General features: G+C 47.4%; 5 protein-coding genes and 4 long non-coding RNA genes across 48 annotated transcripts; 5 read left to right on the top strand and 4 right to left on the bottom strand.

Moving 5' to 3' along the window:
* Positions 1–14,636: 14,636 nt before the first annotated feature.
* Positions 14,637–34,283, bottom strand: Adipor1 (adiponectin receptor 1). 11 transcript variants are annotated; one of them, NM_001443587.1, is given in 11 exon segments: positions 14,637–15,454; positions 15,710–15,903; positions 19,045–19,232; positions 20,995–21,181; positions 22,174–22,345; positions 23,593–23,709; positions 26,134–26,368; positions 30,125–30,275; positions 31,385–31,494; positions 31,840–32,151; positions 33,748–34,016. In NM_001443587.1, coding segments are annotated over 7 exon segments (1,128 nt in total). In that variant the 5' UTR covers positions 26,275–26,368; positions 30,125–30,275; positions 31,385–31,494; positions 31,840–32,151; positions 33,748–34,016; the 3' UTR covers positions 14,637–15,325.
* Positions 34,284–38,337: 4,054 nt separating this feature from the next.
* Cyb5r1 (cytochrome b5 reductase 1) lies at positions 38,338–44,753 on the bottom strand. 3 transcript variants are annotated; one of them, XR_015635212.1, is made up of 9 exons: positions 44,693–44,753; positions 44,293–44,442; positions 44,075–44,147; positions 43,544–43,650; positions 42,660–42,789; positions 41,845–41,928; positions 40,647–40,732; positions 39,364–39,626; positions 38,338–39,209 (listed from the first exon to the last, which is right to left on the bottom strand). XR_015635212.1 is itself a non-coding variant. In NM_001013126.1 (9 exon segments), coding segments are annotated over 9 exon segments (918 nt in total). In that variant the 5' UTR covers positions 44,708–44,751; the 3' UTR covers positions 38,338–39,036.
* LOC148001623 (uncharacterized) lies at positions 38,974–44,418 on the top strand. The gene is made up of 2 exons (XR_015635948.1): positions 38,974–39,517; positions 44,183–44,418. It is a non-coding gene; the product is annotated as an uncharacterized LOC148001623 (long non-coding RNA).
* A 1,713-nt stretch (positions 44,754–46,466) lies between the features above and the next one.
* LOC120096190 (uncharacterized) lies at positions 46,467–49,899 on the top strand. 3 transcript variants are annotated; one of them, XR_015635946.1, is made up of 3 exons: positions 46,467–46,651; positions 49,039–49,222; positions 49,693–49,899. It is a non-coding gene; the product is annotated as an uncharacterized LOC120096190 (long non-coding RNA). The 3 variants fall into 3 exon arrangements; XR_015635945.1 differs by having other exon boundaries at positions 46,467–46,730; XR_015635947.1 differs by lacking the exon at positions 46,467–46,651 and adding an exon at positions 47,548–47,709.
* Positions 49,900–50,970: 1,071 nt separating this feature from the next.
* Positions 50,971–56,329, bottom strand: Mgat4f (MGAT4 family, member F). Of its 2 annotated transcripts, NM_001013872.1 has the most exon segments (5): positions 50,971–52,165; positions 53,153–53,315; positions 54,123–54,250; positions 56,020–56,132; positions 56,255–56,308. In NM_001013872.1, coding segments are annotated over 3 exon segments (1,407 nt in total). In that variant the 5' UTR covers positions 54,237–54,250; positions 56,020–56,132; positions 56,255–56,308; the 3' UTR covers positions 50,971–51,035.
* A 5,091-nt stretch (positions 56,330–61,420) lies between these two features.
* On the top strand, positions 61,421–72,462 carry LOC148001622 (uncharacterized). The gene is made up of 4 exons (XR_015635944.1): positions 61,421–61,570; positions 67,501–67,684; positions 68,243–68,409; positions 71,416–72,462. It is a non-coding gene; the product is annotated as an uncharacterized LOC148001622 (long non-coding RNA).
* Positions 72,463–73,443: 981 nt separating this feature from the next.
* Positions 73,444–90,147, top strand: Tmem183a (transmembrane protein 183A). 8 transcript variants are annotated; one of them, XR_015635098.1, is made up of 9 exons: positions 73,444–73,621; positions 73,745–73,834; positions 74,789–74,956; positions 80,798–80,954; positions 81,661–81,841; positions 83,468–83,627; positions 84,161–84,241; positions 86,525–86,680; positions 88,034–90,147. XR_015635098.1 is itself a non-coding variant. In XM_087580138.1 (8 exons), the coding sequence occupies exons 1-8, from the start codon at positions 73,513–73,515 to the stop codon at positions 88,217–88,219; spliced, it is 1,128 nt and encodes a 375-aa protein (XP_087436264.1). In that variant the 5' UTR covers positions 73,444–73,512; the 3' UTR covers positions 88,220–90,147.
* A 1,352-nt stretch (positions 90,148–91,499) lies between these two features.
* On the top strand, positions 91,500–139,426 carry Ppfia4 (PPFI scaffold protein A4). 18 transcript variants are annotated; one of them, XR_015635059.1, is made up of 31 exons: positions 91,500–91,621; positions 103,365–104,003; positions 106,590–106,691; positions 107,055–107,219; positions 107,505–107,579; positions 107,794–107,883; positions 108,414–108,605; positions 108,822–108,968; positions 109,177–109,311; positions 110,792–110,875; positions 111,164–111,295; positions 112,406–112,497; positions 114,439–114,547; positions 115,950–116,161; positions 117,307–117,547; positions 117,877–117,912; positions 118,143–118,276; positions 118,572–118,735; positions 121,433–121,526; positions 121,977–122,058; positions 122,368–122,568; positions 122,985–123,047; positions 123,417–123,443; positions 125,360–125,535; positions 130,610–130,707; positions 131,215–131,390; positions 134,423–134,491; positions 136,726–136,903; positions 137,058–137,167; positions 137,364–137,598; positions 138,885–139,426. XR_015635059.1 is itself a non-coding variant. In XM_087579897.1 (29 exons), the coding sequence occupies exons 2-29, from the start codon at positions 103,770–103,772 to the stop codon at positions 137,411–137,413; spliced, it is 3,558 nt and encodes a 1,185-aa protein (XP_087436023.1). In that variant the 5' UTR covers positions 91,500–91,621; positions 103,365–103,769; the 3' UTR covers positions 137,414–139,426.
* LOC120096189 (uncharacterized) lies at positions 133,569–137,225 on the bottom strand. The gene is made up of 2 exons (XR_015635943.1): positions 137,016–137,225; positions 133,569–136,216 (listed from the first exon to the last, which is right to left on the bottom strand). It is a non-coding gene; the product is annotated as an uncharacterized LOC120096189 (long non-coding RNA).
* Positions 139,427–139,837: the final 411 nt, after the last annotated feature.

The following is a 139,837-nucleotide window of genomic DNA, read 5'->3' as shown; positions in this document are numbered from 1 at the left end:
ACGTTTTAAGTTCCTAAGACCTCCTTGGGAATTGACATCCTACTTGACAGAAAGACATGTACATGGGTAACTGCCATCCTGATTGGCAAGTTAAGACTGTCATGGCAGGAAGCATTCGTGAATACTAAAAGACCAACTAGGAGCTGTTTCTGATGTTACAACATTAGGGTCTATTATAAGCTCAAGCTTGGGCTCTCCTCCAACCCAACCCTGACACAGCTGGATAGGAAGGGAAGGCAGAGCAGCCTTGAACCCTCAGCAGGACAGGGTTTTTTTTTTTTTTTTTTTTGGTTCTTTTTTTCGGAGCTGGGGACCGAACCCAGGGCCTTGCGCTTCCTAGGTAAGCGCTCTACCACTGAGCTAAATCCCCAGCCCCAGGGTTTTATAGGAAATGGAAGTGAGGGAGGGTCTATCCTAGCGAGTATCTAACTGAATGTTGTAAGTGGCAAGTGGGTGCTCTACAGCAAGACCATATAAAATAACAAATGGTCTGAAAGTATATCTGAAACAGTCAGACTAATCTTTGATTAATTGTTGCTAGCCTGGCCTGGGACAAGCCATGGAGTCCTTCCTGGTACGTGGGTACAGCTTGGATTCCACTGCAGGTCAAGTTCTCAGACTTTTTTTTTCTTTAAAATGAAGGCCAGTCCCAAGGTTTGGCCTCTCACGACATGAAGATTGGGCAAGGCAAGTTACCAGCCACAGCTGAATACCCCAACCAGTGAGAACAGGATGAGTGTACAACAAAGACATGTTAATAAGGAAATCCCCTATCCCAGATCCTGATTGGTGAAGTAACTTGGCACAGATGTTTGTAGATTTCAGGCTTAAAAGCTCTATAGAATTCTAGCTGGGGGGCACAGCTCAGATTCTGAGTAGGGACTGCATCCCTGAGGTCGTTGTCGGAGTGGTTTGTGGGATGATTCCAAGACCACAACACTCTAATCTTCATAAACTTGCTATGATGTGTATATCCACACATATGCACAAACAGCTGCACACACACACACACACACACACACACACACACACACACAAATAAAAATTAGGGCCTATGAGATGGCTTAGTGTGTAAGACCAGCAAGCCTGACAAGCTCTGTTTGATCCCTGATAGCCACATGGTGGGCAGAGAGAACTAAATGTTAGGTCTAAAGTTGTCCCCCAAAATGGCAGTGCTCCTGACAATGTCCTAAACAGGAGGGTTGTGGCTGGGTAAACACAAGGATTGTTATTAGGTAAACTGAGGCCTAACGTAGGTTTCCGTTTAAAAGTAATCACCCTTAATTCTCCCTCAAAGGTCAACTTCCTTGGGCAAAGACACCTAGTTCTCAGACAAAATGGTCTGTATCAACTCAAAGACCCCACCATGCTGTTAAAAATCTCCTTCCTTTCCCTCCATTTTGCTCTTCTTTCAAGATAGAAGGAGGACTGTCATTGGACTTGAAGAAAGGATGGGCGGGAGAAAAGTTTGAAGGAAGAGGAGGAAACTGGAACAGAAAGGAGAAGAGACAGGAGGGAGAGGAAGAGAAGCTGTGGCAGGACAATATGGCAGGTGAGGTTAAGATTCCGCTCTGTGTATTTACAGGTTGTTATTAATGTTCTTAAGGGATGAATGGTACTGGGCTTTGTATGTTTAAGTGGGCAATTATATCTTATCAATTGGGTCAAAGGTTGTGTTGTATGTTCTTTCATGTAGTGATTTAAGTGTAAGAAAGTGTGGGGCAGCTGGTCTGGGCCGCCACAGAGTTGAGAGGTGTGTTTCTGGCATGGAAACCTGCCTTGGGAACTAGATAGGTAGAGAGATTGCTGCCAGGCTCAGAGAGAGGCCTTTGGCAGTGTGATATGGGATGGAGCAGGGCGGGTGAGAGGCTTTGCTGACTGAGACTTAAGATATCTAGCAGAGGGGTTGGGGATTTAGCTCAGTGGTAGAGCGCTTGCCTAGCAAGCGCAAGGCCCTGGGTTCGGTCCCCAGCTCTGAAAAAAAGAAAAGAAAAAAAAAAAGATATCTAGCAGATATCTTGGGGGCACTGTGGTGCTGGTCCTAGCGGGGTAAATGGCAACCTTACTTTTTTTAAAATTTTATTTATATTATTACAACATCATCCCCTTCCTTTCTACCCATGGGGTGGTCTAATTCAGTGGTTTTACGGTGCCCTCATTTATATTTGATGCTAAAACCTAGGAGAAGAATGAGCCCCTTCCTTCCAAAGGGCCCTGCCCCTCGTTTCCAGAAGCCCTGCAGATTGTAGTGCTCCTGGATGTGGATCACCTACTTAGACAGGCTCCTACCACCCCTATATTTGACTTCAAAATTTTAGAGTCCATCTCTCTGACTTCCTTTCCTCCACCTATGCTAACTAGCCACTTGCTTCTCCTCATGTACTCCAAGTCACCTTGGCGCGGCCTGCCCTGTCTGTCCATTTGCTGGAGACTGTCTCTCTTGGAGCCTACTCAACAAAAGTTGCACCCATGGGTCAGACAGCCTCCCTGTACCCTTCTGGGTGCCCACCATATGTGGAGACACCTCTCCACGATGATTCAGGGCATCTCTCTGATGCACCTCTTTCCCTGGATTGAGACTCTATCAGCATGACACTTACTCCTCTCCCTCCCTGAGGGTATCCACCGTAGCCAGAAATGCCAGCTTCTGGCAGCAGCCCCAAGGCCATCTTCAAAGGAGACATGCGCCAATAAACAGCACAAGTGTGTCGACATTTCTTTTTTTTTTTTCTTTTTTCTTTTTTCTTCTTTTTCTTCTTTTTCTTCCTTTTTCTTTTTTTCCCCTTTTCTTTTTTTTCGGAGCTGGGGACCGAACCCAGGGCCTTGCGCTTACTAGGCAAGCGCTCTACCACTGAGCTAAATCCCCAACCCCATCGACATTTCTAACTAGGCAAAAAACTGGTCCATACATTGCTTACTACCAGACCCTTCAGCTGTTGTGTGCCTCTGCGGAAAAACATGTCTTTGCCATATGCAGCTTCTCTTTGTGATTGTGTACAGCATAAACTCATGGGAATGTTACTCGAGTGACCTCTCTTAACCCTGAGACTATAAACTGTCTGATGTCTGAATAAAGCTGACTGTTACATGACACTTTAGTGTGTATCACTTATCTGTTCCCTTCCCCCAGGTCTCGCTGCCTCTGGAGAGGCAGACACTCCTTCACAGGATGAGACTGAGATTGAAGTCCAAAACAATATACCCCTTCCTGGGTTGCAAGTAGTCATATTGGGCCAGCTGATGAGACACATTTAAAGTGTTACTGAAGTGACAGGACAACCAGACAGTGGTCTCCCACACAGTGAGACCTTGTCTCAACAAGCAGCCAGGCAGTAGTGACACAAACTTTTAATACCAGCACTCAGAGAGCAGAAGTAGGAGGATCTCTCGGAGTTTGAGGCCAGCCTGATCTAAAGACTGAGTTCCAGAACAGCCAGGGCTACACAGAGAAACCCTGTCACTAAACCCCAAAAACCAGCCAAATAACAAAGTTGAGAGGAAAAGTGTGTGTAAAAGTAATTTTAGGGGGTTGGGGATTTAGCTCAGTGGTAGAGCGCTTACCTAGGAAGCGCAAGGCCCTGGGTTCGGTCCCCAGCTCCGAAAAAAAAGAACCAAAAAAAAAAAAAAAAAGTAATTTTAGTTTGCTACAACATTCATGTATAAAATCTAAATTCAAATCTTGTTTAAAATAATAAAATAGAAGAATGATAAATAGGCAAAAATATTTAAAAGGGTGTAAAATATGAACCTGCAATTTTTGGTAAAAATTACTGTAAATATTTTGGATAAGGATGGTTTTGTGGGGTGGAGAGATGGCTCAATGGGTAGGAGTGCTGACTGCTCTTCCAGAAGTCCTGAGTTCAATTCCCAGCAACTACATGGTGGCTCACAACCATCTGTAATGGGATCTGGTGCCCTCCTCTGGTGTGTCTGAGGACAGCTACAGTATACTCATATACATGAAATAAATAATTTTTTAAAAAAAGATGGATTTTTCATGATAATGGATTTTTGTTTTAAGAAAAAACATGACAGGGGTTGGGGATTTAGCTCAGCGGTAGAGCGCTTGCCTAGCGAGCGCAAGGCCCTGGGTTCGGTCCCCAGCTCCGAAAAAAAGAAAAAAGAAAAAAAAAAAAGAAAAAGCATGACAGTTAAAGATAGAGGAACCATAAAAGATAAAGCCGAATTGTAGCAAATTATACAGTCCCAGCGAGTTATACAGTCCCAGCGAGTTATACAGTCTCAGAGCATTATACAGTCACATTGATTTATACAGTCCCAGTGAATTATACAGTCCCAACGAGTTGTACAGTCACAGTGAGTTATACAGTCTCAGAGCATTATACAGTCACAGTGGGTTATATAGGGCTTTTGGGACTTAAGGGTGATATATGCTTGATGATTAATCTTTATAAATTCCTAGGATTATAATGATCCACTCACAGTAACCAGGACTGACTTAAAAATATCTAATTAAAATGTATATGTAATCACTTTTGTCTTTGCTAACTTCATTGAGCTTTAATCATTTGGATAGGGGCTGGAGAGATGGCTCAGCAGTTAAGAGCACTGACTGCTCTTCCAGAGGTCATGAGTTCAAATCCCAGCAACCACATGGTGGCTCACAACCATCTGTAATGGGATCTGGTGACCTCTTCTGGTGGGTCTGAAGACAGCTACAGTGTACTTATGTACATAACAAATAAATAAATCTTAAAAAAAAAATCATTTGGATAAACTAAGTCATAAGAAAACTTGTTAAAGTTTATTTCCATACTAAAAGTATCAATTCAAAAACTGTAATTTTGGGCTGGAGAGATGGCTCAGCGATTAAGGCACTGACTGCTCTTCCAGAGGCCCTGAGTTCAAATCCCAGCAACCGCAACCATCTGTAAGGGGATCCGATCCCCTCTTCTGGTGTGTCTGAAGACAGCAACAGTCTATATATGTATCTATTCTTTATTCTTTTAAAAATACCAACAACTGTAATTTTTAAGGCTTAAAATTCTTAAGAGATAAAATTATAAAATCCTAATCTTAAAAGTTACCAATTTATTATAAACTTTTAAAACAATGATAAGACAGAAGTTAATGATCATTCACCTTGTAAATAAACTAATGTTTTTCATAAGCTCAGAATTGTATTTGTAGTCATGTTAAGCACAAATGTGACTTATTTACAGAGACAAGATTAGATGGAAAGATCAGTTTATAAAACAAGTAACTGAAAAAAAGCTTAAACTTAAATTTAATATAAAATAATACTCAGTATCAGATGGATTTTTAAAAATGGTTATGGAAAATTACTTGCTTGAGCTACGACGACAGGACATCCCCAGGCCCAAGCAGTACACTTTCCCTTGGCTAGGATACGATCCCATCGGAGTAATTGCACACTTGCCTTGTTATAGGATAAGGATACAGGGGAAATAAGATGACATGGCAGAAATCTGCTGCCCTGGTCTGCTATGTAGGCCAGACTCCCTCCCCGCCAAAATCCACAGGGCAGATTAATTACTCATCTCTCATATGACCAGGGAAGGACGCTAGCACAATGGAGGGTCTTACAGTCTGCACCCTCATCCTAAAAGCCTCCAACAGCAGAGAGGCAAGTAACAATTCCTCTGAACTCAGTGTCTCCCTAATTGACATATAAGAATGCTGTGAAAGGGGGAGCCTTGTACCTAAGCCTGCCATCTGACTGGTATGAGACCTGCATATTAATTCAATTGGCTATGCTCTCTACTCTAGATTTCAATTTTCCTCCTTAGTAAAGGCTAGGGCAGAGTGGTAATTACAGATTCTGTAAGAAGTTCCTAAGACAGTTTTAAATAATTTGGGACAGACACTGTCATAGGACCAGTCAACACAGCAGACTAAACTATGGGTCCTCATTTAAACACTGAGTCACAGGTCATCCTGTGGATCCCTGCAGCTGGGTATAGAAAACAACAGGGCCCGAAGAGGAAGGAACCTGTTCTGTGGATATAACCCAGACCAGCCTCTGAATTCCCTTCAAGACAAAGATGGGGACCAGGTCTCCAGCCCGGCTCCCAGCACACACCCGGAGCCTGTGTGCCTTCTTATGTAGAAAACTTAGAAATTCAACATGGGATACTTGGAGACAGAAACCATAAAGCCCCTTTTTTTCTTTGAACTCATGGTAAAATTAGCCGAAATGCTTCCTATAGGACTAACTGCAACAGGTCCCTAGGACTGGACTTTTGACACAAAATTTGACTAGCTGTGCTATGTTTAAAAATAATGGGTTCGTAAGAAATTATCTGACTTCCTGACCATGCATACAAATGAGTTGGTCCTTGTAAATGATTAATAAGAAAGAACAACAATCCCTGGTTTCATAGCTGGTTTTATTGGATCCATGGCTGACTACCTTAGTCATAGGCTTCCTGGGTCATCTTGTCCCTTGTCCTTCTCTTTCTAGGTCAATATCAGGTTGCTTAATTAACTGCTTGTTACCCAGTACCTCTCCTTTGTAAAAATCAAGGATTCGAAGGTCAAAGAAAGAGGAGAATGAAGTGCCCAATGTAACACCATCTTGTTCTGACTCCATTTTACGTCTGCTTAGGCCCTCCACATTCCAACAGCCACAACCATTCTGGCCCCACATTTGGGATTGTCTATGACCCTAAACTACTGACCATGGTCCAGATGTATTACCCAAAATAATGTTGGCACAAACTAACTTAACATACAGGTATAAATGAAAATTGTCATACGTGAAAGGAGTAGTAGTGCCAAAACATGAGGCAGGGCGGCTCTGACCCACGTCTAGGGTTTGTGTAATTGTGGTCTGGGTGGTCTTTTGCCCTTAAAAATGCTGTACCCCTGAGCTTTAGCACTCACTGGGTCACTGGGGAAAACTAAAGAACTAATTTGGCCTTCTATGCACAGTGATCTGTGACGTTCTCGCCTATAACAGTTGTCACTGTGTTGAACTCCTTCCCAGTGCTGTATACATGCAGGACAAACCCACACTGTGGAAGGAACTACCTTGGGGTAAGACACTTCCACAGACAAAGCCGTCCAGCGAATACAGAAGGCTGCAGTTTCCAGGAAAGAGAAGAGATACCAGGAGACAAATTTGAGGAAGGAGCAAGGGTTCCAGAAAGGGGGGTGGGGGGCTATGCATTGACATTTGCCTTTTGTGGGTAACTCAACCTACAAATACGAAGGGATGCTTGGCTTGTCCTCCTCGAGGGAAATATTTAATATCCACAAACTAGTTTTGATTGTGTAGTGTGTGGTAAACTATTAAGTCCTGGGCAATGGAGAAAACCATAATGAATGCACAACCTACTTTAATTGGAATTGAAAATAAGAAAGAAGCTTTACGGAGGGTATTTAAAAGAGTGGGGAGATTCCTTGGTGGGGAAGAGTTGAGTTTAGATCCCCAGGGGCCTGGGAGGAAGAAAGAGAAAAAAAGAAAGAAAAAGCAGCAACTGGGTGTGGTCATACTTGGCAATAACCCAGAGCAGCAGGTGGAGGAACCAAGGACAGCTAAATGGTGAGCCCCTGGTTCAGTGAGAAACCTTGTTTCCAGGGAACTCTAAGGTCACTCAGTTGTTATAACTTTAAAATGTTACAGGTTTGTAGAAAGGAAGCCAGATACGTTGTCCTGGTTCCAAGAAGTTTTATCAGAATTTTTAGCAGCATGGTCATAGGCAGCCATGTTGAGGCCTTGAAAGAAGCAAGACTTCAGGCCAGTGGAAGAGCTTCCTTCATTAGTGGAGATAGTCATCGTGGACAGCATTAAAGGGAAACAGCCTTCTCTTCTCTTCAGCTCTGGGGATATTAGGAGAGTTATAGCACCACACTACAGACAGCACAATGGGGCCCTGAAGGGAGAGACAGGCCCTTGAGTTCCAGGGGACAAAGGGGTTTCTTGTCTTATAGGTTTCCTGTTGAGGGTAGGGGTGTGGGGGGGTGATAGCAGGGCAGCTAGTCTACGTGGTAAAAGTCATGAGGCACTGATAAAAGTTGTGATTCAAGGTTGTCTTGTCTTGGCTCTAGGCAGTAGTAGGGTCTGCAGCTGCTGGGTTAAATACACAGGTAAGGCATTCACACACAAAATAAACTTAAAAACATGTTTAATAGGATATATCGACTTTTGATTAAGAATTCCATTGGTAAAGGGATCTTCCTCTCACGCATGCGCTCTGACGGCTACTCTACATCTAGTGTGTTCATGCACACACCATGTCAGGGAATGTGCGGGAAGGTCCGGGGTATGAGGGAACTGCCCTCCATCCCTGTGCCACGGCACATCCCAACCCCACAATAATCAGGATAGCAAAAATGAGTAGTCAGCCTAAATGTGCAGGAATCTACCTCCTCAACCCTATTCTTGTCTGTCCTGCGACCTTGTCACCAGCTTCACCATCTCTACTCTACCCTTATTCAATAATCCATAAACAGCAAAAACTGTAATCCACAAACTGATTTGACCTCCTTTTCTCCTGCCACCTGGTTGGCTTGGGCTGGAACTCGGGCCAGCAGGCTCCCTCAGCCATCTCCCTAAGCCTGATTAGCTCTGTCCACAAACGCACACTAGCTTTTGATCTTCACCAGAAGCTTCATGCTTCAAAGAGATGTTGCCGCTCTGTTTATCCTGAGTCCACTGTGATTTGATGTACTGAGAGCTTTTATTGGTATTTGCAGAAATTGTTGATTCTATGTATTCTACAGTTTGACTAAATAAAGCACATAACCTTGATTGGTTTCACTGCTACATATTCAGAATCACACTCTTTTTTAAATGGCTTTCCTTCGTCTTGTGTACGTAGAGCAGAGGTCGTTCCTCCCTCATGTAAACAGCCTTCTGGTTTGTAATGTGATTTGAATTTTAGGGCAAAACCCCCAAGTCTCACAGCCCTACCAGGCTTGACCACTTACTTGTCTCAATGTGGCGATTAAATGGTTGGGTAATGTCGAGGGTCTAAGGGGAAATCTCACCAATATAGCAGAGTTGGGAGGGGCAAATGGAGGGGTCCAGTGGTCCCCAAGTCCATTTTTGGAGTACTAATGTTTTGATTTTTTTTTTTTTTTGGAGCTGGGGACCGAACCCAGGGCCTTGCGCTTGCTAGGCAAGTGCTCTACCACTGAGTTAAATCCCCAACCCCTAATGTTTTGATTTTGAGTGAAGGGATGTTCATACTGAGCTAGTCTTAGGGCGTGGTCTCCATCACTCTGAGCTCTGGTGAGGCAAGACCCTAAGAAGTCCTTCACCTGAGGAGATGGTCTCCGTGCCAGGGTACATCGGCACTACAATAGGTAACTGACATCATGTGTCCGCTAGTCTATCCTTGTAGGCTTTCGGTCCCCAGAATCCAAGGTGACTGCAGGTTTAACATAATCCCTTACCTTGTGGTTTCATTAAAATTAGCTGCTCAGTGAGTTAATGTGCTTACATACTAACTATATCACATCTAATCAGGATTAGATTTTATCTGAACACCTCCTACATCTTCCTGCCAAGAAAACTTTCCAAACGAAAAATGTAGGATGAGCCAGAGACGCCAGGCTTCAGTGCTGTTTCCATTGTTTTGTTATTTGACCCAAATGAGAAGTCAGGGCCTCTCAGTAGGGTCAGTTTGAGTGCCTGTATCTCAGACTCAAATCTTCAATACAGTAATCTAAATTTGTCCTTCTAATCTCCCTACGTCTACTGAGTGCTGGAACTATAGACAGCATGCCTACAGCGACCCATGCCTGGTCTATGTGGACTAGGGATTGAACACAGGGAGGGGTTCATCCATGCTAGACAGTCACTCTCCCAAACCAACATATCCCATCCACGTTAATGGCTTTTGCCTGTGTTTCAGACACAGACTTTAAAAAAAAAATAGTAACTTTATTAAGAAATGAGGGTAAGGGGCTGGGGATTTAGCTCAGTGGTAGAGCGCTTACCTAGGAAGCGCAAGGCCCTGGGTTCGGTCCCCAGCTCTGAAAAAAAGAACCAAAAAAAAAAAAAAAAAAAAAAAGAAATGAGGGTAAAATTAAAAAGCCCAAGTATGAGATAAAAACATTTGTGAAAGATAATAGCTATGACCTCAGCACTCAGGAGGCAGAGCCAGGTGGATCTTTATAAATTCAAAGCCAGCCTGGTCTACAGAGGGTTTCAGACCTGCCTGTGTTACACAGTAGAACCAACTTAAGAAAAATCTCTGGTGGTACACACCCGTGATCCGAGCTATTCTTGAGGCTGACTCAGGGTTAGCCTGGGCTACAGAGTGAGTTGAGAGCAGCCTGACGTGGTCTCTCAAAATCAAAGTAAAAAGTAATCTCTTAGGCCAAAATAAAAAACACGGATATAAAGTCAGCTAGTTAGGGTTTCTAGTGCTATGAAGAGACACCATGGCAACTCTTTTAAAGGAAACGTTTACTAACTTCATAAAAGAGTTCTCATTCAGTATAATTCAGAAGAAATCCAGTTTTTAAATGAACACAAACCTCTTTTAAATCTTCCAAAGGAACCTTCATGGGGTCTGGGGAGGTATTTCTATTTACATTCAGATTCCTACAACCAAATAAATACATAATTATCTCCCCAGTAGTAAAGAGGAAAACATAACTGGTTCCAACCAAGAGAATTATAGTGATTTGCTGATATTAAAACAGTTAAAGTAATAACAAATAATAATCCAGGAAGCCCCCTAAGACTTTCACTTATTGCAGTAACACTGCTCTGTTGACTCTTATTAGAGATATACCTAAATTCCAGGTTCTTTTTTATCAAAACCATACAAAGACCACCAGTTTCCAATGGCAACATTGTGGGTTTTTGTTGTTTTAAAGTCAAATTGATTCAATGCTAGAGTCAAAACAAAACAAAACGAAAAACCCTCTTTGGAGACATTAAGTCTACTTCAGAACAAGATGTTTGCAAAAAATAAGGAAGGGCATTCCTTAAAATGTTTATGTGAGAAGCCCAGTGTGGTGGTGCACATCTTCAGTCCCAGCACGAGGAAGTAGAGGCAGGAAGATCTTTGAGAGTCTCAGGCCAGCCTGGTCTATAAATAAATCAAGTCTGGGACAGAGAAACTGACTCAAAAAAAAAAAAAAAAAAAAAAAAAAAAAAAAAAAAAGAAAGAAAAAGAAAAAGAAAGAAAAAGAAAAAGAAAAACAACAAAAAACAAAACAAAGTCTTGAAAGACAGAATGCACTGAGAAAGTGTTCACTGAAAAAGAAAAACAGGGCTGGAGAGATGGCTCAGTGGTTAAGAGCACTGACTGTTCTTCCAGAGGTCCTGAGTTCAAATCCCAGCAACCACATGGTGGCTCACAACCATCTGTAATGGGATCTGATGCCCTCTTCTGGTGTGTCTGAAGACAACTACAGTGTACTTATATAAACAAATAAATCTTAAAAAAAAAAAAAAAAGAAAAACAGTTTGTAAGGAGCAGTATGACATGCCTTTGATCCCAGCATTTGAGATGGATCCCCATGGATTTGAGGCCAGTCTGGTCTATATAGTGAGTTTCGGGCCAAGCAGGGTTGCAGAATGAGACCCTGTCTCAAAAACAAAACAGAAACAAAAACAAAACACCCGTAAAACCAAAACCCAACCAAAAAAACCAAATTTTTTAGAAAGTGGGAGTTGGAGCTGGAGAGAGTGTAGTGGCTCAGAACACTTGCTGTTCTTACAGAGGACCTGAGTTGAGTTCCCAGCACCCACAAGCTGGTTCTCCACATCTGTAACTCCAGTTCCAGGGGATCTCACTCCCTCTTCTGGCTTCTCTAGGCAATATATGTACATGGCATACACATGTGCACTCACTCACATACATAAAATAAAAGTAAATCTTAAAAAGAAAAAAAACCACACAAGTTATGACCTGTGGTGTCTATTCCTGGTTGCAAACTTGATTACATCTGGAATGAACTACAATCCAGAAACAGCAGGCCCACCTGTGATCCAGATCTTCACGCTGGAAGACACAAGTTTCTGACCTGGATCTTGTCATGGAGATCTTGAGGCATAGTGGCCACGAAAAGTTTAGGCCCAGGCAAGGTAGTACTAACTTTAATCCCAGGAGACTGAGGCAAGGAGATCTGAGTTCAAGGTCAGCCTGAGACAAAGCAAGTCTCAGACCCAGGTGTGGTGGTACACACTTTAATCTGGGCCACACCTTCTGCTGGAGGCCTACATAAGGACACTGGAAGAAGGAAGATTCAAACAACCAGCCTCGTGGGACTGAGCAACTACTGGATTCTCGGACTTCACACCCACAGCTGCCCATTGTTGGGTTAGTTGGTCTACAGATGGTAAGTCATCACGATACATTCTCTTTAATATATAGATTCATTCCATACGTTCTGTGGCTCTAGAGAACCCTGACTAATACATGACCTAAAAGGCCCATGTTTCCTGATAAGATGAATTCTCAAGGTGTCCCATGGTATAGTCGGCGAGAATTGAAAAAATAATAAACAATTCTTATACTATGGGAAGTAGATGAAAAGGTAGATTGGAGCCTCGTTTTCTTTTCTGATTGTAGAATGTTACGTTCACAAAATCTATAGAATCCTGACTCCTCACAACTCTGGTTTCCTATTTGTATCTCTGTCACTAATATTTTAGTACATGGGGAAAGGATACTTTTGTTGGGAAAAATTTAGAAATACAGCTAGGTCTGACTTCTTCTGTAATGTGACTGTAAGTATACCTTCCCCAACCAGTATCTGACAGTAGCAGGACAAATGAAATGAAATGAAATTACTTGTCATAACTATCTGTTCATTAAAGGCTAATGTTTCCTAAAATTACAAGGGCTGGGGATTTAGCTCAGTGGTAGAGCGCTTAGCTAGGAAGCGCAAGGCCCTGGGTTCGGTCCCCAGCTCCGAAAAAAAAAAAATTACAACTGGCTACTCCCCATGAGGCTGTGATTATAGAATCCAACTGACCAGAAAACGAAAATCAGAAGCCGGGCATGGTGGCGTATGCCTTTAATCCCAGCACTTGGATCTCTGTGAGTTCAAGGCCAGCCTGTTCTACAAAGTGAGTCCAGGACAGCCAGGACTACACAGAGAAAGCGTGTCTCAAAAATGATGATTATGATTTCAAATATTAGAAATAGCGAATAAGTGTATTTCATCAAATACAAATGACAGACGAATAGGGGGCTTTCACTTGGGATGAGGTATGATTTTTAGAGGGTGTGTTTAATGTCTGCAATCCCAGGATTGAGGAGGTAGAGGCAGGAGCACCAAGAGTTCAAGACCATTCCATGGTTCCACATCCAGTGTGAGGTCTGACTGGGCTACAGTGACTGTGCCTATCTGCTTGGAAGGAAATGGGTTTCTCCTTTTCTGTCTACCTCACTTGAGACAAGATCACAATGTTGGCTCGGGTGCACTTGGACCTCACTGTGGAGACAGAAAGCATACACCTCCACACCCACCTTTGCTTTAATTTCTATTTCCTGGGTTACCACTTGAGACAAAGAAACATGCTTTTGTTTCTTTTCTCTTGTTTTAGAGATCAGGTCCATGTAATCTTAACTGTCCTAGAACTCAGAGATTCTTCTGCCTCTGGCTTGCTGTGATTAAAGGCGGGCACCACCACGCTGGGCTAAATTGTTTCTTCAAAGGCTCATTTGTCCTCAGTTGAAAGCTTGTACCCAGAGTCACACACAGTTACACTGTGTAATTAATTCATGGCTCTCCCACTGCTTGTTCGCTGAGTCACTACCAGCTCACTCTGCCCAATGAGCAGAACCTCTTAACCAGGCTCAGTATAACTCACATATATAAGTCACCCTTGGGTGAGACAATCACATTAAACAAGGTGGGCTTCAGTGGGTGGGCCGTGTATGAGGGAGTATAGACGTTCAGGCCAGCAACCACCTCAGGAGTTGTTCTTCAAGCACTGCCCACTTTTTTTTTTTTTTTTTTTGGACAAGTTATCTACCCTGAAACTACTCAGGTAGGCATGTTTTGCTGCTTAGGGGACAGTGGCTTACCTGTCTGACTCCCAGCTCTGGGGTTATGCACACTCCGCCCTTCCCTAGTTTCCCTCATCAGGCACTGCAGTGACTGACTCTAGCACCAGCAAGACAGTGCTGAGCTCTAGGGTACACCTCAGCACTGGAGACTATTAGTAACACCACCACTGCCAGGCAGTAGCTGTGCACGCCTCTGAGCTCAGCTCTTGGGAGGCAGACGCAGGAGGATCTCTGTGAGTTTGAGGCCAGCCTGGTCTACCAAGTGAGTTCTATGACAGCCAACCCTACACAGAGAAAAACCAGAAGTGCCTCGGTAGCACAATGATTTTCTTTCCTGAGACAGTCTCGTGTACATAACTACCTCCTTGGCCTTAGTATTATAGACATGACTTACCGTGCCTGACTTATCTGACAATGGCGATGAAATCCAGGGCTTTGTGGGTGCCAGCACACATCCTACCATCTGAAGGACACACCCAGTCTGCATAGTAATCCCCCTCATCAGGAGTCAGTGCCGTACTGAGTTGTATTAGAGATCAGAGGCTAGGAACTGAGTTATGCCCACTTGCTGACCACACACGTCTCACTGTAAGTCTCACTGTAACTGTCCATATGATTCCCATTTGTGTCTCAGTAGGAGTTGTGTGCAAACAGTTGAAACAACACACGTTAACTCTTTGAATGCCAAGCGGTCTGTACTTTCTTTTATTATCACCATAGTCTTTGCATCAAGATACACAGCAGTGATAGCAGGTTTCTTTTTAAAGCTTAGTATTAAATATTAAATATCTTCCCCATTTTAATTTTACATTACTCTGCCAAGAAAAAAAAAAAAAGGATTTAAACTCAAGTTACTTGAAGCCTGGACATACTTCCATGATTAGCCGGGCTACATCAAGGCGTGGCTTTGTTTGTCCTAGAAAGATGGGACCAGGTTATACTTGTTTCTGAAAAGTGTGCTACAAAAATGGATGGCCTGTCATCCGCCAGGTTACAAAGTAAGGAGGAGGGTAAGGGAGGGATATTTTCTTCAAGAAAAAACAACACTTAATTTCTGAAGAATCCCAGTTCATAATTTTTTCCCCAAAATGGCTGAAGGAATGGGTAAAATCTCAACATGAGCTCCCACGTCCTGTCTGTGAAGGACCAGCAGTTGCCTTGCTGAGGTGACTGCTAGGAATGCACATGGGAAGTGTACGGCCCGGAGGCTGTGCCAGTGGGCTGAAGGGTCACTGGTGCGATTCTCTAAGAGGTTTCTTCTAGAAACAGACAACTCAGACTCTTCCTCGTACTTCAGCAAAGAAGTTATTTTTAAAAGCACTTGGGAAGTTCCTCCACCAACCCTCAGGTGGGAAGGCTCAGAGAAGGGAGTCATCGGTACATCCACCCTCTAGGCCGTAACGGAATTCCTGTAGGTTGGACACCCCATAGAAGTGGACGAAAGCCGCTGCCACCACCAGGACATGGAAAATCTGATGAGACTGGAACTGTGGGAACAAACAGAGACCCACCTTTAGGACGGGGAAGTCGGTGGGAACATTTGGCCTCTTCTGCTTTCTCCTTAAAAACTTCTTTACATCAGATAAGTGATACTTGTTCTAGAACATTATAAGAAACTCTGAGACCTGTGTTGATCTTGCCCATCCTCAATACTTCATGACCCGAATCTTACCACCTTCTACTCAGAGCTCTGACTGGGCCAGTCACTCACCACACAGGCCCTGCTAAGAGTCATGTCTTACCCATATGTCAAATTTTCCAGGAAAGAAGCGCTCAGGAATCCGAGCAGCATAAAGGCCAGCGCCGGTGATGTACATCACAGCCATGAGGAAGAACCAGCCCATCTGGCCCACTGTGGTGGCCTTGACAAAGCCCTCAGCGATAGTAAAGTGCATGGTGGGTACAACACCACTCAAGCCAAGTCCCAGGAACACTCCTGAACAGAACAGACACGACTGTCAGCAGGAAGTAGCTACGTGAAGGCGCTGTTGTGAATCTGGAGTTGATGTATTTATGAAAAGCAACTGTTCTCTTAGGAATTACATGCTTAAAAATGAAGGACCTCTTTTGACCTCTGTGGACACCTGCACACACATGGCAGACACAAATCACACATATACAAATAAAATAAATAAAACCAGGAGCTAGCATAATGGTGTACTCCTTTAATCCCAGAACTCAGGAGGCAGAGGAAGGTGGATCTCATTTAGTTCCAGGCCAGCCTGGTCTACATACCGAGTTCTAGGTCAGCCAGGAGTTAAGACTCTTTCTAAAAACATACAAAATTTGAAAGACCACAGACACAGACAACATACACACCAAAAACAAACAAACAAACAAACAAACAAACAAACATTTAGAAAAGGTTTGTTAAAAGTCATCTGATGGTCAACTTGGTCAAGACCAAGTGTAGCTCCAAAGCCAGAAGAGTAGGTTTCCCATTAAGATCATAGAAAGGGATGAAGAGGTTGGAGAGATGGCTCAGGAGTTAAGAGCACTGACTGCTCTTCTAGAGGCCCTGAGTTCAAATCCCAGCAACCACATGGTGGCTCACAGCATCTGTAATGGGATCTGATGCCCTCTTCTAGTGTGTCTGAAGACAGCTACAGTGTACTTATATAATAAATAACTCAAAACAATTAAACAAACACTCATTTAGTGTAGCGGTGTTTGCTACCACTAATAACTTCCCAGCACCCAGGTTGGGCAACTCACACTCTCTGTGGCCTCCGTGGGCACATGCACATGCATGCTAAGACCACTCAACCCCTTAAGTCCAGCTCCAGAAGATCTCGGCCTTTATGGGCACATGCACAGATACATACACAGTAAGACACATAAATAATACATCCTTTTTAAAAAAAAAATCATTAAAAAACCTGCACAGAGTCAAGCCAGTCAAAATCCCAGCATGGGCTGGGGTTCAAAGTCCCATCCCACAGGAGCTAGTGACAGTTGAGGGATACTGAGAAAGTGGGTTCTTTTTCTGAGGGGCATGGCCACTGGGAGACTGTTCGTGCTTCAGTGATGGCCCTACGTGGGCAGCACTCACTGACTAATGGGCTATGGGAAAAAAAAAACAGGCATGGAGTTGGAAAGGGACAGGCGGGGGAGGTCTGGAAGGAAGCTGGAGGAGGGGACAGATAGGATCAAAGTACACTGCATACAAGTACAAAATTCTTAATAAAATCATAAAAGACCGAAGTAACCAGAAGTCTGGTCATCTGAAGGGACAGAAATCTATACTCAAAGAGCAGCTGCCTGGGGCTGTAGAGATGGCTCAGCGGTTAAGAGCACCCGACTGCTCTTCCAGAGGTCATGAGTTCAATTCCCAGCAACCACATGGTGGCTCACAACCATCTGTAAAGAGATCCGATGCCCTCTTCTAGTGTATCTGAAGACAGCTACAGTGTACTTATATATAATAAATAAATAAATCTTAAAAAAAAAAAAAAAAAAAAAAAGAGCAGCTGCCTGAAGCCGCAGGGACACACGAATATGTAACAAAGGAGGACGGAGTTCTTGTTTCCATACTGTATAGAACTGAGGCAGGGACTGTCTGCTCTACTTTGCAGAGAAAAGCAGATCTCTGAGTTCAAGGCCAGCCTGGTCTACAGAATGAGTCCCAGGACAGCCAGGGCTACCAGAGAAACCCGTCTTAAAAAACAAAAACAAAAAAACCCTAAACAAAAAAAGGGTGGACCAGCAGTTAGGAGCAGTGGCTCTCTTTGGAAGGACCTGGATTCCAGTCCCAGGACCCACATGGCAGCTCACGGCATCCATGTTCCTGGGGGTCCAATCCTCTTCCAGCCTCTGCAGAAACCAGCACACAAGTGGTGCATGGACATACTGTGTGGGCAAAACACCCACAAACACCCCCACATAAACTGGAAAAGGAGTCAAGGCGTCTGGAAGCCAGTGCTAACTGGTGGCATTGCACCAAGTACTAAAAACTTGAGACTCTAGATGAGTCCACATGAAGGAAGATGTCCAAATGTTTGCTATTATAGTAGTTGCTACTAATCTCAAAGTGTTTTAGTCCTCAAACCAGATATTCCTCTCCTGGTAAAACGTCCAGGGTGTGGTTTTTCTTATTTACTTTGAGATGGGATCTTGACGTGTACATCACCCTCGCTGCCTCCGAACACAAGCAATCTTCCTGATTCATCCTCCCAAGTACTGAGCCCAGACGCGTGAACAACCACGCCTGGCTTAGGACTGCTAATTTTTTTTTTTTTTTTTTTTGAGTTGGGAACCGAACCCAGGGCCTTGCGTTTGCTAGGCAAGCGCTCTACCACTGAGCCAATTCCCCAGCCCAGGACTGCTAATTTTTAATCTCTTGTCTTAGTGCTTAGGATTGAGTCACTAGAACGACTATGCTTGCTATATTTTGAAAGTATCAAAGCATAGATATGCTTGAAGCTGACTGACTCATTAGCACTGAAATACCAAGGGAGAACAGCTCTGAAAATCTGCGTCACTTTTTGAGTTTACATGTAAATCAGTTTGTGTGGATTTCATGAACTAAAACATAGGGTTGAGCTTATTCAGAGCAATACCCCCAAGCTTTACAACACTTGACTTCCTACCCACCCACCCCTTTCCCTTTTGTCTTCCCCACTCTCTGGTATTAGGGGTTGAACCCCGGGTCTTGCATTTACTGGGCAAGAGGCAAACACTCTTCCTTGGAATTATTATGTCCGGCCCTTTTATCTTTTACTCTGAGAAGGGTCACTGGCTGGCCTTGAACTTGATCAGGCACATCAATTCCTGAGTAACTGAATTAAAGCAGATCGCTCGAAGGCTGAACAACCTTTTCACAGGGGTCTCCTAAAACCACCAGAAATCAGATATTTACACTACTGTTCATAACGGTAGCAAAACTGCACAAATGAAGCAGCAATAAAAGCCATTTATGGTTGGGGGTTGCACAACATGAGGAACTGTATTAAGGGGTCACAGAGTCGGGACGGTTGAGAACCCCTGCAGTCAGCGCACTGCAAAAGGGGTCACGGTGTTAGAAAGGTCGAGAACCTCTGCATTAGAGGTTTGTAACACCAAGTGTGTTCCTACTCACCTGCTCTTGTCTGCCGGTGCTTGGGAGTGGCAAACCGGTCCCACTGTGCCACAATGATGGCAGAGATGCCCAGGACACAGACGATGGAGAGGTAGATGAGCCGTGGCTGTGGGGAGCAGTAGAAGGAGTAATAGAGCCAGGGGACGAAGCTCCCCATAATCAGTAGAGCAATCCCTGAATAGTCCAGTCTAAAAATAAACCACAAAGATCAAACATGAGAAAAGAATGCCTGCGGCTCACTGCCTATTTAACTGTCTTTCACCTGCACCCTCCTATCATCTATCCTGTACCCAAGCTCCACAAAGATGAGAACATCTGCTTCCCATCAAAACATTTTCTAAGAGCTGGGTGCATGTCTCTAGGAAGGCAGAAGCAGGCGGATCTCTGTGAGGTCTAGGCCAGCCTGGTCTAAGGAAGGAGTTCTAGATTGCCCCTCCACCTCCCACCTCAAAAAGGGGGAAAAAAAAAACCAAAACAAACCTCTAAAAAGGCCAGGTGTGTGGTGCATACCTGTAATTCTAGCACTTGGATAGTGGAGGCAAAAGGTTGGATAGTGGAGTTCAAGGTTACAGAGCGAACTCAAGTCTAGCCTGAGCTACATCAGACACTTTTAAAACATGACACTCAGGCTCTGGATTATTTCCCCTATCTGATGGAGTTCTAAAAATAAAACCCTTAGATTAGGAGCATCATTAGGGGATGGTTTGCTTTGTTTGTGAGACAAAGTCTGCTAAGGCCTTAAACTCATTAGGTGCTCTCAACTGGTCTCCAGTTTCAGCTCATTCCCCTGCCTCTGCCTCCGAGTGCTGGGATTAGTCACATCCACCATGCTCCACATCAGGACTTTTGTTTGGGGTTGGGGATTTAGCTCAGTGGGCCCTGGGTTCGGTCCCCAGCTCCGAAAAAAAGAAAAGAAAAAAAAAAAAGAACTTTTGTTTGTCCTGTTCGTAAGGACTTTCTCCTTTAAACTTACTTGTGCCTGAGTACGGGGGTCAGAGTTGGTTCTTGCCCTCTACCATGTGGGTCCCAGGCCTGAACCTGGGTCAGTAGGCGTGGTGGCAAGTTCGTTTACCCACTGAACCATCTGACCAACTCTCCTTTTATTGAGTGAGCCTCACTTTCTATCCCAGGATGACCTGGATTCACTATGTAGCCTGAGCTAGCCTGAAAGTCACAGCTATTTTCCTGCCTTAGCCTCCTGAGGCTGAGATTACAAGTGTGAGCTATCAGACCTATTTTCTCCCTCAGGGCTTTAGACAGGGTCTTCTATATTGTTCAGGCTTGCCTCAAATTTCTGAGCTCAAGCGGTCCTTCTGCCTCAGCCTACTGAATAGCTTAGGATACAGGCTCATCCCCACCCTCCTCGACACTGACATGCTAAATAATAAAAATGTGCTCTTACTACTGTGGCTACTGGGAGAAAATCATCTACCACTATCGCTAAGACAGCAGGAACCACCACTACCCAAGTAAACAGAGCCCCGTGCTGAGCTAGGGCCGTGGACTGCGCCTGGCAGATAGCTGATGCTCTAGGACCGTCTGGCCACCAAGATAAGCTTTGCTGGGGACAGAGTACCAGAGTCTGAAGCACAGACTGCCTGCCACACGCTTGGACCGAGTCAGTAGAGAGATAAGCTACTATTAGGTACATGGTTTTGAAAGCAATCCGTCAGCACCTCAAGGTTCACAACAGACATTACTGTTTCAGTAGAAAACATATCCCAGAATTGGTTTCCCTCTGTTGAGGAGGTCATGGGAAGTTTATCATGAAGTTTTAGTTTTTCTAAGAAAAACTTCATCTTGTTCTATCTAACAACAGAAAACTCCATTTCCTGGGGCACAGCAGGGATCTGTTAAGAGGTCCAGCAGCTCCAGGCGCCTGCTGAGTCCTGGGACAAGAAGTGACAATAATGCACCTGGGTCTCTGCTGCGGCCGGCCTTTCAGCTTACTTGGAAAAAGTGCGAGAGACCTTCTCTGAATGACAGTAGACGGTGTGGAAAAGCCAGGAGAAGCTGAGGCAGAGCACTGCACCCAGGAAGAACATCCCGAAGACCACCTTCTCCTGGAGGGGAGCCATGAAGTACATATTTGGTCTGAGCATGGTCAAGATTCCCAGAAAGAGAAATAGCACAAAACCTGCACAAAACAGAAAGGAAAAACAACCCATGAAGAAACATGGAAAACACACACTGTGGCAGCCACTTTTTCTATCAGGACAGGAGAACTAGCTATGAGAACTGCCAAACCAAAAATAGAGAGTTTTATTTTATTATCTTTTAAATAATTTACTTTATTGTGTATCAGTGTTTTGTCTGCATGTCTGTGTGAGGGTATCAAATACCCTGAAACTGGAGTTACAGAGTTATGAATGCCACATGCACGCTGGGAAATGAACCTGGATCCTCTGGAAGAGTGGCCAGTTCCCTCGTCAGCCACTAAGCTATCTCTCCAACACTGACATTGTTATTTTGGTTCAGAGTCTCATGTATTCCTAACTGGCCTCCACCCCCTGTGTAGCTAGGGTGACCCTGAACTTCTCACTTCCTGCCTCCACCTCCTGAACGTGGGGACTGCAGGCATGTGCCGCCATGCCCAGTGTGCTAGGAATCAAAGCCAGGGCTTCTTGGAGCTAGGCAAGCAGGCATTCTCAGGCCACAGAGAATACTAGGCTGTGAAGTGGGGCATTTTGTTTTTAGAGTGGCAAATTAGGAAACAGGAGCTCCCACTACACAGATGTTCCAGTGGGAACTCAAAGTCAACATGCAGTGCCCTTCCCGCGTGTTCTGGGTCTTGTGCTGTGGTAAAGACCAGCAATCAACTGTCAAGTAAGGTGAACGGTAACCTAAAGGTCTGAGTCCTGCTATCAATTATGCAGAGAAATTTTACTCTCTCCCTGTGGTCAAACTCCTTGGCGAGTAAGACTGGAATTCCTTTTCTGTTTGTTTCTTTGGTTAGCCTGAACACCTATGTAAACCAGGTTGGCCTCGAACTGACGCGATCCAAACGCTGGAAGTAAAGGTGTGCATCACCAACAAAACCCAACACTAGAATTCTTCCTGAGAGTGCTGCTCAGTGGTACAGCACTCACCACTACAAACTGGATTCTTCTCCTCATCCAAAGCACTCACCAAGCAAATGTGTCCAGATGTTGCCAGTTTCTGTGTGGATGCGGAAGATGCTCTTGAAGCAAGCCCGGAAGGAGGGCATAGGTGGTCTGTGGCCATGTAGCAGGTAGTCATTGTCTTTCAGCCAGTCAGGAAGCACATCGTATGGGATGACCCTCCAACGCCCCTCCCAGACCTACGACACACAGTGCCTTCAGGTGGGCTGCAGTGAAAGCAGCTTCCCTGGGGAAAGCACACTGAGGGGGAGCCTGCCTGTCGCTCAGGCTTCACGAGCTCCCGAGTCACAGGAGAATAAGGCTGGACTTGGAGAGACCAAAACCAGGAAAGTCAGGCCAGCAGGGTACTGACTGATATTGTGGCCACTTTATGGGGACCCTCCTTCATGCTCCTTCAATTTTCAAAATTAATATAATGAGAGAAGACAAAGAAATCCTAAGCATGTTTTCACAAACACGAATCTTTCCTCTGGTGTTTCCTGGAGTCTTCTGGCTCCTGCTCCTCTGTCCCTGCTTACTCGCCTGAAGTTCTCACTGTGCTAATTCGAACTTTGTAAAGCAGGAATTCGTTCTTCTTCATTTTAAAAGTTATATTTACTTATTTTATATGTATATACATATATACATACATGTGCAACAGTGTGCATGTGAAAATCAGAAAATTCCCACAACTTAAGAATTATTCTGGGTTGGGGATTTAGCTCAGTGGTAGAGCGCTTGCCTAGGAAGCGCAAGGCTCTGGGTTCGGTCCCCAGCTCCGAAAAAAAAAAAAGAACCAAAAAAAAAAAAAAAAAAAAAAAAGAATTATTCTTTTTGGGGTTGGGGATTTAGCTCAGTGGTAGAGCGCTTGCCTAGGAAGCGCAAGGCTCTGGGTTCGGTCCCCAGCTCCGAAAAAAAAAAAAAAAAAAAAAGAATTATTCTTTTTGGGGTTGGGGATTTAGCTCAGTGGTAGAGCGCTTGCCTAGGAAGCGCAAGGCTCTGGGTTCGGTCCCCAGCTCCGAAAAAAAAAAAAAAAAAAAAAAAAAGAATTATTCTTTTTGGGGTTGGGGATTTAGCTCAGTGGTAGAGCGCTTGCCTAGGAAGCGCAAGGCTCTGGGTTCGGTCCCCAGCTCCGAAAAAAAAAAAAAAAAAAAAAAAACCAAAAAAAAAAAAAAAAAAGAATTATTCCTTTTGGGGTTGGGGATTTAGCTCAGTGGTAGAGCGCTTGCCTAGCAAGCGCAAGGCCCTGGGTTCAGTCCCCAGCTCCGGGGGGAAAAAAAAAAAAAAAAAAAAAAAAAGAATTATTCTTTTTTTACCATGAGGATCAAAGGATTGAACTCAGGTCATCAGGCAAGTATTCTTCAACCCCAGGTAGGCTTGCCAGTTAGAAACACCCCAGGCAAACCTGCCCCCCACCCCACCTCCCCTTCCCGGTTCGAGGCTGCACCTTATATACGAACTCCTCCATCTTCTCCATGGCATGGTGGGCTTGCAGAGGAAGGGTCAGCACCCGCACCTCCTCCTCCTCCTCCTGAGGCACGGGGCATGCTTGTTCTTCTTCAGCCTAAGGAGACAACAAGCAGCAATCTAGACATCATTCCTACACTGCACACTTCTAGGGAGATCCCAACTACACGCCTCTCCTTCATAAAGCTGGACCTTGCTCCCAAGCACGATCCTTACTGACGTCCTGAGATTCATACTTTGTTTATACTGGAGTGAGAGTTCAACTTGGCACACAGGAGGTAGACTAACACTAGCTCTGAAAGAACACAGGCTTCGTGTAGCACCAGGTCTAGATATTTTTTAAATTTAGTTTCTTCTCACTTATTTAAATTTTATCACAGGTACATGTTGCCTTAGATGTTATGTGCCTGTTCTCTTAAACATTTTTAAAAATTTTATTTTGTGTGTCTGTGCATGCACTCATGTCATAATAGCTAAAGGAAGTTGGCTCCTTGTAGGTTCCAGGGGTCAAACTCAGCTCCTCAGGCTCGACAGCAAGCACCTTTACTCATTGAGCCCTCTTGCCAGCCCCTAACTCTTTTGAGAACAGATAGTCCTCAACTTTCCCCAAATTCCCAAATAGTCTTATCTTCCTGTCTACTACTAATCCTCTGTTACTCTCTCTCCTCTTCCCTTCCTTCCCCCTGTATAGCTCTGGCTGGCTTGGAATTCACTGTATAGACTAGACTGGCCCCTCAAACCAAGAAGATTGCCTGCCTCCTGAGAACTGGGATTCAAAGTCCACACCATCACACCCAGCCCCAGCACACTAACTTTCAAAACAAAATGACAGACTTAGTGATGATCGTGGCAATCACTCTCTGATCATATACTCTGGGTTGCTACTATGACAACTGTGGCCAACCACGATAGCATATACTTTTAATCCCATCACTGGGAGACAGGAGGATCATTGTGATTTTGAGGTCTGTCTAGTCTACTTGGTAAGCTGGTAAATTCTGGGCCAATCAAAGCTGCATAAAACAACAACAAATAAAATTACTGCTCTTGTAGAAGACCCAGCTTCATTTCCAAGCACCAGCATGGCAGCTCACAACTGCCTGCAGCTCCAGTCCCGAGGGATCTGATGCCCTCTTCTAACTGCCACAGGTTGTTTCATGCCTGTGCTGTAAGCAGCTCTCTCTGTCTCTCATAAAATACATATTTCCTTTAAAAATCAAAATGTCAATCATTTCCCACCCATGGCAACTCCCAGGCACATGGGTCCTCTGAACTGGTCCACACCGAGTAGTAGTACTGACTCCTGGGCACCCAGCACAGCAATCACACCTACTTACCTACTGTCTGTCTGTCTGTCTGTCTTCCTTCCTTCCTTCCTTCCTTCCTTCCTTCCTTCCTTCCTTCCTTCCTCCCTTCATTTGAGACAGGGTCTCCCTATTTAGACCAGGCTGCCCTGGAACTTAAGAGATCTGTTTGCCTCTGTCTTCCCAATGCTGGGATTAAGGATGTGTGCCACCATACCCAGCTAAGCATAGCAATTTTTGTTGCTGATGTTGTTTTAGAGAAAAGGTCTATATATTTAGCCCAGGCTAGGTTCAAATTTGAAGTCCTTCTACCTCAGCCTACCAAATTCTGAGATTAACAGCATATGTTACCATACCTAGTCCCCAAGAAAGTTATGTGAGTTAAAGAGAAAGACAGAGACAACAGAGACAGAGACAAAGACAACAACACAGATAGAGACTTTCCTCCTGACCCAGGGCTCTAAAACATAGGTGGGAAGTTTGGTAGCTCACTTTCTCTGAGCTGTGTTCACACTCTCTCCTGTGTAAGACCCTAATCCCTCTAATCCCTCTTAGATTTTATGGTGAAACTTTAGCTTATCACCCTTTCTCTCTCCTCTCCAGAAACAAAGGTTCATTCAGGGCAGCAAGGTTACCACAGTTTTACATCCAGCTCCCTTAAAGGACACGTCCCAACCTTTCCATGAAGAACAAGACTGTGTTCTGGTTGGCACACAGGTCTACAGGTCTTCCTCTTACTCCTCTAAAGGGAGGAGAGCAATTCTCAGTCCCCTTCCTTCCTTCAGGGATGTGGATATGACAGGGGAGCCTCCACATCAGCTCTGCACTGGTACCTTCTACAATCTTTTGCCTGAGAGATCTCCACTTGTCACAGTGGAAGGAATTTTTGTCTATTACCTTAATTCATGTCCATCTAGTGATTATTTATTTTACTACAATTTTACTCTAGTTCTTCTGCTGGACACTCAGTTTACAAAAGTACTGGGTGTTCTTTTGGGAAATTAACTCCCAAAGCTCAGAGACAAAAATAGAGACACCTAAAACCAGCACAATGAAGACTTGTACACAACTACTCCCAGGGCACCGTGGGTAACCTGGAAGTAAGGGAAGCAGACTGAAGAGGCTCAGTGGGCGCTGGGTAAGGGAAGCTCTTAAACAACAGACTGAAGAGGCTCAGTAGGCGCTGGTTAAGGGAGCGATTCTGGAAAGCAGCTTACCTTGGCTGGGCTGGTGGCTGCCCGCTTACCCTTCTCCTCCAGCAGGGGCCCCAGCTCAGCCAGCTCCACCGTGTCCGCTGCTCTGTTACTAGAAGGAGCCCCATTGCCCTGGGCCACGGCAGATCCTTTGTGGGAAGACATCTGGCTGGTACCTCAGTGCCTTGCAGCTTCAGCTTGAGGAGAGGTTGGGGTCTCTCAGCCCCAGAGGGCAGAGATCTCCCAGTGATGATGGACACTGCAAATACAAACATGACACATTGGATTCCCTTCTGTAGTGCTACACTGAGTATGGCAGCTGATCAGCTCACCCCGCCTCTAACTGTAGAGACTAGCCCATTATTTAAAATCTACCGTCTTCTTTAGAGTACTATGCTTCACCAGAAACGCTCTAATCTCACCCATATACATACATAAAATCTCATAAACACGCACACATACACACACATATAATCTCATACATATGATTTCATATATACAAATATATATAAATATTAATACCTAGTTCTCTGCCTTTACAGGTTCTATTGTTATTGTACCAAACTGTCAGCATCACAAAATGGGTACTCTCCCTGAAAAGGCTCTCCCACAGGGATGGAGCCCATTAGTGAGAACAGGAATGCCTATTACTCCTCAAACCCATTCTCCCCATGAAAGGCCTAGATGTGTAATCAACATCAAAAGCATCAAGACCATCTGCAGGCTATGTTCTCGTTACTGTCTAACTGGCTGCTTCAGTATATGCAATAAACCTATTTTCTTTGTGGGGGGTAGGGTGGGGGTTGAGAGCACCTCAGTATGTAGCTCCAGTTAGCCTGGAACTTGGTATGTAGACCATCCTGATTTCAAACTCAAGAAACACGCCTGCCTCTGCCTCCAGAGCGCTAAGATCGAAGGCGCACACCACCATGCCTGCCTTTTTTTTTTTTTTTTTTTTAAAGTGAAGCTCACATCTGGCTACAATATTAGAAGATCTTACAGACTTAGGAATGAATTAAACGTCAACTCTACTCATTTGGCCTTTAGCTATAGACACGTGACAAACACACCAGAAAAGGCTGGGTATGGGTATGCTCACCGGTCATTTTCTCTGCAAATTCACTCATGTTTTCAGGGTTATGGCCTGGGCTTAAGGCTCTAATAACAACCTTCATCACACTGCCCACAGCAAGCAATCACTTACCTGGAAGCAGGAAGCTGGAGACAGGAGGCTGCCCACGTTCACCCTTTGCCACCATGTACCTAATCACCAGCTCTGCAGGAGAGCGTCCCAACCACCACAGCCCATAAACCTAAGCCCCACTCAAATTACTTTTATATAAACTAGATACAGGCATGCAAGATCCTTTAGGAAAAACCAGAATTCAGTTTTCTCAGAACATTCTCCAACATTCTGGGATTTTCTCCATTGGACTTTTTTATGTAATACTTTCAAATTAGGCTTCAGGGAGGTATAAAGAAAAGGAGAGCTTCCAAAGACTTCAAGGGCCTTTGTTACTCATAGCAACAACCCTAGCCAGAAGATTAACAGGGCAACGCAGAGGCTGCACAGTGCACTGTATGCTGAGAGAGACATTTAAAGTTGGGAGGCTGACTCTTTCTTGTTGGAAAGTAAACATGACTATTCCCTAAAGACACACTGCTTCACCCATGGCAGCTCAGTATGTAAACAAACATCTCTGGCATCTGTACTAGTTTTTACCCAGGAGTAATCTCAATTCCCTCTCAGGGATTATAATTAGGTATATGTAGGTTATGGTTAATCTTAGGGATCAGTGACCGGATTAAGGGGCATCCATCCAGTTGGTAAAGCATTCTCTGGGGTGTGGGGTTTCAGGAAGAGGCTGGCATTTGACTTAGTGACCTGAGTGAGGAAGATCTGCTCTCACCCAGGAGAGTGAGCATCATCTAACTGGCTACCCCACAGGTAGAATGAAACAGAAGAAAAGTAAACTTTGAGGGTGTGTGGTAATGCACACCTTTAACTCAGGAGGCAGAGGCAGGTGGATCTTGATGAACTTAAGACCAGTCTGGTCTTCATAGAAAGTTCTGGGCCAGCCAGAGTTACACAGTCATACCCTGCCTCAAACAAACAAAAAAACAAAAACACAAAAACAAAAAAAGAATGATGAAACCCCCTTGAAGACATTAAGAAGAACTCTAGGTTCTCTGGTCTTTGGACTCTAAGGTAAGCACCAACAGCCTCCAGGTTCTCAGCCATTCAGCCTTCAGTTGGTAATCACACCACTGGATTCCCTAGGTCTCTAGCCTGTAGACGATCCATCTGGGGAGATAATCTCTACATTCATGTGGGCTAGTTCCCCCTGAACAAAGGCTCATACCTACTTGCCTGCTGTCTGCCTTCAATTGGTTCTAGAGATGCCTAATATCTTAATCTGCCCTCGGGTGAAGGCAATCCTTATACGAGCCACGCATCATCCTATGCTTCTCTCTCTCTCTCACACACACACACACACAGAGAGAGAGAGAGAGAGAGAGAGAGAGAGAGAGAGAGAGAGCGAGAGAGAGCGCGAGCGAGCAGGAGCAAGCTGAGAGAGTCAAATCTAGTCCCCAGGAGACACAAACAATAACTCATTATCTAGTATACCTTCATGTCAACACAGCCAGCTCCTCCTCCTTTTACCGTGCAAGACTGGGACAAGACATTTGCCAGCACACACAGTCACAATCAACACTTGAGCTCAAGAAGAACAGGAAACTGGAGGCCCCTGGAAAGCCCAGCGGATAAGCAACTCATGTGAGAAGCAATGTTGGGAAATCTTAACAGCTGACCTCAAAACATCCTTCCTCAAAGGGAAGTCTTGCTGAATAAACAGTTCCCAGAGATTAATGCATAACATCTAGCAACAAACAAACAAATAAGGAAAGAGCTTTGGTCATCTTTGAGAAGTCTGATGAGAAAGGCACACTAAACCTCCAGTTAGTTAAAGCAGGCAACAGGGGAGAGAGTACTACACACAGGTACCCGAGTTCTGCAGCGCACAGCAGGTGCCTCTTAAATGACGCAGACCCACAGTTTTGGTCTGAATCCCCGTATTTCAAAGTTTATGAATGGGGTATATGCCAGCCAGCAAGCATGACTTAGCACCATACCACTGGTCAAGGTTGGTGCCCTTTTCCTCTACTGTGGGGCTTTCTCTTATCCCCCACCCCCCGGGAAGCCAACTCAATCGCTGAATGCTTAACGAATGTAGTTAGTTCTGTAAGGTCCTGTGGGAAACAGAAGCTGAACAAGTCCTGTCCCTGTCTTTGGTATAATTAGATGACACAAGTTAACTTGTGACACGATCGTACTGCTTCAGCAGGACAGAGCAGGAAGAGAATTGTGAGAAGAATGGTCACACACGTAATCCATTGAGTGCTGTTTGAATATTCCACCAGAGACACAAGGATAGCACGGCTTCAGGTTGTACAGTAAGAGTCCAAAGGCAGGGTTGGGGATTTAGCTCAGTGGTAGAGTACTTGCCTAGCAAGCACAAGGCCCTGGGTTTGGTCCTCAGCTCCGGAAAAAAAAAAAAAAAAAAAAAAAAAAAAGACAAAATAACAAAGAGTCCAAAGGTAAGAACAGAATTCCAACTTGTATTTTTTTTTTCTTTTCTTTTATTTCGGAGCTGGTGATCGAACCCAGGGCCTTGTGCTTGCTAGGCAAGTGCTCTACCACTGAGCTAAATCCCCAACCCCCCAACTTGTATTTTTTGTTAGTTTTTCTAACTGACCAGAAAAGTTGAGAGCGGAAAGGAAAAGAGTGGGATCTGAGGTTAGGTAAAGAAAAAAGCAGTAACACAGTGAACCACTCACCAACAGAAAATTACAAGCCATCTTAGGCGGTCAATTTAATCAACCCAAAGCCCTAAGGTGTGAGACTGATTCCAAGAGACGCCATTCAACTCTGTGCCTGCCTCTAAGTCCTTATGCGTTTTAGAGGAAACCCCTTTCCTCTCAAATGGGCCACACCCAGCACAGTGAATCATACCTGGGCCACACTGCAGAGGGCATTCTTGTTGGGGTTTCTTCCACACAAGCTAAAGAGCTTCCCAGCTGACTAGATGTAAGCCGCTACGGACTAAAGCCCTGCAGCAGGAGAGGCATTTGTGTTCCTACAAATAAGATGATCCTGCACCAAACTGGGAAGAAAAGTTGAGCTTTAATCACCAGCCAATTAGCTGGAGAGTCACCCGTAGAGATTTTGAGGATAATTTATTCTCTGAAGCAGTTTCCAAGTTTTCCGGGCTATGACACATACTTTCCCTGGAGTCTGAGGCACAGAGCTTCTAGATTTGATCAAAGGTTCCAGGCCCTTTAAAGAGTATGTGAGTGAGTTGGGCCCTAGCTATGCAGCTTGATTCTTCAGTATTCTAAAGTCCAGCCTAGCAGTCCAGACAAAGGTCCATTTTCTCCTCTACCCAGCCCGTTTCCCCTCTGGGGGAAAATGAGTCAAGGCAAAGGTTTGTGTTTGACATTACCACACTACAGTAATGGGACCTTCCCTTTGTTTGATGCTAAGTGTCACTGCCTCTGAATCTGAAGGGAGACAAGGCCCAAACTAACTTCCTTTGAGGCTCTCCTAGCCCAACATAAGAGATCTTTTTAATCACACAGAAACTTCCCTATGGCCAGACCCACAGAAAGAGGAAGAGGAAGAGGAAGAGGAAGAGGAAGAGGAAGAGGAGGAAGAGGAGAAAGAGGAGTAGGAAGAAGAGGAAGAAGAAGAGGAAGGAGAGGAGGAAGAGGAGGACGAGGAAGAGGAGGAAGAGGAAGCTAAGGAGGAAGAGGACAAGGAGGAGGACGAGGAGGAAGAGGAGGAGGAGGACAAGGAGGAGGAGGAAGAGGAAGAAGAAGAGGAAAAGGAGGTGGAGGAAGCAGAGGAGGAAGAGGGACAGGAGGAGGAGGAGGACAGGAAAAGAAAGAAGAAGAGGGAGACAAACAGTGCAGATTTTTCATGTCACTACCTCAGCTCTTTTTGAGAGACAGGGTCTTGCTATTTAGTCCTGCTTGGCTTGGGGCATCCTAAGTAACCTAAATTGGTCTAGAAACTCTAGAAACTCAGTCATCCTCTTGCCTCAGTCTCCCGAGTGCTGGCTTACAGGTATGTCCCATGCCCTGCTAGCTGCTTTAAAAAAAAAAAAAAATCAAGCACATTACAAATATTTGGTCAATATAGTTGCACAGGATAACACTCACAGTAAACTGTGTACCCCCAAATTCACTTTAAACCATTTATCTCTAAACTCACTTTAAACTGTGCTCTCCCAAGGTCCCACTGAAGCACAAGGAAACTAGCAGGTACTTGCTTAAAAGCCAAACATCTGGAACTGGTTTGACTGGAGAGTATCTTCAAGATCTCTGCAATTCAATTTGCAGAGTTATAAAGTTTGCTACAAACTTTATAAACATTAGTCACACCCCCATCTCTAAGCAGCAAAATGGGGTGAAGTTCAGCATGGTAAGAACTGTCTGATGAGCAGACTGGGGACAAAAATGTAACAAGTAACATTAAAGACAAAATGTAACAAGTCTGATGGATACCGGTACCAAACAGAAAAGCACCATAATACTTAATGAAGCTGCTAGATGTGAGGATGACTTCGCAGCTCCTCAGATTGCCAAGCAGAATGATGTAGCCGGGTGTGTCTGAGGGCTTCGGCTTGGCTTTACATTACTTCCTACAGAAGTAGGGCACGAATTTACCTGCCTACAACAGGGTAAATTCTGTCCTTTAATCTCAGAACATCGAGTTCTGGCTACTGCTCCAGGGAGAAGAGAAAGCAGAGTAAGAAGTTTGGAATGGTGGTAACGTCCTTTAAGAAGGGGTTGCTAAGCTGGGCGGCGGCGGTGGTGGTGGTGGTGGTGGCGGCGGCGGCGGCGGCGGCGGCGGCGGCGGCGGCGGCGCACACCTTTGATCCTAGCATTTGGGAGGTAAAGGAAGGCAAATCTCTGAGTTCCAGACCAGCATGATCTACAGAATTCCAGGACAGTCAGGCCCTCACAGAGAAACTCTGTCTAGGAAAACAAAAACAAAAACAAAAACAAAAAAAGGGGTTGTCTTTGGCTGAATGGCTAAAAGCCCCAACTGCTTTTCCAGACGATCCTGTTTTAATATCTAGTATTCACATCAGGGTTGAGGGAGCCAACCCATCCTCAGCGGGCAACAGGCATGCACATACAGACCAAGCAGTTGTACAGTTTTAAAAAATTCTAAGGGTGTTTATCTTTCTCCTCTTCCTCCTCTTTTGTTGTTTTGAGACAAGATTTCTTTCTTTTTTTTTTTTTTCTTTTTCTTTTTTCTTTTTTTCGGAGCTGGGGACCGAACCCAGGGCCTTGCGCTTGCTAGGCAAGTGCTCCAAGTGCTCTACCGCTGAGCTAAATCCCCAACCCCGAGACAAGATTTCCTTCTATGTAGCTCCTGGAACTTACTCTGTAGGCCAGGCTGGCCCTCGAACTCAGGGATCTGCCTGCCACTGCCTCCCAGATTAAAGATTAAAAGTGTGCATACCTACCACCTAGGGGATAATCTGTCTTCTAATAGCATCATCAGGAAGCTAACAGGTGCTGGAGGAACTGAGAAGAAAAGCTTCACTTTAGTTGATCTAGAAAGCTCTGGTAGCTCTATCTGAAGATTTGATAGGTTTGGACCTCTGAGGCAGGGCATTCCAGGGGGCACAGCTGTGTAAATGGGTGTTTACATGATAGCATGTTTACCCAGAGAAATGAACAATGCATTTTCTATTTGGAAGCTTAAAAAAAAACTCTGAAGTGACACAACTTAGCCTACCATCCTATTTAAGGTGCTACACCCTGTCCACAGCAGTGGGGGCCTATGAAATAAAGGCTACTTCCTGGGATTTCCTCTTTCACACAGGTGAAGTCACTTATTTACTTCCTCAGAAATTGTGTCCTTTCTGGGTTACTGTGAACTCTGCAGCTTGAGATTATACTGTGGGAACAGGTGCAGTTTTTAAGGTCCAATGTCCAATACTTTACAGATTAACACCAGCTTTTTAAGACTGACTTCTCCGGTACCTTTTACAAGGAATTTACACAGAAACTACTTCTGTAATAAAGAAATGCAGTGGCTGCAGGTTGGAAACCCTGACATTGCAATCTACTTAGCGCCGTCCTGTCTGAGTTCCTGGCAGTGTACTAATGCTATAAACTCCCAGAAACAGCGACTGCACCCTCACGGTCTGCCCTGCACTATCAAAAGAAAAAAGGCAGTGAGCACATCCCAACACGACTTAGGTTTGGAAAGGAAACACCCACTGCCATCTTCGTTTGATTTACCACACAACGGCAACTGCTGGGTTTTCTGGTCCGTCTGCTAAACACTCGAGGGAAATAATCTGATTATTATAGCAAATCCCATGGTCTCTTAGTGCTCCGCTGACATCTGAAACTATGTAAACTGAAATTCGTCCAGCGTCTTCTTCAACTACGAGGCGCCAGAAACTGTCGGCGAGCCACTTTATTTTCTTAAAACCAAGTGCGAGACCCAAATTCTCAAACAAGCCAGCATCCATCAACCCTAGATTTTTGAGATGAAATCTGGTCCTTCCCAACACACTTCGGTATCTTGTTTAGATTCTAGCTGAGTATTACCTTAGGCCTGTCGACTCTCCATCAACCTCCCCGCCGACCCTATCCAGGAGGGAGAGCCGTCACGTTTGACCTGCGGATCGCGGGTGGGGGCCTTAGGGTTCCCGGCCCTGGGTGGCCGGTGTTCCCGTACCCAACTCGCAAGCTCAACTCTGGGGGTCGCCAGCAGGGCTGGAACGCGGCCGCCTCCCGCACAGCTGCCGAGACAGTACTCGCGGACTGCCGGGCCCCGAAGGCGGCGAGCAGCCCCCAGAACGGAGGCGGTGCGCGGTGGGAGGGGCCGGAAATGTTTACGGTGGACCTTTCCGAGGGCCGGGCGGAGAGCTGAGATCCAGGGGCGGGCCAGTCCCGCGCGGTCCCCTCCCGAACCAGCGGGGCCCGCGCCCCGCCCACCCCGGGACACTTACGGCCTGGCTGGCTGCCTCTGCTGGGGGCCGCAGGCCGGGGCGCTACATCCCGCGGCTCTGGAGGCGGCCTGCGGCCGAGGGGCGCCGGATCCTCAGCGCCCTGCCCGCGCCGGAAGGGCCGCGCGACCGCACGGCGTCATCTCCGCAGCCGCGTCACCTTCCCGGCGCTACCTCGCCCCCTCCGATCTAGGCATTCCTGAGCGTGCCAATCATCCGGGCGCGCTCGCGCTCGCCCCGCCCCGCCTCTGATCTGACCAATCGCTGGCTCTGGCTGTCCTACCTTGGCCTCACACTGGAGGACTGCAAAAGCCTCTTCTCCGGGCGCACACTGGGCGCGTGATGGAAAAGGGAGCAGGAAGAATTAGATCGGACGCTGGGAAGAAAAGCTGTGTTCCCCCATGGTCTCGCTTTTCAGCTCCTAAACACTTTTTTTCCTTCTCTCCGTACTGGGAGTTGTACCTCTCGGCAAGCCACTATATTTCTAGTACCGAAACACTTTTTCTTTTCTTTTTCCAAGACACGGTTGTTCCTTGTAGCCCTGGCTATCCTGGAACTCGCTCTGTAGACCAGGCAGGCCTCGAACTGAGATTTGCCTTCTTCTGCCTCCCAAGTGCCAGGATTAAAGTGTGTGCCAACAACGCCAACCCACACTTTTTTTTTTTTTAAGATTTATTTATTTATTATATATAAGTACACACTGTAGCTGTCTTCAGATACACCAGAAGAGGGCATCAGATCTCTTTACAGATGGTTGTGAGCCACCATGTGGTTGCTGGGAATTGAACTCATAACCTCTGGAAGAGCAGTCGGGTGCTCTTAACTGCTGAGCCATCTCTCCAGCCCGCCAACCCACACTTTTAATTTTGTTTGAGAAAGGGTTTAATTTTGCAACCCTGGTTAGCCTTGTACTCGGGGCTATCCTGTCTCAGCCTCCCGAATGCTGGGATTACAAACATGTGCCACCATACACAGCTCTGAAAGTTTATTTCTATATCCAATTTCCTAATCCCTCCCTCTCTTCCTTTGGTATGTTATTTATGGAACAACTAGTATCAATCTTGCACTCAACTGGATTTGATTTTTGGTTCCTGTTACTTATCAGAAGGGGAAGTTGTTTCAAACAAGCCTAGCTTGACAGTTTTCTGTGCCAGTCCATGTCCCCATGTGACCCAGAGGGCACACCTTAGAAGACAATATAGAGTGTGCTGCTATGCTAGAGCACAATAGAGCACCGCACAATATAGGCTTTGGGGATTGTTCATTTTCTTGTACTCCAAAAAATGATACACAGCTGTTACCGCTCTAGATGCTAGGGAAGGTGACCAAATAAATGCTAGATGGATGACCCAGGAAGGTGAAGTCAACTTTGTTTTGGTTAAAAGCGTGGGCTCTGGGTTCCTGCAGATCCAGTTTCCTTTCCCAGTCAGCCCACGATCTTTACACATTGCCGAGTCCTTCCGAATCATTACTTAATCCGGAAGTGGAGGGAACTAGTGCTACTTCATCAGGTCCCTCAAGGTGAAGGACAGTTCATGGCAGTGTCTGCTTGTTGCCTGGCAAATGGTTAGTGCTTCTCAACAACTAGCTATTATTATTACCCTGTGCAAAATCCGGAAACTTCTGACTGAGCCCAAGTGTCTTCAGCATGCCTCCCTTTAAAAATGTCTTTATTTGGGCTGGAGAGATGGCTCAGCGGTTAAGAGCACCCGACTGCTCTTCCAGAGGTCCTGAGTTCAATTCCCAGCAACCACATGGTGGCTCACAACCATCTGTAAGGAGACCCGATGCCCTCTTCTGGTGTGTCTGAAGACAGCTACAGTGTACTTATATATAATAAATGAATAAATAAATCTTTAAAAAAAATGTCTTTATTTAAGTTATTTTAGATTTTTTTTTTCATCTTTGTTTTTGGAGACAATTTCTCTGGGCAGAGCTTGCTCTCCTAGAACTCACTCTGTAGACCAGACTGGCCTCAAACTAACGGCGATCTGCAACCCACAGCATGGCCCTTTGCAAGCTGGCTTTAAGCTACTCTCAGGCCTCCTCCTCTTCCATCCCCCTATGGTATTTTGGACCTCAGTAAATTTCTCCTACTTCTCTCACATTCCTTTTTTTTTTCTTTTAAAGATGTATATATTTCATGTATAGGAGTACACTGTCGCTGTCTTCAGACACACCAGAAGAGGGCATCGGATCCACCCCATTAACAGATGGTTGTGAGCCACCATGTGGTTGCTGGGACTTGAACTCAGGACCTCTGGAGGAGCAGTCAGTGCTCTTAACCGCTGAGCCAGCTCTCCAGCCCTTCTCTCTCATTCCTCCGGCTTTTGCACCCGGATCCTTCTGCGAACTGCACTTCCCTCACTGGTTTCCAGTAGATCCAAGGAATTTACAATGCTGAGTTACAGGCTTGGCTTTGGCTAAACTCAGCTTCAGGCTCTGCCAACTACTGACCAGCTGTATTTCTTCTCACAAATCCTTAATCTTCAACTCACAGGATTAGCGTAAGGATTATATTGTGCAATGTAGGCAAAATTCTTCGAATGGTACCGGGTACATATCTGCTAACAAGATGTAAATTCTTCCTGGCTCTCTCTCTCTCTCAATCCCTTCCTATTAGGGCCCTAGTGTCCTAGGGCCACAGCTCTGCGGTGGTATGGATCACTCTGTGCTGTGATCTTAGACTGAAGGAGTTTGGGGGAGCAAGTCTATCACCAGCTTTCCTTGGTCACAGCTGTAACCTCAGGGTATACACTTGCTCATGTGAGAGGTCCTTAATAAATGTTTGCAATCATTTCTTCACAAAACAAAGACTAGTAAGCTTCCACACAGGACACTCTGGTGGGCTGTTTAACAATCCTAAGAAAGAATGTCCTTTCTGAGGGTGAGATGGCTCACAGAGCAGTGGCATATACATACTAACTGATCAAGAGTAATATTAGGGGGTTGGGGATTTAGCTCAGTGGTAGAGCACTTGCCTAGCAAGCGGAAGGCCCTGGGTTCGGTCCCCAGCTCCGAAAAAAAGAAAAAAGAAAAAAAAAAGAGTAATATTAGATGGAATAACACCCAGCAGAGTTTACTGGAGAACCTGTTCTATTGCCACTGGTGTGTGTGTGTGTGTGTGTGTGTGTGTGTGTGTGTGTGCGCGCGCATGTGAATTCTGAGGGTCCCGTAAACCTTCCATCAGGGGTCCCAGAGACAGAAACACAATTCCATACCAAAAAGAAAAAAAAATCCCAACAAAAAATGTTGAGAGCTGGAGAGATGGCTCAGTAGTAAGATCACCGGCTGCTCTTCCAGAGGACCAATGTTCAATTCTCAGTGCCCATTAAGGCACAGTTTTCCAATGCTGGTTAACTCGTTCCATGGGATCTGATGCCACCTTCTGGCATTCTTGAGTACTGCCAGAATGTGGTGCATGCAGGCAAAACACCCATGCTTATAAATAAAATGATGAAAAACAGGGGCTGGGGATTTAGCTCAGTGGTAGAGCACTTACCTAGGAAGCGCAAGGCCCTGGGTTCGGTCCCCAGCTCCGAAAAAAAGAACCAAAAAAAAAAAATGATGAAAAACAAAACTAAAATGACCTTCCTCGGAACCCAAAGCATTGTGATCCCCAAATGAGAACAACAAAGAAGCCACACCTTCGTTCTATCCTGGAAGAACGGAGTGGACTGGATCAGGAGCTCTCGGGCTCAGACAGCTATTTAGGCCTGATGGGCCTGAGGGAGGCCAACTAGGTCCAGTCACCAAGTCTGTTCAGGGCTGGTGATGTCAGGTTACTTTTTAAAGACGTCCCTTCCAAATGGGGAGGCGACACTTTTTTGTTTTGTGTGTCGGGTACCCTGAAGGATGAATAACATGAAGATGGGTGAACAGAAGAGAGGGGGAGACTGGCTAAGTTAAGGGACCCCTGGGAAGGATAACCATACTCTAAAAGCCCCCTCTAACTGTTCTCTTCCCTCCACCTTTAAAGCCTCCAGGGAGGAGCTGGGCTCTGGCTCTGCAGAACAGCTGCACGAACGAGCCCTGGATCTGGTGGCAGCTCACATTTCAGCACATGGCACAACTCCTGAGAAGCGCTTTAAAACACCCAGGAGACTCTGAGCTGGGAGCCTGTCCCTTCCAGCGTCCTTAGGCATTAGGAGACAAGGACCCCGGAGACAAGGACCCCAGAGACGATGACTCCTTGAGATCATCAGGGCCTTAGCTCCATTTATTTAACAGCCAGATACTCCTTGTACAAGCAGTAATCTTAAGTTGCGGGTAACCATTTCACTCCAGCCTGGGCAGGGGCTGATCACTCTCTCTCTCTCTCTCTCTCTCTCTCTCTCTCTCTCTCTCTCTCTCTCTCCACACACACACACACACACACACACACACACACACACACACACACACATCCCTAAACCTCTGAGGTTTAGAATTCTGGCAAATAATTGCTTTTCTACGGTTTCTGTAGGACTGTGTATATAAGCCTGCTCAGCCTGTACTCATTTAAGTAGTGGGTGAAATGCTGAGGATAGAGCAAAATATGCTGTCCAGTCCATCCATTTCACCACAGTCACAGAGGTGACCATGACGCTCTCAAAAACTAGGTAGCCTTGTAACAAATGCTCCCTTCTTTCTGGCCCTAGAGACTGCTCCTTGAGCCTCATCTGGACCTTTTATCACAAGGAGATTACGATAAGGGAAGTTGCAAGGGAGTGACTTAGCCTTGACCTGCTTCTACCATAGCTGGGGGAGTGTTGCTTCTGCAAGCACCCAGATTCCGGGATGAGACACCAAGGGCTGATGCTCTCAGCAAGGGCCCTAGGCGGCCTCTTGGTGTTGGAGAATCGACTAGGGACAACTGCACACACGGGATAGGGAGGCCTCTCGGTGCTCAGTAGGTGAATCGCATCTTCTGTGAATAGCCCAGCTTATCCAGGTTCGGGTGGCAGGCCAGCTGTACCATAGGTGGTGGCCCACAAAGCAGCAGCAGCACATCCTCTGCTGGGGCAGGCAGGTGCTCCTGGATCATGTCGGCGGTAACAAAGCCCTTGCTGTAGGTCCAGTCTGGAGGATGGGGAAGAGAAGAAGACACATGCTTCAGGTCCGCACCAGCAAGGGAATGTGATGCTTCCAGGACAGACCCTTGGGAAGACGCAGAAGGGATCCCGAGAGGGCCTCAGGTTGGAGCAGCAACTACAGCCACATTCCTGCCACCCACCTGAAACTAGGAGCCTCATGCAAAGGGGACGAGTTGTGCACCTGGATTCGGGATTCTGGCACTGTCGGGAGGATCTGTTTTACTGAAACCAGAAGTCGAAGAGCGGCCAGGCCTTGAGTTTGATAATGAAAGACAACCTAGCCATCTGGAAATGGTAAGATACCTTCTGGAGGGTAGTCCAGGGTGAACCAGAGCTTAAAGCGGATAGGATATTGGGCCTGCAGCTCCTCTAGGTCCTCCCGCAGGATTATGTCCTTTTCAGTCTGCAAACAGGAAGCAGAGACTTAGAACCTCCGTCCATGCCAGCAAAGTCCTCTGCTCTGACAACCTTCTAACAGAAGGAAAAGGAATACCAAAGGCATGCTCAAGTTCTAGGGAGAGGTCAGACTTGCAGTTTCCTTAGGGTGCTGAGGATCAGGAAGTGGTCTTCATTTACACATTTCCAAGGAATATTTGCCCATGAAAGTCCAAGGGCCCATGGTCAGCCTGAGAAACCTCCATTTTCTCTTGTTTCTGTGGCTTAATACTAGGTCCTTTTCCTTCTTTTTTGTTTTGTTTTCTTTTGTTTTAAAGATTCATTCATGGGGCTGGGGATTTAGCTCAGTGGTAGAGCGCTTACCTAGGAGGCGCAAGGCCCTGGGTTTGGTCCCCAGCTCCGAAAAAAAGAACCAAAAAAAAAAGATTCGTTCATTTGTTTTATGTAAGTACACTGTCACTGCCTTCAGACACACCAGAAGAGGGCATCAGATCCCATTACAGATGGTGGTTGCTGGGAATTGAACTCAGGACCTTTGGAAGAGCAGTCGGTGATCTTAACCACTGAGCCATCTCATCTCTCCAGCCCACCTCCTTTACTTATTATTTTATGAGTGTTTTGCCTGCCTGTTTATAAGTACATTGTGTGAGTGCCCATTGCCCCTGGAGCCCAGAACAAAGTGCCAGATCTCTTGTAACTGGAGTTAAAGAAAGGTTTAAGCTACCATTATGGGGGCTGGAAACCAAATCCTGGTCCTCTCCTTGATGGTCGTCCTCATTCCTTCTTTTTTTTTTTTTTTTTTTTTTTTTCTGGAGCTGGGGACCGAACCCAGGGCCTTACGCTTCCTAGGCAAGCGCTCTACCACTGAGCTAAATCCCCAGCCCCCTCCTCATTCCTTCTTATTGTGACAGTGGACCCTGGATTCACAGAGGGGCTTCTGGTCAGATGCTAGAATAGTTCTGTCTGTCTCAGCCCATCTATTCACACAGCCAATCTGAAGTGCTGGCTCTCAGAACAGCAAACCAACCTGGTTGGCAAAAAGCAGAAAGCACTGGGTTGGATCTTCAGGGACTTTCAAGATGGCCCGGATCAGCTGCAGCATTGGGGTGATTCCTGCACAAGGATACCCCATAGTGAGAGGTGCTAGTTCTCCCTTCTCCGTCTAGCTCCTTCACTGACCGACCCTGCCATCTCAAAGTTTATCAACACACTGTGTGCGTTCTGTCGTATCTAATCCTCTGACCTCCACCTGCTTGTTCACCAGGGCCTACATTTCTGAACCGTTAACAGTCACATAAGAAGACAGTGTAGAATTCCTTCTAAGGAATTCATATAAGACACTTGCTCTGAGGGTCCCTTGGAGGTAGGAACTCAAACATTATAGAGCAGGTCGGACGGTGCCTTTAATCCTCAGCACCTGGGAAGCAAAGGGCTGTCATATTTCTGTGAGGACAGAGTTCTGGGCCAAGCACGACTACATAACAAGATCCTGCCTCGAAAAACCAAAAACAACAAAAAGCAAAGTGATACAGATATTGCTAATGTCCCTTCTGATTAAGAGTTCTGGAACTCTGCTTAGAGGGGGTAAAAGCATGTTCTTCAGAACCAGGCAGAGTCAGGTTTGGCCATTACTAATTAAATAACCCTATAGAAACCAAAGCTCTTGGAGCCTCCATTCCCTCATTGGCAGAAGGGAAAGGCTCACAGTTACCTATTTATAGGGTGGCAGGCTTCTAATGGGTAGCTGTACTGTACACAGTGACGTTTCTTTCTCTTTCCTGACAGCGAGGATCGAGCATGCCAGGGAGGTGCTCTCCCTCTGTGCTCACTCAACTGTCCAGCCTTGGTTAGAACTCTGCCTTTATGTACGTAGCCTAGGCTGACCCTACACTTGTGATCTTCCTGCTTCCAACCCCAATCCCTGGAACTCTAGGCCTGCACCACCAGTTCTGGCTTTTTCCTTCTCAATCACTCATACTTGGTTGTTTCCCTCAAAGTCATTAAATCCACCCGGTTGGTGGAAGACCCTCCTGATTTACTGCTCTCCTTCTGTCTCTGAATTTTTGTAACCGTTCTTTCTACTCCCTCATGATTTCAGCTACCAGGGAAGTGTAGGCAGCGCTGGTCCCTATTACCAAGAGTCCTCTATTACCAACTCTGAGAGGAAACCCGCAGAGCAAACCCCGAGATTGCTAAGCAAAAAATGTCCCTCAAGTGAAACAGACCTGTCCCGCCAGCAATCATTCCCAATTTCTTAGCCACTCGCAGTTCAGGTGGAGATTTTTTGTTGGGCTGAATGTTAAAATTCCCTGGGAAGCCAAGTCAAGAGTTAGAGTCAATTAAAAAACAAAACAAAACAAAACAAAACAAAGCGGGAACTAAGTAAACACCAGAACAGAAAGCATGCCGTAGGCTGTTTTAGCAGCTGCTGTGAAATCTGATCTCGGGACTTGGGCTTGGGTGGGGACTTGGGCTTGGGTGGACGTTTGAGTTAAACAGGCAGGGACAATTACTCAGGAAGGACAATGGGGCTGGGCTGTCTGCTTATCGTCACTCCACACAGTGGGGGAACAGAAGCCACACTCAAGAGCCCAGTGATCCCACACAGCCTGGAAGATTCGTAGTCCGTGAGGGCAAAGGAGGTGTGCGGAGCCAAGATCTCTGGCAGAGAACTGCTCCCTGGCGAGGGTGGTAGGCTTAGGGCCAGGGTGAATTTACTTTCCCCAGTGGTCCAGAGCATCACCAGAGGCATGGCACAGTGCCCGGCTGCTTCCTTGGGAAGGACTAAAAAGTTTCCCACTTTTTAGCCAGAGGGAAGACTCTTTGGTAAGGGAAGGAGAGGCATAGGTTTACTTTGGTAATCTCCACACGGTGAAACCTGCCTTTCTGTAGCCTGGGTGCTTCAGGAAACTTTGCACAGGTACACCCATGCACACATGCGGATTTTGGTGGGGGATGGGACAGGGAGGTTGGGGCTGGGGACCCGGGACTGTAGGGACAGGAGAAGTGAGACTGTAGGAAGGAAACAACAGATAATCACCTTTCCCAGCATAACTGAGCAACCCACTCGGCCCCCGGAACTCCACCACATCCCCAATCTTCAGGCTATCCAGGTACTGAGACATCTTCCCTCCTTCAGGAAATTTGGGGTGCACACCTTTCAGATAAACCTGGTGAGGCAGGGAGGAAGAAAATGCCACATCTGAGATGTGATGAAAACCAAGTCAGAAGCTATTACAACCCATAATCTTTTCTCCCTTCCCTTAGACCCACAAAGGACTCATTACTTCCTATTGTCAGAGGAATGTAGGACGCTTCTAAAAATCTCAGAGTGTTGGATTCCTTTTCTTTTAGTGTGTGTGTGTGTGTGTGTGTGTGTGTGTGTGTGTGTGTGTTTGTGTGTAATGTGCATGTGTATGTGTCTGTATGCACATGCACCTGTGTATGTAATGTGCATGTGTGTGTGCACATGTATCTCTGTATGTAATATGCATGTGTGTATGTGTATGTAATATGCATGTGTGTATGTGCTCATGCACATCTGCCCTGGCGAGTGTGGAGAGGCCAGAGAACAACCTCAGATGTTGGTCTGTGTCTTTCCATCTTGTTTCAGACAGGTTCTTTCTTGTTCTTGAAAGGCTGGCTGCCCCCATACTCTCCCCCCGCCCCCCGGGGCTGGGGACCGAACCCAGGACCTTGCGCTTCCTAGGTAAGCGTTCTACCACTGAGCCAAATCCCCAACCCCTGCCCCCATACTCTTGAGTTTCTGGTAATTCTCAGGTACCCATTTCCCACTTTCCAGTAGAGGCATGATGGGATTTCAACTTTTGCATGGGTCCAAACTGAGGCTTGGATCCAAGTGCTTGTGGATCCCCACAACCCAGCCATCTCCCCAGCCCCGAGATTTCCTTTCTATACACTTACCTTGATGACAAGATCTACATAGCCCTGGTCTTCATCGCTGGTGACAGGAGTGTAAGGCCTGATGACCTGACTGCCATCAATTCGGGCAGAGAGGTAGACGTGCTTACCTAGGAACCATGAGGAGGGTTACATGATTCCCAGTGGGTGTGTTGTGTCCTGTCACCTTTCAAAAGACTCAGATTTGAGAGAAAAGGGTGCTTTGTTTCTTAATGTCCCACAGAGAGCATCTCTCAGCAGTTTATCTTGCCTCCTCCCACCTTTGAAACTCCCTACAGTCAGGCCCTTAGCAGCAGAGGATTTACACAATGGAAAGAAATTAATGTTTTCTGGGATATGAGGAGGGTTATACTAAGTCCTAAGAGGGAAGCCAACTGGAGGTTAGAGATGCCTAGGGGCACAGAAGCTACACCCTAAAGGAGTGGAAGGAGCTGAAGGATTGATGGAAGGGCGATGCTGTGCCCAGGAAAAAACAGCTAAGCAATGGACTCGCTCTCTCATAGGATGTCAAGAAGCCCACACCCTTTTCCTTACCCACAGGCAGCCCCAGAATGTGGTGGGCGGTGGGCAGGGCAAAGCGGAACCTCCTGGTGTTGTGGCTCACTGTCTAGAGGATGGATGACAAGATATTTCATCTAGCAGGTCTGGCCTGACAAGTCCCTTGGAACAATCCAACCACCTTGGATGCTATCCCTCAAACTAGAAGAACTTCCGTTCACTCTCCCGGCCCAGCCCCCTTCTTCACAACTCACCGTCTTGTCCAGCAATCGCAGCAGGTACTTCTCATCCGGGTCCTGGAGAGTGACCTGTGGCCGGCGGGATCTTCGAACCAAGTAGGTACCCAGAGCCAGGCCGAACAGGGTAAACAGCCCCACCCCCAGAGAGGCTAGCAAGACCGGGCTCTGTGGGTAAAGGAGGAAGCGTGATTGTCACGCTGAGGGAGAGCCAGGGAGTGGGTGCGGGACCAGGGGTGGCGATCCCGAGCTCCAGCGAGAAAGCATGCCAAAACTGCAGGAGCAGCATACCCAGCCCGCAGCTGGTGCAGGGAGACTCCGGCACCCTAGGTGGGTTTAGCACAACCCCGCGGGGCAGACTGCCCAGAACCAGCGGAGGCGGTGACCCCAGGCTTAGGACACAGAACGAGGGTCTTACCGGCTGGATCCCCATGACTAGCGCCGTTCGGCTCCGCTAGGGCGGACAGATCCCACAATGCGCCGCGGGGCGGGCCCGGGGGCGGAGCTCTCCAGGGTGTGGTCTAAGGAGGAGGGCCCGACCGAGGCAGTGCTAGTGGGGACCGTGCCCCGCCTCTTCCGTACGGACTAGGTGGTTCAAGGGCATGGGTATCTTGGCAGTCCCAGGCCCTCCTTTCTAGCTTTCTGGTCTCTGCTACTTAGGCCTACCCCAAAGGACCACAGTTTTGTCTAACATGGAGCCAGGCTAATTAGCATAATGAGAATTCTTCTAGCTGGTTTAAGAGTGTCACAGAAAGTCTGAGTGTTGAGCCTTACACAGATTAAAGTAGAACAGGAAGCTTCCAGATGGCATTTCTTGTTTTTGTTCGTTTTTGTTTTTTTCTCCCAACAGTCTACTTTGCCAGACAATTCAAACGCCTAGCTAAGTCTCTTTCCGGAAGAGTGACTGGGCAACTTCATTTCCTAGTCCTTCAAACAAAACAACTGATTTTGCTGACAGAGTTAGTTCAACAGAATCAGTCAGGAGGGACTGGAGAGATGGCTTTGTAGATTGCTTACTGCTTTTGTGGAGGACCCTGGCTCCATTCCCAGCACCCATATAGCCGCTTGAAACCGGCACCCTAGTTCTAGGGGTTCTGGTGCCCTCTTCTGGCTTCCTTGGGCACTACACACACACACACACACACACACACACACACACACACACAGAGAGAGAGAGAGAGAGAGAGAGAGAGAGAGAGAGAGAGAGAGAGAGAGAACACTTATCCACAAAATAAAAATAAATAATAAATAAAATCAGGGGCTTCCTTTTGGTCCAAGTCGAGCTTCCCACCAAGTATGGTTCCTCACCAAACACAACAGTAGTGTTACCCAAGAATGGCTCTACCCCTTAGTGGCCTTGTGGCCTGGGGCAGACAGCTTGCTCCACTCCTTTGCATTTGTTTATCAATAGGCGGCCAATGTGCATCATAATCGGGTGTTTGGCTCATAGGGTTATTCTGATCCCTAGTGAGGTGTTCTTTCATTTAGTGTAATGCCTGTCAAAGAGCAAACTGCTAAAGAGATAGCAGCTACGACTAGAACCCAGAAGCCAGCAACTCCATTACGTCTATGGACTCAGCTCTGCTGAGATCACAAGCCTGAAACCGGAAGTAATAGAGACAAGCCACTGGAGCTGCCCATTTGCCAAGATGACCATGCTGTCTTGCACACATTTCCCAGACAGAGTGTTATTTCCTGTTTGGGATACAGTGACGGATGAAAGGTCCACACATGTCACTATCAACATAAAAATACGAGTCCCTTCAGGGTGGTAGGAACAATGATGTCTTGGTCCTCAGTCAACTGTGAGTGATCCAAGAAAGGCTTTGTTTTCTTTCTCTGGGCTAGCTGAAAATGTCACTCAGATCTGGGCACATTCTTGTCAGGGAGGGAACGTGAGATTGTGACAGGGCATGGTAAATTGCCCAACAATGTATGGAAGGTTGAAAGAGGGAAGGGCGTGAATCTCTTCCTGTCTATTTTAATTTTAAATTATCCGCATTGCATTTTATGTGTGTGAATGTATTGCCTGTATATATGCATGTATATATGTATGTATGTGTATATGTATGTATGTATTTATGTATGTATGTGTATGCCTTGTGCCCAAAGAGGTCTGCAGAACTGGAGTTGCAGATGACTGTAAGTCACCTGCCTGCGAATTCATGCGCCTCTTGCCTCTGCCTCTTCAGCATATCCTATTGGCCTGCATCACCACAACCAGCCTTCTTCCTTTTCTGTTTTGGGAGACCCCATGGGATTCTGTTCTGGAGCTTCTGCCTCCCCCCGCCTTGCTGAAGCCAAGAAGCTAACCTGCTGACCTTTCTACTGCCCGGGTTCTGTCTAGAGAGGTCCCAGGTCCTCCTCATCATACCAGGTGGGATGTGGCAGGAAAGATTACTTCCCGTTCAAAGGGGCATGCTGTTAGAGTTCATCTCCAGGAACCACAGGGCCAGGTAGGTGAGACCGGCTTAACTTGGATACTCTGTGGTCTCAACTGTCATGTCACAGAGACAGGAAAAGCCTTTCAGGTAAGTAGACTATAACCACAGAGGGCTGACAAAAACAGGCCAATCTCCATACCTTTCGTGAATTGCAGCCTAATGTCACATATTAACAGCTGTATAGCCCACAGGTCATTCTGCAGGTCACTGCTCTGATGGTATAGCCCTGCTCCCCTTCTCTCCCTCCTCTGAAGGAGCCTTAAAAAGAGACAACTTGTATCATATGGAAGGGGGAAGCTTTACTTCGATATCCACACACCGTCCTATTGGATTAAAGAATAATTTGACTTAGCACCTTAGTCTTCTTCATTATAGGGGAAAGCAGTTCATCTCTCCAGTAGTGCATCTTGCTCTTCTTCTCAAACTCTACAACCAATCTTCACTAATCTTGGTTTGATCTTAAATATGTCCAGCATCTAACCCCTCATCCACTGCTTCTCCTCTGGCTAAAGCTCCACCATTTCTTCTGTGCATCATCCTAACTGGATTTCTATCTCTTTCCTCCTTCAGTTACTTTAATTGTAATTAATTAATGTAATGATGTAATGTAATTCACTTTTTAGAGAGACACAGGGGGGAAGGGAGGAAAGGAGAGGGAGAGAAGGAGGGGGGAAAGGGGGAGGGAGAAGGGAGAGGGGGAGAGGGAGAAGAAGAGGGAGAGAGAGAGAGGCTGTGTAGCTAGCCTTGGGTGACCTGAAACTCACCATGTAGACCAGGCTGGCCTTGGACTTCCTAGAGTGCTGAGGCTAGCTTTCTTCTGTGACTTTAGCCTATTGTCCCACTCCTTGATAGAAAACCTCCGCAGTGCCCCTGCAGCACACTCATGTAGACGTCTACTGCCTCTGCTTCCGCCTCAGCATAGGCTCCTGGGAGTAAGAATCTGTTTACTGTCACATCCTAAGTGCCTCGAACCGTATGAATAATGAAAGAGGTAAGAAAGGGCTCTGGGGTAAATACACAAAAGAAAATGTAATGGCTGCTGCTGTTAAGTGAAGAAGTCAATGCCCTCCTGGAACACTAGGGAGCGCTGCTTAGCAGACACGCCAGACCTCCCTGGTGAAGCAGACATTCCAGGCTTCATGTGGCCACAGTGCCCCTTGCCCTGCGGTCCCAAGGGGAGGAATGACTCACTGACGCTTGGGCGGATGCTGCACACACAGAAGACCTGCATCATGGCTGAGACATGCTAACCTAAGCTCTGATTTTACAAGGGGACCACTGTCGAATTTGTCCAACCTCTGCCTCACGGGGAGACATGACCTTTATTATTCTGGTTAGGGAACAAATGATCTTCTCTAGGGAGGAAAGAGAATTCTCCCAGAGCTGTAATATCACTGGTGAGACAGCCTCTAAACAAACCTGCCCTGTGCCCTGGAGAAGACATTAGTTTATAGCCTGTTTATAGCCTGGGGGTGGGATAGAGGGATGGTTGGGTGTAGGGCAGAGGTTGGAGGTGGCTCAGTGGTAACAGTGTGGACTGCTCTTGCAGAGGACACAAGTTCAAGTTCTGTTTTCAAGCACCCATGTCAGGTGGCTCACAGACGCTCTTCACTCTTTTCCAGGGTGATCTGAGGTCTCCAGACCCCTGCTGGGACATGCACTCATGTGAATGTGCTGACACCAATACACAGACACGTACATACAGACACATGATTAAAAATGCTTTTTAAAATCTAAATTAGAAAACTGGATGCCTTTAATCCTAGCACTCGGAGGCAGAGGCCGACAAATGGATCTCTAGGAGTTTGAAGCCACCCTGGTCTACAGAACATGCACAGAGAGACCCTATCTCGAATACAAAAGCAAAAACTAAATCTAAATTTAACAAAGTAAACTGAAAGAGACAGAGGGTTAGCAAGATCTAGTGTATGGTTTGGAGGGAGAGAGAGAGAGAGAGAGAGAGAGAGAGAGAGAGAGAGAGAGAGAGAGAGAGAGAGAGGGGAGGGAGAGAGAGAGAGAGAGAGAGAGAGAGAGAGAGGTTGGAAGGCTGGGATAGTGGGGAAGTGAGGGGAATCTTCAAGACGAGAGAAGGGAAACCATGATCAGAATACACTGTATAAATAAAAAAGCGGGCTGGAGAGAGGGCTCAGTGGTTAGAGCACGGACTGCTCTTCCAGAGGTCCTGAGTTCAATTCCCAGTAACCACATGGTGGCTCATAGCCATCTGTAATGGGATCTGATGCCCTCTTCTGGTGTGTCTGAGGACAGCAATGGTGTACTCACATATAATTAATAAATAAATATATCTTTTTTTTTTAAGTTAAAACATTTTATTTGAGAAAAGAGGACACCCGAACCCTGCCATTCTCACAGGAGAGTCAGCGGCAACGTCCAGATCCGGTGGAATTAACTCATTTTGAGAAAAGAGGACACCTGAACACTGCCATTCTCGAGGGAGAGGCGGCGACAACGTTCAGATCCAGTGGAACCTGGACATGAAAACGGTACCACGAACTCGTGGACACTAGCATAAATATATCTTTAAAAAAAAAAAAAGCAAACAGCGTAAAAACACTCTCATTTGCATGTTATTGAATTTGTATCTGTTTTATTCATTAGAGAATTGAAATATGTCATCTTTCCTTCCTGCTTTCTTTTTTCTTTCTTCTTTTCTTTCTTTTCTTTTTAAGATTTATTTATTATATGTAAGTACACTGTAGCTGTCTTCAGACACACCAGAAGAGGGCATCAGATCCCTTTTAGAGATGGTTGTGAGCCACCATGTGGTTGCTGGGAATTGAACTCAGGACCTCTGGAAGAGCAGTCAGTGCTCTTAACCTCTGAGCCATCTCTCCAGCTCCTTTTTTTCTTTTCTTTAGACAGTCTTTCTATGTAGTCCGGCTATCTTGGAACAAGCTCTGTAGACCAGGCTGGCCTTGAACTCAAATAGGTCTTTCTCTCTCTGCCTCCCCAGGACTGAGATTAAAGGCTTGCACCTGGACTGGAGAGATGGCTCAGCAGTTAAGAGCACTGACTGCTCTTCCAGAGGTCCTGAGTTCAAATTCCAGCAACCACATGGCTCACAACCATTTATAATGGGATCCGATGCCTTCGTCTGGTGTGTCTGAAGACAGCGACAGTCTACTCACATCTATAAAATAAATAAATCTTAAAAAGAAAAGGCTTGCACCACCTGGCTTCCTAGTACAACTTGTGTGTGTGTGTGATGTGTATACATGTGTATATTTGTGAATGTGTGATGTGTGTTTGGGATGTGTGTTTGTGTATGATATATGTGTGTGAGATGTGTGTGTGTGAGATGTATGTGTGTGTGTTTGTGATATAAGTTTGGGTGTATGTGTATTTGTGTATTTGTGTGTGTATATGCATCTGTGTGTTTGTGTGTGTGAAGTCTCTATATATTTGTGTTTGTGATCTGCTTGTATATGTTTATATGTGTGTGTTTGTGTATGTGTTTCTATGTGTATGTTTGTGTATTTGTGTGTATATGTTTGTGTATGTGTATGTTTGTATGTGTATGTGTGTGTTTGTGATGTGTGTACGTGTATTTTGTTATGTGTTTGTGTGTATGTGTGTGTCTATGATGTATGTATGTGTGTTTGTGTGTGTGATGTGTTTGTATGTATATATTTGTGTGTAATGTGTATTTGTGTGTTTATGTGTATATTTCTGATATGTGTGTTTATGTGTATATGTGTGTGTTTGTGTGTATGTGTATTTGTGTGTTTTTGCATGTGTGTATATTTTTGTGTGTGTATGTGTGCAATATGCACTTGCATATATGTGTGTTTATGATATGTATTTGTGTGTATATTTGTGTGTAATGTGTATTTGTGTTCTTGTGTGTATTTATATGTATGTGTGTATATGTGTACTTGTGTGTGTTGGCATGTGTGTATGTTTGTGTGTGTTTGTGTGTATGTGTGTGATATGCATTTGCATATATGTGTATTTGTGATATGTGTTTGTGTGTATGTAAGTGCACATTAGGAAGCCAGAGAATAACCAGTTGTGATGTTCTTTAGGAGCACTTCACTTTGTCTGAGACCTCAATCCCTAATTCCCAACCCTTAGTAATCCCGCAGGCTTACTTACCTCAGGTCAGTGTTCTGGAGGCTCCCTCCTCTCAGTTTTATCTAGCTTTGTGTCAAGTTGACAAGAACCAACCAGCATAGAGTCCATTTTGGAGAATAAATGACATGATCACTGTACTCACAAGGTGGAGACATTCTTGGTCATTGATGGATTTATTTCTCCCTTCCTAGACCCAGTCTTACAGAAGTCTCACAGTACCCTCTAGTTCTCCTCTTCCTTTACTTCTGTCCAGACTTTGATCTGCATGATCTTGATGGGGTAGTCATGAGATTCGGTCACTAGCAATTTTATACAACTAATCTCTTTCACAGAATCTTCTTCATAAAATACCATCTGGTCCAACTGACCTCTCACCAATGGGCCTACCAAGGTATATTGAGCACAGCGTTTGGGGTAGTCCATGGGGCTGTAGCCCAGCAATAGTTGCCCATGTTTTAGTAAGTTCAACTTATTCACATTATTGCCCGTCTCTACTGCTATCTGGATGACTTTTTGTGGCTTATCCAGAACCACCAGTAAGTAGTTGCCTTTGATAGGGTCCAAGGCCCAGAAGTAGTCATCATTGAGAATGTAGGCATACTGTGGACTTGTATGCCAAAATGAGATCATGTCTGTAAAGACAGTAGCAGCGGGGTTGTCTGGTCTGCCCAAGTCGTCGTTTTGCTCCGCAGGAAAGCATGTGTCTTCAAATTCAGAGTTACTGTCCATTCGGTAGAAGATGGAAGGACTGAGACGGATAGGGACATTTTGGGACAAGAGAAGCCTGAACTCAGAGAGAAGCAAGTGAGTAGGAATGTCCTTGGGGAAGAGGAGCAAGAAGGAGATGAGACAGGAGAGGTCCTCAGTATGAAAAACCTTCCCAGAGATCGTCATGCTGGAGAAGTCCAGGATCACCCAAGGGAGCTGGTTCCAAGCTGACAAGGCCCAGAAGATGTCAGACAGAAACCTGGGGGCACTATGTACTTTATCTCCCAGCATCAGGAAGTACTCAGAGAGGTTGCGGGCCAAATTCATGAGAAGGACAGAACTCGTTTTCTGCCTAGAATATAGTTTTCCACAGGGGGAGGTATGATTTCTGCTCTCTGCTCTGGAGCCACCAAGTAGACCATGGACCACCAGCAGCCTCCCAGACTCAATGTGAGGCATGAAAAGACCTGAAATGTTGGCAACTGTTTGGTTGAGCCATTTGGGGTCAGTGTCTGACAGGAGGACCAATATCAGCATATACTCCAGGTCCTGTTCTGAGGAAGCTTGAAATAAAGATGTCATGGTGTCCAAGAGGTAAGTCCTGGGACTACGCTGCATTGAGACGATCCCCACTGTCAGCAGCCCTGAGAACAGAGACACCCTCAGTACTTGGGCAAGGCGGATGGATCCCATGACTTTCTTCCCAACCCCCCTCACCTAATGCCTCTTCCCAAGCCAGACTCACATCTCCTGGGGTGGGAAGTGAACACCTTTCTCATAGCTATAGAGTCTCACTTGTTTAACACTTTGAAAAGGCTCAGTAGGAGAAGCTTCATGAGGAGAAGGCTCTCTTTAGAATGGAACTACGTAGCTATTGCCTTGTAAGCAAATTATCTTAGCTTGGCCTTGACCTTTAGATTTATCTCAACAACTACAGACTACCCAGTCCTGGACTAGAAGATCTCTAAGTCCCTTGAAAACCTCATGGCTGGCTAGTCCAGTTCACTGGGCTGTGCAGTTCAGTGGCCCATAAGTTTCCACTCCCTTCTCCTCTGTCTACCCACTTCTGTCTCAGGTACCCCGGCTCCTCTTCTATCTATTCCCCCTCCCTGGAAGCCTGGCATGAATGAGTATCACCGCTGCCTCTCTCACAGACTTACTCTGGCCTTTTGGTCCTGCTGGACGTTCAAGGGGGATCAGGTGGGAAGAAAATGAACCTAGGTGGAAACCTGTACCTGCTGGCCCTCACTCAAAGCACTTGTTTCCTGATAGCTGCCATTTCAGTCCTTCAGACTCCATTCTTTTTTTCTAGATGTAAGACCTTAGCCTGGTGGTGGTGGCTTGTGCCTTTAAGCCAAACACTTGAGAGGCAAAGTGGCAGGCTGGTCTCTGAGTTCGAGGACAGCCTGGTATACAAAGTGAGTTCCAGGACAGGCAGGGATATTCAGAGAAACTCTGTCATTCTGAGAGAGAGAGGGGGGGGGGGTAGAGGAAGGGAGAAAAGGAAGGAAGGAAGAAGGAAAGAAGGCAGGCAGGCTGAATGGATGGATGGATGGATGGATGGATGGATGGATGGATGGATGTCCATGTCTGGCCTTTACCAAGCCTAATGGCTTCTTCCACATACTCACTCTTGGGTTGGAGAGAGGATCCAGCCAAAACTGTGTAGGTAGCATGCTGGAGAACATGGGAACTGGAACTTTTCTGCATCTCTATGAAGTATTTCGAATGGTTCTTGATTTCGGAGGTGATTTCCTCTTGAGCTATCTGCTGTATCATTTTCTTCTTTTCACTCTGAGTACAAGTGATATATTATCTGCCTCAGGGGTGGTTCTTAGCTCCCCTGGAGACAGCTGCGGGCATGCCCTCTTTAGGGGAGATTGCATGATCCCTAGAATCCATTGCATACAGTCTGTCAGAACTTAGCTTGCTGCTCTCCCCACCTGGTCATGAGCTTCCACAGAGCCTTCCAGCCACAGCTACATGGCCCTGGAATCCTGGATAGGGAGGGAGGACCTGCCTGCCAAGCCACTACCCACCTGGCATTGCTTTATCAAGGTCAAACTAGCAAGTGTGGTCTAACTGGGCTCAGGCCTCTGCTGGGTTCTGAAAGACGAAGCCTGGCCCTGCCTTTAAGGTCCTCCCCACACTGGGTCAGCCTGAAAGTCCTTTTACTTGCTTAGTCTCACTACACACAGCTCCGTTGCCCGAAGCCTCAGCCACCCAAAGCCTCGACTACCGGGTGTGTATGCTGAGGTTTACACTGGGGGAAGTTACTTCCAGTTTCTCATCTGAGAAAGGGCAGGAATAACATTTGCGGGTGGCAGGTGCAGTGAGGAGGCGGCCCCTGTGTCCTGCTGGTCAGCACCTCTCCAGGTAGCTGTGCTTCACCCCCCTCTCCATGCCTGGAACGCCCGCTCTTTTTCCTGCCCTCCCCAAATCCTATCTCTCTCAAGCCAGCTCCAAGGAAATGTCCTCTCTGACACTGTCTGGATTCCTCAGTTGCTTTCCTTTAGTGATAAGCCTAGACAGAGGCTTTAACGCACGTGGGAAGACCCCTTTCCTGTGATGGGTGGCGAAGCCTCTATCCCTGGTTCTCACCAGAAATGTGTTAAATTGCGGCTCCACGCGCACTGCTATATTCTCTCGAAGAAGGAACCCCAGGATGATTAGGGATGCCAGGACTCTGATGCACCGCCACAGGCAGCCTCGCATGGCACCAGGAGCGGCTGTGGAAGGAACGTGAGCAGCGGCAGATCCTGAGGGCCTCCTCCTCAGAGGGCACGAGTACCCTCGCGGCTATGAGTACCCCCGCGGCTGGTACGCCACATCCTAGCCCACTCTTCCTGGACGGAGCTTTCCCAATGCCTGGTTATTGTCTAAACCTTTTCCTCCCAAATTTTCTCCTGCCCCTGCTTTTAGCCATCTCAGGAAAGACAACCAACAAGGGCTTGATTCTGCAAAGCTCCCGCTTTTGGTACACTCCCAAGTAAACTGGAAGGTGTATGTTGCCAAGAAGAAAATACGGAGGCTGTAGGGATGGCGCAGCAGGTAACAGCTCTTGCTACCAAGACCAATGTCCCGGTTCTATCCCTGGGATCTGTACGGTGGAAGGAGAGAACCGATTCCATTCTGTGCATGTGGCCACATATGTCTACACGCAGACGTAAATAAATATGGGTGACACGTAATACGACAGACTTCCTTACACTGTCCTGTTGTGTGAACTTTGTTCCCAGGTATCTTTGTTTACTCCCCTGGGAGGAATGCCCTGAGCAAGACGGTTCCTCCCTCCTCAGCAGTGCAGCTTAGTGTGCCCAAGACATGATGTAAACAACCCCATTTTGCCATGAGACCTTCTGGGTCCTGGGTGTATCTGTGAGCGATGAGGGATACTCAGTATGTTTGCCTTCGTTTCTCTGTGAGCTGTCTGGAATAAAAGTTTCACAGAACGCCAGTAAAGGCGCTAGCTTGGAGTCCTCTGCTGTAGAGGGTTGGCCTAAGGCTGCTATATTCTAATGCTAGTTTGGGGGCCCCAAGACTGGTTGGTAAATAAAGATGCCAGTAGCTGGGCAGAAGAGACCTAGGTGGGATTTAGGTTGTCTGGGCTTGGGGTCCAGAGGAGGACCATGAGGAATGAGAGTGCAGGAGGAGGAAGGAGAAGCCACCATGGGGGACATGAGCCATAAGAACAGGGCCCTGAGGGCTGACTGGAGTTAAGAGCAGCCCAGATGAAACATGGTAATAACTGGGGGGTTATCACTAGGAAAGTAGATTCTATAGCCTGAAGGGTAGGTATTTGCCCAGCTATCGGGCTGTTTAGGGCTGAGTGTAAACATAAAGGCTGTGTGTGCCTTTCATCTGGGAATTTAAATAGCCAAGGCTGGGTAGAAACCTCGGGCCAGGATTTAAATAATTACTACAACTCTCTAGTTCTGTTGAATCTCAAATTCAACTTCAAATCCTTGTCAATGGTCACTGGCAGGTTATGATAGATACTTTTTTAATGTATGTATAGGTATTTTACCTGAATGTAAATCTGTGTGCTACATATGTGTCTGGTGCATGCAGAGGCCAGAAGAGGGTGTTAAGTCCCCTGGTACTGGAGTTATAGATGGATGGGTGCAGGAAATTAAACCTGGGTTCTCTGGAAGAACAGCCTCTTAACCACTGAGCCTGTCCAGTCCCCATAATAATTTTTTTTAAAGATTTAATTTATTTATTATATATAAGTACACTGTAGCTGTCGTCAGACACACCAGAAGAGGGCATCAGATCTCATTACAGATGGTTGTGAGCCACCATGTGGTTGCTGGGATTTGAACTCAGGACTCTGGAAGAACAGTCAGTGCTCTTAACCGCTGAGCCATCTCTCCAGCCCAATAATTTTTTTTAATGAAGAGGAAATTCAGGGTTAAGTATTACATTCAAACCAACATCTTCTGGTAGGGGGTTAGTGATAAGTGGATTAGATCTCACCTCTCAAATCTATACTTACTTTTGGGTCTTTTCCTTCCCAGAACTATGTTAGTTAGATAGACAAGGTTTTGAATAACCACAGAAGGACTTGGTGTACTTCCTTCATTGTGGACTGCTAGGATCCATAGAAACCTGAAAGAAACCAGAAATTCCTAATCAGTACCACATCATCATTATGTTTTGGGTGTAAATCCATAGTAGAAAATGCCGCTTGAAGCTTTCTGGCTAGTAGAAAATGCTGCTTGAAGCTTAACTGGAATGGGGTTTTCTCTGAAAACAAGAAGAAAACAACTTAATGTTGAGGGATGTAGTCCCAGAGTGGCTTCTCTGAGGCTGCTAAAGCCAGTCACCCCTCCCAGGAAACCCCACCTGACAACCATTGTTCAGCCTGAATGGGTGTCATGTGTCAATCTGGCCTTACATCAAGCACCTACTTGCTGAGGTGAGGCGGAAATATAGTTTCAAAACCAGCCTTCAGTCTTATGATTTGAAATTTGAATATTACCTGCTAGTTTGAGTCAGTAAGTGTGGATTCTAAGTTGTCCCTTCCTTATCAGAGGGCCCCAATTGTTCTCAAATATCCAGTTCTCCTTTGTGCTTAGAAGTGTCCAGTGGTCTTTTGAAGTTTTCCCTTCTTTCTTTTTTATCTGTTCTTTAACACTGCTTAGATTGTATTTCCAATAGTATTGCTCCTTTTCTCTAGTGGTAATCTGAATGAGACTGTCCCTCATAGGCTCGTGTTCAAATACTTAGTCCCCTGTTGGTGGAACAGTTTGGGAAGGATCAGGAGGTGTGGCCTCGTTGGAGGAGGTGTGCCACTGGGGTGGGGCTTGAGGTTTCAAAACACTGGTGCCATCCTCAGCGTCTCTGCTTTGTGTTGTGTCTCAAGATGTGAGTACCTGCTGCCATGCTCCTCACTATGGTGGTCATGGACTCTCAAATGGTAAGCCATTTCAGTGGTAAGCCAGCAAAGTCTCTCTTCTATAAGTTGCCTTGGTCATGGTGTCTTATGACAGCAATAGAGAAATAGCTAAGACACTCCTTCTCCTTCTCCTCCTCCCCTTCCTCTTCTTTATTCTCCCCTTTCTCTTCATTTTCTTTTTCTTCTACCTCCTCCTCTTCCTCTTCTCCTCCTGGTCTTCCTCAAAGGATTCATTTTTTAAATATTTCTTTATTTTTCTATAAGTACACTGTAGCTGTCTTCAGACACACCAGAAGAGGACATCAGACTCCAGATGGTTGTGAGCCACCACGTGGTTGCTGGGAATTGAACTCAGGACCTCTGGAAGAGCAGTCAGTGCTCTTAACCACTGAGCCACCTCTCCAGCCCCCAAAGGATTCATTTTTATCTTCAGCTTTATAATTCATCTCAAAATACTTTACATGTATGGATTGAGGTAGTTGCTGAAGTTCTTTTTTTTTTTTTTTCCTTTAACCGATATCCCATTCTTTCATTACCCCTGTGGAAAGGCTATTGAAATTCTTGTAACATCTGCTAACTGAGTATGTTTGTGTCTCTCTTGGTTTCCCTGAGCCATCTGATTATCGTCACTGTTATAGACACTATCTTTGCTCCCCACTCCAGAGTTGTAATGGTGATTGATTTCTGCCACACCCACTCCAGTGGAGTCTGCGTGACATGAAGCTCTTGTGCTTCGTTTCTATGTAGAACAGAGGCATGTGCCTAGAATGGCTTGGCCTCCTGGAGGTCCCTGGCCGTCTCCCTACAAAAAGATGATGACCAGGGTCTATGCTTGCGGTGGAGGTGCCTTCTGTGTTCTAGCCTTGGTGATCTTGGCAACTTTAAGCCTGTCAACAATATCTGATGTTAAGAATATAGCAGTGTGGGAAGACGGTCATGTACCTTTAGATGTCTCAGGAACTGAAAGTTCAGAGACAGAAACATCTCACACCAACATGATCCTGATGAACTCAACGGCTGGGATGAACTCAACTGCTGTATCCATTAGTTCCCAGTAAATAGGAGAGAAATTAATTGCAGTTACTAACAACATGACTGTTCCAGAAAAGCCTTTTCCCCCTTTTGAAAAAGTTTTGTTAAGCATGATTCAAAACAGTAACGATTCTTTTAGAAAGATCATAGACAAGTTCCAACGAGTTGAACAAACTCATCAAGAGTTAACTATGGTTACAAAAGTTTCCTTACTAATCTGAGGGGCCATAAATATAGAGTTTAAACTTTATTATGACAAAGATAAATGATGAATACATACCTGGTGCCCACAAATCTGGCAGTATAACTGCAGTTTTCTAAACTATTGTTTGAGGCTGAGAATTGTTTCCTAGACTGTACGTTCTGCTTTCCTCCTTGCTAGGGACATTTGGTGGGGTGATGAATAAGAGCTGGATGACTGCCAATTATGATGTACCTGTTCTAATTGCTTAAATCTATGCCAAGAAGTAAAGCTTTTTGTAGCAGCACACACCTCGAGTTTGTGTCTATCTGTTACGCCGAATCCGTTCTCTACCTGAAATCCAAGCCTTGAACCCTCTGCTGACACACTCCTGTGGGTGGTCTGCGGCAGGTTTCCCTGCCGTTTTCTTACAGATGTGTAGGATGGATGTTTATATAGAAGGTACCGTAAGGTTCTAAGACTACTTATTTTCCCTGTAGATGGCTGTATTAGTTATCTTACATGTTGCTGGAACAAAGTTAGTTAACAAAGCAATTAAAGGAAGGAACTGTTTATTTCGGCTCACAGTTCAAGGGTAAACCAGAGTGGCAGAAGCTTGAGGTGGCCAGTCCACCAGGAGGCTTGATTCTCAGCACCCACGTGGTGGCTCACAACTGTCTACAACTCTAGTTCCAGGAGATATGATGCCTTTTCTGACCTCTATAGATCATGCATGCTGCATGTGGTGTATAGATAAACACACAGACAAAACACCTGTACAAATATAAATACACAATAAGTAGATAGATTGAATAAATAAAAAAGATTGTGGGAATGACTGCACAGAGAGGAACACGATAGAGGAAAACACCTGGAGCTGACCTCTGGCTTCCATGTACATTCACACTCATCGCAGGTACATGGGCACCTGATGTACAGGTGCACAAATACTTAACAAATACATATAACTAACACACACGTGCGCACACACACACACACACACACACACATGCACGCACGCACGCACGCAAGCAAGCACGCACGCACGCATGCATGCATGTACGCACACACACACTAAATAAAACAAAAAAAAAAATCCCTGTTCTGATTGTGCACATTAGTACAGCCCTGGTTTAGAGGACTACTAATTCATTCTCAGACTTCTGGGAATGAATAAGGATTTCAGGGTACTCCATCTTCAGGAGACAGGGTCTCTGTCTCTGCCTGCTTAAGGCCCCACAAATAAACCTATAATAAACTACTCTCTAAAACTTAAAAATATTTCATGGCTACTATAATAAGAATATTAATTAGTAAGCTATCCAAAGTTACTCCTATTGGAAACATTCTCATTTCTGATAATTCTAAACATGAGAGTGTGGCATAAGGGCAAGGGCTACTCATGCTGGGAGCCAAGCACCCCCGTCTCAGGAATTTTCTCAGGAATGCTTCACTTTTACAGCCTTTGTCTCTGGGAAACCTAGCCAGCTATCTGTTCCTATCACTTTTTGAACAAATCTTTTATTTTTTTAAGATTTTTTATTTATTATATATAAGTACACTGTTGCTGTCTTCAGACACACCAGAAGAGGTAATCAGATCTCATTACAGATGGTTGTGAGCCACCATGTAGTTGCTGGGATTTGAACTCAGGACCTCTGGAAGAGCAGTCAGTGCTCTTAACCACTGAGCCATCTCTCCAGCCCTGTTCCTATCGCTTTTACAGCCTCTGGTTCTGGGAAACCTAGACAGTTGTCTTTTCTTATCAGTTATACCTGCAATTTACAGTTTATGGCTATAAGAGGGTGGTGACGGTGATGAATTGATCTTGGGCCCTGGGTGGTCTTTCCGCTTGCTTGTCTTTTTTTTTTTTTTTAAAGATTTATTTTATTTATTATATATAAGTACACTGTAGCTGTCTTCAAATACACCAGAAGAGGGCATCGGATCTCTTTACAGATGGTTGTGAGCCACCATGTGGTTGCTGGGAATTGAACTCATGACCTTTGGAAGAGCAGTCGGGTGCTCTTAACTGCTGAGCCATCTCTCTAGCCCCTTGCTTGTCTTTTTAAGCCGATGCCCTGAAATAAAGTTTGAGAGCTTGATCAGACAATCCGCATACTCTTCTTCTTTGTGCCTCCTGTCTCCCATTCTTTCACTCCCTCCCCAGGTCTCCGCTGAACGCCCCACCCCCACCCCCCGCAGGTTGGGGCATACCAGAAACCACGTAGGAGGGTCACAAGTTCCAGGCCTCTCTGGATAACTTAGTGAGCTCTTGTCTAAAATAAAATGTAGACAAAATAGGGCGGAAGTGCTGTATCTAGAGCTCAGTGGTAACGAGCTTAACCAGCATGTGCAGGAGGCCCCGCTTTCAATTCCTGGCAGTGAATTAAAAAGACTAAAACACAAAACAACCAAACCAGACATGGTGGTTTATGGTTAGAATCCCAGCATTCAGGAGGCAGTATTGGGAGTTCAAGGCCAGTCTGGCTACAAAGCAAATTCCAGGACAGCCAGGGCTAAGCAGAAAAATCCTGCCTCAAAAATCCAGACAGGATGTTCTGCTAAAGCAAGCACGTGAAAGGACACATGATGAAGGACTCTTTGATAACAACATGCATGTATTGGTCTGCCTTACATTGCATAGTTGAGCCGTATTTGTTGGGACTCCATAGAGAGAAGTGGCACCAAAAAACTTCTGGTGCTGCTGCAGTTTCTTGTCACTTCTGCGGACTCAGGGTGATTGACAGAGTGATGTCAGCTAAGACAGACACGTGTGCTGAGGCAAGACACAAGGAGGACAGGTGATGTTTGGAGAGTGTATAAAAGGACAGTGACAGAGGCTGAGCTTAGCTCGGTTACAGTGCAACACTTGTGGGTCTCGTATCTTCGCTGACCTTCGCTTCCCTGAGAGATGCACAGCCCAGTTCTCCTGGCATTCCGGTGAACTCAACTGCCGATTTCCAGACAACACAGATGGGAGTTGCTCCAAAGAACCTTTCTAAACAGGTCCACTTCCCCCCCAGCCCCCCAACACTCCTTCCTTTCCCACTATCTCTGGTAGGTGGTTGTTGTGGTTTGCCCCGGAGTATTTTGATGCTAATTCTGCTGCCCCAAGGACAGCTGCCTAGTCACTACTCAGGACTCAGGTGACTTCGCCAGAACCTTCTCTCCATTGAATTTGTAAAATACAGGTGAGGGGCAGGTACAGGATAGAAGGAGGCCTGTCATTGGATGAGAAGGAAGGATGGGTGGGAGAGAAGTTTGAAGGAAGAGGAGGAGATTGGAACGGAAAGACGGAAGAGACAGGAGGGAGAGGGCGAGAAGCTGTGACAGGAGAATGTGGCGGGTGACGTTAGGATTCCACGCTGTACCTTTACAGGTTGTTACGAATGTTTTTAAGGGATGGATGTGTATTGGGCTTCGTATGTTTAGGTGGGTAATTATATCTTACCAATTGGGTCAAAGGTTATTGTGTTGTGTGTTCTTTCATGTGTAGATTTAAGTGTAATGGAGTGTGGGGCGGCTGGTCTGGGCCACCACGGAATTGGAATGTGTGGTTCTGGCAAGATATCCCGCAGATATCTTGGGGCACTGCGGTGCCGGACCTAGTAGGGATAAAAGACAACCGTACTTTTTTATTTTTTATATTTATACAACAACAGGTGGTGGGCTAATAGGGAGGTTAAAGCATTTAAGAACCATCATTAAAAATAAGTTTTGAAAAAAAATTAAAGCTACACCAAATATTTAAACACATGAGTCTATGGGGCTATTCCTGGGCAAACCACCACAGATCATCCCAAGAACATATTATAATCAGATAGCATGCTGGCAATGCATGGATGATGTGAGGGAAGGACGTGTGGTGAGCTGAACCGGTGCTGAGAAAAACATCTGATGAAGCTCGGTAAAGCTCAATGCCTAGTCTTGGCTTTCTGAGTTACTTTCCTTCCTTTTCTAAGTTTTTTGGTTTTACTCTCTCACCGCTCCCCCCACCCCCACCCCCACCCCCCATTTTCTTTCCCCTGCTTTTCTCTCCTAGAGACAGAGCCTTGCTACATAGCCTGGGCTGGAACTTGAGATCCTCCTTCTGCTCCAGAGTGCTCTATTTACAGAAATATGCAGCTCGTTTGGCTTCAATGTCTGCTCTTCTACTCCTTGGTTGCTGGGGGATCCAGCAAAGGATCATAAAAAGAGGCTTGGACACACCCCTTCCTATGGCAAATAGGAAATGAATCAGGAATGCACATGTGACCTTTAGTGGCTATTTGAGGTAGAAGAATCACTGCCACTCACTCCTTTATACTTTTGACTCTGGAGCCAAGAAAACATTGTGTAGGCTTTGTTTTTGTTTGTATGTCTGAGAATCACCCAAATATTCTAGAGAGAGACACCATAAGCCTCTCTTCCTCCAGAGTGTTCACTATTCCTCCCATCTACTATTAACTTATAAGTCTGAAACAGATTTTAATCAGGATTTATGGTGTGGTTCTGTGAGGTATTAATCTCTAGTCAAGTACTGTGAGAAGAATTATTCTAGCTCACCTATATAGATGACACATAGTCCTGGTATTTTATTTATAAGCTGTAAACCTACATTGGGCAGATTTTGGAGTTATTCTAACCTACATCTCAGCCAATGTCCTTTGTGGTCGTTGTTTCTCCTGGCCACGCGTCCATCTCCTCTCATTGTAGTCTCTTCTTCTCCTCTCATTTCTTCTCAGACCCGTCACTCAATCCTTAAGTCCTGCCTTTCTCCTTACTGCCCAATCACAGGCTTTAGCCTTTATTGACCAATTAACTTTAAATTCGGGATCAAGGTTTACAGAGCATCACTCGGTGTACATGAAGGGCAACCAGATCTTGGGGTACAGAATTTAGAATGTATGTATTTGAATACACAGCAGCACCAGAGCAACTGCCAGCAAAGGACTTTCTTCCGCAAGTCTGTATATACTCATTAAAGGGATCAAAACACAATTATCCCTGCGCAAAGAGGAAGGAGTTTCGTCCTTTCTGAACTTGAATCTCAGGCTAGCCTCTTGTTTCCAGGTGTAGTAAGTAGTTTCTGCTCCCCCACAGTTTATTTCACTTGTGTTTATTTGTTGACACAGGGTCTCAGGTAGCTCAGGCTGGCCTGGCACTCATTATGTAGCTGAAGATGGTCTTGAACTCCTGATGTTCCTGCCTCTGCCTTCCAGGCACTGGTATTACAGGTGTGCACTACCAGCTTTCCCATTGGTTCTTCTAGCTGATTCCACTGCCCGTCCTTTCTCTGTATCTCTAGTGTTTGCGTGTGTTATAGGGTCTGGGAGCTACTCCAGGCCCTCAGGGTTATACACCTCCCTATTGACCTGAAGTCTAGACCCCCTCTGATTCTGTGGTCACCATTCCTGACTTTTTCTCATTCTTTTGTTTCATTCTTTCACTTAAGTCGCTGAAAAAAAACCCCACAGCTATGAGACTCTTATTAAAGGAAAGGTATGAGTGGGAGGGAGCAGAGAGTGGAAAGAATGGGCAGACCATGGTCCATCACTCTCAGGTCTTTCACCCCCAACCCTGAAGCAATTGTTCACTCTGAATGGAGGCTGTTCATTAACCCAGCCTCACTCTAGCTCCAGGGAAGAGGCGATAGAAAGGAAGGTGGATAGAAACTTCCTGCGATTCTGTCCCAGGGATGTGAGCTGTAAGTTGGTCACATATCTCCCCTCCGAATAGAGGTAGTTTTATTGAAAAAATGTTCTCAAAACATTTATTTTTTTGACACAGAGTCTCACTAGGTAGCCCAGGTTAGCCTGGCCTGGAACTTTGTGTGACCGACCCATGGCCTCTAACTCCGGAGTGCTGGGATTGAAGGTACATGCCATCAAGTTCAATGTTTATCTTTCTATTATCTCTAGTTATGCATGTGAGAAGGGCCAGAGGGCACTGTATGTGGGCATGCGTCCATGAGTTTGGTTACCTTGGGAGGCCAGAGGCATAGGATCAGTACAGAGCTTGAGTTACAAGTGGTTGTGGAAGTGGAACGAAGACCATTTATTAGATACTGATTTATTTAGTAATTTTCTTAAAGCACTGTTGGCACTTACGGATTTGCCAAGCATAGTTTCACTTACTACCTGGGACAGGAAGACCTGGAGAAATAGCTAAAGCCATGGGTGGCTGCCCTTAACAACCTGTTGACCGCCACTTTTGCTTCTGTGAAATCTTGCTGGCTTCCCCTCCCCCGTAGTGTTATGGGGTACCTGAAAAACAAAACAGCGTGTGAGGGCTGAGTCAAACTGTGTGGTCTCTTTATATCCCCACTGGTCGAGCTGTCCCAGGCAGAGTAGAGGGAACTAGCCTCCATCTTTGATTTGTTCCAGTGTTTAAAGGCAAACCCCTCAGTTACAATGTGTACAGAAAGGCAGCCATAGACACCTGCAGCAAGCAACATTGTTTACAGAAGTGGAGAACAACAGTTAAGTGGTCAGCCGGGTTATCTTAACCCTTAGGTCAGAGATACATTATATAAGAATTTATTCTAGTAATTTATAACTGCTCTACCTGACTGGAGACCAGTTTACCCAAAGTAGTTTTGGCACTTAAGGTATTCCTAGGAATACTTTCATGAGATGGCATAGCTAAAGTTCAGTAGCCCGCTGCAGTGGCTTTAGAGTAAAGTGAGACTACAAACTGGGCCCCCGTGAGAGCCTTTCAGGAGCTGTCCTGGCTTTGGTCCACCAGTGACATCACCTCTCTTTCACTCTCATGGTCTCAGATGGTTTGTTCTAGAAAGATTCCCACAACAGTCCTGGACTGCCTTAAGTGGGTGCTGGGTTTGGAACTATGGGTCCTCTGAGAGAGCCATACATGCGCTTAGCCACTGAGACATCTTTCTAGCACCCTTTCTCATCTTTAAAATATGGGATACACTTAGTATAAACTTTGAAACAAACAAACAAACAAACAAACAAACAAACAAACAAAAAAAGAATAGCAAAGGGGGCTCAAAGTCTGAACAGTCAGAGATAACTTCTTGCCTAGATCTTGCTTGAGTCACAGTGAAAAGGGCGGATTGAAATCCAGGTTTATGGGAAGAGAGGTCACATCACTAAGAGGCTCCCTGTCAGATGGGAACAGAATTCCCGAAATATGACAGTTCCCAGGACTAAAGGGGAGATAAGCCTGCCTCCACAAATGGGTCATTTTCAGTTTCCTTTTTTCTTTTTTCTTTTTTTTTTTTTCGGAGCTGGGGACCGAACCCAGGGCCTTGCACTTGCTAGGCAAGCGCTCTACCACTGAGCTAAACCCCCAACCCCTTCCATGCTATTCTAAATAATTAGTAGCCCCCATCCCCCCAAACACACACACACAGTGGTCATGGACTGGGCTGGACAGCATGTGCATTTAGTTGACAACTAAGGAACAACCAATGCTGGACACGTTGGCTCACAGCACTTTGCTTTACTTCCAGGACTTGGGAGGCAGATGCACACAGGTCTCTGAGAGTTTGAGGCCAGCCAGGGCCACATGGTGAGACTCCGTCTCAAAAAACAAACGCAAAAACTCAAAAAACACGGCATTGCTAAATTCCTGTCACTTTAATGAATCTAGGGTTGTTATGTCCCCTGGAGCGATCTCCCTTAAAGAACTAATTCTGCAATGAGTCATCTTTCAGCAGTGGATGCTTTTCTAAACTCATTTGCTCAGAATGTTAGTTTCCTCCCTCCTTCCTTTGTTGATTGCACTTTCCCTGTCTTTTTCCTCTTCCCCTTCTTGGTCCTTATTATCTCTTCCTATGTTTCCTGTCCAGAGGGGTGGGTTCAGCCTCAGCTCCAGGACAGGGGACTTGGCACTGGGGTTCAGGCTTCTCATAGGGCTGGGAGGCTACAGTTTGCCTGGAGAGGGTGACCATCCCAGCTACTGGGGACACTGTAGAGGCCTCCTCTTGTTTGCCTTCAGTAGTGGGAGGGGGCTTTCCCAGGTGGAGCAAGGCTGGGCACCTATTGCAAGCAGGGTGGAGGTTGGCAGGGCCACTCCTGGTGTGGTGGTTGCCCCAAGAAACCTGGGCATTTGTTTGAGCTCTTGACTGTATGCTGTGTGACATTATTCCTGGGGCGATGTCTACTCATCTCAGATAGGGAACTGACCCAAAGTAAGGATACCATTAAAATCTGTGAGTGTGAATCCATGAGTTTTTATTGGGGTTATTGCTAGGAGTAACTAGGATTGAGGGTTACTTAATAATAGCAAAGATGACTCAAAAGCAGCTGCAGCATCAAAAGTTCATCTTAGCAGAGTGACAGCCTAGGAAAACTAGAAACCATAAAAGCCTACTGTACAACTCACCAGAAGCTTGATAGGTTGAAGAGTCTACCAGGTTGCTAGTTGGTCTGAGTCTCTTCTAGGTAGCTGAACTATTCTCTATCTTGTAGGCAGCTTGACTGGTGTGAGAATGTCAACAGTCTTTCAGTCCTTACTGCTCATATAACCTTGGGGAGGGGCCTAGTGCATCTGATCAGTTCCAGGGACTTCCTAAGCCTTCTGACTTGTTAATTTCCTGGATCGTAAGTCTCTCCCTTGCTGCTCTCCAAGATGAGATGATTTTTAACTCAGAGGAAATTGCTATACCACAAATATGACTTTGATTTTAATATTCATAGTCAGATAGACATGTAGAATTTAGAGATAAAATAGTTATAAAATGAGGATGAGATGAGATGAGATAATAATAACACCATTTGGGTTTGATATGCCACACATACACACAGTACATTCAAGCTTGCTCACTGTATGTGTGTGTGAATATATATATATATATCATATATACATATGGTATATCTTATTTCTTTTAAGACAGGTTCTTACTATGTAGCCCTAGAATTCATTATGTAGACCAGACTAACCTTGAATACACCGAACTCTTTTTTTCTCTGCCTCTTATATACAATTACAGGGCTTCAGCTGTGCTTCTAATGCCAATGAGACCCAAGGTGATCTTGAGTCTGCATGTCTGATTATTTGCTGTAACTTAAAAAGACTTCACAAGGAACATAAGAAGAAAAGACACAATGCTTAGGAATCCCCCCAGCACACACACACGTGCACTGCAAGACTGGGTTTCTCTGGAAACCCAGCCTTGGCCCTGGAACTCACTCTGTAGACCAGGTTGGCCTCTCTGCCTGCTGCTGTCTCCCACATGCTGAGATTAAAGGTCTGTGCCGCTGCCATCTGGCTGGAATCCTGTCCTTTGCATGTTTGAGCTTCATTATAAGCTTGTGGTGCCTTTGTTTGTTTGTTTGTGTTTGTGTTTGTTTGTTTGTTTGGTCTTGCAACGTAGCCCAGGTTGGCCTCTAATTCATGGCACTTCTCTGCCTCAGGTGTCTTGAGTGCTCGGATTACAGACATGCACTCATGTGTCTCCTTCCAAATATACTCTCAGTGTCTCGAAAAGTCGGCAGAGCACAAGCTTTTTGCTTCACATGTTATATCTCCACCATGGAAGCAAAATGGAAGGACCACCGTGGTTTCTCGCCTATGGAAATCCTCAGAGCAGCTGGAGCAGTAAGTCCACCGGAGTCACGTGGTCTTTCTGTCAGTTCTCAGGCCTCACACTCAAAAGAGATCTGAAACCCCCCAGAGAGCGATGGTCCTCCTGAAACTAAAAAGGAAACAAACACAGAAGTCGAAGGGCTCTGCTCTGTACAAAGCGGGCCGAGGGTTCTTGAGTTGCTCCTACAAGATAGCCCAGCTCCACCAATCCTACCCAGAGTAAACCACTGGCAACTCACGCGTTTACGACTGACTGTACACTCGATTCCCAGCACTGCTAAGGAAAAGGAGGAGGAATGGGGGAGCGGGGTTGGGGATAGGAGGGGGAAGGACCATATATCATAACCTTGGAAGTTAGAAAAAGAAACTCGTTTCTGTAGTCGTTGGTGTGTTTAGTTTTGCAGTCAGGTATCATGAAGGCCAAATGTTTTGATCGTCTAATGAGGCTCTGCTGCCCCCATGTGGTAAAGAGGCCGTACTATTTTAGACTAGACTTTTATGGTCTTTGTGCTTTATTTTTTTCCTCATTAATTAATTTATTTATTCATTTACTTTACATCCCTGTCGCAGCCTGTCCCTCTCCTCCCAGTACGCCCCTCACACAGCTCTTCTTTGAGGAGGGGGAGACCCCACCTGGGTATCACCCCACTCTGGCAATCAAGTCACTGCAGGACTAGGTGTATCCTCTCCCACTGAGGCCAGACAAGATAGCCCAGCTGGCGGAGCAGGATCCACAGGTAGGCAACAGAGTCAGGGACAGTCCCCCTCCCCCTGCTCCAGTTGTTGGGGAACCAAGTGCACATCTGCTACATGTAGGGTGGGACAGAGGGTAGGAAGTGGGGAGGGGATGAGAGGTGGAGACCTAGGTCCGGCTTATGTATGCTGATGGTTCAGTCTGGGAACCCCCAAGGGTCAGGTTAGTGGATTCCGTTGGTCTTCCTATGGAGTTCCTATCCTCTCCAGGTCCCTCAGTCCTTCCCCCAACCTCTCCACAAGACTCCCCAAGCTCCATCTAATGTTTGGCTATGGGTCTCTGCATCTGTTTCAGTCAGCTGCCGGGTGGATCCTCTCATAGGACAATTATGCTAGGCTTCTGTCTACAAGCAAAACGAGCATTCTTGCCCATGAGATGGCTCTCAAGTTGGGCCACTCATTGGTTGGCCATTCCCTCAGTCTTTGCTCCATCTTTGTCCCTGCACTCCTTGTAGGCAGGGTAAATTTGGGGTCAGATGGAGCAACTGAGGGAAGTTGCTGTTGCTGGCAGCCAGTGACTAGAGTGACTAGAGTAGACTTTTCTCTGGGGGAATAAAGCTCGATTCACTGGGGTCAGCACCCCTGTGACCATTGAGAAACTCTCTGAACTCTTTTAAACTCTTTGGGGATTGGCAAGAGGGAGAAGAGAAAAAGAGGAGAAATCTCTCTCTCTCTCTCTCTCTCTCTCTCTCTCTCTCTCTCTCTCTCACACACACACACACACACACACACACCACACACATTTTGGATGGAGCAAACTCCGAGGAGCCGGCTCCAACAAACTTCTCATATATACACAATTTTGGGAATGCACAGAGTTTTAAAATTGGACAATGCATTTTATACATCTAAGGCCTTTAAAAATTGGTGTTTAACTTTCAATGTCTCACACTCTGCTGGCATTCCCTACAACCCTCAGGGACAGGCTATTATGGAGAAAGCACATCGAACCCTAAAGATTCAAATATTTAAGCTACGAATGGAGATTATGACTACTCTTCTCCTTAGCTCTACCAGTGCTGGCCCCCATCATTAGCGTGACCCCTCAATTGCCAGATCCATGCTTGACTCTCCTCAGTTTACCCTGTGCTGTCTAAGGTGGCCTTAGACACCTGATTTTCTAGAAAACACCAACTTGATTTCCAGAAGGTTTACAAGTTTGCACTCCCACCAGCACTGGAGGAGCATTCCACACCCTTGCCAGCGTGTGCTGCTGCCTTGCGCTCTTATACAGCTAAAGTAGCCACGGAGGAAGAGACGAATTAGCCAGCAGCTGGCTGGCTTTCCCAGTCCTGACATGATCTCTCTCTGAGTCAGTTACAAAGGGAGAAAGTAGTCAGAGGTCAAACGGTTCTGTTTAAATGAAACTTTATACTGTTAGAGGTCAGGTTTGAATTGCAGCCCTTGACTTGCCGGTCCGGAGATGGTATTTTAAATGAGAAGAAAAAAAGACTTAGGGGCTGGAGAGATGGCTCAGCGGATAAGAGCACTGATTGCTCTTCCAGAGGTCCTGAGTTCAAATCCCAGCAACCACATGGTGGCTCACAACCATCTGTAATGGGGTTCAATGCTGTCTTCTGCTGTGTCTGAAGACAGCGACAGTGTATTCATATAAATAAAATAATCTAAAAAAAAAGAAAAGAAAAAAAACTTTTTTTGCGTGGTTTTTGTCTGTATGCAGATCTGTAGACCATGCATGTTTTTGATGTCTGGTGGAGGTTAGAGAGAGTGTCAGATCCCCTGAAATTGGAGTTATGGATAGTTTGTGAGCCACCACGTGGGTGCTGGGAATGGAACTTGCTCTTAAATACTCTGCTATCTCTTCACCTCTCAGAGACAAAAGATTATAAAATTTTAGGTGCCTACAGTCTTTGTTATGGCGCCAGATCAATTAGCTGTCATGAAACCTCACCGAATATTCTATCGTGAGAGTTAGTCTAAACCCTATACTGTACTTGTGCTTGTACTTGTAGCTGATGTTTACTGAGTACATACCATATGCCAATACTAAGCTACGCTTCCCAGACAGTTTCTCACTCACCCATCACAAATCTATGAAATGGGCACCATGATTTTGTCCGTTTCACATATTTAGAGAGTAAGATGAAGTAACTTACTTAAGGTAAGTCCTTGCTAACGGGAAGGAAAGTGGTTCGAACCCAGACAATAGCCTTAAGGCCTCATCACTAGGCCACTCTTCTTGTTCTTATTTTAACTGGGAACACTTCAGTGAAGACGCTGGCCAGCCTCAGCATGACAAACATGGCTCTGGCAGGCCTTGCCCTTCTCCCCTCTGCCTTGCTAAAACCCGTTTGATTACATTCCTAGAACTAGTCACCAAGGTCTAGATTCTCACTGGCCATTTCCTTCTCCTGAGGCTTACTACTGAGGTCCGGCTATCAGAGTATTGAACGAAGTCCAGCAACTGAAAGTCCCTTTTGGCTCGCCTAATTAAACATCCGGTTAAAATTAAACACCTCATCCTAACACAGGGTTTCTCCTTGTATCTTTATAGACTGCGTTTTTTCTATGACCACATCTGTTCCCTGTATCCAGAGGGAGTCCTTTGTCCCCTCTGGGACAAATATCCTTTTCCCTTCTTCCTTCCTTGATCCTTCCCCTTCTCTCTCATTCTCTATTTCCTGGTTTTGTCCCGTATTCCTTGCCCTTTGTCACTCTGGGGCAAAAAAAAAAAAAAAATGTCTTTCCTTTGTGCTGAGAACTTGGTCTTGGGGGTTCTGTGCGTATACTGATTGCAATATTCAGCAGATGAAATTAAACTAAATGAACTAATTAAAAAAAACATATAGCTTAAATAAGGCTAACAAGGCCAGCCACAAGCACTTTTAGCTAGATTTAATTAATATATCTTTCTGATGCCACTAGATTCTCTTGCAGGGTTAAATTCTTCTTAGATTCTGTTCATAGCTTTGACACATTGTGGAAACTTATTAAGTAACCTTTCTTCCTGTTTGTTTTCTGTCTTACAGAGTCTCTCCAAGACACCATTGTTTGGCTCCATATTTGCTTGGTATATTGATTTTAGGTTATTAACGTTCATTTTAAGGGTGACATAGTATACTGGTCTTATATAAGAGTTTGGGAGATAGTCTTCTGTCTGGTCTCATCTTGCCACTTGCAGGCTAGGGACTCCAGACACAACAGCTAGTCTGCTAGCATTTTGGTCTACTGGGATGGGCTGCCTTGACTGTGACTCTGCACTGTAATCTGTCTTCCTGAAGTAGAGGCAAGAAGTCATCAGGCTGGGTGGGAAGCACCCACTGAGACACCTCAGCCCACTTACATGTCTTTAAATACAGCAGCCACAGGCTAGATAGCGGTGGTACATGCCTTTAATCCTAGCACATCCTAGCCACCCATTGTTGCCTTTTATTGAAATGAGGATTAAAAGATGTATGGATCCTTTGTTCCTCCAAAGTGGCTAAATACTCCAAGAACTCTTGTTTAAGATTTACTCAGTCAACATTTGAAAGAGGAAAATTTTGGTGGAACTAGCATGCTTTTCAATCTAAAGGATTAAAATGAGAGAACATTTCAGCCAACATCTTTATGTTTTTTTAAGCAGTTGGTGGTTTATTAATAGGGCCTGAGTCTTCTCTTGCGTCGTTGATTCCCTCCAGACTCCCGGGTGTGAGTATTCAAGAGTGTCACATGAGCAGAGATCTACATGCATGAAAGCTTCATTAATTTTTTACTGGTAATGTGAGATGAGAAGGCTCAGTGCTGACCAGCTGTATTTTGAACTCAACTACAGACATTAATTATGTGTACATGGAAAATGATTTGGAACAATTATAGTCTGTTAGGCCTTTGCTTCCTGTTATAATTCTAGATAAATTAGAGTATGATTATAACCAATTATGTTGTTTCAGTTATCATTCCCAAGTGATCCAAGCCTTACTCCATGATCCCTGGTGGTAGTCTGTTTCATAATTCTAGTAAACCAGCTATGTAGTTTGCTCTTAATAAACTTCTGTGCACAGTATTAAACGTTAGAATAAAATGGAGACCCCTCCGAGGTATCTTAGAGGGCACTCTGAATAGATCTAGTCAGTTGGGATGCCTGGGTCAAAAGGACTGTTTCTTAAGCCAGGGACCGTTAACACTTTGGGAGCGGAAAGGAAAAAAGGAGGAGGAGGAGAGGGGGAGGAGAGGGAGAGGAGGGGAAGGAGGAGGACACAACTCGGGACTTTTCTATCAATACAAAGGAAATACGATATTTTCTCATCTATCCTTCTGGAATTTGCTCAAATGATGGTGATGGACAAACCTTTTAAAAATCTTTTTTTTTTTTTATTTTATATGAGTACACTGTAGCTGTCTTTAGACACACAGAAGAGGGCATCGGATCCCATTTCAGATGGTTATGAGCCACCATGTGGTTGCTGGGAATTGAACTCAGGACCTCTGGAAGACCAGACAGTGCTCTTAACCGCTGAGCCAACTCTCCAGCCCTTAAGAATCTTTTACTTTGAGAATTCAGACGTTTATTTTTTCAGGCAGAATCTCTTGTAGCCCAGCTGGCTACGAACCGAGGATGACCTTCACCTTCTGATCCTCCCTCTACCATCTCCTCTGTGTTGGGATTACAGGCGTTAGCCACAGGTCTGGAGGGAGAATTTCAAAGCCTTTTTAAGCAAAATTATAGCGACCACTTTGATATTTACGTTCGGGTCACTTGGCATAAGTGGGAGGGAATGACAACAAAGTATATGCAATCTAGAGGCTGAAGTGGACCAGGATGTAAACTGTTAGTTCTAATTAACGCGTTTGGAGGGCTGGGTCTGACACACCAAACGCCTACGAGAAGGCGATAACACACACCCTGTCCACCTTGTCCAGCCCGCTACCCTTTAGGAACTTGGCCTCCGCTACAGCCGAGGGCGCCGGGTGATGACGTCACTGGGCCCCGGAGGCGATTGGCTCCCCGAGAGAGGCGTCGGCAACCAACGGGACCCAGAGTCCTCGCCTGAGTCCTCGCGATAGCCGCAGCCTCTGTGCGGGATGGCCGCGGAGCCGGGTGGAAGTGCCCCGCGGCTCCGGGAGCCGGCTCTCGGGGCCGAGAAATGGCCCGGGTCCCCGGCCAGCTAAGCGGGCCTCGTCCGGACACCGTCACCATGCCCAAGAGAGGAAAGCGGCTCAAGTTCCGGGCCCACGACGCCTGCTCTGGCCGAGGTGGGCGAGGGGCGGGGCCGGGCGGCGGAGGGGGGCTGGGCAGCAGGGTCCAGCTTGGCGAGACTCGGCTGCGGAGACTTTGCCCCGAGTCTGAGGAGGCCTTGGCTCTTTGCTCTGTTTCAGTGACTGTGGCGGACTATGCCAACTCGGATCCGGCGGTGGTGAGGTCTGGACGGGTCAAGAAAGCCGTGGCCAACGCTGTTCAGCAGGAAGGTAGGCTTTCGTGGATCTCTTTAGGCCCAAGCTTTTAAGACAGCATTAGGTATTGTATTTTCCTGGAATTGTGTCCGGGTATTTTTCCTGCTGCCCTTTGGCATCTGGCTATGAACGTGTTTGCTCTTCCCACTGTTTACTTTCTCATATCGGGGATGGGATGGGTGTGTGTTGCGGGGATCAGCAGGTTCCAGAGCCGAAATGTTTTTATTTCCTCTTTGAATTAAAGCCATTTTGTGACCAGGTCAGGTGGGCGTTCCTTTAATCTTAGCATTGGGGAGGCAGAGACAGGTGGATCTCTCTGAGTTCAAGGCTAGCCCGGTTTACATAGGAGTTTACATTGTGAGATCCTGTCTCAAAAGAACAACCAGACCAAAACAAGAACAAAAATCCCACACAACTTCATGTAGTCATTAATCTCCACTGTCATGCCTTGATATCAGTCTCTCATTTTTTATAATTATGCATATTTTACTTCAAGTTGACATCCATTACATTAGCATATCGTTTTCTTTTTGCCGTGCTTGTCTTGCTGTCAGGATTTTTGCAATTGGTTCTCTTGGATTTATGGTTTATGTCACATGTCTCCAGTGCAGGACAGGGTTAAATTGGATCCCATTTCTCTTAAGCCAATGCTCCTAGGAGTCTAGGTGCATGGCAGTACACTTGGCTTCGGCTTTCATTCACAGTGGGTGCATTGTTCACACCCCAACCCAAGACTGAAGTCAGCACTTAGAAAGAATCAGTTTCTGCTACTTTAGAGATAGCTTGACAATTGCTTTCCTTTTTCTTTTGGTTATTACAATGCTACAGTTTTGTTTGAGCTTTTCTTATTATAAGGTGTTGGCTTTCTTCAAGATTGCCTCTGTCCTCCATGGTTGCTGATACATGGGCCTTTATGGGTATTTTTGGATGGAACCAAGTGCGTTTCATTCTCTCCTTGTTTTCTCCTAGTAAAATCTCTCTGTGGCTTGGAAGCGTCCCAGGTTCCTGCGGAAGAGGCTCTCTCTGGGGTGGGTGAGCCGAGTGACATCTTGGACAGCAGTGATGAGATGGACGCCCAGGAGGAAAGCACTCAGGAAAGATCTGTCTCCAGAAAAAAGAAAAGCAAGAGACACAAAGGTACAGGTTGCTTTGCTCAGGATTGAGCTCTGTCTGTGGTGATCGATCAGTCAGTGGATTGATCAATTGATGCTATCGCTCTTCAATGTAAGGGAGATCTAAGAGGTGAATTTGCTATTGTACCAGTCATTGTCAGTGATAACTTTTTTTTTTTTTTTTTTTGGTTCTTTTTTGCGGAGCTGGGGACCGAACCCAGGGCCTTGCGCTTCCTAGGCAAGTGCTCTACCACTGAGCTAAATCCCCAACCCGATAACTTTTTTTAATATTTATTTATTATATATGAGTGCATTGTAGCTGTCTTCAGAGGCACTAGAAGAGGGCATCAGATCCCATTACAGATGGTTGTGAGCCACCATGCGGTTGCTGGGATTTGAACTCAGGACCTCTGGAAGAGCAGTCAGTGCTCTTAACCGCTGAGCCATCTCTCATGCCCAGCCTAATAACCTTCTTTTCCAGGATCCAAAAATTAATAGCAACATTTGTTATACTTTATTTTTTCTTAATTCTGTTAGGGATGTATAATACATACAAAAATATGTGTATGTATATACAAATTTTCCAAAACATTTCCAACTTATGTTTTACTGTTCTTTATTTTCTTTGTTTATTTTTAGGCACTGAATATGGGTGTTTGTCTACATGCGTATGTGTTCATTTCATGTATGTCTGGCACCCGTAGAGGTCAGAGGAGGGCATTAGCTATGGAGCTGGAGTTGTGAGCTGGATGGATGATTGTACACTCTGATGTGGGTTCTGGGACTCACACCTAGGCCTTTGCAAGGGCAACAACTGCTAAACCATCCTGGCTTTTCAAGACAAATTTCATTTTCTTTTTCCTTTCCTTTCACACACACACACACACACACACACACACACACACACACACACACACTCACTCTCTTTCTTTCTTTCCTTTCTTTTCTTTCTTTTCTTTCTTTTCCTTCTTTTCCTTCTTTCTTTCTTTTTGCTTTGAGACAGGGTTTCTCCATGTAACAGCCCTGGCTATTCCCGGAACTGCTTTGTAGACCAGTTTGCTTTGTAGTCCACAGAGATCTGCCTGCCTTTGCTTCCCAAGTGCTAGGATTAAAGGCAGGTGCCACCAAATGCTGGGCCTCAAGATAGTTTTTTTCTTTCTTTTTTCCTTATTTTTTGAAATGGGGGTCTAGTGTAGGGCAAGCCGTTCGTCATCTCACAGAGTTCATCTGACAGAGACCCCATGCCTCTGTCTTGGCAGCACTAGGACTAAAGGTCTGTGCCGCCCGCCTGGCAAGACAGTTTTAAATCAAATACAATTGAGAGGCTTTACTATTTCCCAGCTGTTCTGTTGCCATCATGAACTAAGGATAGAATGTTTCCGTCATCCAAAAAGAATTCCCAAACCACAGTGTCACCGCTTCTGATGTACGGCACCCCTGGCCTGCCCTAACTTCATTCTCTGCAGATATGACTGTTCTGATACTCCATACAAATGCAGCGCTAACATACTCTTTCAAGTCTAATTTCTTTCATGTGGCTTAAAAATGTTTACGGTTCAATGTACTAATAGTTCATGTTTACTGCCTTTTGTCTGACTACTCTGCATTATATAGCAACTTCAGGGAGGAGTTTGGTGTGGCAGATGCTTTCATTTCTAGTAGGTAATGAGCATTCATGCAATTTCTGGATTGTGTGGTAATCTGTGTTTTAAGTTTTTGAGGAATCAGTGAAATGGTTTTATCATTTGATGTTTCTGACAATAGCATATGAACATCCCCCCCCCCCCCCCCAGGGTTTCTTGTGTAGCCTTTAGAGTGTCCTGGAACTGACTATGCTGGCCTTGAACTCAGGGATTCACCTACCTCTGCTTCCTGAGTGCTGGGATTAAAGGAGTAAGCCACTATGCCTGGCTTTTTCTTTGTTTCTTCATTTTAAATTAAAATATTACATTATAAGACTCCCTTCAGATAGTCAGGATATAATCACATATTAGACAAGTGGTTTGTGGCATACATACTTGAACATTATTTCTTTTTTATTTTTTTATTTTACTTTATTAAGTACCTCTATTCTATTTTGATTAATTTCTCTTAAATATTTTCAAAATGACTATCTATTTTGCATGTGTGTGTGTGTGTGTGTGTGTGTGTGTGTGTGTGTGTGTGTAAAAGGTAGAGTAACAGTAATGTGAATACCAGGGTGTACAGGTGGAGATCAGAGGGCAGTTTGTGATACTCAGTTCTATCTCCTTCCATCATGTGAGTTCCAGGGATTAAACTCAGTCAGGTTTGACTGCAGGTTCCCTGCAAAGCTGTCTGGTTGCCCCATCCTTTAGTTTCTTTTTTTTTTTTTTTCCCCCCCGGAGCTGGGGACCAAACCCAGGGCCTTGCGCTTCCTAGGCAAGCGCTCTACCACTGAGCTAAATCCCCAACCCCCATCCTTTAGTTTCTGAAGAAACCGCCATAACCATTTCAATACCTATGAACTCACTACAATTTATGCTTCAACCTTTACCTCTAGGAATTTTGGGCAATTCCTAGCTATCATTATCTCTATAAATGTTTTAATTGGTATCCTCAAAAGAGGAATAGTCTTCAAAAAGACTTTTGTTAGCCAGCAAGTAGTCTCAGGAGGAGGAGGAGGAGGAGGAGGATCAGGAGTCCAAGGCCAAGGCTAGCTCCAGGTTGAAGGCCAGCCTGGGTTAGCTAAACCTGTCTGGAAAGCTAAACAATAACAACAAACCTGGGATGCTCAAGAGACGTCTTTGGGGTTAAGAGCACTGGCTGCTCTTCAGAAAGACTCACATATACCCAGTACCTACATGGAGGCTCACAATCATCTGTAACTTCTAGAGGATTCAGTGCTCTCTTCTGTCCTTGGGAGCCAGCCATGCAAGTGGTGCAAAGACATACATGCCTGCCTTTTTGCAGATTCTTTAGTGTTGAGCCATCTCCCTATCCCTGACACATACAATCTTTAGCAATATTCAGCCTTGTAAAAGTCATTAATGAGCCAGATGTGATGGTGCATGATTTTAATTCTAGTATTTGGTAGACAAAGGTAGGCAGTTTAAGGCTAGCATGGTCTATATAGTAAGTTCTGAGATAGCCAGGGCTACATAGTGAGATCCTGTCTTGGAGATGAATGATTATTTAAGGCGAAGGTGTCTTTCTGGTGTATGTGTTGTTATTCAAATCTCAGGTATATAGTGAGAATAATATAAGGGTCAGGAGAATAAACAGTAATTAGGTCTGAAGCAGGAGGAGGAGACAGTAATATACATTATCAAGTAGGGGCTGACTGACAGGATAACTAGAATGTGTCTTGACTGTGGCTCAGGTTGAGTGCTTGTGTAGCATGCATGAGACATAGGTTTGACTCCCAACTGCATAAACCCAGCATGGCGTCCGTCATATGCCTATAACCCCAGAATTTAGTAGGTGGAGCCAGGAAGATAAGAGGGCCAAGGTGTACTTTGGTTAAATATCAAGTTGGAGGCAAGCCTGGGCTACCTGAGACTCTGCCTTAAAAAAACAAATAACAAAAATAAAAAAATAGAAGAATGTGTAGAGTGTGATAGGAAGTATATGTTGTAATTTGCCTTTTTTTTTCTTTTTTTTTTTTTTTTCTTTTTCTTTTTTTCGGAGCTGGGGACCGAACCCAGGGCCTTGCGTTTGCTAGGCAAGCGCTCTACCACTGAGCTAAATCCCCAACCCCGTAATTTGCCTTTTGCTAAGATTATTTAGTTTATATTTTCTTTTTACATACCTTCTTTATTTAAAGAACTAAAAAGAATGTGTTTTGAGATTTGTTTATTTTTACTTCATGTGTGTGGGTGTTTTGCCTGCATGTGTGTCTATGTATCACATGTGCGTAGTGTCCTGGGTTTTTTTTTTTGTTTTTTTTGTTTTTTTTTTTTTTGTTTCATTTTATTTTGTCTTTGGTTCAGCTTGACACAAGGTAGAGTTATCTGGCAAGAGAGAATCCTAGTTGAGAAAATGCCCCTACCAGATTGTTCTGCAGGCAAGTCTGTGCTGTGTTTTCTTGGTTGATGGTTAGTGTGGGAGGACCCAGACCACTGTGAGTGGCGCCACCCTATCAGATGGTCTGGCTGATGAGACGGCTCGGCTCAGCTGTTAATACTTGCCAGCACGCCTGACTCTCTTGAGTTCCGTCTCCAGGACCCACATCAGGGAGGAGAGAAGTGACACCTACAAGTTGTCTCTGGCCTTAATGCACATGCTATGAAACCTGTGCCCTAAAACATTAAAATGTAATTAAAAAAAGACTGAGCAAGTCTTGAAGAGCAAGCCAGTAAGCAGCACTTCTCCTTGGCTTCTGCTTCTCCTCCTGCCCTGACCTCTTCCATGATAAACTGTGACCTGAGAACTGTAAGAAACAAGCCCTTTCCTCTTCATGCTGCTCTGCTCATGTGTTTACCATATAGTAGATACCCTAACTCAGACAGACAGTAACTGTTCTTAATTTTTTTTTTTTTTTAAAGATTTATTTTTATTTATTATATATCTAAGTACACCGTAGCTGTCTTCAGATACACCAGAAGAGGGCATCAGATCTCTTTACAGATGGTTGTGAGCCACCATGTGGTTGCTGGGAATTGAACTCATGACCTCTGGAAGAGCAGTTGGGTGCTCTTAACCACTGAGCCATCTCTCCAGCCCACTGTTCTTAATTTTTGAACCATCTCTTCAGCTGCAGTGTCTGTTTTCTTATTACTACAGCAGGCTTAATAGTTTTCTTAATTCTATTGAAGAATTATTATTGTTAAAATATACACAAAGGGACTTTGAAACTTAATACACAATATTTTTTTTTTTTTTGGGTTCTTTTTTTCGGAGCTGGGGACCGAACCCAGGGCCTTGCGCTTCCTAGGTAAGCGCTCTACCACTGAGCTAAATCCCCAGCCCCCACAATATTTTTTTTAAAGGTTTTAGATAGGTGGGCTTAATTGGTAAAGCACTTACTGCAAAAACTTGAAGGTCTGCGCTCAGATCCCCGTAGTCAACTGGGGTTTCTCTTACCAGATAACCCTACCTTATGTCAAGCTGAACAAAGCAAAAGAAAACCCCCAAGCCAACCAGGACAGGTCCTCTTTCAGGGGACCAGTATGATATTAGCACCCACACCAGGCAGCCTGCAAATATGCCTAAAACTCCAGCTTCAAGGAACTTGATACCCATTCTCCATGTATTCCCATATACACCCTCGCGTGCACAAGCACATGCACACACACACACGAACACACCCTTTTAAGAACATGAATGGGGTGGGGCTGGAGAGGTAGGTCACTTGTGCTCCAAGTTCAGTGAGAGACCTTGTCTCAAATCATCAGGTAGAAAAATGATGGAAGAACATGCTGGATAGTGACCTCTGGACTCTACATAAGCATGTCCCTGTCCACACATGTCGCCACTCAAGAAAATTTCTGCACACATGCATATACATACAACAAAGACCTAAAGGACATTAACTCTTCACTTGGGCAACAGAAGACAAAAAGATTTTAGCATCTGGAATAACCAGGAAACCATCAGCTTGAGGGGCTTCCTTGGATCTGTTTAAACCCCTTTTCTTAGCTGGGTATAGTGGCACACACCTTTAATCCCAGCACTAGGGAGGCAGAGACAGATTTTGAGGCCAGCCTGGTCTACAGAGTGAGTTCTAGGACAGCCAGGGCTACACAGAGAAATCCTGTCTTAAAAAACAACCAACTGAACAAATAAAGAACCAGACCAAACAACCAAAGCCCCTTCTCTTAAATGTACCAGCTGGGAGAGATTAGAACGAGTCCCTTTAGGTGTGTGTAATAAATAGAACATGATTTTCTTTTTCTTGTTTCAGAAGACCTGGATGGGGCTGGAGGAGAAGAGTATCCTATGGATATTTGGCTGTTGCTGGCTTCCTATATCCGTCCTGAGGACATTGTGAATTTTTCCCTGATTTGTAAGAATGCTTGGACTGTCACTTGCACTGCTGCCTTTTGGACCAGGTTGTACCGAAGGTGCGACCTCTGAGTGCCAGTGTCTTCTCTGTGGCTGACTTTGTTGCTATTTGTGATTTGGAGCTCTGCCCTAGATGATGGGCTCTTTCCACTTTTTCTCTCTTTTATGCCTTGGCATAACCCTAGCTTTGGACTTATGTTACTGATTCATTCAGGTGACTGTCTTCCCTATGGCTGCCCCCATCCCTTCTAGTCTCTTTTTTTCTCTTTTTGCAAATGGTATTACTTCTGGTCCCAGAAAGAACTTAGACTTTTCTTCTAGAGGTGTATTTTACTACGTGATCAATAAAAGTGCTAGATTTTCATGTGGGGTACAGAGGTCTAGTGGACTCTATGAACTGTAGGGATGTGGTAGGAATGGATAGAGAACTTGTTGACATGTCTGACAGGGAAACCCAGTGGCTTTTCCCCATGACAGATTCTTTTTGAGCAACTAAAGCATATTGCATGATTTGTAATTCAGAGGCTTATAATTCTGTAGAATCTGAAATAGTCTAAATTTAAATTGAAAAACTACAGGGTTACCAAAATGAAGAAGCAAAAGTCATGGATAATGTAAGGAGATGGTGATGGTATTTGTGAGAACTGGGCAAGCGAGTGCCCACCAGTGAAGTAGTGGCTCGCATGGAAGTTGGGAGCCCTGGGAGACTGGGTAAGAGCAGGCAGACAGGCCACACATTGGTAGGAGTCATGTGTCATGTTGCAGGCACTACACGCTGGATGCTTCTCTACCTTTGCGGCTGCGACCAGAGTCCATGGAGAAGCTGCGCTGTCTCCGGGCATGTGTGATCCGATCTCTGTACCATATGTATGAACCGTTTGCTGCTCGAATCTCCAAGAATCCTGCCATTCCAGAAAGCACTCCCAGCACACTGAAGAATTCCAAAGTAAGTGGCTGGTGGATTCTTGTATGGCGGGCCTGTTCCTAAGTCTTGTTTGTAGTCTCTTAATGGGGAGGACTGTGGGTCCCAATCCATTAGGGGGCTAATGTAAACTTGTACGGTTCAGAAGTTTCATTTCTCTGACACATTCCTGCAGTGCTGGACTGGTTTATGCTGTCCTTTCTTAGAGCTTTTTTGTGCTTTTAGTGTATTTCTTAAGTCTTTAATTTATTTTTATGCACTGTACATTTGACCATTGTAGATAGAATGGTTTTGATAGTTTGGGCTAGGAAGAATATTTAGAATGGTTTTGATAGTTTGGGCTAGGAAGAATATTTGAATGGTAGGTGCATACTACAGTTTTCCCAAAATGTTTAGTCATGACACAAATAACACAAGGAACTGAATTGATTTTCTGTTTCTAATGTAACCTTGTTGTCTGAGATTGCGCTTCTTTCTTGACTTTCTTTAAGGATTTTGGTATACACTTCTTTACTTGCTAAGCCCCTGGGCCAGGCTCTGGTAATTTGTCTCAGAGACTATAAGGCACTCCAATTCATGGATCTTAGGATTCCAAAATCTTCCTATGTTTTAGGTTCCCTTTATCTTAGCATTCTCTGTATAGTTTATATCCATATGCTGTATTCAGGTTTCTGGTATTCTGAATAATAAGTAGGTCTGTCTGTTAGCCCATTTTCTCCTCCCTTGTGAAATCACGTTTACCCAGCTGGAGGAGTGTAGTCATTACAGTCATTTAGGCATGTGGATGTCTTGGTGTTATCTTACTCATGAGATACTGTGTAAATTTCTTTGCATTTGTAGGTAACTTTCACACCTGTCTCCCCCTCTAATCATTCTGTAGCACTTCCTGTTCTTGGGCTGTGTTTGCCTTTATGCTCAGACATTATGTGATCTTCTCTCCTAGTTGAGCTCTAAGGTTATATTATTTCCTGGAATTAAAAGGTACTATCGTTTGAAAGTAATCAAGATTTCCCCCTCCCAACACATACAAATATAGGTCATCAAACTAGCTGTTTATAATGCTAGTTGATGGATTTAGGGCAGGAGTAGTGTGTTACATGAGTAAAGTTTCACCCTGAAGCTGCTTCTGCTTGTAATGTGAGTGGCCAGTGTCCCATCTCACATTTACAGTGTCTTCCTCCCTAGAAGCATTTAATACTATCCGATTAACTACAGGGAGGGTGTAATCATTACAGAGTTAACCATGCCAGGTAATGGAGCAGGACAGCATTGATTGGGCAAACTCCTCATGCTTGACACATCTTAGCGGCTCCAGTGCGCAGTGCAAGGGCTACTGTTTAAAGTCTAAAATACCCATATCTTTATATTCTCATTACTATGTCTTTTAAAAATAGGAAGCCGAAGTAGATTTAAGAAAATGAGCTCTTAATCCAGGTAGTAAGCACAGGCTACCTGGCAGCCTCTTTTTGTGTTGTTAGGAGATCCTCTGACGAGGATATGGGTCCTGTCGTGGCAGAGGCTTGGTGCATGGCCTCACCACTTACATACCTATAATTGCATGGCACTTAGTTGCCAGCATGCCTAAAGGAAGGTTCCCATTTCCTGGACTCCAGCTTTTCGTATTTGATCCCCTCTCTCTCTTTTCAGTAGCATAGCTTGTGTGGGACACTGGAGCCGTTGTGATGGCAGCAGAAGTGTTTTCCCCTAAAAGCCAAGCCCATTATTTTTGATGGAGCAGCAGGACGTACAGGGCATGTCTGAAGGCAGGACAGCTGGCACGGCGGACGACCCACCCCTTGTCCCCTGGGAGGTACTTCACTTCTTGTGCTTAACCCTAGCTATAGCCTGACTTCATTGAGGGGCTTGCTTTGGACTGAATCCAGCTTAGCTCATTGGTTTCCGTAGTTGCTGTCTGTTCCCACAAGGTCCTGAGTGGCTTGCTCCTGTTCCAGGGCTGCCCTCCTTGCCTGCTTTGTGGCCTTGCTACCATCTTGCCTGGTGGCTACTTGCTGCCTTTATAGTTTACTGTAGAGTAGTGGCTGCTGAATCAGAGAAAATGCCCCTCACTGCGGATATGTATTTCTGTCTTTAAAGATGAGAACATAGGGTTGATCTTAATAAGCTGAGGTTGACTTGTATTGGTCCCTCTTCTTCCTGAGTAGCACTGACTGTCCTCATGTCGCACCAGTCTCGAGTTGGGGGTCTGTGTGTGCCAAAGGAAATCCTCTGCATCAGGACTGTAGTTGGCTTTAGAGCTCTCAGATGTTTTTGCTAATTATTCTTTTTGTTACTTTATTATACATACCAATGTCACTCCCTTAGTTTATTTTTTCTTTCTTACAGTGCTTACTTTTCTGGTGCAGAAAGATTGTTGGGAACAGACAAGAACCAATGTGGGAGTTCAACTTCAAGTTCAAAAAACAGGCATGTGTCCTTCTTTTTTTGTCTCTTTTTTTTTTTTTTTTTCAGAGCTGGGGACCAAACCCAGGGCCTTGCGCTTGTGTCTCTATTTTTATAAATTTTATCTTTAAAGGTTTGTTCATTTGGGTGGTTGGATGGTTCAGAGGATGAGAGAATACTACATTGTCAGGACCCCAGTTCTAGGACATTGAGTAATGCCCTCTTCTGACCTTTCAGGCATCACACTCATGTACAGACCACCACCCACACCCATACCCACCTTAAAATTAGGATTTTTTTTTTTTTAATGGGCTGGAAAGATGGCTCAGTGGTTAAGGGCACTGATTGCTCTTCCAGAGGTCCTGAGTTCAATTCCCAGCAACCACATGGTGGCTCACAATCATCTGTAATGGGATCTGTTGTCGTCTTCTGGTGTGTCTAAAGACAGTGACAGTGCACTTAAAATTAAAAAAAAGTTGTTTTTTTTTTTTTTTAATTTCATATGTTTTTTTTTTGTTTGTTTGTTTGGTTTTTTTTTGTTTTTTTTTTTGAGACAGTCTTCTGTGTATCTGCATATCCCTGGCTGTCCTGAAACTTGCCACATAGACCAGGCTGGCCTCAATCTAATAGAGATCTACCTGTCTCTGTCTCTCAAGTCCTTGGATTAAAGACCTGCGCCATTATATCTGGCTTGTCTATTGAGTGTTTTGCCTGCATGTATGTATGGACAGTTGTTAGCCTCCATATAGGTGCTGGGAACCAAACCTTCCTCTTTGGCAAGAGTAGCAAGGGCTCTTTAACTGCTGAGCTTTCTGTCTCTGCATCCTTCAGATATTTCATGAATTTTACCATTTCTTAGTCCCTTTTTGCTGCCAAGACAAGTACCAGAGACTGGGTTATTTATAAAGAACAGAGATTAATTTTCTCATAGTTCTGGAGGACCAGAGATCCAGACAGGTTTTGTGTCTCATGAGACTCTGGTTCCCATTTTCAAGATGGTGGCGTAATTGTACCCTGTGATGGAAGGCTGAAAGGAGCCAAGTCTATTTTAAAGCTCTTATTGTATAAGAGCCTTCATCCATTCACGAAAGAGGAGTCCTTATCACCTTCACCTTCTAAAAGCTCCATCTCTTACATAACATTAGATTAAATTTTGGAGGGAACTGTTTCATGTTGGACAAAAAAAGATAGCATCTTCAGGTTGTTACCTAAGGTAAACCTAGACAGATTACCAGAAAACAGAGTTATAAAAGGGGTGTATGTGTGAGTGTAGTATGAGGATATGAATTTGGCTACCCAAAACCCATGTAAAAACTGATGTGTGCCACACTTGTATAACGCCAGTGCTAGCAAGTGGAAATGGGCAGAATCTGGGAGCTCATTGGCCAGCCAGTTAAACCAGTTGGATAGCTCCAGGTTCAGGAAGAGACTGTTCAGAAATAAAGTGGGGAGGTGGGGAGGCATTGGCATTGACCTGGCTTCCACGTGCACGCACACACACATAACCCTCACACACTGCAGCTCCACCCCCACACACTTCATGGGCAGCTGAGAAAAAGTCAGTATTTGTGGTATGTTAGTGTCTATTGCTGTGAAGAGACACCATGACATCAGCGATTTTTATAGAAGTATTTAATTGGATCTTGCTTATAGTTTCAGAGGTTTACCCATTAACATGGTGCAAAACATGGTGATATGCAGGCTGACATAGTGCTGCAGAAGGAGCTGAGATTTCTTTTTTTTTTTTAAGTCCTACGTTTTTAAGATTTTATTTTTATGTATGTGAATAGTGTGTCTCTCTTCACACATACCAGAAGAAGGCTTCAGATCCCATTACAGATGGTTGTGAATTGAACTCAGGACTTCTGGAAGAGCAGAGAGTGATCTTAACCCCTGAGCCATCTCTCCAGCTCAGGAGCTGAGATTTCTACATCATACTTTTCTATTAATTTATTTTTAAAACATGGTTCTGGTGAAGAAATTTGGCTTTCATGTCTTTGTAAGAAATTCACAGTCTGTGATATTAGCTAGATATCTTTCTCCATTGAGGAGTAGCCCCAGCAATGGAGAAATGACACGGAAGTACTATCTAAATAAAAGGCCACTGCTATATTAGCTAATCTAAACTCTCTGTTTCTTAACTGATAAGAGTCTTTGATCTCTGCATAGAAAGCAGCATGCATACAAAGAGATGACAGAAAACTTTTATCTCGTTAACTTAGTTCACCTGTTTTATTTCCCTCACAGCATCTTAAAGAGCATACATATTTCCTCTAGGCCACTAGATTAATGCTCAGTTCTGCTTAGTCCCCTAGATTAAAGAGCAAGTGTATGGAACGGTTGCAACCGCCCATTCAGTATCAAGATGTTCACACCAACCCTGACCAGGACTGCTGCCTGCTGCAGGTCACCACCCTCAACTTCATCTTTATTCCTATTGTCATGGGAATGATATTTACCTTGGTAAGTGAAGAGTCCGCCGTTTTGTAGAGTCTCTGTGGTTTGAAAAAGGATTTGCAGATTTAACTATTGGTAAGAAATCTCTGAAGAATAGTAAAGTTCAAAATTAAAACCAGAATAACAACATGGTATACCCCTTCTCCCCCATCAAGTGACTGTACACACATCAAAACCAAAATAGAACCCACAAAATAATGATATAATAATAATAATAATAATAATAATAATAATTATTACTATTTAAAAAAAACCCTAAAGATCTTCCAGGTAAAATAAAAACAAAACAGAGAAGTCTGAAGTTAGATTTGCATATTAGAGAAGCTAATTATATCTGAGAATGTTCTGTCTGTCTCCTCTTAAGAAAAGGAAGGATTTTGTATCTTCTGTATGTGCTGGAGGGAACATTGACAGGCATGCACATGAGCACTGTCAGGACCTTGGGCATTCAAACTCACCATAATGGAGTATTAGCATAGATAACTAGCGCTGTCCCTGTAGGGGAGTGTGTCGTATGTGTGTCTTTTAATTATACTTTCCATGGGTAGAAAATATTTGACTGAACAGACAGCTGAAGGTTTGTTATTTGTCATCTGTCTTCTCTTGTCTTAGGCTTGTTTCAAAGATGTTTGGAGTTCCTGTCAATGATGAAAAAGCGTAATTTTTAATGATAGATAATGTGTATATCATGAAGAATTTAAATAATGCATACATTTATTCAGAAAGTAGAGGTAACATAGACTGCCTCTGTCCTGTAATTATAGTTAACTTTCTGGGGACTGTTTCTAAAATATGTATGTTAATAGGTTCAAATATACATCCTCTTGTAGATAATTTCCTATAGTTGAATATGTATCATGATTCTATTTTTATCATAGGTCCTTCTGTCTCCCTCGAGGTTAAGCTGCTTTAATGACCTCACTGTGACTCAAATTCCACATATGCCACACTAATTCTGTAGACACTTCCATATACTTGGAGATCTTTACGGGAAAATGGGATCAGGCTTAGTTTTCACAGATCTTGCCTGACTTGTTCATCAGTGCGTTAATGGGAATTCCATCCTTAGCCTACATGTGTAACAATTAGCTTTGTGGTAGTGTGTGCATATATGGCCTAAATTATTTATCTGTAAGACCCTTTAACATCTTAGATACACAAAGCAGAGAAACAGTAAAAAATATCATCCTGGACTTGTGTCTTTATAAATATGTTAGTGCTATAACTTACGACGAGAAATCTTGAGACTGACCCAAGCTATATTATGTGTAGACCGTTTGAAAAAGAGCGCACAGAAACCCAGGTTAAATTAAATACTAAACATTTAAATTAAATGCTCAATATACCTTTCTCTTCTAGTTTACTATTAATGTGAGTACAGACATGCGGCATCATCGAGTGAGACTGGTGTTCCAAGATTCTCCCGTCCGTGGTGGTCAGCATCTGCGCAGTGAACAGGGTGTGCAAGTCGTCCTGGACCCAGTGCACAGTGTTCGGCTCTTTGACTGGTGGCATCCGCAGTATCCGTTCTCCCTGAGAGCATAGTTCCTGCTTCCCATCCCTGGGGATGGCTTCCAGTCTAGTCCATTAGTGATCAGATTCTGTTTGGAGGGGGCAGCTGGATCGTGTAGCTGATTAGCGATGCACAGGCTGTTTGGGTTCCTGGGGCTCCTATTACAGGAGGTGTGGAGAGGTTGAATCAAGAGGAAAACCAACTATGATTTATAAACATTTTAATGTAAAATTTGCATATTTGAAAGGAGAAACCCGGCCTCATTTCCTGTGTTAAACCTCAGTTGGTGCTGTTGAGTTTGTTTTTATTCTTTTATCTCGGCAAATGGATGATCTTGTGTTAGGGGAAGTTAAACTTACTCCTCAAGGAAGAACATTTGCCCTTAGGGATCAGAGGAACCCAGAGGCTTAAAACAGTTGTTCCAATGTTGCTGCTCCTCAAATTCAAGTGAATATTTTTTCTTTTCCCTTTACCCTTCTCCAGAAATAAAGCAGGTGACAGGGTTATCAGAATCTTATAAGATTGACTTGTGCATCTTTTTAAAAAATGCTTTTTGGATATTTATTACATGAATATTGATTGTTTTGATGATTTTGTATTTTGGGTTTTGTTTTATTGCATGAGGCTTGACAGTGATGGTAATAATTATGTGCCCCTCGTACTGTTCTAAGAACTTTCTAGATTGTGTCTCTGATCCTTGTGTTTAGCAAGGTAGTTGAAACCCTTCCGGTTTTATGGTTGAGAATCTGAATCATTGAGTTACCCATGGCCAGAACTATTGGTCCACGCAGAGCCAGGATTCTTCTTTTTTGCTATACCACAACTTCAAAGGCCAGTTTCTTTCTTTCTTTCTTTTTTTTTTTTTTTGTGGTACATAGTGGTAAAAAGGAGTAGGCAGAGTATGATTAAAAGTAAAGCAATGAGCTATTTGAATCTTTCAGATATGCATTAACTGAAAGGTAGAACATAGTTTAGGAAGGATTTGGTGTTTTCCTTAAATTGTTAGACTTTATTATGCTAAATTCTCAAAAAATACATTGCATGTTGAAAGCAGCCTTCAACTAGAAGCAATTAGTGGCTTTTCTCTGCCCTGTCCTGTCCTTTGAGATCTTTTGTTTTTCCTTTTTAAGTCATCCTGTGTGCGTTCAGGATCCTGGTTTTCTGTTCATACAGAAATGTTGACACCGTCCTTGGTCAAAGTTCTTTACTGTCACAGGCATGCTCTGAGAAAAGGACATGGGTGGGTTTTGTTTATTTCTCTTGCTAAGAAGAAAGTCTTACTGCTTCCTTTCCCACCTGCATGTGGCAGAAGACGCACATTAAGACACTTCTCTCATACTCAAGATCTTGAGTTCATTCTTTAGCACTGCAGTCCAGCCCCCACAAAAGTAGTCCTTTTGAGACAGGGTCTTGCTATGTAGCCCAGGCTGGCCTTGAACTTAATCCTCTTACTTTAGCTGCCTGGAGTGTTGGGATTATAGGTGTGAGTCACCAGACAGGACAAAGACAGAAAATATTCTTTAAACATAAAAATATTGTGGGGTGGATACTATTGTTGGCTAAACTGCTAAATTAGTCTGCTGGTTCTTATCACTTTCCCCACCCCATGCTATTTACAGAACATCCTTTAGCATCTGTTTAATACTGCTGCTGACAGCTAGCCTTATCCCACACTGAGGGGAATACTGTCACGGTTGAACAGAAAGTGAGCCTGGGTCAATAAAAAACTACCACCAGAATTTGGGTACTTAATTAACAAAAGTAAACAAAAACCCAAGGACAGTAAGCACTTCACAGATCTCTGCAATCAAAAGTTGCCTCTGAAGCAGAAGAAAAGAAGCACAGAGCCTGGAGTTCCCTGAACAAAAGATGCCATGGAGCAGGGGAGTTGTCCTCGTGGATTGTGTGCCTCCCATTTAGGTTTGCCTTAAGTGGGTGAAATAAATGTGGCTTAATTGTTTTCTGGCACAGCCTCTGAGTTTTTGTGCCCAGCTCCATGGTATGATGATATACTATATTCTCCCTTCAAAGTTACTGCCTCTGCTGTGTTCTTAACACATTGCCAACACTTGGTAAAGTGGCTCTTCATGGTTACCATGGCTTCAGTCTTCCTCAGCATTGGCTGAGTTGCCTTTTCTGGCATTCATGTTTTGTTAATGAAAGGGGTGAAGAGTGTCCAGGATTGCCTTTTTGTAGAAACTAGACCACCTAGCGAACGATTGAAACTTGGTAGGCTCTGGGTTTAAAAACTATTTTTCACTTGGTGTATATGTTCTTATTCAGAGTGTCAGACAAATAATCCAGATTTAGCTTCTGTCAACCCCCACCAGAATTTCTAGAAAAAGGCAAGGAAATTTGAATATATTGGGAGAGTGAATGAAACACTGTGTTAACTGACCTCAGCTTCAGCCTTTACAGGACACTGCTGTTACAAGATATGTATACATCTCTAACTGCCTGTGTGCACATTGTACATATAGAACAGTTCTCTGCTGCTGGGCAGGAGCAGCACAGGCCACCTGTACACTGGAGGCAGCAGCAGGTGCGCCTAGGAGTTTGAGGCCAGCCTGGTCTACATAGTTCTAGGACAACCAGGGCTGCGCAGAGAAACCCTGTCTTGAAAAGCCTAAAAAAGGAGGGGGGGGGGAATAAAAAGAACAGTTCACACTCATAACAGTGCTTATGGGGTATCTGTGAAGGATTTGAGTAGGCACTGAAATGAAATTTCACAAACCAGATGGAAAAGATACATTAATAGCCACGGGGGCAGGGAAAGGGAGCAATTCAGGAAAACCGGTTTAGCTAAAATTTGTCAGAATTTTGGCATTTGAACATGTTTTCATAGGATATATGTATCAGACAAACATTTCATTTTGTAGTAACAGCGTTAGGGCAGTCACACGCCTAAAAGCAAGTCACAATTCACTGAGGCACATACTATAAGAGTATCTGGGTTTCTAGTTTCTCCATTAAAAAATATGTGGGAGAGAACAGTTGTGAAAGGCGACAAACGACTGACCATTTAGGGAACAGGCTACACTTGGGAAGGTGAGTTCAAGATGGTAGACGCGTGTAGGATGTGCTCTGCATTCCAAGTCCTGGGGCCAGAACATCTACCAGATAAATGCTTGCCCTGCCCTCTCAGCCTCAACCAAGATGGCGCACAGCATCAAAGCAGCGCCCTTGTCACGTGTGAACCAGGGCTGGGGAGCGCCGGGGCGTGGGGGGCGTGGCCTCGGGGGGGAGATGACCAGGCCCCGCCCTTGTGGGGGTGGGGCCGGGGTATCCGCGGAGGAAGGGGGCGGGTCCTTCGGGCCACGGTACTGGGCGGTGGAGGCTGCAGCTACCTTTGCGGGCTTGCCTCTAGGACGCTTCGCACTGCCGAGGTCGGGGGCGGCGCCCTGCTGCTGCTGGCCTTCGGCGATTCCACACAGGTGAGCACCCACAGCCCACTACTCGGGGAAAGATGCCCCCTTTTCCAGATCCAGCTCCCCTGAACAGTTGGAGGAGTCTCTGTTAGTGCGCCTTGGGAAAGAGCCTCTTCTGGTCTGGATGTGTCTCTGCGGGGCGCGGGTTTCGTTGCCCCTCGCCTTTGCTGTGCTCTGTGCCCTTGGGGATGAAGATGGGGGTCGATGCCCGTTTTGCAGGGAAGGCGTGGAGTTCGCCCTCAGCTCTATCTGCTCTCTGGGAGGGGGCAGCCGGGTGGACTGCGCCCCCACATCCTCTCCAGGAGAGTCAGAGCAAAAGCGCCTCTGGGCTTGGGGGCCAACTCTGCTCCTTTGGGCGAGCGCTTGTGAGAGGCTGAAGTCTTCGTTCTTCACGGGGGTCTTCATTCTTCCCGCGTGCCTCTTTACGCCCTTGGTTACTATCGCCAGCTCTTCATTCCTTCAACTGTCAGGCTGTACCAGAGATGCCCCCATCTCCGCAGTGCTGGGGCGGTGGGGTGGAAGGAATGGCTAGCAGAAGGCCTGGTTGGGGGTGGGGATGAGGGTGGGCGCAACAGGAAAAGATGTTCGTAATAGAGGTTACTGAACTGGGGTGGGGTAAGAATGAGGAGCTGATTAGTGAACACAGTAGGGGTATTTCCCAGCACGGGTATTGAGGGTTTTATGGTGGGTAGGAAGGGAAGTCGGCCTGGAGGACTTGGAAATATGTTGTAGGTGGTTTTTTTAGAGAAGGAGGAGGGATCTAGCACTAAGTGCCACTAGGTGCTGATGTCACCTTTGAGGAGAGATGTGTTGAAGAGGAGGAGAGTTGAGGCAGCTCCTCAGTACTTGTTCGTGGAGAGCAAGTGGTTAAGGGGGCTGTCCTTAGCCTGATGAATCCCTCCTGGTGTGAGCTTTAGAAGGCTGCTCCAGGAGCCAGGTTTCAGGGACTCCCTGCAGTCCTTTCCAGAGTTGTTGGAATTGGCTCTTAGTACTTTATTCAATATTGAGTAAACATTTATTGGGCACTTACTACATGCCAGACACCATGCTAGATAGACATTCGCTCATCGAAAAGCAGGTAAAGGCCATGGAGCAGCTAAATGGTGCCTGAAATAGGCACACATCCTCCTATATACAATTTAGTGGAACGGCAGAAACAAAAAAAAAAAAAAAAAAAAAAAAAAAAAAAAAAAAAACCAACAACAAAAAAACCAACAACAGCAACAACAAAACCATCAGGATTTTAACCCACAGAATCCTGGTCACTGTTAACTGGCCAGATAGTCTTTAGTAAAAATGACAGCTTGAATGATTTATATTGGCTATTTTCTTAGATTTTGTGCTAAGATCTGAGGAGGCTTTCCAAGAAAAATGATGTCTCAAAGTAATGAGATGAGTGATAGCACATTGTTTTTGGGGGTTCCGGGGGTTCTAGACACTGTGAAATAAAGACACCAACCATCTCCAGAAACGAGTGGCTATGGAGGCTGGCATGAGGGGAGTTTTGCGTGCTTTTGAGCATGTCGTGTTGAGCATGGATATGATGTCAGTGTATGAGCTCTGCCCAGCAGCTGGCTTGTGAAGGAAGGGTTAGAGAGACAGAATAGGGCAGCCAGTCAGGCTCATGGGTCCCCTTTGAGTAATGGCCAAGATCTTAGGATTGGAAAGAGTTAGGAGGGTTTGCTGGGTCTTTCCTGAGCCTCTGAGGATAGTAGAGCTAGAGCCGGGGAGTAGACGGTTAGTTGGGTTGGGACAGTGATGAGGCAGGGGTGAAGGTTCAGGAGGGCCAGAGAGCTGGATGCCAAAGGAATCTTAAGGTACAGGGAAGTTAACTGAGGCCTCGTTACACCTGAAATGCTCTCTGTGGGCCTCCAGGAGCTGTACTGTGTTAAGTTGGTAGAGGATTTGTTCTAGGAACATGGTGTGTTATACTGACTGACCGATATAGAGAGGTGGTGTGTGTGTGTGTGTGTGTGTGTGTGTGTGTGTGTGTGTGTGTATACACATGCATGGTGTGCATGTGTAAATGTGTATGTGTTGGGAATGAGGACTGAGAAAGACTGAGAGAGTAAAACCTGCCCAAGAGTCTGGGTCCCACTTAAGAAATTGGAAAAAATGGAGGGAGGGAGTGGGGTCAGAGGGAGAGACAAGTGTGTATTGCAACCACATAAGTCACCATCTGTCCCCCCTCTGGCCTGCTAGCTCACTGACCTATAATTAGCTCTGGAGGGCATACGGTGCTGGCTCACAGGAGTGTGGCACTTTGGGTGTCCAGCAGAGTCAATAACACTCAGGTGCTGTGGTCCTATGCTGAGGACCATACCCCAGGACCACAGCCCCTCTGAATTCTCCAGTCTGAGAAGGGTTCTGTATTGCTGAAGTGGAAAGGGGCCTTAGGTGCCTGAGAACATTACCAAGGTAGAGTTAGCTGGTGGAGCAAAGGGAGACAAGGGCTCTGAAAGAGAGAGAGAGGGTTATGTGAGACTTGAGGCCAGCAGACCTAAGGATTTGCTTTTGTTTACCCCTGGGTGGCTGCAGCCTGGCTTAATACTCCAATTGCAAACAGGTCGAGGCTGTCACATGGGGTCTTCCCTCCCATATGTTTTCTAGCTGTCCCAGAAGACAATTCTAGCACAGGGCAGCTGCATTCCCGAGAGAGCTGGGAACTGAGAGGCCTTGGCTCAGGGTCACTTTTTCTGAGAGTTTCAGTTGCTCCAGATGGTGCTTAGCACTGACCCCAGTGTAGAGCAGAGGCTGGTCAAATGCTGCTCTGTATTGCCCTGGAACGAGTCTAGGTATGTCCGTCTGAATCCCCACAAGAAGCCTGTTAAGTGACTTACAAGTTTTCTGTATCTGTAACATGACTCTTTCAGTGAGTATCGAAGTGAATTGAAGTGGTCTGTCTTCTGGTCCCCTGAGTTAGATGAAGCAGGTTGTCCTCGCAATTGAGACGTTTACCTTACAGCGGTGCGTGCCTGGGGACCCAGCATCATATTGTTCCATTCCACTGGGGGAACTGGCAGCAGATAACGTGACAATCTCTAAACCTGTCATAAAGCGGAGAATTTGGGTTTAGGTTTATGACCTTGAAGGTATAGATTTGTATATCTATAGGATGTATAGATTTAGTATATCGTATGTATTTTTTATTATAGAAATATGTAACACGACATATGGCAATTTAAAAAGCACTCATCATTTTTAAAAATTTAAAAGGGTTTTAATTTAGTGTCTATGGGTACTTTGCTTGTATGACCATGCACCATGTGTGTTCCTGGTGCCTGTGGAAGTTAGGAGAGGGCACTGGGTTCCCCGGAGTTATAGATGGTTCTTAGCTGCCATGTGGATGCTGGGACTTGAACCTGCGTCCTCTGGAAGAGCAGCCAATGTTCTTTTTTTTCTTTTTTCTTTTTTTTTTTTTTGGTTCTTTTTTTCAGAGCTGGGGACCGAACCCAGGGCCTTGCGCTTCCTAGGCAAGCGCTCTACCACTGAGCTAAATCCCCAACCCGCAGCCAATGTTCTTAACCACTGAGCTATCTACCCTGCTCCTGAAATACATAATATATACATACATGCATACATGCATACATACATAAATGCATACATATACACGTATGTGTGTGTGTGTGTGTGTGTGTGTGTGTGTGTGTGTGTGTTCTGAGTGCTGGGGTCAAAAGTGTGTGCCAGCATGCCCTGCTTTGAAATAATATTTTTGTCATATGAAGTAGTTGGTTTGCATTTAGAGGGCTTTGTTGGGATTGGGGATTTAGCTCAGTGGTAGAGCGCTTGCCTAGCGAGCGCAAGGCCCTGGGTTCGATCCCCAGCTCCGAAAAAAAGAAAAAAGAAAAAGAATGGGGTTGGGGATTTAGCTCAGTGGTAGAGCGCTTACCTAGGAAGCGCAAGGCCCTGGGTTCGGTCCCCAGCTCCGAAAAAAAAGAACCAAAAAAAAAAAAAAAAAAAAAAAAAAAAAAAAGAAAAAGAAAAAAAAAAAGAAATTGTCTCTTCTGAAGGGAAATAAGTTTCCATTCACTTTAAGTAGCTATGGGTTTGTGTGTGTGTGTGTGTGTGTGTGTGTGTGTGCACGCACGCACGTGTATCTGTTTGTGTGTGTGAGAGTGCATGAGAGTGTGTATGTGTTTGTGTGAGTGTGTGAGAGTGTGTGTGTGAGTGTGTGAGTGTGTGTGTGTGTGAGTGTGTGAGTGTGTTTGTGTGAGTGTGAGAGTGTGTGTGTGTGCACGCACGCATGTGTATCTGTTTGTGTGTGTGAGAGTGCATGAGAGTGTGTATGTGTTTGTGTGAGTGTGTGAGAGTGTGTGTGTGAGTGTGTGAGTGTGTGTGTGTATGTGTTTGTGTGAGTGTGTGTGTGAGTGTGTGAGTGTGTGTGTGTGTGTGTGTTGGTGTGTTGGGTGGAAGATGATCAGTACAATGGACCTTGGTGGATGGTTGCTTCAGAAGAATGCTTTTCCATGTTAACTCAGAAGAGGCGGGCTGAGATGGACAGCTGGGAAGCCTGGCTGTCTGAGGTTGGCTAGGACTAGTCCATGCTGACTGACATTCTGAGAGAATATGTGGGGTGAACCCGGCCTTCTCTCATGGATATAGAGACCTGGGCTTGGAGGCCCTGCAGCACATCCCTAATAGGCTGAGGTAATCAAAGGGAGGATTGGATCCATTCCTGTGACCCGGGTTCACATAAGACCATTGTGGTGTGTCTAAATCCTTGGCCCCGTAAGGGGCAGAGCACTTCAAGAGGAAGGTTTACTCTTTCATCCCCACCGCTCTCTTCTTTCCTCGAAGATATCCTCACATAGGTTCACTTAGACTCTTTCATGACAGGGCTGGAGACGGCTAATTGGTTAAGTGCACGGGTTGTTTTTCCAGAGGTTCTGAGGTCAATTCCCAGCACCCATACAGTGGTTCATAACCATCTGTAAAGGGATTTGGTACCCTCTTCTGGCCTGCAGGTGTACATGCAGCAAAGGACTTGTACTTAAAATAAAAACCAAACCTTAGAAAACGTGCTCCTTCATGACCAACAGTGTACTTTCATGACCAGGTACATATGCATGAGCTTTCATGGCCCCACTGTCCTTTCAGGACCATGCATGCGTGTGTGCATGTGTGCATACAGGAGTTCTTATCGTCTGGGTGCCTGCCATTACCACTTACACTGTGTGCATGCTCACACACCATGCCATGTAGTCACAAGCCCTGACGTAGAACTGCAACCACCCGTGTTTATGACTCACTCTTATGTTTATGACATGTTTACACACTCACCGGCTTTCATGCACACACTTGGGCCCCGATTGTCACGACTGTACCACATTGTCCTTCTCTTCCTAACTCTTACATGCCTATGCACACATACATATACGTACCAAGCATTCTCATGACCACATGCTCACATATTTGATTGTGTAAGGACACATGACCTCCTCATCCTCTGTTTCATAAGCACACATACACCTGTTGGTTTTGAACACCTATGCACATGCACACGCGCATGTGCACACGTGCGTACCTTTTACAGTGCTTGCATTTCTCAGTGGTCCTATACTCTGACGCTTCAGACAGCTGTCAGCACTCTGACCGGGACTGTTTGCTGCAATGTGATAGCTCCTTAATCTTAACCCTGACTCACTAATGCAGTGACCTCTGAGCATGTTTTTTTCCCCATGCCAGAGAACCCTGTTGAACATTTGTCCCACACAGATCCCTGGCTTTGAAAGATTTTTATTTTCCAAATATACCATATGCTTCGTTTTGCTTCTTCTTTTGAAAACTATTCATGGACGCTTGTGTCAGTCGATGGCTCTGGTTAGCGTAAGATGCCTGGGATGACTGTGCTTAGGAATGAGAGATGGAGAAGCCGAGGGCTGGGCTCGGCATCTCTGAGATGTCTGGAATGTGGAAAACGGTGGACGGACCCCAGTGTTCGCTGTGGTTGACCCAGGTCTACTGTTCAGTTGCACTGATGTTCTTTCTGGCTCTCTGGTTAAAACTTTCCATCTTAGCAAAACAGGGGAATTGTATTTAGTATCTTAATAGATGGCACTCAAACCAGGGATTGCCAAGCCATGTTTTAGACCAACATTTCTTTAGTATGAATGAAACCTTAATCAAGTGTCCCATGAAACAGATGTGTAATCAATGAGACTGAAGTAAGAAAAGGGGATCTGTGGGCCGCTGAGATGGCTCAGCAGTCAAAGGTGTCATCCATGAAGACTTGACCCTCAGATCCCACAGTGGAAGGAGAGAACGGACTCCCGAGAGTTACCTATGCAAGTATACTATGGCAGAAGCTCCCCCGGCCTCACACACACATCACACACACACACAACTAGAATTGAAAAAGATAAAGAAGAAAGGTTAGAGCCCTTTGAGTTGGTTCCACCCTGGCTGTCCTTGAAAGTATGTCCTATAATCGAAGCACTCTGGAGGCCAAGGCAGGTGGATCTCTTGAGTTCAAGGCTAGCCTGGTCTACAGAGTGAGTTCCAGGACAGCTAGGGCTACACAGGGAAATTCTGACTTGTAAAACTAAAAATAGAAAGAGAGGAATGAGGAGCAAGGAGAGGAGAGGAGAGGAGGGGAGGGAAGGAGGGAGGGAGGGAGGGAGGGAGGGAGGGAGGGAGGGAGAGAGAGAGAGAGAGAGAGAGAGAGAGAGAGAGAGAGAGAGAGAGAGAGAGAGAGAACTATGTCAGAAAGTCCAATTTACAGCCTTTGGAGTTAGGAAGTTGTGACACTGGAATTGGGTGTCACAGAAGAGCTAAGCTGACAGGTGTGTAAGGGTAGACTTGGTTTCTACGAGTGTCCTGGTGTGACCGTCCACAATACTTCCGTCCACTGTCAAGAAGGACTTGTGTGGACTGTCCATTGTGCGCTCACAGAGGTGATATGAAGTATGTGGGAAGGAGAGACCCATCACCGTCTTCTTAGGGAGTAGCTGGAAAGTTGAGCTTCAGTGGCTCTGGCCCAGCAGAGCTTGTTGAGTAAGCCAGAGCCGCCTCCTGTGCCCAGCAGAGTGTGCCAGGTATTAGGGGAGCTGAGTGCTAAGGCTGGGAGCTGGGGCCAGCTTGTACTTGGGACATATTTGATACCCTCTCAGAGCCCCCTCAGAGCAAAAGCCTGTTGTCTCCTGTAAGCCCCTTGACAACCTGTGCGCTCCCTGAAGTGTTGTGTGTTATGTCCTTCCTTTGTCAGATTTAGAAATCTGAAATTGCACAGGCAAAAATCTCATTGCTGATCCTATAGAAGGTGCAGAGAGAACAGGACCCCTCTGAAGAGTTTGTGGCAGGCTGCTAGCTCTAGTAAATCTCATCCAAGACTTTATGCTCTGTGAATGGCTTCTAGAAGTCAGATAGATTTTGATTTTCTGACAGTATTTTGGGTGAGCCCAGCCTTGAGGGCTTCGGGAGCCGTGGGTGCTGAGTTGACACAGAGTTTGTATTGCTAGGGAAGTGGTGTCTGGGCTTCACGTGTGGTGACTGGGAATTGGACTGTTAGCTATCACTCCCATCTCAGGAGAGAATAAGCACCTTCCCACGGTCACGTGACCACCCTGCTCTAGAGTCTGCCTTTAGAGAGAGAGGAGTGACCCCCACGTTGCTGGTGAGGGGCTGTGGCTTTCAGAGGGCAAGTTAAAGGACCCTAATCCTGGGCCAGGATTTCCTCCTTGGAGTTTCTTGAAGTCTTATTTTATTAGGTATGGGTGTCTAGAATCATGCATGCACTCAGTTTCTTTCACATGAAGATCTGGTGTTAGAGCTTCCAAAGCTGTCCGGTGTTCTTATACAGATGACGTAAAGAAAGTTAGTGACAGGGAGAGGTATAAGTATAGGTCTGTAAAGGGCACCCCTCACCATGGTCAGGGGATCAGATAAGACTCTGCGTGACGGGTGGGAAGTTAGAAGCGGCAGGCCAGACAAGGTCTTGGGCGTAATGAACTGAACATCATCTTCCATCGGGGAGCAGGAGAAGCTTCTGGTCAAGCAAGAAGGGTGAGCAGTCTGAGGGCGTGAGCAGATGGTTGTTGCTGCCCCCGGGGGACTGAGGGCTGCCATGAGTCAGAGGAAAGTGTGGGTTGCAGTGCAGGTGAGCTGGAGGAGGGTGGGGCTGAGGCAGGAGCAAGTGATCTGGGTACTCGTGGGGCTATGGAGACGAATGAACACCTTGTGAGTGTGAAGGCACACACCTCCCCAGGTTTGAGGAGATTAGTGGAGGAAGGGTCCAAGCTCGCTCTCCACAGACTCCTATGTGTGTGAACAGGGCATTCTCAGGGACGACAAGATGCCTGAAGGAGATCTCTTTTGGTGTTAGGTACACCACGAATCCTGATTTTTTCCTTTTGCTCTGTCTCTGTGGGGACTTGCTTATGTGACCCCGAGTCCTGGTTCTCATATCTGAGACATGGTAAGAGGGGTTGTGTTTTCCTTGGGAGGAGCTATGAGGGTTAAAGGACCATTGCCCTGGCACATGAGGAACGCTTGTGCATCACCATCGTCTTCAACTTTCTGAGTCACCACCTCCATCCCTTAGTCTAGGGCATGTAAGAGCCTCTTCTTGTCCTGCTAGCTTTAGAGATGCTCGATCTTTGCCCAGCTCATGGCAGGAGCTCAGTTTCCAGCAGCTTTGCTGTGGCCCTGTACCCTTTGCTGAGCTGGGCAAGTGGTGAGTGAGGCTTGCCATCTGGTCAGGCAGTAGGGAGCCAGGCCTGTGTGAACATATAGCCAGCTAGAGAGCGTCAGACTGGAGAGTCCATCCCTCCTGTATGTTATGGAAAAACGGGGGTGGGGTGGGCGGGTGACTTTGGGGAATCCAGAGATGCCTTGGAGATTGGCTTATATGCTTATAGAGCTAGAGGCCTACTTTTCAGGCACCCCTCCCTCCGTAGCACACACTCACACCCACCTACTCACTCTTGAGCCTTCTGCCGTTCACAGCCTGCCCCACACCCTTCCTGGCAGATTCCCTTGCAAATGCTGGCTCTGGGGCCTGGCACTTTCGCCTCTGAATCAAGACCTGTGAGTTTGGGAGTTGCAACTTCTGCTAAGCTGAGATGATAATTGCACTATTTAAAGCAGGCCCTGGAACCAGGGAAGCCAGGTGTCTCCATGTGGCTCGGAAGTTTCTTCTGCTTACCCTCTCCAGTAGTGGTTGGGGTGGGTAGGGGGTCCTGCACGGACCTCTAAGGGTTTCTGCCTGGCACCTTTCTCTGGGTTCATCTCCAGCCAGCTCTACGTGCCATCTCACTAGAGGAAGTGGAGCTGCCACCTGCACCTGGCTTGCAGGGAGGCTGGGGAAAGGTTTTTGGCTGCAAAGTCAGATTCTCAGTTGTCAGAGTGGCCAGGAGGACGTGGGGAGGCTGGGCTGGACCACATAGCCAGGATCTTACACAGATATCCCGGTCTCATCTGCGGACTCTAGCATGGTTCTTAGAAGAGACTTTTCAGACAAGATGGGGTCGCCATTTCGTGATATGGCTTCAAACAGAAGGAGCTCTTCAGACGCCATTCCCAGGCTTTCGTTTGCCCAAGATGACGGCAATTCCTTCTCTGCTTTCTCCTCAAAGCCAAACAAAACAAGGGATGCAGGCTCCATCTTACAGACCACACCTCCTGAGTGGTCCTGTGCCCAGGTTCACCCCACTGGCCTCTGGTAGAACTGCACCCCGGATTTCCTAGGTCTGGCCCTAGACTTCTTCATTTGTGCTATACTGTAGGCTCCCCGGGAGCCTGGCACTGAAGCCATCTGCAGGGTGCTGAGAATATTCTCCCTCTCCCCACCCACTCCCTCCCCCTTTCCCTTTCTCTCCCTCCAACCCCCCTCTATTGACCAAGACGCACATAGTAGGCCTTGCACATAGTAGGTAAGCCCTGTACCACTGAGCCAAGCTCCATACTGTTCTTGTCTACAGGACTGCTGCTACGCTTTCAACAAACACCCCCCTCAAAAAACCCCTATGTGGTTGTGGGGGGGCTACAGAGAGAATGTGAGTGCATTGTTGATGAGTTTGGAGAGGGAAGGTGGGGGTCCTGGAGCCATTGAGTCTCTCAGTCTGGAGCACTCAGGGTGAAGGGGCTCTGAAGCACTGGGCGGGAGAAATTTTGGGGAAATTGCTGCTGTTAGCATCCCCTAGGGCAGTTTATCAGCCTGGAGTAGCTGTCCATCCTGTATTCCCAGCTGCTCTGAGGCAGGGAGGGAGCATAGGCTGTCTGACCACAACTTTCCACCTCTGTCCAGCTGGTGGGAAGGATCTCCACGGGAAGAGTTCATATCTATTTCTCTGTCTGGGAGCAGATGTGTTTGCCCTAGGTCTTTCCTTGTTCCTTTGTCTGTCCCTGCCAAGCCCCCTGTGCGTGTGTGCATGTGCGTGTGCATGTGTGTATGTGCACGCGCCTGTGTGTGTTTGTATGTGCGTGTGTGTGTTTGTTTGTGTGTGTGTGTGTGTGTGTGTTACTGGCTTGAACTGTGGCACCTCTGGCTGTGAGTGCTGGGGTTTTCCAGTTGCTTCTCTGTCTTCTCCTTACTACAAGTTTGCCTGTTTTACCAGCACACTGTTTTTCTCTGTTGATTCGACCCTGCCAGTAGCCCACGTCGGGTCTCATACAGGATCTCGCCCCTCCTTAGCTGCTTGCCTCACCTGTTGAAGTGTACATGGGTTGCCCTATGTCTTTAGAAACGGTGTGGGTGAGGTGAGAAGGACCGCTCTACTTATGGTCTCCAGAGTAGCAACCATTCATTGTACTGGAACCTTTGTGCGGTTTCAGAGTTCTCCAGTGGATGACCCGAGGACATTCCCTGTGAGAACCGATGAAGCTGGTGGCCTAGCCCTGGGCAGGGAGGTTGAAAGCTGACAGGGGGCAGAGAACTTCCCAGCTGTGTCCTAATTTCCATGTCCAGCCTTCCTGTGCTGTGACCACTGGGCCTCATGACCTGGCTGGTGACTTCTGCTAGCACCAGCAGTGGGTAATTACCCTGCCCAAGGGAGTAGATTGCCGGCCATGAGTAGGCTGCCTCACACAAGGTCTCCCTCCGGAAGCACCCCTTTTTGTTCCCATCTCCATAAGGACATGGGGATCTTTGTCATTCAATCTCTGACAAAGAGGTGGGGGCTGTGAGCATACTAGTCCTCGTGCATTAGCCTTGGCAGACTTCACAAGAGGGAAGTGACAGACCAGCCTCATCCCTGACTTATGGGCATCCTAGCAGGTCAGCGCTCTCTGCCTGTCCTACTGTCCAGCCTGAGCCTCAATAAGACCTCAGCCATGTTATAGGAGTCCAGCCTCTGGGGATCTCCCATCCACAAAGCCCTTTAACCCTTTCTGTGCCTGTCTTTGCTTGAATGTGGGGGAGGAGGCTATGGGGGGCAGCGAGAGACCCCATTTCCTCTCCTTCCACCTTCCGGTCTCAGGAGGACTCTGGGCAGCCTGCCGGCTGCTCCCCTACCGCTGACTGAATCATTTCTATATTTGGCCAGCAAGCCACGTGGGTGGGAACCACTGTGGCTGCACTTCTGACAGCTGCAGGGGGTTAGGGGGGGCAGGGGCTGCAGGCACAGAGGCTAGGCAGGAGGCATGTGCATTCTGTGAGGAAACTAAGGAGGTGCCACCAAAGTGAGTAAGCCCTGAGAAGGGCAGGGCCAACACCCCTCATCCTCTCTCACTCTGGTTCAGGGCCTGCGTCCTGTGCCCTTCCCCCATGCCTGCTCTCTTCAGCTGGTTCTCACAACACTCTCTTCTCCCACAGACCACACCGCCCTCCAGAAACCATGGGTGTTGCTAGACCCAGCTGGGATTCTGCCAAGCTCTGGTGCTCAGTCTAAGACAAGGGCTGCCTTCCAGCCCTGTTCGCCCAGCCTGTCATGGCCACACGCCGATGCCTCCCGCTTGTGTGGGGACACAGGGCACCCAGCCCCAACCCTGAAAGGTTAAGCCAGGCCTTCTGGCTCCATTCCACAGGGACACTGCAGGCCAGAGGCTCCTTTCAGAGCAAGAGCAACTGATGCCATGGGAGAAGCCCCTACCCAACTGTCCACTTGCCTGGCACTGCCTTTTCTGAGACCCACGCCCTGGGTCCTTCTGCAGGTGCCAACCCTGTGAGCTCCCTCCCACCCCCTGACCCGACACTGAGAAGCCTCTCTCCATTCCCATCATGTGTGAGGTGATGCCCACAATCAATGAGGGGGACCCTCTGGGACCCCCCCACGGTGCCGATGCTGACGCCAACTTTGAGCAGTTGATGGTGAACATGCTGGATGAGCGAGAGAAGTTGCTGGAGTCCCTTCGGGAGAGTCAGGAAACTTTGGTAGCCACACAGAGCCGGCTCCAGGATGCCCTTCACGAGCGAGACCAGCTCCAGCGCCACCTGAACTCTGCCCTTCCCCAGGTAAGGTTCCAGACTCTCCCCAGCTCCTCTGAATTTGTCACCATTAGGCCCTTCACTCTCAGCGTCATTTGCATATTGGATCCTGGAGTTCACAGAGTTTTGGTCTTCATGTTTCTACGTAAACCCTTTCCCTCCTAAGTGCTGCCGCCTAGATGGGCTTCACCTGGAGTAGTGAATGCAGAAAGAAAATCCGGCCGTAGGGAGCCCAGACGACCAGTAGGTGGCACCCTAGACCGGAAAGAAACCTCCTTTCTGAGTTGGCAGGGAGGGGACTCAAGGGAAGCAGAGTTGGGAGAAGCAGTAGAGATCATCCTTCGTTTCTGGTTTCCCCACGGCACAGATGAGGATGAGAGACCTCACACAGGTAACCATGGCTGAGCTGAACCTCAGAGCCAGGGCGTCCCATTCCGAGGTCCTCAGCAACACGTCCAGCAGCTACAACTTAGTCACCGTTTATTTACTGTGCACCTCCATTGGGCTCGGCTTTCTTTATTGATTATCAGCAGATTCCCACAGAAGCTCATGCAGTTAGTGCCATCACCCTGTTCTGTCAGTAGTGAAACAGAAGCCTAGGGGGAATCAGTCAGCTGCATATTGCTCTTCGGGGGGTAAATCGCAGCAGGAGGGCTGTGTCCAACTCCCACCCCCATTGTTGGTTGTCTGTCTTATTCCTCTTCAACACATGGACTCTGGAAATCTGAGTCTGCCTTGCCCATCACAGGCCCTGGGTAAAATATGCAAGGTTGGTCTGGAGAGATGGCTCAGTGGTTAAGAGCACTGACTGCTCTTCCAGAGGTCCTGAGTCCAATTCCCAGGGACCACATGGTGGCTCACAACCATCTGTAATGGGATCTGATGCCCTTCTCTGGTGGGTCTGAGGACAGCAACGGTATACTCATATACATAAAATAAATAAATAAAAAATTATATGCAAGGTAACATAGCTAACTGGGGAGAACTGAGATTTGATTCCTGGTTGTCCCAACCTTTTATATTCAGAGCTTCATTGTGGGGGAGGGCACACAGAGATGGGCAAGGATCTGATGGTTTTCAGGGAGGGACACTTCCATTCAGAGTGTGGAAAGACCCTGAGGAGGCTAAACCCTTTGGAGATGGCCTTTGGAAGTGGAATGTGACCTCATCGGGGGGTGACAGAGGCTGTGTAAGAGAATACAGTCCCTGCCTGGTAAAAGTGTGGTCCTTAGGTGGTTTGTTGATGTTTGGAAACAGTAGGCTACCCAGGTGGACTAAGTCTTAGGGTACACAGATAAGAGCCAGGCGAGAATGGTCTGCAAACTGGGAGGAGTTTGTCCTTTACTTTGTGGATGGTCTTGTCCTTTAGGGGATTCTCCTGGTAGCTGGCTATCACATGAGTTAGAGCTGGAAAGGAAGAGCACAGCATGCAGGGTAGAGAAACAGGGCAGCTGCCTAGCCAGGGGCTAGAGGAGAGCAGGGTGTAGCCCATTAGGGATGGATGGTATGGTGAGATGGGGCATTCCCTCAAGTCCTTTCTCTAGGTATAGGGGTGTGTGTGTCCCCGTATAGGTGTATGCGTGCAGGCTGAGGGACAAAGCAGCGTCAGGCTCAGGCCTCAGCTTCCAGAGAATGAAATATTGAGCTTTCCTTCTCTTTGGCTGCCCGCCTAGATAGAAAGGTAGAAATCAGGACTGGGGTGAGAAGTCCTCGGTTTCCCGCTCTGGCTCTCTGGTCTCTTGCCACTTCCCACAACTCTTCCTTCCCCTTTGCCTGGTCTGCAGTGACAAGTGCTTTGAGAGTCCTGCCTGTGGTTACAAATCCTTGGTATTTGCAGGGGGGGGGTCACGGAGGAGGGGTGGGGCCCCAGCCTCTGCAGTATGCGTGAACTTCATGGCCACAGGATGCAGCCACTCACCCATCTGAGGATGGTTTTGGGGACAGTGATGCCATCAGTCTGGTAGGGAGTGGTGGGCCTGGAACTTCAAGGATGAGCACTCTTCCCTAGTTGCTTGTCCCCATAGAAGAGCAGGGCTTGTAAAGACCTCTACATGGCAGTGTGGGGAGTTCCCCCTAGGAAGGGACAGCTAGTGTATGCCACCAGGTGGGGAGCTGTAGCTTTGACTGGATTGAATAGGACCCCCAGAAGCCAGGGTGGACGTCACAGGGCTGTGTGCCCTTCCGCTCTCACGTAGGTCCTCCAAGCTATTTATTATATTAGCCATCTGTAGCCTGTGAGGCCCTGGGGAGGGGCTGGAAGGAAGCTCCAGGGAATCATGCACACGTGAGCTGTACATATCACCTTCTATAAGGTGAGTGTATTATGGTCTCTGGCGACTGGAGAGGCAGGCCTAGCAGGGCAGACTCAGTGACTTAGTCAGTTTCTGTATGCAGTCCCGTTCCTTGGAATCCTAATATGTTCTTCATCTCCGGAAGCACAGGCTAGCTGCAGGCTCCCCGCACTGCAGGGGTTGTGGGGGGGGAGCAGGGTGGGATTTGAGGGAGGTGGGCAGATAAGAGGGTGAATGAGAGAAACCTACCATGTACTTGGGTATGCAGGGCACCAGTTGGAGGTGAACCCCAAGCACTGAAGGGCTCTGGGGGGGATTTCAGGAATTTGCCACATTAACTCGGGAGCTAAGCATGTGTCGGGAGCAGCTTCTGGAGCGGGAGGAAGAGATATCTGAGCTGAAAGCAGAACGGAATAACACTAGGGTAAGTAAGGGGTGGCCTGGTGTGTGTGTGTGTGTGTGTGTGTGTGTGTGTGTGTGTGTGTGTGCACATCTTACCAAAGGAGCAGGCGACAGCTTGGCTGAGCGGGTTCTGCCTCCCATCCTGGGGTTATGGGCAGACAGGGGTGCCTAGTTCCTAGCACTGGGTTCTTACTTGTGGTTCCTGGGTCACAGCAGGGTTGAAGTTCTGGGGAAGAGGCCAGGATAGCCAAGCTGGGGTCAGATGTTTAATTGAGGAGCAGCTCATTGTGGACATTGTGCTTGGTGACCCCGTGGACCCTGCTTTGTAGTCCTTGGGGAATATATCCATGGCCCTCTTTTCCTTTCCTCCCCTGCACACTGCCAGCTGCTTCTGGAACATCTGGAATGCCTCGTGTCCCGCCATGAGCGGTCATTGCGAATGACAGTGGTAAAACGCCAGGCCCAGTCACCTTCAGGTGTCTCCAGTGAGGTGGAGGTGCTGAAGGCCCTCAAGTCACTATTTGAGCACCACAAGGCCCTGGATGAGAAGGTACCCAGCTGCTCCACCCTTTCCCTAGCTCACCCAGGCCTCCCTGAGTCTCCTGTACTCATTTCTGTGTTTCTATGCAGAAATGTGTTGTTAAGGAGCTTGTCTTCCAGCTGCAGGACCCCTACCACTGGCCTGGTTGCCAACCTACTAGGTTCCCTGCGGGGCCTTTGCCTCTCCACAGACCCTTCACATTCTCCCATGAGGCAGACCAAACCTACGCTGGCTGCCCCAACCCGACTTCTCTGGGGTAGCTTTCTTCCCCACATCTCTCCTTACCCTGGGCAGGTTCGAGAGCGGCTCCGGGCAGCTCTAGAGCGAGTTACCACCTTGGAGGAGCAGTTGGCAGGAGCTCACCAGCAGGTAAGATGCAGTGTCCCACTGAGAAAGCCAGCTGGTTACCCTCTTTGTCCCATTGCGTTCCTTATCGGATATCTGCCTGCTGCTGCTGCTGCTGCTGCTGCTGCTGCTGCTGCTGCTGCTGCTGCTGCTGCTGGGGACTGGTAGCTGAAGGGTATTTTTCTAGGTCTCTTCCGTGACTTGTTTCTCTTTTTCCTTGTGGGGCTGTGTCTTATAGGTGTCTGCCCTGCAGCAGGGGGCAGGAATTCGGGATGGAGTGGCAGAAGAGGAAGAAACTGTGGATCTGGGACCAAAACGCCTGTGGAAAGTGGGTCATGGGGAATTGTTTAACAGGAGCCTGTATTCCACAGCACAGGAAGGGGAGGGCCCACCTGCCTAGGCTCAGCTGGATGTTGCTTGAATTAAGCTTGGGGTGTCCTATACTCTTCCCACTCCTCTCTCCCCTCCTCACTCCTCAGCAAGGTCATCTATAGGTTTTCAGTTTTGTGCTACCGCACATGATAAGCACGTCCGCACATCTTCCTGTGTGCGAGCATCAGGCAAGCTTCCTTAGGTTTCTAAGCCTTTCTAACCCTTATCTGCCCCTTCCTGGGTTACAAGAGGTGGAGCTTGAAGGAAAAACTAGAAACATATTTTTTAAAAAGATACAGAGGAGACCATGGGTATTTGGCCATTATCAGGAGTGAGCTACTAGGCTTAGTGGGAGGAAGACGTACCTGATCCTGGGACAGAGCTATGACTGTGGGTGCGGGTCCCTTCCTGCCAGCCTCCCTGGGATGGAGCAGGGTAGGGGTGGGCTTCTCTGACTCCTTGGCTGATGGCTCGCTGTCCCTGGAGGATGACACTGGCCGTGTGGAAGAACTGCAAGGGCTCTTGGAGAAGCAAAACTATGAGTTGAGCCAGGCCCGGGAGCGGCTGGTCACCCTGAGTGCAACTGTGACTGAGCTTGAGGAGGACCTGGGCACAGCCCGCCGAGACCTCATCAAGTCAGAGGAGCTGAGTGGCAAGCATCAGCGCGACCTCCGAGAGGTAGGTGAGGGAGGCCCAGGCCTGCTCTAGGCAACTGCATCTTGCTGGGTACAGGCGTTGACACTTGGCAGGGTCCAGTGTGAGGAGGGAAATGGGAGGATTGGGCCAAGGCCAGACACTGTCCAGCGGAGCACAGATCACAGGCCTTTCTGGGCCAGCGTAGCCAGGTGTTAGCGGACTGGTGACCTTTCCTCCCCTACCCTCTGCTCCGCCCAGGCTCTGGCTCAGAAGGAGGACATGGAAGAGCGAATCACCACCCTGGAGAAGCGCTACTTGGCTGCTCAGCGAGAGGCCACATCCATCCATGACCTCAATGACAAACTGGAGAATGAGCTAGCCAACAAGGAGTCCCTGCACCGCCAGGTAACTCCGCTAGATGGAGTGGGGTGATGTTGTACCTGACTAGGGGGGAGACCATTCTTTGGTGGCCACTTGGGAAAGAGGAAGCCAGGAACCTTGGACAGGAAAGAACCAAGAGTCCTCTGGCCTGTCACCTGCTCCCTGCTGGGGCCGGGGTGGAGATGGGTACCTAGCGCTCCATCTTGCCTTGCTTCCTTCTCTGCATTGCTAGTGTGAGGAGAAAGCCCGGCATCTGCAGGAGCTGTTGGAAGTGGCAGAGCAGAAGCTGCAGCAGACCATGCGCAAGGCAGAGACCCTGCCAGAGGTGGAGGCCGAGCTGTCTCAGAGAATTGCAGCTCTCACCAAGGCAAGTGGGCCAGGAGCCTGAAGTCTCCTCTCATCTCCTGTGTCCTAGGCTCTTTTGGAGCCTGGGAGACACATCAGGCTGGGGGCCAGGGAGTTGCTTCTCACAGTGAGACACCATTAAACACAGTACCTCGAGTCCTTCAGTCTCTCAGTTGGGAAGGTAATCCTGGCCTTTGCTCCTTTGTTTTGTTTTGAGATAGTTTCTCTGTGTAGCCTTGTCTGTCTGTCTGTCCTGGAACTCAGAGGCTGGCCTCGAACTCAGAGATCCGCCAGGCTTAAGGCAGAGTCCTTTAAGGAGAAGCCACTACAGGGACACAGAGGACACTTTCGTCATCATCTGGGCCATTCCAGCTGATGCCTCTTTTTTTGTTTGAGGCTGTAGGATTTTTATCTCAGAAAGATGAAACCCAAGGAGCGGGGTACCATCAAAGCGGGAGCAGGTAGAGTTTTAGGATGAGCATATCCTTCTTTACCAAACTGAAGCATTTTTGGCCCGGAGAGCATCTCCGGTTGCTTGAAGGCTGCAGCTTTAGAACGAAGCAGAGGTGGATATAAGTTTACCTAATGGAGAGGGAACTGTGGAGCAATAGTTCCTGAGAGGTGAGCAGGCTAGAGACCAATGGGCTCTGGAAGAGGAGGAAATGCTTGCACCTAGACCTGTGACAGCTTAACCAAAGAGTAATCCTGTCACATACGATGGGAGACTGTGTGCGGGTGCAAATGTGTGATCCCCGTAGGTCTCCCTAAACCCTGGGGCTAATGGAACCACTGTTGGCGTGAGCACTTGGCCTGATGTTTACAGATTTCCAGTGCGGCAGATGGGTCCTCCAAGGACTGAACTTACAGCCCAACAGTGCCTCTGAAGACCAGGGCCGTGTCTGCTTCGGCCACCGACTGTCCCTGTGATCTGAACCTCTCCCTAACGGCACCTCAGTTTCCTTACCTCTATGATGGTGGAGCCGCCAGGGTAGCCACTGTGATCTTTGCAGACTTAGAGAGAGGCACTCCATTTAAGTCACAGTAGAAGATGTCGTGTGGGGGTTGCTGGGCAATAACTGACAGGAAGGGATGAGCTCAAGTGAGTCATAGCAGGAGGATTTAAAGAAAGGGTTTCCTGACTGAGAGGGATGCAATGTTCTGGGTACAGATAAAACGGGGTCTCCATCTCTGGAGGCCACGGGCAGGAATAGCTAGCTGGTTCAGTAGTAAAGGTAATTGCCATGGTGAGATTCTGGCAATCTTGCTGCACTTCAGCATTTACCGTGGTTTATTCCCTTTAGTCCTTGTGAGGGTCCAATGGGCATAAGTTTTAAGGTTAGCCCTGGGCAGGAAGGAGATGGGAAAAGGATAGCCCAGTTCTGCTCCATGATGATGGGAGAGCTGATCCTGAGACCCTCATTCCCAAGACCATCATACACCAGGTTATGTGGCATATGGGGCCCAAGCAGATCTCCAAGGTGACCGACTGTCCATGCACCTAGGCTGAGGAACGTCATGGCAACATTGAGGAACATCTGCGGCAGCTGGAAGGGCAGCTGGAGGAGAAGAACCAGGAGCTGGCAAGGGTGAGGGCACCAGTCAGCCATCTTGGCCTCCTCTCTGCCCCCAGGGCAGGCTTACAGGACGGTCTGTGGAGGGGCACAGAGGAAAGACCAGGCCGTGAGAGACCATGTGTGTGTAAGGGGGGTTGGGGGGGCAGGAGGAGGCTCACAGAGTGGGAGGAGCTGGTTGGAAGAGTTGACAGAGGGGACAGGTGAGAGGCACAGAGCCCCGGTGGAAATGGGTGGTTCTGGAAGAGGGTGGTGGTGACAAGGCCCAGAGGAGACCTAGTACAAGATGGATGGGCTGTACAGGTGCGCCAGCGGGAGAAGATGAACGAGGACCACAACAAGCGGCTGTCAGACACTGTGGACCGGTTGCTTAGTGAGTCCAACGAGCGCCTGCAGCTCCACCTCAAGGAGCGAATGGCTGCCCTGGAGGAGAAGGTGAGGAAGGAGGCTGGGGCAGACAGAGTGGGCAGGGTGGGCTGTGGCTACCTGAAAGGTCTGAGTCAGGGTAGAGCCCAGTGGACTGGAGAATCGGGATTGTGAGGAGATAGAATGTGTGGTGGTGGGGGGAAGGGCATATCAAAAAAGCACACCGTTAAAGCCATCAGAGGCACAACCGGGGAAGGGGGAGCATTCCTGGCTAGAGCGAGCCATGCTGGCCTGAAGAGGTAGGCTGGGAGAGGAAGACACCTGAGATCGGGTCACTGGCCAGTCAGGACCCCTAGCTCACAGATGCTCTCAGAACAGGTTGACCCAGGAGTTGGTGAACTCCTTGTGTCACACAGAGGAGCTACGGGACCACAAGGTGCCCAGCTGCTGGCTAGCCCTGCTCGAGTGGGAGGGCCAAAGGCACAGTGCCTGGTGCTCATGCAGCTGCACGGTGCTAGCCTCTCTCTTTTTTTTTTTTGGTTCTTTTTTTCGGAGCTGGGGACCGAACCCAGGGCCTTGCGCTTCCTAGGTAAGCGCTCTACCACTGAGCTAAATCCCCAGCCCCGGTGCTAGCCTCTCTTAGTTCACGCACACACGATGCCATTGCCCGCCTGACACAGTAGCTATAGACTGTATATATACTGTATCCATATGGAGGCTAGAGGAGTAGAGGCCATAGACGTAGGCCATAGGGTTGGCTCAGACTCTGGGCCCACTGAAGGATCCGGTGGAAGTCTCTACCTTTTGTGAGGGAAGAGTCCTTCCTGCTGGGAATAGCAGCCGCTGTCTTCAGTGGGGTGTGCCACAAAGACCTGGTCCTCTCTGCTGCATGGCTCCATTTGCCTTGCATTTGCTGGTGCGGGGACACCTGGCCTGCAGATCTCTTCTCCAGGCAGAGTCGGTTTCTGGCCCGGCCCCTCTGTCAGTCTTCTGCTCATTTTCCAGCCTTACCTCTTTTCCTTGGTATCATCCGAGGCCCTGGCTTGGGGCCCTCAGCTTTGGACTTTGCAGCGTGTTCTTCTTTGCCCCAACTCTGTCCTCCTCGTCCCCTCTCTGACTTCCACTCTCCCCTCTCTGCCCCTCCCCGGCCCCATCCCACCCTGGGTCTGCCTGGCACAGGGCCGTCTGTCTGAGGAGATTGAGAAGCTTCGCCAAGAGGTGGACCAGCTGAAGGGTCGAGGGGGGCCGTTTGTGGATGGCATCCACTCCAGGTACTAGAGGATGGGACTCAGTGCATGCTGGGTTATGGTCCCGAGTGGATCCTGAGAAAGGAGACTCCCTCCCCCGAACACTACCCAGGACCTCAGGTCTTCCTTCCAGTCAGGAGGGGACACTAGAGTTCAGCGAGCTTGGCCAGTCCTTGAGCTCATCTGGACACTTAGGAAGGGAGCATATGTCCTCTAGGGGGTGCTGAGAGGCTAGGAATGAACAGTGGTCCTTCTCTGCTGTGGGAGGAGGCCATGCTTCCTAGATCCTTGCCAGATGGAGGGCACACCCTTGAAGGGTCCACTGAGTTCCACACTCTCCCTTTATCCCACAAGACCCTCTGTAGGGTTCACCACTCACTGAAGTTCTTTTGAGATACATTTTTAGGATTGTCATGTGAGGGCGGAGGACCACCCAAGTTCAAACAGGAGCCAATAGACAGAGAGACATCAGGGAGAGTGAAACAAGGTAGCAACCCTCCTTCCTGTTGGAAGTAGCCATGCAGCCTTTCTCTTATGGCGGTGCTATCCTTTTACCTGAAAGCATTGTAAGAAATGGGGAGAGGGGCTTGTAGCCATACTTTGTGAAGGAGTTGGCCTTGAACTCAGTTCCCAGAGCACTGAGGAGGAAGATGACTGCATGCTATTGCCGAAGGTTCTTGGCTCCTTGTTATCTCTGTACCAGGGGCATGGGCATTAGCAAGGTGGTTACGGGAAACACATGTATGTGTGGATGGGCAGTGCTTATGTGAGGAAAGGACGCTAGGCTGGAGACGAGAGGCCTCTGGAGATCTGAGGTGGCGGACATGCAAGTATCATCTTCAAGCTCACCAGGAGTTACACTCTTGTGTAGGGAGGAGGGTGAAGAGGAGGTAGCTGGGATCATTCTGATTTCTCCTTCCCCATTGGTTAACCAGAAGCAACAGGCTCTCAGTGAATGAGAACTGACCTAGGGCACACCAAGCCCTTTGCTACTATTTGCTTTCCTTGCTGACTGGGAATTCTTTTTTTTTTAAAGATTTATTTATATTTATTATATAAGTACACTGTAGGTGTCTTCACAGGGCATCAGATCTCATTACAGATGACTGTGAGCCACCATGTGGTTGCTGGGATTTGAACTCAGGACCTTTGGAAGAGCAGTCAGTGCTCTTAACCTCTGAGCCATCTCTCCAGCCCGTGACTGGGAATTTTGAGTTCACCTGTAGCCAAGAACTGAGGTGGGGAAGCTGGGTTGGAGCGCCCTCTTTCTGTATAGATTGTGGGCTCCTTTGCCTCTCTGTACTGGGCTCCAGCAAGGCTTCTGAGCTGAGAAGCCGTTGTGGAAGCATCCCAGAGGAGGCTTCTCAACACCAGACATCATTCCAGGTGCCTCAGGGTCTTTGCACTTGAGACAGACACGTGGGGAAGCCAGAGTGGAATCTCTAACTTGTGTCTGTGATTTAACTTTGGGGTCTCCAAAGCTTCCTGGGGGTGTGGAGGACACACCTGGGTGATCAGGAAACCTGCAGAGAGAAGACCAAGATGCAAAGACCTCTAGACTCGCACGGCCCTTAGAGCTCATGTCTTTAGAGTTTTCTTGGTCCCCTGGTCCAGTAGCCCTGCTTCATGACTGCGATCACAATGCCCGAGGCCGTCCACTTGAATGCCTCTCTGACAGGGGGCTCAACTTTTTAAAAGCATCCTCACCCTTCTTGTCAGGAGGAGATCCGGCTCATGCAGAATGAGCCACCGCTCCCTACAGCATCCTCCCCTGGGTCCGTTTGACCCCTGAGTACCAGAGCATAAGTGGAGCCCCGTGCTTCCACGGCAGCTCTTCTGATGTTTGGGACAGCTGTGTCCCAGACTGCTTCTTTCCAAACTGGCCATTCCCCAGTCGTTGGGCCCTCTGAGTGAAGGCTGGGGCTGTGAGCCTTCATGCCCGTCTTTCTCCTCCTGCCACTCAAGGTCACACGTGGGCAGTACAGCAGATGTGCGGTTCTCACTGAGTACAGCCGCGCACGTGCCTCCAGGTCTGCATCGTCGCTATACGGCTCTGAGGGAAGAGTCTGCCAAGGTAAGGGGTGGAGGGATGTGTGTGTGGGTCTCCTTGGGGGATTTGGGGTCAGTTCGGCCGTGTGTCTGGCTCCAGTTACACAGACGACTGGCGTGTGGTGCAAAGCCTTGCCCGGCCTTCTCCCCTGTCACTGACAGCTGCAGCCTTGGGGTTGGGACTCTTGTCAGCTGCAACAGCTGTGACTTCCCCCCACCACACTTACCTCAGCCTCCCAATGGGCAAGAGGTAGGGGGGTGGAAGGTGGCCAGTGATCCCTGAGGCCCCACTACAGCATGTGTTCGTGTGCCTGGGTGTGCACCATTCATTTCTGGTGGCCAGAGATGGGGCTGGAAGGGTAAAATGGAATTACTGAGGTTCCTGGAACAAAAGCGTGGCTTATAGTGGCGAGGAAGGAGGGATGACAGATGAACTGGCCCCCGGGCAAGACACCTGAGAAGCAGCTGGGAGTTTATACTGTTGCCCAGGGAGATGGGGTGGGGGCAGGAAAAGAGAAGGGGCAGAAGAGGGCTAGCTGACCTCCAATAGCCGGTCCTCAAACGTTCTGGGGCCCTAGAGTGTGTGGATGGAGAAAGAGGGAACACCTAGTCGGATGGGGAAAGATTCGTCTTTACCTTTGAGAATCTCCTAATCTGAGCTTGGTGTGCAGGTGTGTTAGCATACTTATAAGGCTGAGGCAGGAGGATTGTGAGCCAGTTGGGGCAACATGACAAGACCCCAATGAGGGGTGGGGGGAGGGGAGAAGACAGAGACACACACAGAGAGACAGAGACACATACAGAGAGACAGTGACAGAGACAGACAGTGCCAGTTGGGACAACATGATAAGAATCCATTGAGGGGTTGGGGATTTAGCTCAGTGGTAGAACACTTGCCTAGCAAGCACAAGGCCCTGGGTTTGGTCCCCAGCTCTGAAAAAAACAAACAAACAAAAAAGAATCCATTGAAAGAAAGGGAAAGAGAGAGAGAGAAAGGGAGGAGGGGAGGAAGGAAAGAAACAAGAAAGTAAACATGCATACATGCAGAGAGGCAGCCAGGTGGAGAGGCAGGCAGAAATAGGGATGCATGCAGGAAGCCAGGCAGAGAGGCAGGCAGGGGGAGAGGGAGGCAGGCAGGGAGGCAGGCAGGTGAGTCTGACCACAGTCTGAAGGCCTCTTCTTTTCTACCTCTCCTGACTCTATACTCCACCATTAACAAGAATACAGCAGCTGCCCAGATGCTCCATGCAAAAGAGGCAGAGGCTAAAATGCAGTCCCGAGGGCGGGACACTGGAGCCTTGGGTGAGAGAGGCTGCATTAGTCCTTCTCTAGCCGATTTTCATCAGGCTCCCAGAGGTGGAGGTGGATGGGCTTCTGGCCCCTAGCTGTCCAGGGTTCTCACTGCTCTCTCCTTCCGTTTCACTCAGGACTGGAAGCCGGCACCACTGCCGGGGGTGTTGGCTGCCACCACCACGCCTGCCTTTGACAGTGACCCTGAGATCTCCGATGTGGACGAGGATGAGCCTGGGGGCTTGGTGGGCACTCAGGTTGATGTCATCTCACCTGGTGGCCATTCTGATGCCCAGACCCTGGCCATGATGCTCCAGGAACAACTGGATGCCATCAACCAGGAGATCAGGTGGGGTAGGAGCGAAGCTGCCAGGTACCTGGGAGGACGGGCCCTTTGTGTTGGGGCACTGTAGGAGAAGTATCAGCTCCTGTCCTGTCCTACAGCTTAGGGCAGCCATCCAGGGACACTCTGTGGTCACCAGGCAAGGATTTGGCCTAATACTGACCCCAGAGGGGCGGTCTGACTCTAGGTGTCATCTGTCCCCTGTGGGCTGGGCTTGGGAAGATGGAGCTGTCTGTGTTCCTGGTATTCAGGCCGACCGTGAAGAAGCCAGCCGAGGGTGGAAGCTTTGTCAGTGTTACGGTTAGTCAAGAGGGGTTCACGATTTGCCTACAGCTGCACGTAAGCGGCTGAGCCAGGACCCAAGTGCAGGTAGAAGCTCTCCAGTGCCTTTTAATCGCTAAGGCCACATTGAATAGAACCAGAGACAGGGAAATTTGTCAAAACCTTCATCCTGCGTTTCTAGCGAGCTTCTTTTACGGTACTGTCATGCAGCAAGGTGAAATTGACAGGCTGTTGAGGTCAGACTTTCAAATCTGAGAAATTGGTATCAAGACACACGTGCAAATACAAGACTCCCGTGTTTAACTCTGTAGAGTAACCCAGTAGCCATAGCTACCATTTATTATCCCAACGGACTTTCAAGAGGAAAGACATTTGAATGGCTTCAGAGTGGGAAAGGTGTCTCAGAATAAGGACACGTCCCCTCTTCCTCTGAAGCACAGTTGGCACGGAAGTCAGTGGGTGTGAACGCACGTGCATGGCTCTCTCTGAGTGCCCCTCGGGCACAACACACCATCTCCCATGTTTCCTGTTCTCAGTGGGACAGAGGTAACCTCATTAGAGGCTGGCATGAATTTAAAAATGCCCCCTCTGGGCCCTCCTGATAAAGAGGATCCTGATAGCGGCCAAGAAGAGGGTGAAGCCTGCTCAGGGTTACTCCTGTAGCTAGTGCAGGTCAGAGATGCCCGCTGAGATGGTTCATAGGTCATGGATCAAATGCCTCCTTCCAGAAATTGGCTTCTGTCAAACTGGGAAGGTGGCTGGCCAAAGAGACCCGGGAACCCTGGTGGTGCCTATGGGTGTTGTCCACTTTTGGTGCTAGGGTGCTGAGCGCAAGGCAGTACCTAGCAACACCCTGGTTTTCTGAGCAGGATGATTCAGGAGGAGAAGGAATCCACTGAGCTGCGTGCTGAAGAGATTGAGACCCGTGTGACCAGCGGCAGCATGGAGGCCCTCAACCTGACCCAGCTGCGCAAGCGTGGCTCCATCCCCACCTCTCTGACCGCCCTGTCCCTGGCCAGTGCATCTCCACCACTCAGTGGCCGCTCCACACCCAAGCTCACTTCCAGAAGTGCTGCCCAGGACCTGGACCGAATGGGGGTCATGACCCTGGTGAGTCTGTGCGGTGTGGTTGAGAGGCCCTGCAATCCCTAGGCCTGTCCATGCCATCATGGCATCATTTTCCCGGGACATAACGCGCTAGGTCACCGGCATGCCCTTCTGGGTAGGAAGGGGTTTGTGACATGCTCCCTGCTCCCTCCTCTGAAAGCTCACAGTAGGCTTAAAGCCAGGCCGTTGTCGGCTGCTCTCTCTCCTTCGGAGGGGATTTATCTTTTCAGGTGCTCCATTCTGCCGTGGTACTTTTTCCAGGCTGGTGTGCATCCCCGATTCCTCTGCTCTCATCCTAAGCAGGCTCGCCCTTTCCTCTCTCTCTCTTTCAGCCCAGCGACTTAAGAAAGCATAGGAGGAAGCTGCTGGTGAGTGCTTCCCGACACCCAGGCACTAGCGGGTTACAGGGTTATCAGCTTCCAGACCCTTTCCTCTGGGCTTCTGCCCCTGGCCCTGGGGTCGGAGTTTACCTTGAGAGGCTGCAGGTCCTCCCCGAAGCCTTCTCTAGCTCTCTGATCCTCTGCCTTGTCTGGGCTGGGTAGGCAGGCAGGCCCCAGCTCTCTCCCTCTACCCCCTGACAACCCCACTGTCTGTTCAGTCGCCAGTGTCTCGGGAAGAGAACCGAGAGGATAAAGCCACCATAAAATGTGAGACTTCTCCTCCTTCCTCACCCAGGACGCTGCGGCTAGAGAAGCTTGGCCACCCTACCCTGAGTCAAGAAGAAGGCAAGAGGTGAGCGGGGCAGGCTACACTTCCAGTCTCTGTCCCACAGCCTTTGAGGGGCTGCATCTCACCTGTCATAGATCCTTGACTGCTTCATTTCTGCTTGGGACACCGTCAGGGGATTGATGTTCCCACATCTCCCTGGGTCACCTGCTTTGGCCACACCCTTTTCACACCCATCCCCCGTCGCCCCCACCCCTGACACTGACACTTGACCCCCGTCCTGAACTCTAACTTCCATCTCTCTTGCGGTAATTGAAGTGTGTTTCTTCTTATTCACCCCCTCCTGGCCATCATCCTGTAGTGCCTTGGAGGGCCAGGACAGCAACCCCAGCAGCAGCAACAGCAGCCAGGACTCCCTGCACAAGGGCGCCAAGCGCAAGGGCATCAAGTCGTCCATTGGCCGCCTGTTTGGGAAGAAGGAGAAGGGCAGGCTGATCCAGCTGAGTCGGGATGCCACAGGCCATGGTCTCTGCCTTTCACAGCAGAGGGTGGGGCGGGTCCTGGGGAGTGGGCTTCAGGAGGGCCTGCTTCTACACAGCTTGGTTTGCCTGTCCTGGGCTCGTGGGCGGGAGCCATAGACCAACAGCTTTCAGTTCTGGAGAGAGGGAGGGAGGTTTTCACAGAGCTGTGTCATGTTGGACTGGGTTACCTCACGAGGCGCTGGGCTCCTGTGCCTCAGCGTCCCAGGCGGTGGCTGGTGTTCACTGACCTGACATGCTGCAGCCGTGAGCCTGTGTGGAGGCAAAACTTCAGCTCCCTGAAGCTGCTTCCTCTTTGGAACATTTCTGATGGGCATTCTAGGACCTGAGGGCAACTGTCTGAGGTCTCTTTCATTTGATTAATTAATTAATTAATTAACGTATGTGTGTATGTATGTGTTTATGCATGCATGTATGTATCTTATCTGTTTATTTTTGTCAGTCATGTTTGGTACTGTCCTAGGTCTCTAGGCTCTTCAGCCTCTATTTTCTGTCCCTCCAGGCAGTGTCACACAAGGGCCCCCTCTCATGGCATGGGTCCCAAGTTGGGCAAATGATTGGTTGTGTCCTAGCTCTTAAGGGTTGGATCACCACTAGCTCTTACTTCTAAGCGCATCTGATTTTTCACAGGGCTTAGTATGAAATCTTCTGCTTTGATTGTTTGTTCTGTTACACAGGATTGAACTCAGGACCTCCTACTTACTAGAAAAGTGCTCTACCGTTGGCCTATATCCCTAGGCCTCTGTTTATTTTAAGATTGGGTGTCATTATGTTGTCCGAACTGGCCTTGAAATTCACTCTGTAGACAAGGTTAACCTTGAACTTAGGAACCTTCCGCCTTAGTTTCTCGATAGCTGGGATTATAGGCTGAGCTATCAGGCTGGGTTCTAATTATAATTTAATGTTTATTTATTATTATCATTTTCTCTGTGTGTGTGTGTGCACATGTGTATGTATGTTTGAGATAGAGCCTTGCTATGTGCCTTTGATTGATCTGGTACTTGCTGTGTATTCTAGAGTGGGCTTAAACTCATAGCAATCCTCCTGTTTCTGCCTCCTGAGGGCTGGGATTACAGATTCTGTGGCCCAATAGGCTTTTTTGCTGGAGAAGGTGGTTGGGCAGGAGTGGAAAGCTGTGGTTATGCTCGGTCAGTAGGAGGGAGGCACACAATAAACACTAGCCTTTCCACCCTTACCCCACTTCCCCTCTTCTGTCCACCATTTCCCCAGTCACTTTCCACACATTAAGTAACCCCATTTCAGCACAACGTAAGGCGGTGGCGCCATAACTCAGGGGGCCTGGCAGCTGACTAAAAAGGGAAAACAGTGGAATTATTCCAAAGCACTGTATTGTGGAGATGGCCCAGGTGCTTCAGGACCCAGGGTAGCCGTGGAAGGGCCGGGAAGGGGACAGTATCCTCTGTTCGGCAGCTCTGAGCTGAAGCTTGTAGGGTTACAGAATTCGGCCAAGACAAGAGAGTGTGTGTGGGGGAGGGGGAGGGTGCAGCTTGAGGAAGGGAAAGCCATGGGGGAGAGGCCTCTGTGTGCTGCTGCAGAGGAGGAAGAGGTGGGAAGATTGGAACAGAGGAAAGGATGGCTAGCCCGGACCAGCTCCTGAGCCTCAGAAGAGAGTTAGCAGTCCCCCAGAGTGGCTGGAGCATTGATGAGTCAATCACTCAGGCGAGAAGCTTGATCAGCTAGAAGGAAGGAACCTTTGGACCTAAATGCATAATGAGACCTTCTGTGACTTCACATCCCTGGGAAGGTGTGAATCACAGCACAGCTCTCTGAGGGAAGAAGAGGACGGGGAGGGTGGGAGTCCCAGCCTGGGAGTAAGGCAGAGCAGGCAGGAAGGGCATGTGGAGCCAGCTGTAGGCAGGTCTGCTCCATGGCAGAGGCATGCTGGGAGAAGCCTGATATTTCAATTTCTCACCCAGCGCTGACGGCTAAGCTACAGTGACTTCAATGACAATGGCCTCTCTCAGGAATTCTCCAGGGTTTTATCCCGGATCTGGGAGATTGCCAATGGAGAGAGTGGAGGGGAGCTCCCTTCTGTAGTCTGTGCAAGTGAATGCACCTAAAGGTAGAGGCTGGTGTGCAAGAGGACACCAGAGATGGTGCATGTGTGTGTACATACGTGTGCACAAAGAGAGACAGAAGGCAGAGGGAGAGAAGGGGGAGAGAACAGGTCTTTCTTACACACACACACACACACACACACACACACACACACACACACACTAGACAGACAGATATAGTGCGGCAAGAGAGATTGCCCAAGACATAGATCTCTCAGTAGTTTCTTTATCTTTATCAAGTCGGGATAGTTCTTTTGAATTCTTTTCTGTGTCCATTCATATCTTCTTGGGGTTTGCTTTGCACCTTGGCTTAGAGAGGTAATGGGCTCTACCTAGGGGTCTAGAGTGGAACAACTCGGGTCTATCTTGCTGGAAAACACTCCCAGAGCTCAGGCACCTCCAGGGGATGAATCAACCACTGTCACTCTGGGGCTGCCTGGAATCAGAGACTTCCGGGGGTAGCTGCGGGAATTAAATGGGGACCCATCAGCTTTGGTTGGGTTGCTCTGTGTGGAGAAGGCACCTGCAGCTGCTTCTCTGTTTCCTTGGTCTAGGCCAAGGCAGAAGCAGAAGGGCTACTGACATGCCCATGTCTTCCTTTCCAGTTCTGCTCACAGACTCCGAGCTCAGTCTGCAGGAACCAATGGTACCTGCCAAATTGGGGACCCAGGCAGAGAAGGACCGGCGACTGAAAAAGAAGTAAGAGCCTCGGACCGGGGCACTACTAGCATGGCCCAGGCCCCTAACTGCTTTCTTATCATTTTGAGCTCAGAGAGATAGAGTAGGGCAAGGCTTGGTCCATGCGGGCACACCTGAGCAGCCCCGAGTTGAGAGCGAGGCCTTAGGTTGATCCTAGGGAACAGGAAGCAGGAAGGCTGTGGGAGAGTAATCCGGGACCTATGATTCTCTTGCAGGGCACATGGAGATGGCTAAGTCAGTGTGTGTGAGGTGTGAGAGCACTGTGGGCATTCAGGCTGTTTCCTGCCTCACTTTGAAGTTTGATATTTCTTCAGGCATAGAGCAGAAGGACTCAAGGGTGGGGATCGGGGGAAGTATGAATGGCAGCTCTTGGCCCAGCCTGCAGTGGTCCCCAGGACTCATCCTGGTTGAGAGGACAAAGACTAGTGAGCCTGTTGTTCCTCCCCCAAGACACCAGCTGCTTGAAGATGCTCGCAGAAAAGGAATGCCTTTTGCCCAATGGGATGGCCCCACGGTGGTCTCCTGGCTGGAGGTGAGCCTGGGGAGGGGAGAGGCTCTGAGATCTGGAGGGAGGACCATGTCAGGATAGCCCTCTGTGAACCTAAGTCACTTGTGTCTGCTCTTGGGTTTCGCTTTGCACCTTGGTTTGGTGGGGTGAGGATTCCTAAGCAGCAGGCGTGATGTCTCTGTAAGTTTACCAGAATATTTCTCCCAGATAGATACATGTGTGCCATGTCAAGAACAGGGGAGCAAATCACAGGCAGACTCACTCTCCCATCAGGCTGCGCACGCAACCACCCAGATGACGCTGAGTTGTCCCCCTTCTGCCCTGTGTCTGTAGCTCTGGGTGGGGATGCCTGCTTGGTATGTGGCGGCCTGCCGGGCCAATGTCAAGAGTGGAGCCATCATGTCTGCCCTGTCAGACACGGAGATCCAGCGGGAGATCGGCATCAGCAATGCCCTGCACAGGCTCAAGCTCCGCCTGGCCATCCAGGAGATGGTGTCACTGACGAGCCCCTCAGCCCCGCCTACCTCAAGGACAGTGAGTAACCCCCTTCATCCTCAGATCGACCGACAAAGGCCCTGACATAGTTGCACAGTCTCCCACTGGTCTTTAGGAAGACTGGAGCACTGAGCCCTGCTTTAACTTCCCATCTCCACAAAACACTCTCCCCACTGTTCAGGAAGATGCAGCGTTGATTCTGGGAGGATCCTAGCAGGTCTGGCTCTCTGCCTCCTATGGGTAGCCATAGGCTCCATTTCCCCTTGCCTACCTGACAGTAACTGAAGATCTGGGGATAGTTCCTAGGATAGACTGCTTATGCTATCCTGCGAAGAGCTGTGGGCTGGGCCCATGGCAGGAGTCAAGGGAAGGGAAAGTTGTACTTGAGGCCTCCTCTGGGGGCCTTGAGCGGTGGGGTGCATCAAGGACTAGGACGCTTTCCTCTCTGCCTGCAGTCTTCAGGGAATGTCTGGGTGACCCACGAAGAGATGGAAACTCTGGCAACGTCTACCAAAACAGTGAGTCTGCCCCTTGGCCCAAGGACCAGTGACATCCATGAAGATTAAATTAGTAGAAGGTGCGGGAGGCCAGAGGGACTGGCAGAGATCTAGCATCCCTGATGTTGCCTGGTTCTGTTCTCTGGGTGGAGGATTGTGGGTAGGCAAGATGAGATTGGGAATCATTGTTGTATATGTGGCAAGCTCTGTTCCAGCAGCCATAGACCCTTAGCGGCTTTGGGCAGAGAAAACTCTGCCCTGTTATGGGCCTGAGTCATAAATTCCATGTTCATGGCTTGGCCCTTGGTGGGTAGGAGGGAAGAGGGAAGTAGGGCTCCAGGATTTTTGACTTTCGTGTCTCCCCTGACATGCGGCACTGGTTCCTGCTAGGACAGTGAGGAGGGCAGTTGGGCCCAGGTAAGACCCCTCCTCCCTCATCAGAACTACTCTCTGAAGGTCAGGGCAGCATCCCTCCGTCCAGCTCCAAATGGCACAGCTGGCCGAGTTCAGCACGTGCATATCCTTGTCATCCACGGAGCCCTGGATAAAGTTCCTTCCCTCACCCCAAACTCCTTTTTTCATTCCCTTTCTGCTTTCGTAGGATGGCAGGTGAGGAGTCCTGAGGGGACTGAGCCCCCAGCGTGCTGGAGTCTTCACGATGGGACTTTCTGTTCATGAGTCATGAGTCTTAGATTCAGACAATTCTCTTCCATTCCTTATCCTTCCAAAGGTCGCTCCCGTGAGCAAATATTTACTGAGCATCTTCTCGGATTGGCCGGTCTAAAGTTTCTAGATGAGTAAAGGGATCGAGTTAATGAGAAGTCTAGTGGAACAAAAGGAGGGGCAGTGTTTACACGCACAGGGACTGTGTGGGACAGTGGCTACTATGGTGGAAATCGAGGCAGGGCAGCCATCCGGGCATTCGCTAACCATACTCACCAGTGACGGCACATTTTCATCATAAACACTAGAGGAATCAGAAATGCTGTTCAGTGGAAAATGCTGATGGCTTTATAGAATCTGGTAAATTAAAAAAATATGCAAAGTTAATAATGTTTTGCTCAGCAAATGTATACACTGGTAATGGTAAAACCCTCCCCACTTTGGTTTTTCAAGACAGGGTTTCTCTGTGTTTCTTTGGCCACACAGAATTCACTGTAGGACCAGTGTGGCCTTGAACTCAGAGATCCACCTGCCTCTACCCATTAAGTGCTGGGTTTAAAAGCGTGAGCCACCACCACCAGGCTAAAGCCTTCTTTCTTACAGTAGAAGAATGGTAGTTGGGTACAGCAGTTGCGAGTAGGCAGGGCAGTGGGGAACAGGATGCAGGGGAAAGGGCAGAGGCTGTTCTAGTTCTGCACTTGGATGTGGACCACAGGGGATAACTTCATTTGTACGCTTGGTAATAAACATACCCGGTGTACAATTTTACACATACCAGCACATACAGTTTCCCTTTTAAAACAGAACTGCTCGATCTGAAGACATCTAGCAGGGTTGCGGATGGTGGCAGAGGGCTGCTTTCAAAATGGAATCTTTCTAAAGCTCAGTGGTCAGGGATCCCCTGTTTGCTCTCTGTGGAGGGAATGGCTTGTGGTGTGGGCTTCTTGAGGTACGAGTGGGAACATTAGTAAAGAACCTGGGAGATCCTCAAGTGATGACCGGGCCTTCGGGGAAGCAGAGTGGCTATTCAGGCACAGGCTACTCTTCACTCTTTTCTTTCTTCCTGCCTTCAGCTAACATTTAATCATTCCCTGGACTGCGAAGCTAGCCATTCCCCAGAGCCAGGCTGTCATTCTTCACAGACCCACCTCTCCTCTGGCTCAGCAGGCTTGGGGTTGATAAATTGGCAAGTTGTGCACACACGGCTACTTGTTGCCTTGCAGAGGTGGCAACTCTGGTTTTCCTACTCCTTGGACGATTGGTCTTGTTCACTGATGTAGACCAGAAGTTCTCGACCCGTGGGTCACAACCACTTTGGGGGGTCAAATGTCAGATAGTTACTGATTACGATTCACAATGGTAGCAAATGACAGTGATGAAATAGTAATGAGATAACTTCATGGTTGGGGGCCATCACAACATGGAGCACTGTAAAGGGTCGCCGCATTAGGAAGCTTGAGGACCACTGGTGTAGACAACTGATACTTGAGTAGGCCTGGGCCATTTTGAGATCCTGAAATACTTCTGTCACCTCCTTAGTACAGATAAGCTGAAGCGTCACTGACCAGCTTGACTTCTCTCATGGGTGGAGGGGTGACTGGTGTTTCTCCCCAGTAGATACGCTGCTTGTAACCCGTTGGCACCGCCTGCCTTCCTTCTCATGTCCCCAGACCCTGGCCTACGGAGATATGAATCACGAATGGATTGGAAATGAATGGCTGCCCAGCCTGGGGCTCCCTCAGTACCGCAGTTACTTCATGGAGTGCCTAGTGGATGCACGCATGCTGGATCACCTCACCAAGAAGGACCTGCGTGTCCACCTCAAGATGGTGGACAGTTTCCATAGGTGAGCCAGGTTGGAGCCAGGGCTACCTCCCTGGTGTGTGGCCTCTCCTCCAGCCCCAGGGCTCTGTCTTCAGAGAGAGGGGCCCCCTGTCTCTCTCCAGGTCCTGTTTTGGGTGGTAATAGGTTTCTCTGTCATGAAACTCACATTCTTGTTGTATTCTTCGGATGGTGGATTTGATCCTGTCACCTTTAACCCTTAGGACACAGGTTGTTTTTGCATTAGCATCATCTTTGAGTTTCCTCTCATTCTGAATTTCCTTGCCTGTCTTCCTTTCTCTTGCCTGTTCTTGCTGAATTCTCTGTGTTTATCGAGAATGCTCACAGAGAATCTGGCATTGAGTTTAGGGACTGCATTTCATCTAGGCCATGTCATCATTGTAACAGAATACCTTCTGAAATGCAGCATAAGAAGTCGGGGCTTATTTTGGTGCAGCCCATCATGATGGACGAGTGAAGACGGCAGGCAGGAATGTGAGGTAGCCGGTCACTTTGCTTTAGTAGTCAGGAAGAAGGGGATGGAAGCTCGTGCTCGATGGCTTTCTCCTTTACATACAGTCTAGGACCCCAGCAGGGATGGTGCTACCCACTCTTAGGGAGTTTTACCTCAGGACTGTAAAACTTCAAAGCCACCCCCATGGCTAACTTCACCCAGCGAGGCTCTAAGAGTTCTGTGACCTTTCCAAACAGTATGACCGTCTGGTGACCAAACACAGGAGGGACCACCGCATATCACAGGGGCAGTGGGCTTGGTGGGCTTTTGCGTCCTCAGTGGGAGTTCTCCTGCTTTGGACCTCTGTTCCTTTATGCAGCATGTCACCTAGTCCTTTTCTTCTTTTGATGAAAAGATCTGTCTAAACACATCACAGGTAGAGGCCCCAAGCTGGCAGCCTGCGAGTAGTTGACCTATAGAGACATTTTGTTTGGCCCACGTTTCGTTTTACAAATCATGAATTTGGTTGCCAGTATTTTGTTTTTTCGTTTTAATTTTTATTAGTTTTGTTGTTTATGTGTATGGTTGTTTACCTGCATGCATGTCTGTGAACTGCATATGTGTCTTTTGCCTGTGGAGGCCAGAAGAGGATGTTGGGTCCTCTGGAACTGGAGTCACAGACCATGTGAGTCATCTTGGGTGTGCTGGGAGTTGAACCAAGGCCCTGTGGAAGGGCGGCAAGTGCCCTAACCACTGAGCCATCTCTCCAGCTTTCGTTGTCAATGTTTTAGCAGTAGTTTGTATCTGAGTATCTGGAGTTCTGGCTTCTTTTGAAAGATGGAAAGCTCTCTAGACACAACAGTGCCTCCAGCCTGCTTCTTAGCTAGCTCCTTAGCAAAGGCCAGCCTCACTGCCTGGGCCCAGCTCTCAGAGTTGACTGTGTTACATGTTCTCACCTAGCTTTATACAGCCCCACTTCCTACTTAAGCCCTGGCTTTGCCTCAGGTCGATAGTAAGACGACAGGTGTCATTGGGAATGTGTGGCTTTTCTAGTTCTCTCAAGACTCGATGGACAGCCCCCATACACCATACACACATTGATACACCATAGTTTTGTTTTTAGTTTTTTGAGGGTTTCTTTGTGTAGCCCTGATGGTCCTGGAACTCTCCCTCTGCAGACCAGGTTGGCCTTGAACTCACAGAGATCCACCGCCTCTGCCTTCTGAGTGCTGGGATTAAAGGTGTGTGCCACCACTGCCCGGCTTACACCATAGAAACTTAAATCTGGACAGGATCTAGTTAGCCTCTTCATGGATGAGGAGAAGGAGGAACGGGAAGTGGCAGCTTAGGGCTGATGGCAGAGCACAGGCGGAACTAATTCTGTGGACTCAAGTTCAGTCCTGAGCCCCTCGCCTTTCTGACCCCGCAGGGACTTGTGAGGGCTGCAGGAAAGCGAAGCTATGTCTTCTCTGCCCTTCGCCCCTCACTGGGGCTGAAAGGGAGTCTTTGTCTTCGCCTGGGAGGCTGCCAGGCGCTGCTGCACCTGTCTCCTCCTGGGTGATTGACAGGCTGAGAGATAGGCTATTCCTCTGCCAGTCTGCCACGTTCCCGAACCGCTCGCTGGAGAGTGCCCTCTGGTCTCACCAGAATGGTAGGCGCCCTCCCACAACTGGGCAGGGAGGAGCGGGGAGAAAGCCAGCCTGCCACTGGGCCATGAGCAGCTCTGCAGCTCCCGTGCTTCAGGTTTCTGAGGTGTCACCACACAGCTTACCCTTGCTGGTCACTCTGTTTCCATCCCACTCAGCATTCCAGCAGCACGGTCTCTGTTTCCTGTTGGAGCCTGGCGACAAGGACTCACTCTGTAGCCCAGGCTGGCCTCAGACTCACAACACTCTTTCTGTGTCATCCTCCAAGGGTTGGGATTGCTGGTGTGAGCCCTCAGAAGGCTATTCTTGGGTCTGCTTTTTTTTTTTTCCTTTTTTTCTTTTCTTAGTTTGTAGCCTCTGGTTGTTTTGTTTTGGAACTCTGTAGACCAGGCCTTGAACTCGGAGACCCTCCTGCCTCTGCCGCTTAGTGCATGTGGCACCACTGGCTTAGATTGTTTCCCCCGTCATTGCAGCCCTTGGGGTTTAGCATAGGGTCTTTACACAGGCATCAGGCATGCCAACAGTGAGTTATACCCCCAGGGACCCCTCCCTCTTTTGAAACAAGGACTAATGTAGCCTAGGATGGCCTTAAACTTCCTATGTAGTCAATGATAACCGTGATCCTCCTGCCTCCACTTCCAAATGTAGGGATTATAGGCATGTGCCTCTGCTCCTGGCCTCCTGACCAGTTCGATGTCTTGAGACAGGGACTCACTAAGTTGTCTGGTCTTGAACTGATTCTGTACTAACCCTTGAACCTGGGGTCCTCTTGCCTATGGAATGGCTTGGATTACAGGCTTGTGCCACCAAGGTACTTCTGGAGATGTTCACATAAGTCTTTTTTTTTTTTTTTTTTTTTTTTATGACAAGGAAGGGTCATTTACCAACGAAGGTACCAAATCCAGGAGAGGTTGCTTCTGCCTGCTCACTTAGCCAGAAGGCTAATCTTTCTCATCTTTTCACATCTCACCCCGTGCTTCTTGGATGGAGTACTCCGTTGAGTGGGGGTTCTGCTGTTGTAGACCCCTGTCCCTCAGTAATCACACCTACCCTCCTAATAGTGGTCCTGTTTCTGAGTCCCCGAGACGTACTTTTGTCACTACACCCTGAAAGAGAGTCAGGACTCCATTTTACAGATGCCCGGTGCCCTCTGGTAGGCTGTGCCAGAGTTGTCATTCCAACCCGTCTTGACCTAACTTCAAGGGCTTTATATTTTTCCCATGTCGTACAACAGCTTTGAAAGTCATAGGAGCTGTGTAGAAGATTACAGTGAGAGTAATGTCAGGGGCATTTCCCATCCAGGGCGCTACGTGCTCGTGCCCCTTTATAGTCATCCAGAGCTTAAAACAGCAGTTTGAGCCATCCATAGAGGCAGCCGAGAAATGTGTCTCTGAGCTATGAATGTTCCAGGCAGAAGAGCTGTGGGAGTAGTCTGTATAATTTAATCTCAATGTGGTTGGAGTTGGGAGGGGCCTTCTGTGTTACTCCTCTGTGTGAGGGAAAACTCTAGAAGGTGAAAGAGGTCCCATCAAGGCAGAACTCTTATGTGCGTATGAGCTGCCCAGCCTTGGAGGGGTTATGCTGCCGTTCAGCCATTACTGTGGAAGTGCTGTAGGGCGAGTCCTAGATGAGGAGGGGCTTGGATGAAGGGCTGTGGGGCGCCTTCTAACCCAAGGTTCTAACCCTTGAACCTGTCCTAGATGAGGAGGGGCTTGGATGAAGGGCTGTGGGGCGCCTTCTAACCCAAGGTTCTAACCCTTGAACCTGTCCTAGATGAGGAGGGGCTTGGATGAAGGGCTGTGGGGCGCCTTCTAACCCAAGGTTCCCTCATTTTGTTCATTCACTGCTTATCACAGCCTGCTGCTCTTTTAGCATAGTTAATAAGTTACATAAATTATCTCATTCCCTCATTGAGCACTGAGGACATGGTGGAGATCTGTGACCAGTGAGTTAAACAGTCCTACCCTCACGAAGCCTACGTTCTGACTTGGTGAGGCAAGACAGTTAAGGAGCTAGGAAAAAATTAGACCAAGTTAATGTGGGAGTGGCGTGGAGGTGTGGTGCAGTGTGAGTCTGCTTGGCTGAGCAAGGGGCATTTGAACAAAGAGTTAAAGGTGAATAAAGAGTGAACTATTTGAAAAACTGGGGGTGGGGTGTTCTGGGCAGCCATAGCAACCAGTGCAAAGGCCCGGAGACACCCAGGTCTCAGAAGTCTTCTGTGAGGGACAGCATGATGTCAGTGTGGTGGCAGCAGAGGGAATAAGTTGGCCAGATGAGGGAACAGGTCCATGGACATCCTGTAGGCCACTGAAAGGACTGAGTGAAATGGCAATATGGAGCGTCTTGGATTTCTTTTTCCTTTGACTTGTGAGTGGCAATGAATGATGTTTATCATCCCAGTGCCTTCGAAGAAGGGACATGTCCGTGTCATCCAAAGCCCTCCCACCAGTCAGGCCCTTTGTTAGTGTCTTCTTGCTGTAACAGAACCTGGCACAGCTTCAGAGAGGAAGCATTTATTTTTGCTCCTTGTTTGAACCCGTCATGAAGGGGAGAGCAGAGAGATTGGGCTCTTAGGCTGCCCCCTCCCCTTTCATTCCATCTGGTCTCTGTGGGATGGAGCTGCCCATATTCAAGATGTGTCTCACCACCTTCCTTAATCACCTCTGGAAATGTCCTTGAAGACAACCCAGAGATGCATTTGACTAATCTAGGTTACCAAGGTTACAGTCAAAATTGACCTTCACAGGCCTTTCCTGGCTGAAGTGGGGGGTTGAAAGCAGACCTCAGATAGGAGGTGGAAGTCACCTCAGATCAGGTGCAAGCCATGGCTGCAGGAGCACAGTGGAAGCAGGGGACCAGAGTATTCTTTGTGCTATATGCAGCTATATGCAGGGTTCAGACGAATGCACTGTACCAACTATGGCTGGTCCAGAATTGGGGCTATGTGGGCAGGAATGCAGCCACACCAAAGCCCTGGCTCAGGTGCTGTATGTCTGCAGAACCAGTCTTCAGTATGGCATCATGTGTCTGAAGAGGCTGAACTATGACCGGAAGGAGCTGGAGAAGAGGCGGGAAGAGAGCCAGCATGAGATCAAGGGTAAGCTTGCTTTTGCCCTCAGCCTGGGGCCCAGGGAGCCTCAGATCTGAAAGGCAAATACAACCACAGCCTGGCTGACACAGTAGACATATTCCATGTCCACTTACATGTGGTTCCACTTCCCTTAGACAGTGGCAACCAAGTAGACAGATGTGACAGCGATGATGCTGTGGGCTGATGTGTAGAAGTTGATCTGGGGAGAGAGGGAGGATTGGATGGGAAAGACCCTGAGAGTTGAAAGAATAAGGCCACTTTGGTCTTGGGTGGGGGGTGTGGCCAATGCTGGGACTCCTGGAGAAAAGTGTCTTGGGCCAGCAGAGATGCAGTGGGGCTGGCTCTGCAGGAGCCCAGATGCCACGGAGGAGAGAAAGATGTGGGAAGTTAGGGATGGGGTGGGAGCTACAGAGCACAGTAACCCAGGCTCTGCGTCTAGGAAACTGCTTTTACACCTGGGAGAGCCTGGGCCCGCATGTTTCCCTTTTGTCTATTTCTTCCTCTGTCCTCCAGATGTGCTGGTCTGGACCAATGACCAGGTGGTTCACTGGGTCCAGTCCATAGGGCTAAGGGATTATGCCGGAAACCTACATGAGAGTGGTGTGCATGGTGCCCTGCTGGCCTTGGATGAGAACTTCGACCACAACACATTGGCCTTGGTTCTGCAGATCCCCACACAGAACACCCAGGTAGCCCTTCAGTCAGCCAACACGTGTGTGTGTGTGTGTGTGTGTGTGTGTGTGTGTGTGTGTGTGTGTGTGTGTGTTTCTCAAGGGAGTGCTATGTTCTTAGGCCTCTGAGTGGTCCCTGTGAGATATTTTTCTTCACTCAGCTCTGGGTTACTTTAGCTCTTCCCAAGCCAATTTCGTAGCCAAAGCTTGTGACTTTTTCTTTTCCTTAAATTGCTCCTCTGGCCCAACTTTTCACAAGGAAAAGCCAGCCCCAGGCCTCACAGGGACCCGAGAGCCTGTATCTCTTTTGTCTGGTAGCCTAGGAATCTGCCTCTGGGCCCCTAGGCTTCAGCAGACTAAATATTACCAATAAGCACAGCCCAGAGACTCTCCATACCAGGCCTTTGTCTCCCTGTCAGCAGCTCAAAAGATTAGACATCTCCTTCAATTACATTTGGTAATTATTGTTGTAACTGTTACCTAAGGATAGATCTAAATTCTCTTGACCCTATTTATATCTTTGGCCCTTCTAACTTCCTGTGGGTAATGGATCCTAGCCATACTTGCAGTTGTGTGAAGTACTTCCTGATTTTAGTTGTCCTAAATATGCCTCTGCCAGGCTCCCCCTGGGGAAGATCTGCTTCTTCCCTACAGCTTAGGTCAGCGAGGATGTTTGTATTTGACTGGCTTCCCCTTTTGTAAGAACTGTGAATTTCATAAACTCTGATTATATTGCTCTGGGCCCAAGCCTTTGTCTCTCCAGACAGAACAGTTCTTAATTCCTTTAGCCTTCCCTCGTGTAGACTTGCTGCTGCCCCTGATCATTTTAGCTGCCCTTGTCTGAACTGTTTGCAGCTGTCAGATAGCTTTTGAAATCTAGCCACTAGCTGTGCTGGCTATTCTGGGAGCAGACACTTGGCTTGAGGGAGGGTGGAGCTGTGTTGTCTCTTGGTTCTGGATGGTGTGTTGGCCTTGGGGACAGTGGCAGCATACAGGGCCAGTGTGTTTGCCGACTGTCTGCTGTGACCCCCATTGACCGGTCAGAACGCATAGCTTGGAACCTTTCTTTTCTAGTAAAGGTTTGGATTTCCTCCAAATGTAATTTCTCTACACTGACCTACCTCTAACTCCATTTGCAGTTTCCTGCCTGCCAGGGCCCTCAGAAGGGTTTCTGCAGTTAATACCTATCTATTTAACCCTTCACTACCCAAAAGATATTTGAAATATTTTCCTTTTCGATCATATGTAAGACATAGCATTCCCATTTCTGACAAACACTATTCCAATGGAACTCTGTGGTTGATATTTTCCCCAGGAATGGACTTTCTCTTTTGCTTCCTGTCTCAGAATGCATATTTCTTCTTTTCTTTTCTTTTCTTCTCTTTTCTTTTCTTTCCTTCTTTCCTTTTATCCTCCTCCTCCTCTTCTTACTCCACCTTCTTCTTTTTTTGTTTGTTTTTTTGAGACAGGGTTTCTCTATGTAGCCCTGGTTGTCCTGGAACTCACTCTGTAGATCAGGCTGGTCTCAATTCGATCTCAGAGGTCTACCTGCCTCTGCCTCCTGGAGTGCTGGGATTAAAGGCGTGTGCCACCATCACCCACCATTTTCTTGACCTATTTATCTGACCCAGTATGGAATCCTCCACGAACAACCATTGAAAATATCTGGTGACAGAAAGTTTTGAAAACACCTGTTATTTATTTATTTTTAGTGTGTGTGTGTGTGTGTGTGTGTGTGTGTGTGTGTGTGTGTGTGCCTGCATGGATGTATGTAGGTATACTGTATGCATGCTGGCATGTAGGTATACTGTATGCATGCTGGCACTCCCTGGAACCAGAGTTATAAGCAGTTGTCAGCCACCTGCTTTAGGTGCTGGGAAATGAACCCAGGTCCTCTGCAAGAGCAGCAAGTGCCCTTAACTGCTGAGCCATCTCTCTACACACTCTGGAAGTTTCCTTAGTGAGTAATTTTGACGAGTCTTGGAAAGTGTGTGTGTGTGCCACACAGCTCAGGGTCCCCACTACCTGTGACTAGCTTCCTTTAGTTGGAGTTTGTAGTGTGGACCCACCTGACAGAGATGAGTTCATTTCCCTCCCCGTAGGAAGGCTTGCTTCCCCATGCTGGGCATGCCGCTCTTGCTCCTGCCCTTCCCAAAGGGTAGTGAGCCGTGACCTTTCCTTTAGAGACAAAATATAGACTTTTAAAATAATGATTTTTATTTGCTCACACATTTGCATGTGTTTGGATAATTTATTGTGAACATCTTTGACTACTGTAGCCTCTCTCCAGTTCCTACGAGTGCCTCCCCCCAGCTTCTGGTCCTCTTTCTTTCTTGTTATAACTCCCCGAGTCCAATTAGTGAAAATAGGTTGTTTTTCCCCCCAATAGGTAAAGCCTGTTTCTTCATGTGCTCTGTGATCCTATTTTTAAAAGGTTAACAGTCTGACTTCTGGTAGAACACTATTAGTGATTTGCTGGGAACAGTAGCCTCAGGAAAGCGTGTACTTCCAGTGGTTAAGTACACTAGACCCCTGCTCCATTTCTGCCCCGAGACTCTAGGGAACAGCTGGAAGACGCCTTAAGGAGGAAGTTGAGATGGCTCAGTGGGTAAAGGTGCCACCACGAGTCACAACCCGAGTTCAGTCCCCAGAATCCACATGGTAGGAGAGAACCAATTCTTGTTTGTTATCCTCTGCACATGCATTTACTGTGTGCACACCCCTGCCCCGCCCCCATAAAAAAAAAAAAAGGAAAGAAAAAGATGAAGCTGGTGAGCTGGCTTAGGAAGTTAAAGCACTTGCCGCCAAGCCTGATGACATAAGTTGGATACCTAGGACCCGCATAAAGAGAGAAGCAACTCTCGAGATTGTCCTCCGACCTACACAGTGCATAGTTGCAAATATGCGCTAGTGTGTGCACAAGCACACACACACACACACACACACTAATGTGTGATGATATAAAAACCAAATTAATGTAAACTTTTAAAGAGTAAGATAGCGTTATTAACTAGAGCTCCTCTTTCTCCCTCTTACCCTATGGGTTTCAGGCCCGCCAAGTGATGGAGAGAGAGTTCAATAACCTGTTGGCCTTGGGCACAGACAGGAAATTGGATGACGTGAGTACCTGGATTTGAACTCAGAGCCTTGGTTGTTGTTGGCTGGCTGGATAGAGATTCATGAGATCTCCTGCCCCAGGGCTGATAAATGGTGGCTGGCCTAAAGGAGCAGAGCCGGGAGGGATGGAGGATGAAGGCTGTGAGGAGGAGGCCTGTGTTGGGTCTCAGTGGCCTGCTGTGGAGAAGCCTCTGCCAAACTCGTTTCTTGTACAAGAACCAACCCTCCTGTGTTACACTTCTAGCATCTTCCCCCTCAAGGCTCAGTCCTCTCAACCATGCAGGGTCAAAGGTCTTCCCTGTCAGCCATATCTTTGGGGGTGGTTCTTCCGTCTCCGTGTCTCAGACCCCACTGCTTCTCTCCCTGCTTGGTGACATAGCTTGGTGACATAGCTTGGTGAGATAGTCCTCCAGCCCTGTGGTGATTTGAGGACAGGTGCTCGGCTGAGGAGCCGAATGAGGCTCCCCAGGAGAAGCCCAGGCCTCTGTCATCCCTGGTCTCTTTGTTGCTTTGCTCCTCTGTTTACTTCTGCACTCGTTCTGCATTCTCAGCCTTTCCGGTGACCTTCATCTCATCAGGCCTCCCCTTTGAGTTCAGGGAAGGCTCATGTTCTGAGCTGTGATGTATCCTAAGCCCCTGCCAGCACTTCCTCTTCTGCTCTTCTGCCCTACCTGTTTCCTGGCACCAATCTTCCTTGACCTTCCCATTTCAGGTCTGCCTTAGCTGACATGGCTTTAGCAGGTTAAAAAAGAGCCCGGGACTGGTGAGAGGGCACAGCAGGTAAAAGCCCTTGCCATACAAGCCTGATGATCTGAATTTGATCCCTGGAACTTATACAAAGGCAGAAAGAGATAATCAACTCCACAAGTTGTCCTGCGACTTCACAGACATACCACATGTGTACTCCTCCCCCCACCCCCATATACTTCTGGGTCCTCCATCTTCAGACCTTGCTAAATTAAGGAACGGGACTCCTGCTGTCCATTCATTTAACAGTTACCGAGGCAGACAGCACTCCCAGATAGGACCCACCAGGATCAGGGGCTACAGTCTTTTCCAATAACAACAAAAACCGTGCAGCTCACTCCAATAGAGCATGATAGAAAGGAGGAAAATAAGAGGAGAGATAAGAGGGGACTGAGGGGAGCAAAGGAAGGGGGCGAAGGGGAAGAAACAGTAACGAAAAAAATATTTTTTTTTTCCGGAGCTGGGGACCGAACCCAGGGCCTTGAGCTTGCTAGGCAAGTGCTCTACCACTGAGCTAAATCCCCAACCCCCCCCCCCCCTGAAAAAAATCTTGAAAGTGCATCCAAGTGCTTCTGGGATGGGTCTATGACAAGTGACTAGGGCGTTGGTCACCCCAAGGGCATAGATTACAAATCCAGAGGCACCGGAGATGGGAGGAGTCATTGAAACAAGAACAGGGGTCAGTGGCCTTGTTCCTGCTCACCCTAACCGAGTCACGGGGCCTGTGCAGTTCTGAAAACACAGGCTGGAAGATGAGGCTTGGCTACAAGGCAGTGAGCTGTGGCTCTGTTAGGAGTGTTGGGCGGCCTGTCCAGTGATCCATCCTGTGGGATTGGGGCTCTGGGGACCCTCTGCAGAGAGGTGATTGGAGAATCGGTTGGCATCGATGGGGAGCAGAGAGTGGAGGTTGCTCCCTGTATCCTCTGGAGGAGCATGTCTCTGGTCACCTGACCAATCATTGTCCGTGTGTTCTGGTCTCACTGGGGTAGGCAGGGTGAGAAATAAATAGGTTAGAAAGGTGTTGAAATTTCCATCTTGAAGATAAGAAAACTGAAGCCCGGAGCAGTCATGTTGCTAGTAATATGGCAGAACCAACAAGGGCAGCCTAGAAGTCTTCATCCCTGGCCGTGTTTTTCTAGCAACCCAGGTAGTATCTTCTATTCAGGCCCCAGCAGGACAGGAAAGCAGTGATGGGCTGACCAGTGACTTCCCAGAGGGAGCTGAAAGAAAAAATACTTCGGAAGAGCAGTGGGCTATCCGAGCTCAGTTTGGGGGGGTTGGGGTAGGTAGAGCAATTGAGTTCACTGCTGGCCCAGACCTGATAGGAGGGACCTCCTGCTTGATCTCTGTGAGAGACCCCTTGAAATCATCTTCAGCCCGTCTAGTCTGCACACAAAACCACTAAGGGCTAGAGAGGGGGAGTTGGGAAATAGTACCCCTTAGAGCTTTAGGGACTTGGGTGGCAACTCCACTGTGCCTCTTGGTGCAGGGGGAAGAGAAGGTGTTCCGTCGAGCACCCTCCTGGAGGAAACGCTTTCGGCCTCGGGATCACCATAGCGGTGGCATGTTGGGCACCTCAGCGGAGACCCTCCCTGCGGGCTTCCGTGTGTCCACCCTGGGTCCGCTGCAGCCTCCACCCGCCCCGCCCAAGAAGATCATGCCGGAAGGTGAGTGCCAGGCTGGAAATGGGTTCCTCCCCGCACCCTGGAGCCGAGCGGGCTGGAGAGGGGCGAGGCCGAGGCTGAGCTGCACTAACGCTGCGGTGGGGCGCACACTAACCCGCGCTCTGTGTGTTCTCCCGCCGCTGCCGACTCCTGCCAGCCGGGACGGCGGGGGCGCAGAGACTGGAGCCCTCCACGGTCCGGACCTACTCCTGCTGACCCCCCCACTCTCCCGCCCCGGGTCTGACGGGGGTGCGCCCCCGGCTCGGGGTAAGTGGGCCAGGCTGTGGCTGCGCTCGCCCGTCCTGCCGCCGCCCCGGACCGCTCTGCCGCCGCCCCCTCGCTGCAGCATCGCCCGGCTTGCCCTTCCTGCTTCGCTTCGTGCTTGGCCGCATGCCGCACCTACCCGCTACCCTCCCCAGGAACCTCCTTCACTCACAGAGCCTGTCTCTCTCTTCTCTCATAGCTCACTCCCACTATCTCTACGGACACATGCTCTCCGCCTTCCGGGACTAGCCACGGCCCCCAGGGCGGGTGTCCTGGTTTCACAGGCTCAGCCGGCCCTGATCCTTCCTGCTCGTTCCCTTTCTCCCTTGGCTCCCAGTCTCTCCTCTGTGACTTTCCAGTTGCCCAGGAACTCAGAATATGCTCATCCAGTCCTTCGGCATCCCACTACCCGAGTCCTACTTCGTTCCCCCTTTGTAAGTCTCTGGTGGATGTGGCCAAGGTCTCTGTGAGTGGCGGGCACCCAGGCTGTAGGTGCTTGAGATCCTGTGGGGGGAGGGAAGGACAGCACCGTGTGTGTGGCCACCTTCCCTCCTCCGGATCTGTTTTGGTCTGAACTATGGGCTCATCAGGCTCAGAATCCTGGACCAAGGACTGAGATGACTCTTCCAATAAAAGGCCATTACGGACTCTGTCCTGCTTGGACTAATTGGCCTTCTGGTTCCCTCCACTCTGGCAGTGCCGGACGGTCCGAATGGTTTTGCCACCCCCTCTCTCAATATCACTCCCTCCTCCCCAAACCCCATCATCAGTGTCTATAGCTCTTGCCTCCAAGTCTTGCTTGTGGGGCTAGGAGGGGTGTAGAATACCCCAGTGCCCCTCTCCAGGACAAAGCCAAGAGGGGAATTGAGGAAGACTAAGGTAGAAACTCTGTGCCCAAGCCGACACAGAATCCCAAATGTGTGGGAGAAACGGACCCCAGAGCTTTGGTGAGGGCAAGGGAAACTCTTCAGCTCCTTGCCTAGGGAGATAGCTTGGTAGCCTTTTGTACTTTTGCCCAAAGGGCAGTGTGGGTGCCTCCAGCCCCAACCACAGATGGTGCTGCTACTGGATTGAGTGAATCAGACTGTGAACTGTTAACTCTGCCCTGAAGTGGGGGTACAGGGCTGGGGAAGTTTTCCCCTTCAGTGAATCATGTCCCAGGTCTAGGAGATCTAAGGTGGACCGAGGCAGGCTCCCTTGTGTGCCCCCATGCCCTCAAATCCACCTTTAGGGTTGGTTCTTTTGGGGCTACGGAGCAAACTACTCAAGAAATTCTTGATCCCTTCTCTGTCTCCATTATTTTAATTGCTCTTTCTGGCAGCATGGTGGGGACAGGGCAGATTTATGGGGAATATCAATCACTCTTCTCTTCTGGACCAATTTCTTAACCTTTGGAAAGCTCAGGACCTAGTATCAGGGTGGGTGATAGAAGCTGGTAGTGGAAGAGGACAGGGAAGTGCTTGGGCTGTGTTCGTGGTAGGGCAGTACAGTGCCGTCCTGGAGGTGATTGGAATAGCTGGTTTGCCATTTCATCACTGGGGTTCTGAACAGGGCCAGGCTGACAGGTGGAGAAACAAGCCAGAGCTCCCTGTCTGAAAAGGACATAGAGCCTTGCGCTCAGCAGAGGGGAGCTTGGCTAATGGGGCGACCCAGTGGGCTCCCATGGGCTGGGGCAGGCAACCACCCATCCTCAACCCCGTTGTTTCTGCCTTCCTACCAGACAGACCTCTGGGGATGGAGAGAGAAACAGTTGAGTAGATCATGAGCTGATTAGAGAGAGAGAACCCCTGATCCTGAATGCTGGAGTTACTGAGAAGGGCCAGCGTCCTACGATGGAAAGAACCCAGCATGGTCACACCGTCTGACTCCTTCTTGGGACTCTACGGGCTAGCTATGTGGGAGAGTCAGCCCTGCCCCTCCTCTACCACAGAACCCTATCATGGTTTACAGTGACATAGGTAACAGTTGGGGAGCCAGGTGCATTCAGGGTCAGTAGGCAGGACAAAATAGGGGACTCTACGTGCAGTGAGGAAAGGCTGCCTTCACGGTGTAGCCTTGCCTCACTGTCAATATTTGTTTTCTCCGGAGAGTCACCAGTGACCCAAGCTCTCCTTGCCAGCCTCCTGTGTCAAACCAGGTCCCTTCTCAGTACTGTAATGGCTCAGTGCTTCAGGAGTGGGTGTGCGAGTGTGTGTGTGAGTGTGTGTGGGTGTGAGTGGGTGTGTACGTACCAATAAACCTGGTTTTAAGACAATGTACAAATGGCGTCTGTTTCTTTTTTTGAACACCAAGTTCATTTGATATGTCCAGCTTCACTTCATGGACCTTGATGCTGCTCTACTCCGGAAAGGAAGTATTGGTTTTGAAACGTGTAAGTAATACCCTTCTGTTTATTACGCACTCACAGGCTTGATGGGAAAGTTAGTGTTTGGATGGTGTCTTAGTCAGGGTTTCTGTTTCTGCACAAACATCATGACCAAGAAACAAATTGGGGAGGAAAGGGTTTATTCAGCTTACACTTTCCACACTGCTGTTTATCACCAAAGGAAGTCAGGACTGGAACTCACACAGAGCAGGAACCTGGAGGCAGGAGCTGATGCAGAGGCCAGGAAGGGTGCTGTTTACTGAATTGCTTCCCCTGGCTTGCTCAACTTGCTTCCCTATAAAACCCAG

This window comes from Rattus norvegicus, chromosome 13, assembly GCF_021556685.1.
Source record: "Rattus norvegicus strain SHRSP/BbbUtx chromosome 13, alternate assembly SHRSP_T2T, whole genome shotgun sequence".
Lineage (NCBI taxonomy): Eukaryota > Metazoa > Chordata > Mammalia > Rodentia > Muridae > Rattus > Rattus norvegicus.
This window is presented reverse-complemented; position numbering and strand designations above follow the sequence as displayed.

Bases quoted from the DNA above. Each gene is read 5' to 3' on its own strand.
- Adipor1 (XM_087580144.1), bottom strand. From the start codon at position 26,274: ATGTCTTCCCACAAAGGATCTGCCGTGGCCCAGGGCAATGGGGCTCCT. The intron at 22,346-23,592 runs GTGCAGCCTCGA...TGTGTGTCGTAG, and splicing joins TGGAGGAGTTCGTATATAAG to GTCTGGGAGGGGCGTTGGAG. The intron at 15,904-19,044 runs GTGAGTAGGAAC...TGTTCTGTTCAG, and splicing joins GCACCGGCAGACAAGAGCAG to GAGTGTTCCTGGGACTTGGC.
- Mgat4f (XM_087580142.1), bottom strand. From the start codon at position 53,300: ATGATACAGCAGATAGCTCAAGAGGAAATCACCTCCGAAATCAAGAAC. The intron at 52,166-53,152 runs GTGAGTATGTGG...CTCTGTTCTCAG, and splicing joins ATCCTCTCTCCAACCCAAGA to GGCTGCTGACAGTGGGGATC.
- Ppfia4 (XM_087579897.1), top strand. From the start codon at position 103,770: ATGTGTGAGGTGATGCCCACAATCAATGAGGGGGACCCTCTGGGACCC. The intron at 107,884-108,413 runs GTGGGTCATGGG...CTGTCCCTGGAG, and splicing joins GACCAAAACGCCTGTGGAAA to GATGACACTGGCCGTGTGGA. The intron at 130,708-131,214 runs GTAAGCTTGCTT...TCTGTCCTCCAG, and splicing joins GAGCCAGCATGAGATCAAGG to ATGTGCTGGTCTGGACCAAT.
- Tmem183a (XM_087580138.1), top strand. From the start codon at position 73,513: ATGGCCCGGGTCCCCGGCCAGCTAAGCGGGCCTCGTCCGGACACCGTC. The intron at 73,622-73,744 runs GTGGGCGAGGGG...GCTCTGTTTCAG, and splicing joins CGACGCCTGCTCTGGCCGAG to TGACTGTGGCGGACTATGCC. The intron at 81,842-84,160 runs GTAAGTGGCTGG...TCTTTCTTACAG, and splicing joins GCACACTGAAGAATTCCAAA to TGCTTACTTTTCTGGTGCAG.
- Cyb5r1 (XM_087580769.1), bottom strand. From the start codon at position 42,744: ATGTCTCAGTACCTGGATAGCCTGAAGATTGGGGATGTGGTGGAGTTC. The intron at 40,733-41,844 runs GTCTGTTTCACT...ATCCTTGTGCAG, and splicing joins AATGATTGCTGGCGGGACAG to GAATCACCCCAATGCTGCAG. The intron at 39,210-39,526 runs GTATCTTACCAT...CCCATCCTCCAG, and splicing joins CCTGGACTACCCTCCAGAAG to ACTGGACCTACAGCAAGGGC.